At 62.8% G+C, this 122,933-nt stretch overlaps 3 protein-coding genes, 2 long non-coding RNA genes and 1 other non-coding gene across 13 annotated transcripts; 2 read left to right on the top strand and 4 right to left on the bottom strand.

Annotated features, from left to right (window-relative positions):
* Positions 1-35,154: 35,154 nt before the first annotated feature.
* On the bottom strand, positions 35,155-36,926 carry CEBPB (CCAAT enhancer binding protein beta). The gene has a single exon (XM_002723927.5). The coding sequence runs from the start codon at positions 36,728-36,730 to the stop codon at positions 35,687-35,689; it is 1,044 nt and encodes a 347-aa protein (XP_002723973.1). The 5' UTR covers positions 36,731-36,926; the 3' UTR covers positions 35,155-35,686.
* Positions 36,927-62,529: 25,603 nt separating this feature from the next.
* Positions 62,530-63,420, bottom strand: LOC138844277 (uncharacterized). Its single transcript, XR_011379837.1, has 2 exons — positions 62,911-63,420; positions 62,530-62,821 (listed from the first exon to the last, which is right to left on the bottom strand). It is a non-coding gene; the product is annotated as an uncharacterized lncRNA (long non-coding RNA).
* Positions 63,421-63,434: 14 nt separating this feature from the next.
* PEDS1 (plasmanylethanolamine desaturase 1) lies at positions 63,435-83,715 on the top strand. 4 transcript variants are annotated; one of them, XM_070051693.1, is made up of 6 exons: positions 63,435-63,662; positions 69,009-69,128; positions 78,736-78,827; positions 79,664-79,808; positions 80,662-80,874; positions 83,476-83,715. In XM_070051693.1, the coding sequence occupies exons 1-6, from the start codon at positions 63,539-63,541 to the stop codon at positions 83,502-83,504; spliced, it is 723 nt and encodes a 240-aa protein (XP_069907794.1). In that variant the 5' UTR covers positions 63,435-63,538; the 3' UTR covers positions 83,505-83,715. The 4 variants fall into 4 exon arrangements, with proteins under 4 accessions (XP_069907794.1, XP_069907792.1, XP_069907793.1 ...); XM_070051691.1 differs by lacking the exon at positions 83,476-83,715 and adding an exon at positions 82,381-83,353 and having other exon boundaries at positions 63,437-63,662; XM_070051692.1 differs by lacking the exons at positions 63,435-63,662; positions 83,476-83,715 and adding exons at positions 66,394-66,518; positions 82,381-83,353.
* Positions 75,887-76,010, bottom strand: LOC138844502 (small nucleolar RNA SNORA40). Its single transcript, XR_011380378.1, has one exon. It is a non-coding gene; the product is annotated as a small nucleolar RNA SNORA40 (small nucleolar RNA).
* Positions 83,268-92,562, bottom strand: LOC138844276 (uncharacterized). The gene is made up of 2 exons (XR_011379836.1): positions 90,720-92,562; positions 83,268-83,683 (listed from the first exon to the last, which is right to left on the bottom strand). It is a non-coding gene; the product is annotated as an uncharacterized lncRNA (long non-coding RNA).
* Positions 92,563-93,498: 936 nt separating this feature from the next.
* Positions 93,499-121,667, top strand: UBE2V1 (ubiquitin conjugating enzyme E2 V1). Of its 5 annotated transcripts, none has more exons than XM_070051696.1 (4): positions 93,500-93,622; positions 107,613-107,761; positions 118,443-118,568; positions 120,053-121,667. In XM_070051696.1, the coding sequence occupies exons 1-4, from the start codon at positions 93,601-93,603 to the stop codon at positions 120,197-120,199; spliced, it is 444 nt and encodes a 147-aa protein (XP_069907797.1). In that variant the 5' UTR covers positions 93,500-93,600; the 3' UTR covers positions 120,200-121,667. The 5 variants fall into 5 exon arrangements, with proteins under 5 accessions (XP_069907799.1, XP_069907797.1, XP_069907800.1 ...); XM_070051699.1 differs by having other exon boundaries at positions 93,576-93,622; positions 107,613-107,857; XM_070051697.1 differs by lacking the exon at positions 93,500-93,622 and adding an exon at positions 93,823-93,987.
* The last annotated feature ends 1,266 nt before the right edge of the window (positions 121,668-122,933 follow it).

Here is a 122,933-nt window from a genome sequence, read left to right on the forward strand (position 1 = left end):
CGGGAACTGGAGGACCTGCCTCCTGCTCCGCGCCCTTTGCTGCCTGTGGATTTTGTGGCATTGGCTCCCAGGGGCTCCCACTGGCTCCATTGGCTCCCAGGGGCTCCCAGGGGCTCCCACTGGCTCACGGGGGCTCCTACGACAGCGAAGACTCTGCTTGCGATACCCATCTCCCACACCAGAGCACCTGGGTTCAAGGCCCGGCTCCACTTCCAACTCCAGCTTCCTGCTGATGCCCTGGGAGACAGCCGTGATGGCTCAATGGCTTAGGCCCCTGTCACCCACTCGGGACACGCAGGATGGAGTTCCAGGCCCCTGGCTTTGGCCTGGCTCAGCTCTGGCTACTGTAGGCATTTGGGGAGTGAGCCAGTAGATGGAAGACTGACTCTCTCTCTCTTCCTCTCCCCCTCCCTCTCCCTCTCTCTCATATATATATAAATAAACATTTTCCAAAACAAAGCACAAAACAGAATGTCTAGGATCCCGGAAGTCACCTACTCTGTCAGGCCCCACCCCCACTCCGCAGCGCCCGGCAGCCACCTTGCCTTGACTGCTCACGGTGATGGAGAGCTCAGTAGCAGCCGGCTAACCCAGCCCAGGGCAGCAGGAAGGGGGGAGTCTGGGCTCCGTGTGAGGCACACATGTGCCCCTGGGACCGCACGCAGGGGCCTCTCCCCACCCCCCACCAGCGAGCAGAGATGGAAACTCCAGTCCAGGACTTGGTCTGACGGCCTGTGCGCCCCTGGTCCCGGGCCCAGGGCTGTGACCACACACAGGGGCCACCGCGCTCCCGCGCCCCAGAAGGACCTCTGAGGCAGACACGATCCGCCTTCGCCTCCATGGTCGCCCCCTTGGCAGAGGGCCGGAGGGGGAGATTAAGGCCCTGGCGCCGGAAAGCCAGGGTTCAAATCCAGCCTTTGGCGCTCGCCAGCTGAACGGCCCACTCTTGGAGGGCGCACCCACCCGGCCTGGTCCCTCGGGAGTTGTTGCGACCGTGCACCCAGCAGCGTCAGTCCTGACCACTGACGGCGCCCAGCGGACGCGGGGTTCCCGGGACCACGGCTTCAGGGGCAGCAGAGCGGCCTGGCCAGCAACAGGCCCAGGAGGAGCAGCCTCCGGGGGCCCCTGGCGCTGGGGGCAGCCGAGGGCACCCCCACCCCGAGAAGTCGGCTCCAGGAGGGCCCAGAATCCTCTCCGTCGTGGTGACTACCTCGTGTGGGACAGCGGCCGGCCTGCGGTCAAGGCGGGAGGGCCCACGCTAGGTTGAACGCTGGCCCTGCCTGGACCCCAGGTTCTCGCGGGGTCCTGCCCAGGGCTGACCCCGTGGGAGGGGGATGACCTCCCGGGGGCGCAGCTCTCTTTCTCTCTCCGCCCTCCGAGCGTCCTTTTCCAGTCGGGGAGGAGAGAGGAAGGCTCAGGGGCTGGACGGACCCAGGCACGAGCGCATGCAGGGATCCTAGCCCAGGCGCGCGTGACCCCGGCCGCCGGGTCCTCTCGGGCCTGCAGGTGCCACAGCCTGGCGCGCGCGGGGCGGCCCCTCTCCCCGTCGGCACCGCTCCGCTCCCCTTCGCCCAGCTGGAGAAACTGAGGCCTGGCTCAGGGTAGCAGCCGGCCCTGCTTGGCGAGGGCGCCTGCCGGGGAGGCGGTCTGGCCGGGCGCCCGCGCGGGGGGCGGCGGCCTCTGTGAATGGCTCCTCAGTGCCCGCGACCACAGGCGGGCTGGGGGAGCGGCGGCTGCTCCCGCCCCGACAATGGGCCTTTGTGTCGCGGGCGTGGGCGGGTCGTCAAGGTGCGCAGCCCTGGCCGCGAGCCCTGGCCCCAGCCGCCGCCAGGAGGCCAGGGGGCCGCGGGGGCCCGGAAATGCGGGCGGAGCGGGAGCGGGACCTCCCGGAGCCGCGCAGAGCGGGGCAACCAGGGCCCAGAGAAGGTGCAACAGGCGCCCGGGCCGCACAGCGCAGGGGCCGGAGAAGCAGGCGGGGCTCCCACTTGCGGCGGGGACTGGAGGCCTCTCCTCCTCTCTCCTGGCCCTGTCCCCCCCAGGGGCTTCCCCCACTGCTCAGCGGCAGCGCCGCCCCCTCGCAGGGCCCCACGTGACCGCGGTAGCGCTCCTCCCCCCAACAAGATCGCGTCTGGGGGGGCCTCCTGCTCAGGTGGGCCCTGCGCTCAGCCCCAGGCCCCAGGACGAGCCCAAGGCTCCCACAGGGGTGCTCCGAGAGCGCGCCTCCCCGGGGGGCAGCAGCGGCTCCTATGTTGGACTCCAAAGATTCCTGATGGGTGCCACGGTGGGCAGCAGAGGGGGGCGGAGGCTGGCCCCTGCCCTCCCACCCCCACCTGATGCGGAGAGGTCAACGCCCAACGCCACTGACCTTTACCCAAACGGCGCTGCCAGTGACTGCGCTTCTACCGCTTCTACCGTTGCCCACAATCTCGACGCCCCGGGGAGGCGCGCACCCACTTTACAGATGAGCACACTGAGGCTCTGGGTCAAGCAGCTAGTGAATGGACGCGAGCCCCGTGCCATCGCCGAGTGAGGGGACGCGAGCCGTGTGCCATCGGCTGAAGCTCTGCTCACTGCCTCCCTGCCGGGCACGGGCTAATGTTCCCAAGTCGCAGATGAGCACACTGAGGCTCTGGGCAGCAAAGTCCCACGCCCAGGTTTACACAGCGCCAGCTGGGAGCACCGGTCCCAACCTGGGCGGCTTCTCGCAGCCAAAGCAGCCCCCCAGCCGCCCGGGTTGGGGGGATGGGTGAGTGTCAAGTTATGAACACAGGGGCACCCCCTTTGGGAAACCCAGGCATCCTACAAAAACACAACAGGTGCACGCCGTTGCCTGGCAACGCCACTCCTGGACAAGCCTGAGAAAGATGGCCCCGGTGTCCACCAGGGGAGAGGCGAGCAGGGCCCCGGCAGCGCGGCTCGGAACAGGGGAACCGGAAACGGTCCTCCCGACAGGTGCTGGGCGGACAACCCGCGGCCACCGAGCGGGCCCACCGCGCAGAGAGGCGGGCATGGCCCCAGACAACCCGCGGCCACAGAGCGGGCCCACCGCGCAGAGCACGGGTCCTGAGCGGAAGCCCTGCGTGGTTCCGCGGCGTCAAGTTCAAGCACCGGCACAGGCCCCCCGGGAAAGAGAAATCGGCACGGGTGTGACCTGGGCAGGCTGCAGGGGCTCCGGGTCCTGGGTCAGGGGTGACCTTAGGCCACCAGACTGCGAGTCGTGGACAGCAGCAAGCTGAAGGCGCTCGGGGCGGGCAGGGGGCGCCACATCCAGGCTCGCACCCACCGAGAGAGAACGAGTGGGAGGGGAGCAAGAGAGAGCGAGGGACGGGGGGAGAGAGAGCAAGAGTGGGAGAGAGAGAGACACGGAGAGAGCGAGCGAGAGGGGGGAGAGAGAGCAAGAGAAGGGCGTGACGTCATGGGCGGCGCGGGAGGTTGTGAGTGATCCTGCCACTTTTCCGAACGCCAAAGCGATTTCACCGAAAGCCAAGCCAGGAGGAGACAGCAAGTGCGCAGCCTCCCCGCTCCGAGCGCTCGCTGGCTCCCTAGAACTCCCTAGGCCTCGCTGAGGCCCGCCCTTCCCGCCGCTCCGAGCCTCCTCCCGGGCCTCAACCTGTCTTTCCGGCCTCTCCTCCGCCCCTCCCCGCCAGCCCACTGCTGTGCTGGCTTTTCCCAAACACGCCCCAGACATTCCCGCCTCCGAGCCTGTGACTTGCTCCTGCCGGGCGGGCGCGGTGCCCGGAGCTGCAGGCTGTTAACCCCGAAATCAGGGGCCGGGCATCCCGAAACCAGGGCATTGCTTTCCGTCCTCAACGTCACCCCCAAAGACCCCCAAGCAACGCAAGGACAGAGTGGTTCTGCTGTGCCCCCATTCCCAGGAGAAGTCCCCCCGCCCACGGCCGCTCGCGGAGTCCCTGCCACCGCTGGGTTACCCCGCGCTCTCCCCGGAGGAGCCAGTGACATCCAAGACACAGGCACACCTTGCTCCTCTGAAACCTTTCCATCAGGACCCGCCCCCAGGCTTGTGCCTGCCTCAGGGCCTTTGCACACGCTGTTCCCGCTGCTCGGAAGGCCCTTCTCCCAGATACTCCCACGCCCAGCGCCTCCTCGGCACCTTGTCTCCAGACTCAGGTCCCAGTCATCTCCCCAGACCCCACCCCTACGATGCTCTCTCCCTTGCACTCTGCTCACCGACACTGTGCGAAACCATCCGGCAGCTTTGCTCATTCTCTACGCTGCCTGCCGTGCGTGCCCGGCGGGGCAGAAGCTGCCAAGGCAGGGACTTTGGTTCTTGGCCGGGCTCAGGGCAGCAGCCAAGCTGGGAGAGCAGAGGACACCCACACGCCCCCCGGGGCCACGCAGGCAGGATCTGCGGCTGCACTGGTGCCAAGGATACAGGGAAGGGGGCGCCCGGGGCCCACGCACAACCTCCCAGCGGATGAAAGCAACCCGTGGAACACATGTGTGTTCGCTGTCAGGATGGCTCATACACCCCCCCACCCCCCACCACCCCCCAGTGTTCCAGCTTTGCCTCGCTCAGCTCCATTCTGCCAGGGTTTCAGGATTTTCCCAGATGCAGGGGGAGACACAGAGAGAGACCGTGGGAAAGAGACCACGGTGGGAGGGGCAGCTGGCCATGGAGAGACAGGTGGGCTGCAGGCAGAGGTGGCGACGGGCAGGGCGGGCTCTGAGCCCACACCTCCTTGGTCCCGCGCACCTCAGCCACAGCAAGATGGCTCCAGGCACTGGCCGGGCAGGCGTTGGCTGGGGCAGGCACTGGCCGGGGCGAGCCCCAGGCTCCACACTTTTCTATGAATGGCCACTCGTGGAGAGCCGCTCCCGGCGTGCAGCGGGGCCTGAATGAAGCCAGGCATGGCCCTGCACCTGCCCCAGACTGGAGGCTGAGCCGTGCCCCCACCCCCAGGAGTCTGATTCGCTGGAGGGAGGCTCTCTGCCTGCGAGGCTCCGCGATGCTGACTGGCAGGGCTGTGGCGGGTGGGCTGCAGCCTCCGTGTGCCTAACAGACCCCCGGGCAGTCCATGCAGGGTCCTGGAGCCAGCACCCCTCCAGCCGCCGTCTGGCCACAGGCCTGGGGGCCCGGCTCCGGTTCCATCTTCTCTCCCAGGGCTTCGTGTTGATCCCGGAAATTCCCCGCAAGCTCCCAGTCCTGCACACGAGCCAGGGCACGAAGATGTTCACTGTGGCGTTGTTTACGGGAAAACAAAGTGCAGCTACCTGGACATCCACCGGCGCCCTGGCGTCTGCGGGCCATGGAGCCGGGACTGGAGCAGAGCTGAACCCTGTGTGGCCTCTGACACGCAGTTCCTCCGCTAGGAACATGTCCCACGGGTGTTCCCACACACAGGCGCCCGGCCTTTGCGAAAGGTATGCCCTGACATCCACCCGAGTGGCCAGCGCACAGGCGCTGCCTTGTGAGACCATGGCCCACGTCCACAGCCCGCATCCACCAGGGGGCAGCTGCTGTGCCTCGGTGGGGAGCATCGCCAGGATCTGCCGCCGACAAGAAAGGTGCAGAGGGCTAAAGCCGCCCCTGCAGCCCCGGCATCCCATATGGGCTCTGGTTCGAGTCCCCGCTGCTCCACTTCTGATCCAGCTCCCTGCTATGGCCTGGGAAAGCAGTGGACGATGGCCCAAGTGCTTGGCCCCTGCACCCACATGTTAGACCCGGATGGAGTTCCAGGCTCCTGGTTCAGCCTGGCCCAGAGAACCAAGGGATCTAAGAGTCTCTCTCTCTCTCAACTCAGCCTTTCAAATTAATCAATTAATTGAAAAAACAAACAAGATGCCAGAGCCGCGTGCCCAGTCCCCTCGCATCTGCAGGACCAACAGGAAGCACACGTTCGCTTATGTGATCACAGAACCTTCCCGAAAGCCACTCCAGGCACTGCAGTGGAGCCGAGGGGAGATCTTTGGTATCTGGCACCAGGTGACCATATTAGCTAAGGACGGAGACCAGGCCGGCGCCGCAGCTCACTAGGCTAATCCTCCGCCTAGCGGCGCCGGCACACCGGGTTCTAGTCCCGGTCAGGGCGCCGGATTCTGTCCCGGTTGCCCCTCTTCCAGGCCAGCTCTCTGCTGTGGCCAGGGAGTGCAGTGGAGGATGGCCCAAGTGCTTGGGCCCTGCACCCCATGGGAGACCAGGAAAAGCACCTGGCTCCTGGTTCCTGCCATCGGATCAGCGTGGCGCGCTGGCCGCAGCGCGCTGGCCGCGGCAGCCATTGGAGGGTGAACCAACGGCAAAAGGAAGACCTTTCTCTCTGTCTCTCTCTCTCACTGTCCACTCTGCCTGTCAAAAAAAAAAAAAAAAAAAAAAAGGACGGAGACCAAACCAAGATGCCAGCAGTGCCTGAGGGCCTGGCACATTCCCGAGGGAGCCACATCTTCTCGCACACAAGGGGCTTCAGCAAGATCCCAGGAGAACGGAGCGAGGAGACAGCAAAGCCTCCCAGGAACTTTGGGAAGCCCTGCGGCCCACCCATGGGGCTGCAGAGACCCCCACCGACCCGCTCACACCAGCGGCTACTGACCGTGCTCTGTGGGCGGTGACCGCTTAGCGCTCGGCGTGGTGGGGGGGTCGCACTGGGGTTGCCCTGCTGGCACAGGTGCGGGGAACTGAGGCCCTGACGTGACATCACCCAGGGTCTCATGGTCAGGGTGGGTGGGGTGAGCCGGCACTTGAACCCCCCCCCCTTGCAGCCAGAGACTGCGTCCCAGGTCCGGTCGCTCCGCCACCGTCAGCTGTGCGGCCTCGCTCTGGCTCTCCCTTCCCCTCTCCCTTGCCTTTTTTTTTTTTTTTAAGATTTTATTTATTTATTTGAAAGGCAGAGAGAGAGAGAGAGAGAGAGAGAGAGGTCTTCCATCTGCTGGTTCACTCCCCAGTTGGCCGCAATGGCCGGAGCTGTGCTGATCCAAAGCCAGGAGCCAGGGGCTTCTTCTGGATCTCTCATGTGGGCGCAGGGGCCCAAGGACTTGGACCACCTTCTACTGCTTTCCCAGGCCATAGCAGAGCTGGATCAGAAGTGGAGCAGCCGGGACTCAAACCAGAGCCCCTGTGGGATGCCCCCCAGAGCTGCCCCTGGAGTGTGTTCCAAAGCAAACGCGGGGAGAATGTTCCAGATCACAGGCCGCAAAGGAGACTTGCCACCAAACGCAGGGCAGCGATGGGCGCCTGAGCCAGGAGAATGAAGCCAAACAAAGGAAGCAGGTGCAGCCTGGGAGCGGGCGCTGTCACTCGGCCGCCCTAGGTACCGGCCGCACCCGCAGAGCCAGCACGGCGTGGGGGCTGTGGCGGCGGCGGCCCGTTGCCGGGGAGAATGTTCTGGAGAATGTGGGTGAGGGGCAAGGATGTCTTCAACTCAGTCCAGCAAAATCCACGCAGAGAGAGAGAGCGGGCGCCGCGTGTGCGCCCGGGCGTGCTGACAAGCGGGGCGTCTGGGAGAGACCCACAGGGGTCCTTGGGAGGAGACAGTGGGGCTGTCAGGGCTGCGGGGGGTGGGGGGAGAACTTTCCAGATTGGCAGAAATATTCTGTCTCTCTAACATGGTGCTGGTTACCCAGCCACATGAGTTTGTCAAATTTCACAACATTTTACACCAAAAAAGGGGAAATCCACTGTACTAAATTACATACGCATTAAAGTGACTTAAAAAAAAAAAAAAAGCGGGGAAGACAGAGAACTACCTGGGCCCCAGCACCCACAGGGCACCTGGGCCCCGGGCACGCAGGGGGTCCTGCCTTGAGCCAACCCCGCCTGAGCCCCGCCCACTCTGGCCGGGGAGGGGGGCGCAGCATCGCTGGGGGGAGGGGGCTGCCCTTCGGGGCCTGGGAGCCGCTGCCCAACCTTGGCGCGTCCTCCGGAGCCGGCGGGCCGAGCCCAGGGCCAGGAGCGACCCCGCGAGTGACTTCCTTGTGGAGCCCGGGAGAGAGCAGGTGGAGGCCGCCCTGGCACCGTGCATCCGCGTGACCGCCACCAGCCCGAGCTCCAGGGCCTAGAGCGGGGCGCAGCTGACCCAGGGTCAGCCCTGTCCGAAACCAAAGCTGCGAGCTCAAAATCGGCCACCGGGAAACCAACCGGGTCCAAGTCTGTGCTGCGGCCGCGGGCAGCCACGTCTCAGGAACCCGGAACCCCGGGGCCGCAGCCGTCCCTGGGGGGTGTGGGCTGCGGCCTCCACGCTCAGTCCCTGCCCTCCGTCATCCCCGCCGTCCGCTCCCAAGCCGCCTCCACTCCCAGCCTGCGGGTCGGGTCAGGGGCATGCGCAGGAGCAGGTGGGGGTCCCACGCCCGCCCCCCGCCGCCCGAGGAGCGCCCACATGGCACGGAGCCACGGCCTGTGCCCAGCCCACGAAACTCACCTCACCCAGAACCTGTTTCAACTCCTCCGACTCCCCTTGGCAGCGCGCGGGCCTCATTAAGTGATGCCAGCGCCTCCCACGCGCCACCCAGAGCAGGGAGGGGAGGCCCGGCCAAGAGAAGGCTCGAGGGCACCGTCGGAGACCCACGCCTGGCCCAGAGACCCCGTGGTCCCCGCCCGGCCGACGAGGAGGCGGCCCCCGGCCAGGCAGGTTCACCTGCAGGGCCCGGGCCTCGCCGGGAAACGCCGCCCGCTGCCCCGCCGCTGTCCCGGGCAGGCCCGCATGGGCCCCGCCGGGCTGTTTCACCTCCGTAATTAACCAGCAATGATTAAGAGGCCACCTTGGAAGGCCCCTGGGGGCTTCCAGGAGGGCTGGGGGCCCGAAATTGGGGGCAGGGGCCCCCAGGGGCGACTGGCTCAGAGCCTGCTCCCACCGTGCGCCCTGGGGAAGGGACCCCCATCCCGCACCTGAGAGTCTGGGGCAGAACGGCCCTGGCCTGGCCCCCCGCCCCGGCTGTGTGGCGCTGGGAGAGTGGTCTCCCCTCTCTGTTCTGTTGCAGCAGCGGGAGGCGGGCGAGGGTGGCGGCGAGAGCTGATTAATGACTGTTTGTGAGAAGGCCCTGAGATGCCGCTGATAACAGCCCGGCTATTATTCCGGGAAGGCACCCGGGCCTGAGCCCATAATTACCAAGAGGAGAAAACAGCAAGGGAGGACCGGGACGCCTCGCCCAGCCCTGCCCGCTGCCCCCACGCCCACCCTGCAGGCCAGGGAGACCCAAGGGGGAGGCCTCGGACCCTGGCCCGAGCCTCCGTCCCTCCTCTCGGCCCCCAGACCAGTGGGCCGTTCTCATCACCTCCTGCGCTCACCCACCCGTGCGTTCCGTCCACAAACACTACTGTCTGCCGGGCAGTGGGACTGGGCGAACTGAACCCACACAGCTCCTGCCCACGGGGCTCAGTCCCCCGAAGCAGGCAGGGAACAAACAGGCGACCAGGAAGCAGAATATTAAAATGAAAATAAAACCAGAAAACAGGGGCAGCACTGGGCCTCGCCGTGGCTGCCTCCGAGCACCCGGGTTCCATGCCCGGCTTTCTTTGGCTCCCGGCTCTCGCCGCCCACCCAGACGCTGCGGGGAAGCAGTGACGGCCCAAACTGGGCGCCTGCCACCCCCATCGGACACCTGGATGGAGCTCCCCGCTCTAGACTTTGCCGTCAGCCCAGCCCCGACACTTGGGGGCATTTGGGAAGGAACCTGTGAGCATTTGCGAGCTCTCTCCGTCTGTCTCTCTGCCTCTCAAATGAGACAAGAGACAGGCGAGGGAAAAACGGGGTGGGGGCTTCAGCTCAGGTGCTCAGCAAGGGCCACGCTGGAGAGGGGAGGTCCAAGTCAGGTTCAGACCCACAGGATGAGATGCAGCCTCTGGGGCGAGAAGAACAGCACGTGCAAAGGTCCTGGGGTGAGACACTGGCTGAAGCTGAAGGCAAAATGAGGAGAGTTGGCGGGGGGGCCAGGGAGGTCGGGGGAGGGTGGGGAGTGGGGAGGTGTGGCCTCGGGGACACAGCTGGGAGCCTGAACGGCATCCTGGAGATACAGGGCGGCCACAGGAGGATCCGGAGCCGAGGGGGGACAAGGGCAGGGGCCTCTCCCAGCACAGCGCACACAGGCTGGATTCAGACCCCAGGGGCTGAGGACCCATCCATCCCGCTTGCTTCTAGAACCTTTGCCAACTCGAGGCTCCAACCCCAGCCCCACTCTGTGCCTGGCCCCACTTTCCCGCCCTGGCAGGTTCTCCTTTGCCATGGGTCAGGTGGCGAGGATGCCGCCGCTGCTGCCCCCCACCCACGGGAAGTGCTTCCTGCGGCAGGGGGGGGGGGGCGAGGGGGGCGGGGCCGGCCTGCGGGAGGCACCTGCCGGGCAGCCCAGCTCAGATCCCCGCTCTGCCCCGGGGGGCCGGGAGCCTCGGGCAGATCTCAGCTCCGGGCCGCAGTCTCCACTCTGTGGAACAGGCTCAGTGACCACGCCCGCTCACGAGGGTGTTGTTAGCACGCGCGGCCAGGCCACGTGTCCACGCCTGGCCCGGGGCGGGTGCTCCTGTCCTGGCTGCTCCTCTCATTAGTGTCCTAAGTTCTCCCTTTAAAGTCCCAGTGGATTCTCTCTTTAAGATTTATTTATTTGAAAGTCAGAGAGGAAGACAGAAACGGCCGGCCGGGGTGAGGGGATCTTTATTCGCTGCTCCGCCCCCCGAATTCCCACAACAGCCAGGGCTGGAAGTCCGGAGCCCGGAACGCCACCTGAGTCTCCCACGCGGCTGGCAGGGACCCAGGCTCCTGGGCCGGCTTCAGCTGCTGTCCCAGGTGCACTAGCAGGGAGCTGGGTCAGAGGCAGAGCAGCTGGGACTTGAACCAGCGCCTGATCCGGGCTCCCCCCGCCCCTTTGAGCCCCTGTGAGCTTCCCGCCTGGGTGTGACCACCCGCCAGGTCGTCCCCCCCCCCCCCCCCCCGCTGCAGCCAGCGGGACACTCTCAACCGCGCTTCTCCTCTGCTCATGGCTGCGGTGGCTCCCACCGTCTCCGCACCACAGTCCCCACGAGGGGACGCCTCCTGCCATGCTGTCCCCGGCCTGAGCAGCTTCCGGTCTCCACAGGTCTCAACCGCCCTATCTGATTCCCTTTGCACGTGCTGGTCCTTTTGCTCGCAACGCCCTCCCTGCCTGAGCCAAGTCTCCCTTCCGTGGGAGGCCAGCAGGACCCCGCTGCTGGCCGGTGCCCGGGCTCCCCCAGCGCAGTCCTATTGAAAAGGTCAGAGCCCCTACCTGGGCCACAGGTGAGGCGTCCCTTCTGGGAGCGGAGGGGAGTGGGGGAAACCAAGCTGAGGGAAGACCTCTCCCTCTCCCTCTCTCTCTGTCTCTGTAACTCTGACTGGGGGAAGGGAGGCCCACGGGGCTCCCTGGTCCAGCCTCGCGGGGCCCAAGGAGGCGTGGAGGTTTTACCAAGCCATGGAGGACTCTGGGCAGGGGACAGGGCGGCCTGCACAGCAGGGGGCCTCTGGATGCAGCAGAACAGGTGCCCCCGCCCTGGCTGAGCCACAGGTAGGCGGGAGGGGCGGCAGGGCCTCGGGGAGCAGGCAGGCCCCTCGCACCCCAAGGGATGCAGATGGCGGGTGGTGGGGCACCTGGAGCAGAGGGGGAGGGGCTGGGCCTGGCGGGGGCTGCCCCACCCCAAGACCCCGAGCCAGCCCCACTGGCACAGAGCAGGCTCCAAGGGGCCCCAAGGACGCTGCCGGCCCGGCGGGGGTCAGTGCCAGCCAGCAGCGCGGTGGCTGTTGCAGTCAACCCCACCCAGCGCGATGTCAGAGCCGTGGCTCACACTAGACTCCCAAGCCTCGAAAAACAAGGGGCGCCTGGGACCCCCCAACCTGGTGCACACACAGACCCCCCTGGGGCTGCCTGGGGCTGCTGAGCAGAACTGACCCCAGCCCACAGGCGAGGGAACTGGCCTGCCCACCCCATCTCACGCCAGTCATTGGGGCACGAAGCCCCATGTTCGCCGCACAGGCCACACACCTGCCGTGCACAGGCGCCAACCCAGGACCGGGACTGGCTCCACCCGACACCTGAGCACTGGGCAGTGGGGTCAGCGGGTGCTGACCAGCACCTACTGAGTGCCTACTGTATACCAGGCACTGTGCTGACCCAGGGCGTGGATTTCCATGCTCCCTCTCCCAAATAACCCCAGGAAGTGAAACCAGGTCCGTGAGGCCGAGGGGGGGCTCACTCAACAGCACAGGTGTTTGCACCCCCCAGGCCTGACGTTCACCGAGCCGAGCGAGAAACCACTGCTATGGCCCTGCACCTGCAGCACGGCCCTTAGTCCTAACCACACCGTGTTCAAAGTGAGAAACTGAGGCTCGGGCAGGGCCTCCACCTGACCAAGGCCGTGCAACCCGGCAAGGGATGGACAGAGACGCGAGCCCGGGAGAGCCAGCCCCACCTGGCCGCCCTTCCCTCCCCACTTCCTTCCTGGCTCCAAACACACCTCCTCCAGGAAGCCCCCAGGACCCACTCCTGCTTCTGCCTCCCCCACCCCCATGAGTGCACCCGCCCCTGGGGCTCACTTGGGCTTCTCCACGTAAGCGTTGGCCATGCAGGCGCCATCTTTCCCAGGATTTTTTCTTTGACCGCCCCAGCCGATCCCCGCCTCGGGGTCCCCAGACCAGCGGGATCCCTGCTTGTCCCGTGATGATTCCATCAAAGCCCACCGTGACCATGGCCCCAGTCCAGGCCGCAAGCGCGTGGTGCGTGTAGGAGGGATGGGGAAGCTCCAGCGGCCGCTCTGCGGGGCGGCGGGGGCCCCCCACTGCCCGCCTGTTCCCTGAAAGGAGCTTTGGCAATCGAGGCGACGGTGGTTTTACCAGGAAAAGGAGGAAGAAAATCAGGCAGAGGGCGAAAAGCTCGTGGCAGGGATGAATCAACAGCCGGTGGGCGGGGGAGGCCGAGAGGGGACCCCAGGAGCTGAGCCCCGGACGCAGCCTCGGACCTGGCCACAGCCCAGGCCGGGGCCAGTGGCCGGAGGACCCGGAGGGGACCTCAGAGGCAGGTGTTCCAGGCACAGACCTCCCTGGCTCCGCCCAGCAGCCCCGAAGGCAGGTGGCCACGCCCCCATCAGAGAGACAGACTCGGCCAGGCCACGGAGCTTCTCGCAGGGCATCTGGCGCTGGGCCCCCGTCTGTGGCTCCGGAGTGGTGAGAAGCACGGAATTCGTCACCCCGTGGGTGACCCTGTGCCCCGACATGTCCCCACTCCCTGGGCTTCGATTTCTCTGGATAGCAGACGCGACGACAATGCGCCAGCCTCGTCCTGGAGGCCGGAGCGTGGGCCCTGCTTGGATACTCCCACTGCTGGGCGCTCAGTCCCTTACAAGAACCTTTACCCAGCCAGAAGCATCCCCTCACGGGGCCAGCGCCATGATGTAGCGGGTAAAGCCGCTGCCTGTGGTGCCGCCACCCCATAGGAGCACCAGTTCGAGTCCTGGTTGCTCCACTTCCCATCCAGCTCTCTGCTGTGGCCTGGGATAGCATTAGTAGATGGCCCAATTCCTTGGGCCCCTGCACCGACATGGGAGACCTGGAGGAAACTCCTGGCTCCTGGCTTTGGATCAGCGCAGCTCCAGCCATCTGGGGAGTGAACCAGCGGATGGAAGACCTCTCTCTCTCCCTCTCTCTCTCCCTCCCTCTCTCTCTCTCTCTCCCCCCTTTCAAATAAATAAATAAAATTTTTTTAAAAAGTCTCCTCCTTGTGCACTAAAAGATCCCGGCCTCTCCGAGCACCAGCCAGGCTGTTGGTGCCGGGGCCTCTGTGCTGCCGCCAGCCTCCGGGAGCTGGGTGACCGGGAAGGGGGCGAGCGCGGCCTGAGGCCCTCCCGTGACCCACGCCGTGGCCTGGGACGCTTGGGAGTTCCCAAGGCGCCAACAGGCCATGCCGGGAGACAGCGTCCACGGAAGCCCAGGTCTGCAGCGGCCGCATAAACCTCTCAGGGGATCTATGTACCAGAAGTGAGCATGCGACAGGGGACACCTCCAACACCGTGCACAGACCGGCTGGTGCTGCTTCCGGCTCGGTACGCTGCCCTGGCTCCTGCCTGCACACAGCTACCTGGGACCCGCGTGACGTCACGCCAGCCTCCGGGGCCACCTGGAGCTCTCCTCTCGCTCTCCAGCTGGCCGGGCCCCCACCAGGCAGTCGCATCCGGGCCCTGTCTTTGCCTCTTGGCTTCTTTCCCCGAGTCCCTGCGAAAATCCACGCAAAATGGAAAGAAAAACAGCCAGGACAGAGCGTGAGTCATTTGTTTACAGCCCCTAATTAATTACTAAGCGCAGAAACTTCATTTCCATTCTTCCTTTTTTCCCCTCTGCCCTTTGAGAATGTTTGGAATCCACAATGTTTCCCAATGCAAAAGTATGTCAAGTTTATTTTTAGCAAACACACATGATGGCCGGGACTGTTATTCATCTGCCCGCGTCAGCCGGGAGCCGGCCGCGAGCATGCGGGCCGCCTGACGCTCGCTCGCAGATGTGGCTCCGGCCGGCGTCCAGGGCGCCCAGGGCCCCCCACGCGCGCTGCGGGACCAGTTCGGGGCAAGGGTGCGCCTGCAGTTCCTCCTCCAGACCAGGGGCGGCGCTGTGGAGTGGGGACCCCAGGAGCCACCGGACAGCCCGTTTCCTGGAGCGGGACGGGGGCGGGCGACTCGGGCCCGCAGTCTCCATCTTCGAGAGGCTGGAGGGGAAACCTAGTTAGTTTGCCTTTGGTTTGCCCAGGCTGAGAAAGGCCCTGTGCCCTGTCCAGCACACGTCCCCTCTGCTCGCCCTTGCACCCCCCTGCACACCCAGGCTGGCGCTGGGGGCATCCTTGCCCCGGCCGGGGGTTCCCTGCCAACATGGCTGCTTCCAGCACGCTCGGGCCCTGTGAGAGCCGCTCCCTGTCCTGGCCGGGGCCTCGAAGCTGTGGGGACTGCAACTCACAGGTGCAGGTGTCCCGAAGTAAGGGTGACAATATGGCTGTGTGTCCCAGCGCTTGAATACAGTGGGTGCTTACTAAAGGCTCGTTGAGTGATTATGTCCTGAGCCCCAAGCTCACTGTGCACCCTCAGGGGAATCGCTAGCCCCGTCTGAGTCTCTGCTGCTTCCCTAGCCCCAGCGCCAAGATTGCCAATCCCACGGCCCACGGACGCCAGGCAGGGACGGTGGTGGGGCCAGCGCTGCCCAGCCCCAGCGCCCAGACGGGGAGCCCCCGGCTCTCGCGTGTCCCAAGAAAGGCCAGAAACCAGGGTGTCCGTGTCCAGCACCCCAGTTGTTCCGTGCTGGCGGCAGATTCCCTTGGGCCCGGCTGCCAGCCTGGGCCCCGGCAGAGGCACCTGTGGCTCACGGGGCCTCGGAGCCGGCCTGATCCGCCCAAGCCTGGGTCGGGGCCGGGGTGCAGAAGGCGTTGAAGCCTCGCCCCGCGTGGGAGTAGCTATTAGGCCGGCTTATGGGAGGGCCGGGCCGGGCTCCCGGGGGCTGGGGCTGGGGCCCGGCCTGCAGAGCTTGGTGTACTGACTTCAGGAAGCCGATAGTCATCTAAGTGGAGCGCGGAGCCCGGCCGGGAGCGAGTGAGCCAACCGGCCCGGCGCGGCCTCTCTATTGTAAAAAGCCAGATCTAATATCCGATTAGGAGACTGTGTGTGCCCATTGTAACACCGTGTCATTACGGGACGTGTTTTAATGAGGGCCCGAGCAGGCCCCCGTCTTGCCCAGGCCTTGCACGGCGACTCCTCCCAGCTCCCTCCTGCCCGGGACCGGCCGTGCACGTGCGTGTGTGTTGCTCTGAACACACGGCCCGGGCGCCAGGCCCTGGGGGGCAGGGCCAGGCAGCGAGGGAGCCGTGGCCCCAGCGAGCTCCCCTCCAGAGAAACAGAAAAGAGTGGAGTGAGTGGAGACTGGGGAGTGAGGGCGTGGCGGGGCCAGGGACGCCGACTCCAGGCACCCCTGAAGGAGGGCAAGTCCACCGTGGGCTGTCACCTCAAGAAAGGGGGCCTCGGGACACTTGCTGCGTTAGGCTGGGGACACCCTCCTGCCTACCCTGTCACCAATTCAACAAATCTCCATGGACGGCCACCGCACTGGGGGCCCAGGAGCCCCCAAGGCGAGCAATCCAGAGGGAACCGCAAGTGCAAAGGCCCTGGGGCTCGAGCATCCCTGGGGTGTTGCAGGGAGAGCAGGAGCCCAGGCGGCTGCAGCAGAGAGAACGGCGGGCAGAGGCAGGGCCTGTGGCTTTGGGGGAGGCTCTGGGTTTTGCTGTGAGGCAGGAGTCTCAGACGGGCCTAAGGGACAGATCTGACGTGGGGCCTAACAGGGTCCCTGTGGCTGCAGGAGGGGCATGGGCAGTGAAGGTGGGAGCGGGGAGAGCGACCAGGAGGCCCCCGCGGCCTCCGAGCAGGAGAGGGCGGGGCCGGGAGTCCAGCGGCCGAAGTGGGCTCTGGACGTGGGGTTGACGGCGTTTGCTGACACTCGCTGGATGGAGGGCAAGATGAGAATCCAGGACAGCTCAGGCAAGGGCCTGGCCCGGGCAGCGTGGGCCTGAGAGCGGAGGCCCAGGGGAAACTCGGGCTGCGCCTGCCGCCGCCCACTCCCCAGAAGCCCCCTGCTCACTGTCCCCCCAGCGTCTGCTGGGTCAGGGCCGCGCAGGGAGAGAGTGAGGAGCTGGCCCCACCCAGGCCCGCGGGCAGGAAAGGGGCGCCCAGCCTGGCCGCAGGATGACACAACACTTAATCATTTCTCCCTGCCGAGTGTTGCAACGGGCACCCTTTATCGACAGGCGAGGGCACAGGGATTTTGCAACTGCCCCAGCGGGAGACTGGGCTGATGCCAGCCAGGGGCTGCGAGGCCAGGCCTCCACGGCTTCCTGACCCACAAGGCCTGAGTCCCGAGAGGCCATCCGGGCCTAAGCTGCCAGCGGGTGGCACTGAGGGTCAGCCCTTGGCTGGTGACCTTGGAGGGGTCACTTTCCCTCTCTGGACCCCAGCTCTTTCTCTGAGAAAAAAGGGGGGGGGAGAGGAAGAGCAATTAAATGAATCATTTAAGATTAACATTTATTGTTAACATTTATTGAGCACCTGCTGTGTACCTTTCATGCCTCCCCACGCCAGCCATGAAATGGTTGTGCTCCCATTAGACAGATGGGACAGCTGAGGTTCAACGAGAGGAAGTGACTGCCCGGGGCATGAGCCAGGACACGGCCCCCGGCCCCCAAACCCTCCCGCTGCGGTTGGGGGGGGCACTGCTCTCGGGGCTGGGCGCTCACCTGGGAACCGGGACTTCGGCAGCGCCCACCGGCTGCCTGGCACCAGGGAGCACTCACTCCGCAGCCAGGACAGAGCGTGGGGTCACCCGGACTTCGGGGACCCCCACCCTGGCCCTCCCCCGGCCCCTTTGGGGCACAGCCAGACACCTGCTTCTCGGCTCCTGCTGGGACCCCGGGCATGCGTGTCCCCAGGATGGCCCATGGAAGTGAACCCCGGCTTGACAAGGGGAGAAGCCAGGCCAGACTGGGAAAGTGGCCCGCCCGGGACCCTGGGACATCACCAAGCACGGGCCGCCCTCCCAGCCGCGGGGGGCCTGGAGCTGCCAGCCTGGTCCCCGCCTCCGTCTCTCTCCCTGGGAGGCTCTCGGACCAGCTCTCTCTGTCCTCCCCCTGCCCACCTCGTGCCTCTGTCTCTCGGTCTCTCCCCCTCCCCTTCCCACAGTGCCTCCAGTTTGGGGTCCTACAGGTCATGGCCAGACCCGTCCCCGATTGGCCCAAGTGGAACATGGTCCCTCCCTCCCTCCCCTTGCAGCGATTGGTTGAGGCTGGCCATGGCCTGCACCTGTGGCCAGGGAGACAGGGAAGCCTGCTGAGGGGCTTCTGGGAATGAGGTCTTCCAGCTCCTGTCCCTGCATTGGTGGAGTGAAGACGAGAGGGCAGGTGCGTCGGCAGCCCCGGGGGAGCTATGGAGAGCTGGACTGGGTGGAGATGGTAGAAGTGCGAGATGGAAAGAACCCGGGGCCTTGACGCTTGGGCCCAGCTGCCAGCCCTCAACTCCCCAGCTGTTACGCATCCAGTCTTTCAGTAAGCACTTAGCACTGACTGTATGCCAAGCCGCGCAATGGGCACTGGGAAGCAGCAGGGAACAGAGAGGGAGGGAGACAGCTTAATCCACCTGCACGCGTGCGGCCGCAGTGAGGGCTCTGCGGGGGAGGCCAGGAGGCCAGCTCCCGCAGGGCCTGCCGGGCCTGAGGTCGGCTTGCCCAGGGCTCCGAGGGGAGGGAGCGGGCTGGAATGCGCATGACTCACTGAGGACGTGCAGGGGGGAGCAGGACGGGGCGGGAAGGCGCTGAGCCCTGGGCCCAGCTGGAGGCCAGCGTTAGCCAGCCCACCTCGGCGGAGGAGCTGAGCTCGCAGTCCCCACTGTGTCCACTCTGATCTGGGGTGCGGGGGTTCCCAGATACAGGAGTTCCCGTTCAGTAAGGCGGCTCCTAGAAAGCGGCTCAGCGGGGAGCCTGTGGTGGCCACATTGCCTGGCATCTGGGAGGTGGGTGCAGGGCCCAGAGAAGAAAGACTGGGTGGGTCACCAGAGCACCCACTGCTGGAGGGGCCCCGTGCCTGAGACCTGCACATTAGCTAGGTGATGAAGAGAAAGCATTGCAGTAGCAGAGACAGCATATGCAAAGGCCCTGCGGCAGGCAGGAGCAGGCTACACTGGGAAAAATACCCAGGCGGCCGTGGCAGAGCAGGTGAGAGGTGATGAGGGGCCAGGCCCCATGCTGCCGCACCTGCAGGTCACAGTGAGGTTACCCTGTGGTGGGAAGGGGCGGGGGAGGGGCAGGGTCTCTAAGGCTCTGTCTCGTGGCCGTGGAGAAGGGGGAGGGGTGGACACTGGGAACAGAAGGCAGGTGGAGGCTGTGAACCCCCCCAGGTGAGCCCCCAGCCGCACAGTGGAGGGAAGGCGGCGTGGAGAGGTGGAGCGGGGGCGAGGCGACAGCTCGGGGCAGGGCAGTAGTGGTTAACCGACTTGGGCACATCCCTGCGACCAGGAGCCTGGCTGTCCCTGCTCCCCGGGGGAAACAGAGCTGGTGGGATCGGTGCCCTAGGCGTGGCTCAAACCCTCAGCTCCGGGGACTCCCCCGCCCGCCCTGTGACCCCGGCTGCAAACTTCGGGACTCAGCGAAGCAGCCGCTGTGGACCTGCCTCCCACAGCGCCAGGCTCTCCACTCACCTCCTCCGGGGAGCCCATGTCCACCCAGGCCCTCACTGGCTCCCGCAGGGCCGGACCCCGCCCCGCATCACAGGGAAACCCAGACAGGCACTTGCCGCCGGCGAGCAGGCGGCGGCACTGGGCCTGTGCAGTTCTCTGTGGCCGGAGGCAAGGGGCCTGGTGGGACACCCGCGGCCCCGGACAGGAGGTCCTGTGGCCCAGGCCCTGCAAGGACAGGCGGGCCCTGCCCAGCCACCAGATCATCGCCGCCAGATTACAACATCGCCGTCAGGGCCACGGCGGAGGCTGGGGCTGGGGGAGGGGCCGAGAGGGAGACCCAGGGCTCCTAGGAGGACGCCGCACTGGGCAGTGCCCAGGCCAGCCACCTCTCTGATGGTCTCGCCGGCTGGTGGAGGCCCTGCCGTGTGTCAGGCCCTGGACAAGGGCAGGGCCTGCAGGTGCACCTGGGGATGCCGGGAGCCTGTACCGGTGCAGGGGGGAGCGCTCAGAGAGGGCGTGGTGGGGACATGGCATCTGCGAAGGGCCTGGGATGGGCCGGTGTGGACGCTCAAGACAGAGAACCAAGCCGTGGCCCAGGACGGGAGGGAAAGGCCCTAGCGGCGAGGCGGGAGCTGAACTGTTCAGCATGGGGCTCAGGGTAAGGGCCACAGGGAGCCACGGAAGGCTGCAGGCAGAGGCTGAGGTGGGCATAGCCTCAGCGGCTCCACAGCAGGGCCTGAGGGACCTGAGCGACTCCAGGCCCTGGGACCCCAGGGCCCAGACCCCCTGGGTCTCCCCAGCCCCGATAACCCAGGGATCTGGGAGCCGGCAGGGCCGACTGGGCGCCGGGTGGCTGCCCACCCCCACCCGGACCTCCTGGGGAACATTCCAGACTGCGATTATCTCACTCTGAGCACTAATTAGGTCGGTTTCACTCCAGGCCTTCGCAGCTCTGCCCGGAGAGGGCCCCTGGGAGGCAGCGGCCAGGTACGCGTCCCCCGGGGAGACCTGGAGCTGCAGGAAGTGCGGCGAGGCCTGTGCCGGCTCCAAGGCTCCTGGGACCAGACCTGTAGCTGGGCCCAGAGCAGGAACCATCCCCGCTGGGGGCGCCCGGACACCCGGCCCCCTCCCCCTGCACTCCTGCGCTGCCGCCCGCCCTGCCCGGGCACCTGGCCAGCGCCGGCCCCGCCCCCACCCCCCACCGTCTCTCTGCTCTCCCAGCCTCTCTCCCCCTGCCTCTCTCTCTGTCTCCTCTCTCTCTCCCTTTTCTCCCACCCCGTGTCTCTGTCTCTTTGCCCCTAACCCTCGCTCTCCCCTCCCCCCAAGCTGCAGCAGTGCAGGGTGCTCTTGCGGCCCCAGCAGCTCGGGGGTGTGGGCTGGGGGAGCGTGGCCCCGCAGCCTCCAGGCAGAGGAGTGGGGATGCGGCCTTGCAGACCGCGCCAAACCTGCCGGTTTTTCCAGCTCGGCTCCGCCCCGCACTGGGCCGCCCCCTCCCCGGGGCCACCCTCCCGGAGCCCAGCAGGGTTCTGGAAGCCGAGGCCTGGAAACCGGTGGCCGAGGCAGGAGCGGTTGCCCAGGCCCCTGCACTGGCCCAGCCCTCAGCTGAAGCCCCTGAGACCCTGCCACACACAGGGAGTCCACGGCCCCAGGACGGCCACGGCGCGGGATCAGAACCCAGGGCCCAAGCAGGGGTTCAGACCTAAGCCCAGTCCCAGCCCCACCCCCTCTCCGGAGCCACCCTGGTCTCAGCTTCCTGTGTGTCCCTCCAGAATTGTCTACGCACAGCCACAGTGCTGTGCGTATGCGCGCGCGTGCCCGGGGCGCAGTGGGCACTGTTCCGCACCTGCTCTTTCACCCAGCCTGGCCTGGGGAGTTTGTCTTATCAGAACCTTCTTCCTTGTTTGTGACGCCCACTGGGTCCCCCGGGGCACAGGTGCTTAACCAGCTCCATTCCTGGGCGTCCCCGCTGTTCCCAGTCTTCACACAGAGAATGTCGCCGCGGTCCCCAGCCGCCCCACGCGTGCGCTAGGGTGAGTTCTGCGGCGTCCTGGGCGGCAGGGGGGACAGCTGAGAATCCTGGGGCCCATGCGAAGCAGCCACCTGCGACGCCCACGTCCAGCTCAAGCCCCAGAGATCCAGCTCCCAGTTAACGCGCCTCCTGCAAGGCGGCCGGCGCCGGCTCAGGCGCATGGGTCCCTGCCGCCCACGTGGGGGACCCAGGCTGGCCCGGCCCCAGCTCTTATGGCCATTTGGGGAGGGAACCAGCGGACAGAAGATTTCTCCCCGCTTTCTGTCATTCTGCCTTTCAGACAGACAGACACAGAGAAATGTCTTTCAAAACAAGAAAGAAAAAAAATGCAGATTTCCGAGCCGCTTCCAAGCCACGAAGTCGAGGCTTTGCTGGAAGAACCCTGGAACCTGCATTTCTGGCCAACCCCCCCAGAGAGGGCGCGGGGCGGGTGCAGGGGTCGCGGCTGCTCTCTCCTCACGCCTGCCCCGGAGAGATTTAGGGGAAAGCAAGACAGAGATCACCTCCCAACAAACCCAGCCAATGGTGGAGCCACAGAGCCGGCCGCTGGGGGCTGCAGAGCCCTGGCGCTGAGACGCAGCAAGGCCAGGTTGCCGAAGGCGTGGCCAGGGGTCTGCGCCGCAGCCAGCCACCCTGCCCGCCATCACCCACCATCATCCCTCTGCCACCTCTCACTGCCAGGCCGCCGACCGCCGGTCATCCCGCTGTCCCGCGGCTCCACCACACCTCCCCCCCCACACACACCCCTTGCTGTGAGCCCGGGGCACCTGCTCCGCCCCAGGAGCCTTCTAGACAGAGGACACACAGCGAACAGCTCAGCCCCTGGGTGAGGGCCTGGCTGGGGCGATCCTCACTCTCACCCCCGCCCTCCGCGGGGGCCCTGGCTGTGGGCCGCGCACGGCATGGAGGGGAGCGGCGGGCGGGCTCCTTGGCCAACGCTGGGCAGTGAGAACCCATGCTCCTGGCAGAGGACAGGGAACAGCATTGGTTGAGGAGGGAACAGTAGAGGCAAAAGCCCGAGAGCAGAGGCGCTGGGGAGGGCCAGTGGCCTGGAGACGGCGAGGAGGGCGCGGGAAGGTGACCAAGCAGGGCTGCAGAGGAGGGGCTGGGGCAGGAGCCGAGCGCTGGGAGACCCCCGTCAGGAGTGAGGCTCCTGCCGCGGAGGCCTGCCCGGCAGAGGCCTGGCGGCTGGGAAACTCCCCCTTGAGCAGGGAGGGCCAGCGGGGCCTGCCCTCCCGGTGGGAACTCGGTCCCGCTGGCCCCGGCAGCTCCGGCCCCCAGCTCCTCCGCGGGGCGGGGCTCTCTCAGACACCACCCAGCACGCCGGGAGCCCCACTGCAGCCGAGCAGGTCACGGTGCGCAGGGCTGTCCCTGGGGTGCCTCCTGGGGACGGGCAGGTGGGGCCCGAGACGGGTGGGCCGCCAATGCTCACTTCCTCTCCCGGCCACCACCAGCCTCCCGTGGCCCTGGGAGGAAGAAGTCGGACCACACCCCCGGTCAGCCCGAGAAGGACGCCGTGTCCCTGCCCTCGCCTCGGTCCCAGCAGCTCGCCCCTCCCCGCCTTGCTGTTCCTTGGACACAGAAAGCACGCTCCTAGGGCCAGCGCCGTGGCACAGCGGGTAACGCCCGGGCCTGCGGTGCCAGCGTCCCACATGGTTCATGTCCCGGCTGCTCCGCTTCCCATACAGCTCTCTGCTATGGCCTGGGAAGGCAGTGGAGGATGGCCCAAGTGTCGGAGCCCCTGCTACTGACATGGTAGACCTGGATGGCACGCCTGGCTCCTGGCTTCAGCCTGATTCAGCCCTGGAAGTGACTTGGCAGATGGAGGATCCCTCTCTCTCTCTCTCTCTCTCTCTCTGTGTGTGTGTGTGTGTGTCTTTCTGTGTAACTCTTTCAAATAAATATATTTTTTTAAAAAAAGAAAGCATGATTCTACCTCAGGGCCTTTGCACCTGCTCTCCCTCTCCCCCGTGGCTGCCTTTGCTCCCTCTGGGTTTTGCTCAACATCACTTTCTCTCGGGAGGCTTCCCCTGACCCTGTGCCTGCTGTGAAATGCCCGCTCGCTCGCCGGCTCTATCACTCCCGCACACGCACACTCATTGTCACACACACTCCAAAGCCCCTTCTCACCTCCCTTCTTTACCTATCTCCACGTCATCCCCAGGCGACCGTATCCCCCGGGGACAGCAGAAGTGCCACGAGACAGCTGGCCTGTCTTCTTTCCCACCCTGCGCCGGGCTTAGCGCAGGGCCGGCTGTGTGGAGGCCGGCTGTGTGGAGCCCGGCTGTGACACGCCAGGGCACACCCTGGGGATCCTTTCTGTGCAGGCTCTGGGGGCGAAAGCATCGTGGCAAGTAGCCCCAGCGGCCCCAGCCCAGGCCCCCATTCAGCCCCGTTCTGTGTGTGGGACCCCAGGAAAACACCGGACGCCTGTCCCAAGCCACCCCGCTGGCTCCCTGCAGGTGCCTGTGCCGCCCCCTCTCCCCAGCCCAGGGCTCCGGGTCAGCGGAGGCCCCTGCTCCTGCAGGCTCGTGGGTAAACGCCAAAGGGCTGGAGCTTGCGTCGGCGAAATCCTGGTAGCCAGAGCTGGGCGCTGCGGAGGGACTGCGCTGGGCCTTTCTCCTTTGCGTCCGTCAGTCCGCGCCCCCGCAGGTGAGCGGAGGCCGGGCGCGGGGATCGGCGCAGGGATCAGCTCCGGGTGCCGTGAGCTGGCAGGCGGAGGCTTCGCAGAACGCTTGCCGGAAGTGCACATCAAAGCCACCGTGAGACGCAGCCCACGTGCCCAGATCGCTCAACCCGAGAAGGCCGCGGAGGCGGGCCGTGTCCCGGGAAGCCCCGCCCGGGACTGCGGGAGGGGCGGGGCAGGAGCGCGGCCGCCGGACACCGCGCCGCCGGAATTACAGCGTGTTTGCGCCCACGGCGCACCCCCATACGAAGTGTACGCTTCCTTTACCTTTTCAATTTTTATCTATTTGTTTTATTTGAAAGAGAGAGAGAGAGAGAGAGAGAGAGAGATCTTCCATCCGCTGGTTCACTCTGCAAGTGCGCACAGCAGTCGGCTAGGCCAGGATGCAGCCAAGGGCTGGGCACGCCCTCTGGGTGTCCCACGTGGTGGCCGGGCGAGCACTTGAGCCGCCCCTGCTGCCCCCCAGCGTGCGCACCAGCAGGAAGCTGGGATCCGAGGCAGAACCAGGACTTGAACCCAGGGCTCTGATTCGGGATGGGGGTGTCCCAGGTGGTGACACCAAATTGACATTTTAACAGAACAGGCGAAAGGGAAGGAGACAGGACAGAGTGGCAGAGTTGGAAGAAACACACAAAGATCTGGAAATTCACACCCCAAAGCACAAAGCCGCTCTGGGTGTGGGGGAAGCAGGGGGCCGGCCCTGGGGGGTGGAGGTCCCGGGGCAGGGCAGAGGGCTGACTGCGTCCCCATCAGAGACACCCTCAGGCCTGAGCCTGTGCGCCTGGGTCTGCAGTGAACAGAGCGTCCCGGCCAGGAGCCGAAGAGCAGCTGGCATCTGCTGAGCACCTACTGTATGCTGGGGGGGGGGGCACATTCAGGCCTCGTCCTCCCAAGCTCACGGCAGGTGCCTGTGCCGCTACTGATGGAATTGGACAGCCGGAGGCGCAGTCCGCCCTGGTCCCCTGTGGCCTTGCCCAGGCCCCTCCCGCCCACTTCCCAGGTGAGGAGACAGGTCAGCCAGGCCAGCGCCGGGGACACCGGCCTCACGAGTGTCCCTGAGTGTCAGTCCTGCCCGGGCCCCACTACCACAAGACGCAGGGCCCTGTTCTAGAATCCTGGAGCTCTGGGAGGCCCTGGCGAGCAAGGACCCCCGGGGCCCACCTGCTCCTGCCTCAGCCCAGCCTGCACTTTGGGACGGGAGGTGGCAGTCATAAAGCTGCTTCCCGCATGGCGCCCCAGCCCGCCCGCTGTGGTGACCTGCGGTGACCTGCCGGTGCCCATGTGGCCTGGGGGGGAGCGTGGAGGGGCCGCCACCACTGCGCGCTCAGCAGCTGCGGCCTGGGGCTGTGGTTCCCCGGCGCTCCCCGGGCGGCTCGCTCACCCAGGAGCCACATGCGGGCTCCGGAAGGGAGGAGGCCAGAGGTCGGGGTGGGGGTGGGGGGCCACAGCAGGAGGCTCTGGGGCAGGGGCTGCCCTCCGGCCCACTGACTCCCCGGCGCCCTGGGAACTGTCAGCACCGGGCTGCGCGGCTCTGCCAGCCAGGGGTTTCGCCACCCATTGCCAGGCCCTGGGGAGCCTCCGGAGCACAACAAGTCTGTCCAGGCCGAAGCCCGGGGTGAGGCCCGCGTTCCTGGGTTTGCTGAGCCAGATTCAAGTCCTGCCTCTGCCACCCACCTGCTGGGTGACCCCAGGTGACGTCCATCCCCTCTCCGTACCCCCAGGTCTTTCTGTTTTGTGCTTGGACCTGATAGGTGGTCATTGGCCTCCTCGGATCATAGGGCCTCCCCTGACCCACCCCCCTTCCCCGCCCCTGCTGTAGTGGGTAAAGCCCCTGCCTGTGGTGCCAGCATCCCATATGGGCACTGGTTCGAGTCCCAGCTGCTCCACTTCTGATCCAACTCCCTGTTATGGCCTGGGAAAGCAGCGGAAGGCAAGGCTTCAGGTCAGCGACAAAGCTGGGCTGTCAATCACTACTCAGCCCCCTCGGAGCCCTAGAGGGAGGCCATGAGGAGCAGGGCAAGGGGCGGAACTGTTGGAGCGGCGCAGGACCCTGGGGAGTCGGCCTTGGCTCACCCCTCAATCGCAGTCCGCACAGCAGAAGCCCAGATCCTGGGCAGGGCGGGGCGGGGCAGGGAGGGGGCAGTCAGAGCGGTGCAGAAGCCGGCAGAGGGCCGGGCTTTGAGTCCTGACTCCGCTTCCGATCCTGCTGCCTGCTGGTGCGCACACTGGGAGGCGGCGCTCCTGGCTCAGGCAGCTGGGTCCCCGACGCCCAGACAGAAAACACATCGAGTTCTGGGCTCCGGCTGTGGTCTGGCCTGGCACTGGCAGAAGTCCCTTGGATGCCAAGATGGGCAGGCTGTGCCACCCAGGTCCCCTACCAGGGAAACAGCCACAGGGAGTGGTCAGCATGCAGCCCCCCATCCCCCCACCCCCACCCCCGCCAGCAGAGACCTCAGTCGCAGAGCCAGGGAGGGCAGAGCGGGGACAGAGCTCTGGCCGCCCAGCCCCACGCGGGACACCCCGGCAGGCAAGGCCGCTGCAGCCAGGATCTGCGGGTCCACAGCACCGGGAAGGCTCCCTGCCCCAGGGCGGCTCCTCCGCCCCTCTCACCCCAAACTCGACATCCGGGTCCAGACGCCCTGCCTGCGACCACAGTCCACAGTGGCGTCACCGTGTGTTTCTGTCTGTGTCTCTCGAAGGGGGAGTGGCTCATTATAATGTGACAGGTGCCGGGCCCAGGAAGAGCAGACGCCCAAAAGGCAACAGCGCAGAGGGACACGGAGCCCTGGGGAGCTGCGTCTGCAGTCCGAGACCACAGGAACGTAGGCTTCCATCGTGAGGGACGTGTGACCTATCCGACATGTGGCGGTGTGGCATGACGGGGGTTGGAGGAGGGAGACTGGGACGGGTCAGTTCATCGCAGCACAGCCGCGCATCAGAACTACGTGATCATGAACGGGACTGGTGCAGGCGTGCAAGACTGATGTGAGCAAGAGCCGAGCGCAGGGCACTGTGGGAAGCGTGGCGGCCGCTGGGGAGGGACCAGGGGTCTGAGGGCGCCGTGGGAGGGGGACACCTTGCACAGTGCACCCACTCACAGCTGCCAGATTGTGAACCCCAAGCACGCATTATGGATTCAAGTCACATTCAAACTGAGAAGAAAAATGCGTGGAGACGGAGGTGGAGCTGGTGAGGAACCCCCCCACCAAGTACTAGCTGGTGGCGGTGGGGGGGAGGACAGTGCTGCAAATCGGCTGCACATGGGGGAGGGGTCCGTAAGCAAACATCCTGAGGGAGAAAGCCCAGGAAAGTCCTGGGCAGAAGCACACAGTTCCCCAGGTGGAAGCCGTGTGGACAGACGGACAGAAGATAGCACGCAGGTGTGAGCGGGTGGAGATGTAGGCATGGGAGGGTCTCCAAAATGTACTACAGAAACAACTATTCATGGATTCAAGATGTTTTGCACCAAAATCACGCTTCCCACAGTGCCCTGCTCTTTGCACTCCATTTCCCATGCACGCACCCAGGAGTCAAGGCAGCCCAGCAGCTGTGAGCACACACGGCGCAGAGACCATGGCTTCTAAACCCCCTCCTGCCTGGAAGGAGCCAGGGCTCCTGGGAGAGACGGCAGACCCCAGGGTTGGGCAGGAAAGTGTTCACTGGGTGTGGAGTGCCTCATTAGGCCGGAGAGGAAGGGGGTGCCCACGAATGCTGGTGACAGTCACGGAGCCACCGTAGCTGGCGGCCAAACGCGGGACAGTGTGAGCACTGTAACTCAGTGGTGATCACTGCTCATACGCGACAAGCCGCTAAGCAGAGCGGGACCCCTGAGCCCGCACTGACCCCCAGGGTTGGTGACCTTTGGTATGCTCACAAAGGTCAAGGTCCCTCTCAAGGGCTGAGTTGCAAAGGAGAAAGAAGCAGACACCATGGCCGAACGGGTCCTAGCCCAGGCACTCAGGGCCCTGGACCCCCAGGCAGGCCCGGGTGGACAGCCCAGCACTCGGGGCCCTACACCCCCAGGGCAGGCCCAGCTGGAGTTCCCGGCTCCAGGCTTCTGCCTGGCCCATCGCTGGTCTTGGCAGGCGTTTGGGGAGTGAACCGACAGATGGAAGACTCTCTCTGCTAGCTAGCGTCTCTGCCTCTTCCATTACATTGAACGGAAGCGCACCCCGGAGCAGCAGGCCACATAGGACGCAGCCCCTCCCGTGAGTGTCCGGCCAGCGACACGGAACTTGCAGCCAAGGCATGGGAGCAGGACCCTCACGGCGCGGCCTGCATCCCCGAGCGCACCGAGGGCACGGGCTGCTCCTGCCGAGGGAGACCGGGGGAGGCGGTGACGAAACGCCACCCGTGACCACGAGCCAGACGCTTCCTGGATGCCGTCAGCGCGTCTGCTGAACCTGATCGCTCTCGGCCGCTGGCGGCCGGGAGCCCGGTGCCGCCCCGACTTGGTGGTGAGGTTCGGATTCTGGAAGAAAGCGACCTCGGTTACAGGAACCGCATGCCACAGCTCTGGGTGGTGAGCAGCGCAGGTCGGCAATTTCTTCTCCACTGCTGCGGGAAAAAGGTGCTGTTTGTACCGCATCGGTCACTTTCCTGTACATTTCAGATCTTTCTCAAAATTGAAAGTTTTCAAAGCATAGAAGAAAAGCTAATAGGAAGATCCAGGGTAAAGTACCATCGACTGGAGTTAAACTATCCTGTGGCCCAGCAAAGCATTCCGTACAGAGTTCATGCAAATAAGCATCACTTAAAAATTACGCACGGGGCCGGCGCTGTGGCATAGTGGGTAAAGCTGCCGCCTGCAGTGCCAGCATCCCGTACGGGTGCTGGTTTGAGTCCTGGCTGCTCCTCTTCCGATCCACCTCTCTGCTGTGGCCTGGGAAAGCAGTGGAGGATGGCCCAAGTGCTTGGGCCCCTGCACCCACGTGGGAGACCTGAAGAAGCTCCTGACTCCTGGCTTTGGATCAGCACAGCTGCGGCCAGTTGGGGAGCGAACCAGGGGCTGGAAGACCTCTCTCTCTCTTTCTCCCTCTCTCCTTCTCTCCCTCTCCTCTCTCTGTGTAACTCTGCCTTTCAAATAAATAAATAAATCTTTTAAAAAAAAGAAGACAACAACAACACATGGTCGTCTCAGCCAGAGCTGATGAGCTGCAGACAACGCACGCGCCCTGGGCAGCACAATGGGCAAAGACTCCTGGGCACCGCCGTGCGGCAGAGTCTGCCTGGTGACACCAAGGGACACGTGCCAGTACCCCCCACAGAGGACGGTGACAGTCACAGCACTGAGCAGACGAAGCCAGACCCAGGCTGCCTAGCGTGTGCTCCCACTTCTGCAAAGTGCAAGGCTAACCCTGTTGGAGGATCGTGGTCAAGGTCACACTCGGAGTGGGGGAGGGGTGGCCAGTGGGGGATGAGGAGCTGCTGGGCTCCCAGCTCCATCCCTTTCTTGGTCTGCACCCGGGTGGGCCTAAGCCCAGGAAACTCGCGCAGCTGTGTCCCGTGTCCCATGCACCTGCCGGCGCCTGTGTCTGTGTCACTCAGGAAGCCGCGTACAAAACAACGCGGGGTCCCTGAGGACAGACCCCGGCTCACCGGACCGGCGGCAGTGAACAGTGGGAGAAACCAACGTGGGAGCGCGACACAGGCCGGGTGAGATCCAATGACGGCCAGGGCCTAGGAACTGGGACGCGCGAGAGTCCAGGAGAAGCAGGGACTCATCGCCCGTGTCCACTCGCCCCTCACTGCCCCCCAGAGGGTCCCCACAGCGAGTCGGACAACCGGCTCCATGGGACGGGGGACAAAGGCCTGGCTCGGATCCGGCAGCATTGGCACCCGCAGACCCCTGCCCGCCAGGCTCTCCTGGGAGTCTTCCTCCTCTCGGGCCACCTCCGACCCTGCCAGGGCTCCGGCATAGGACAGAGATCTGGTGACAGCTACAAAAATAAAAGCTCACCCGGCCTGGCTCCCGGCTCTGGCCTCACCTCACAAAGCTCCCAGCTGGGCTGGCCCCACGCGGTCTGGCAAAGGCGCCCCAAGGCCCTGGCAGGCCGAGGTCTCGGTGCAGCAGGTGGTGGTGGCGGCGGCAGGGGGCACCGGGGTTATTCAGGGTGGCTCAGGGCACCTGGTCCCAGCGCGCTGGGTGCAAACACAGGGCCCCAGCTGGATGACAGACAGGGCCTGGGGGGCGGGACCTGGGGCGGACCGAGGTCATCCCAGGGGCCCGGGTCAAGCCTGACCGGAAGCACCCGGGGTCCCAGGGATGCTGCTGTGGCCGACGTCAGCACGCTCTCCCTACTTGCGCAGCGCAGGGGCACGAGGCGGTTCTCCCTGCACCTGCGGCGGCAGTGAGTTCTCCCCGCGAGGGGCTGGCGACTCGGTGCTCCTGTGCACCCGCGTCACCAGAGCACGCGCAGACGAGCAGGCACTGGGGCGTCGCTAAGAAATGCGGGTCACCAACCAGCGTCTATGGGTTGGTTCTGCCTTGGCAAAGCCGTCAGCTGGAAACAGAGTCGGCTGCCAGGGACAGGAAGCCAAAATGACAGAGACCTCACCAAGCGGAGCTCTGCTTCTCGTGGGTAAACAAGCCCAGAGCAAGACAGGCAACGGCTGACGTGGCTGCTCCACCAGCATCGAGAACCTTCTGTCTTTTGTCTTCTTCAGCATGCGACACACACACACACACACACACACACACACACACGCCGTGCCCCAGGGTTCGCCTCATGGTTCAAGATGGTCCCTGAAGCTCTGGCCATCACATCTGAGTTCCAGGCAGGAAGCAGGAAGCAGCGGCAGATGGGGGCAACCAACGGAGAAGGAACGGGCCTCACAGCCGAGTCACCCCTTTCGCGGGTGCTCCTGGGAGCTCCACCGACAGCTTCTGTTTCTGTCTGCCGGCTACATCTAGCTGCAAGAGAAGCTGGGAGAATCCAGCCTCTCCCCGCCACTCGCCCCCAGCGACGGTGGAGGGGTAGCAGGGGGAGACCCCCGAGGGGCCAGCGGTGGGGGAAGGGGCGTCTCAAACCCGCAGCTCCGGCTCCACCGAGGGGAAAATGAGCAAAGAGCGAAAACTCTGGGAGGCCCAGCTCGCTCCGCCCGCGCACTTGCTCCACTGCCAGAGGCGGCTTCTACCTGGGCCCACGGGCAGCCGAGGCCCAGCCAGACGCGGGTCCGAGCCCCCAAACCGCGCAGCAGGGAGCCCTGCGAGCCCGCAGCCTCAGCCCGGCACCTGCGCCCCTGACCTCACCGCGTGCAGGCACCGCTCTGAAGACAGGTGTGGAGTGACCGGCTCAGTCCTCGCAGCCACCGTCCCAGCCCATAGACAAAGCACCTGACACACAGAGAGGGGATTTCGGTTGCCCAGGGCGGCACAGCACCGTGAAGGTGCTTGTTTCGGGGTGGTGGAATTACGGGTGCTTTTTGCCCCCTTTGTACAGACACTGCATTCTCCAGCCCTCCCCGCGGGGTCCGCCCCCCCCCCTCGGCAGCCTGGGCTCCGCCTCGCACCACACCGGAGCCATGCCCTCTCCCCTGCTGGCCCGGCTCCCTGGAGACCTCTCCCTCCTTTGGCTCCCTCCCCGGAGCCCTTGGCCCCGATCCTGCTGGGCGCATGGCCCCCGGGGCTGCAGGCCCTGGGTCAGAGGCCACCCTGCCATGCGGTCTCCCGGCCCAGCGGCTCCCTGCGCCCTTCACCCACTGCACCTGGCCCCTTCCCAAGGGCCGGGGGGCCTGTTTCATTCCGTCAACAGGCTCGCTCAGAACTTGCCGGTGCCAGGCCCTGGCAGAGACGCGAGCTCGCTCATCCTCAAAACAACCCCTTCCGTCCTGGCCCCGCACACAGGCCCCCACCATCCCCCGGCGTCCGCCCCCGACTCAGCCCCCCGCGGCCCCCACAGCGGGGCTCCTGCCCCTGCCCTCTCGCCCGGAGCCTCGTCCTGTCTCAGGGCCTTTGCACTTGCTGCTCCTGCTGCCAGGAGTACCCATAACAAGTCGTCCCTTCCCCACCGGACCGTCCCTAAGGCCTTTATCAGAAGCCGAATTGAAGCGGCCGGTCAGCTCGCCGGACGGCAGGTGCCTGCTTCACACTGTTGGATACACACACTCTCTGCTCCAAGGCGAGGACACTCGGGCCCAGAGAGGCCAACTGCCTTGCCTGAGGTCTCCCAGCAAGCAAGGGATGAAGCCGCGTCTTGGCTCTCAGGGGCAGGAACTCGGCACAGGCAGCCAAACAAGCCGGGGTCGCAGAAAGATCTGGACTCAAATCCCAATTTCTCTGCTTTCCACGCGAGGGGCGTCTCATCTCGGAGCCTCGGGGCCCCTCTGTAACGTGGGACTCCCACCTCACAGGTCAGCAGGAGGCGCACAGGCGCCAACAGCCCGGGGCCCTGGAAAGCCCCTGGCTTCCCCAGACCTGGCCTCCCTCACTGCCCTGCGCATGGCCACAGCGGCAGGAGCGGCGGCTGCAGCCGGCGGCCAGTGGGTGCCGCTGGGCCCCGCTGTGGGTCATCTGGGGGCAGGGGGAGGGACGGGACAGGAAACAGCAGCCAGAGGTCTGGAGCTGAGGGGAGGCAGGCGGAGCCGGCCTGGCGGGTTCAAAGGTGAAGCGAGAAATCCAACGTATGTTGGTTACTCGTGAGCTCAGGGGCCACGATGGTGCCTCCCTGCCTCAGTTTCCCTGCTGGAATGCAGGGGAGTGGGAAACTCCACTCCATCGTTGGGTTCTGAAGGGATCCAAGGACTCGGAGAGCACGCGGGACAGCAGCTGGGGCAGAATAAGTGACCCATGACCTCGCTGCCCCACGCCTGCCTCCCTTCAGAGGCCACCTGACATGCCACATCCCCACCCCACCCTGTCCTCACCTGCTGTGGTCCTGCTCTTGGTTCGGCCGCTTAGTGTGCATCTCCCCTTGGTCACCACGCGTCCCCAGCACCCCAGTACAGAGCCTGGCACACAGCAGGTGCTCAACAAATGGTTGTCAAATAAATGAAAATCCCGGAGCCCAGGACAGGCAGATGTGGCCCGGCCCCCAGGGGCACGGGGACCAGCTCCAGCAGCGAGGACAGCCTGGCCAGGCCCCAGCACCTCTATCCCCACTGCTCTATGGAAAATCACGTGCAGTGTCAAGGCCAGGTCGGGGGTTCCAGGCCAGCCCCCAGAGCCACACCTGCCGGAAGGGGCTTGCCAGGGACACGGAGCCGGCAAGTCAAGTCAGGCTGGCGCTGGGCACACAGGGAGCTCCTGACCCACACCCGCTCCTGGCTCGGTCCCTTGAGGTCAGCCACGGCCTCCCTGGCTCCCGTGGCGACCTCAGCTCCATCCATTCCTGGCTTCCAGACCTGCGAGTGGCCTGGTCCTTTCTCCCTAAAGCCCGCGGCCCTTGGAGCCCAGAGACCCAGAGGCTGGGTGTCACCCCTCCAGGATGTCTCCTTGACCTAGGAGAGAGCTCTGGCCACACAGCCCTCACCGGAGGCCACAGAGGCCGCGGCTCGAGTCCTCCACTGGTGTGGGGGGGTACAGTTTGCGATGGCCCTAGGCCTGTCCCCTTCCTAGTGCTCCTAACCATGACACTGTGTGTGGCTCTTGCAAGGCACCCTGGGGGAAGGGTGAGGACGTGGGGTCGGGGCTGGGCTCACAGAGAAGCCGCCCTGCCCCACACACTCACGAGGTGGGGGGGGTCAGGCGGGGCTTCATCCCGGCCCCACCTGTCACCCCACACAGACCTCACTTCTCAGAAGTGTGCCGATGACAACAAGGCAAGAGCGCGACCTGAGAGTCCCGGGTCCCGTGTGACCGGCCGCACTCCCGTGCGCAGGGACAATGGCTGGGTGGGGGGAGTCCTCACGGTGAACGCACCCTCTGCCCCGAAACAGAGGGGCCACCGCCCGCCGCAGGCCAGTCCCCCGAACCGGGGCCTTCTACAAGCTTCTCCTACAGGTGGTTGAGCTGACGTCGCTGTGGCTGACGCTGAGGGAGCCACGGAGACTGCTGGGCTGGGCTGGGCTGGGCTGGGCTGGGCTGGGCTGGGCTGACCGAGGCCCCAGGGGCCCGCCTGGCCGCCCAGGGCTGGAAGGAGACCTGGTCAGGGCCGACGACAGGTTACCTGGCTCCAGCAGTCTGCCTGGCCCCTTGCGGCCACCACTGGGAGACGCTGGTGACTGGGAGGGAAAGCGTGTGTCCAGCCAGAGCTCCACGACGGTGGGGGCGCCCAGGGTCTCGCTGCCTCCGTCCCCCACATCCGGGGCTCCCACAGGGTAAAAGCAATGCAAGAAAACGCTCTCCCTGGCCTCAAACCGCACTGTCGGTAGCTGCTCCCAAGACCCCAGGCCACCCCTGGGCCCGGCAAGCCCCTCTCTGAAGCTGCCGCTCTGGAGTCCCTCGGGGCATGGGGACCCCGAGCCAGTGTCTGGAGCCCACGCGGAGCTGACGCCGGCAGCTGCTCCACGGCCCAGCAACAGGCGCCACCGTCGCGCCGGCTTCCCAGAGACCGGTGAGGCCCAAAGCAGCCCGGGCAGGGCCCGCGTTCGCAGGCAGCGCAGCCGCTGGCAAGCGCCCGCCACACTGGCGCTGCCCGAGGACAGAGGCGCCCGATGCCAGGAGCCTCCCAGCAAAAAATAATCGCACGGGCAAACGCTTATATAAGCCCCGGTGCGCGCCAGGCACCGGGCGACACCGCGCGGGGCTCCGTCACCCCCACATCCACGTCCTCAGCTCCCAGGAATGCTCAGGGTGGGGGGCGGGGTGCAGGGGGAGGGGCGGGAGAGCGCAGACCCCGGAGCAGGAAGGATTCAAGTCCCCGGGTTCAAGTCCGGGCACAGCCACCGGGAGCCAGCAGGTGAGGCGGAGCCTCTGGGTCACAAAGCAAGCGACTGACAAGTTCCCCCACAGCGGGACAGGGGCCAGAGGAGGAGGCAGGCCGCCCCCTGCCCGGCCCGGTGCCCCTCTTCCTGCCAGCCAGGCCCGCTCACGCCCCCATGCTGGTCCCCCAAACAGAGCGGGGGGGGGGGGCGCAGACCCGAGCCTGGCCCCAAGCAGAGCTCCCAGCAGCCCGGCGCCAGCACCCTAGGGCGCTGAGTCACCCCAGAAGCCTGCTCCAGCTCTGCTCCCCCAGGGCAGGCGCCCCCATCTCAAGAGGGGGCGAGAAAGCAGCTGCAACACCCCCGGCCAGCCACCAAAAGCTCCAAAAATAATGGTGCCCCCCCCACACAACCCCCTACACACCAGAACGGCAAAGCCAAAACCCTGTAAATCCAAAAGGAAAGAGGAAAAAAAAAATCAAAATCCAACTACTGCCCCCAAAAGGCTTTGTAACCATTCTCAAAAAAAAGTTTATTCAAAGTATTCTCACTTAATGCTCGAAACGGAAAAAGATTCCCAAAATATACAGACGCCTCTTTTCTCATAGAAATAGATTATTTTTTATATAATACAAAAAAAAGACCAAAAAAAAAAAAACCAAAAACAAAAACAACATGGACAGCAACAACCCCGCAGGAACATCGCTGGCTGATTACTCAGGGCCCGGCTGACAGTTGCACGTGGGTTGCGTCAGGGTCGTGTGCGCCCGCGTTCAGCCATGTTGAACCCGATTGCATCAACTTCGAGAGCGGCCCGCCCGCCGGCGCCCGCGGAGCGGCAGCGGAGAGCGCCCGTCGTCCGTCCGTGCGCGCACACGCGTCTTCCTCAACCGCCGCGGCGCGCGGTGGCTGCGGCCGCAAACAGACAGACAGAAAGTAGCCAAGTCGCCGGCGGGCTCCCCGCGCGCGCGGCCGAGCGCCCCGGGGCCGGGCCGGGGCCGGCGCTCGGCGCAGTCCCGCGGCCCGCAGGGCGGCCGCGCTAGCAGTGGCCGGAGGAGGCGAGCAGGGGCTCGGGCAGCTGCTTGAACAAGTTCCGCAGCGTGCTGAGCTCGCGCGACAGCTGCTCCACCTTCTTCTGCAGCCGCTCGTTCTCGGCCGTGAGCTCCAGGACCTTGTGCTGCGTCTCCAGGTTGCGCATCTTGGCCTTGTCGCGGCTCTTGCGCACGGCGATGTTGTTGCGCTCGCGCCGGATCTTGTACTCGTCACTGTGCTTGTCCACCGCCTTCTTGGCCTTGCTCTTGACCTGCGAGGGCGCCGGCGCCGCCCCCGGGTAGCAGGCGGCCGGGGGCGCCTTGGCGTCGGCGGGGCTCGGCGTGCCGGGCGGGCTGGACGACGAGGACGTGGAGAGGCTGCCGCTGCTGCCGCTCGGCACCGCCTGGTAGCCGAGGTAGGCGCGCAGCGCGTACGGGAAGCCCGCCGCCATGCCTGCGGCGCCGCCGCCGCCCGGCGCTCCGGCCTCCTCCTTCCGCTTGCAGTCCGTGGGCTCGAAGCCCGGCTCCGCCTTGAGCTCGGCGGGCGGCGGCGGCGGCGGCGGCGGAGGCGGGTGCAGCGGCGCGAAGCAGCCGGGGTGCAGCGCGCCCTTGGCGGCCCCCAGGCGCCCCAGGCTCACGTAGCCGTACTCGGCCGCCTTCTTGCAGTTCTTGCCCCCGTAGTCGTCGGAGAAGAGGTCGGAGAGGAAGTCGTGGTGCTGCCCGGAGGAGGCGGGCGCGGGGGCGGGCGCGGGCGGAGCCGCCTCGAAGGTGTCCGTGGCCGTGGCCGGCGCCGGGGCCTGCGGCGCGCCCAGCGGCTCCAGGTACGGGCTGAAGTCGATGGCGCGCTCGTGGTCGCCGATGCTGCCCAGCTCGCCGGCGGGGGGGCGCGGCGCGGGTCTGGCCGCGGGGGGCGCCGCGGGGGCCGCCTTGCCGCCGTACGCAGCAGCCAAGCAGTCCGCCTCGTAGTAGAAGTTGGCCACTTCCATGGATTTAAAGGCAGGCGGCGGCGGCAGCGGGAGACATGCTGGGTCCCAGGCCACCAGGCGTTGCATGAACGCGGGTGCCCGGGGAGGGGGCCTGGGGCTGCCCGCTCCGGCCGGCCCGCGGGTGGCGCGGCCTCCCGGCTCCGAGCTGTCGCCGCTGGGCCGCTGCCGCTGCCGCCGCTGCCGGCGTGGCCGCTGGGAGTGCGGGGGCTGACGGCTGGACCCTCGGATGGGTCCCCTTCCCGGTCCCGTGCGCGGCTCTGACTCGCTAAAGTTTCTCCCGAGCCCGGTTATTTATAAGGCGATCCATAGCAACGGCTGCGTCACGCTGGGGGCCGCCCCGGCCCCTCCCGCCGCCGCCGGAACGCAGCGGCCGCGGCCGTCCGGGACCCCCGGGAGGGCGGCGGCGGCGGCGGCGGGACGCCGGGGGCCGGCCCCGCGGGGGCCGGAGCGCGCCCCGGGCTGGGGTCCGCCGGCCGCGGGGGGTGGCGGAGGCTGGCCTCACGCCCCCCTGCCCACCCCCACCCGGCAGCCCCGGGATTGGGAGCGACAGGGGGAGGCGCGACCCCGCCCCCGGACCGCCCCCTCTGGGCTGGAGGCTGCCCGGGAAGGGGAGGGGGCGACCTGGTCGCCTTCCCCCACCCGAAACGCGGCCGCGGCCCGCCCCCTGCTGGAGGAGGCGGTGGCTTCGGGTGGGTCCGACTCGGCCCCGGCGTCTTTCGGAGCGCGGACCCCGGAGCCCCGGCCCCAGGTCCGGCTCGCGGGGAAGCGCCCGACTCCCCGGCCCCGCCTCGGCCGCGGCCCCGCCCCAAGCCCTGCCCCCTAGGTCCACTGCGCTGGGAATGGCGACTTCCACGCCCGGGACGACTCCCCGACTCCGCACTTAAAGCCACCGCGGAGGAGAAGACCCTGGGGGTGGGCGGGCGAGGGGACAGGGGCGCGCTCCGGAGGGGCCCTGGCCGGGGTCTACCGCGCCCCGCCCCTAGCCCCGCCCCCCGCACCTGCCCGCCCTCGTAGACAGCACCTGGGGCTTCTGCCCCCGCTCCGCCCCAGCTGGGCCCCTGGGACGGGCGGCGAAGGGGCGGTGGCTGCCCGGCTCTGCCACGCTGACCTTGGGAGAGAGCCACCCGGCTTCTCCGGGCGGTCGTGGCCTCGTCCCCCCACCCCCCGCACAGCTCCCGGGGGACCGCTCTTGCGCCACACGGCAGCTGGAGAGGGACCCCCACAGAAGGGCCAAGTGGACTGGACATGGTGCTGCAGACCCGGGTGGGGGGCACATGGCCTGGTGTCCCCACTCATCCCGCAGGAGTGGCCCTGGTCCCTGACCCCTAAGACCTGTTTGCCAACCCCGGGGGCCAAAGGGCCTGGTTGCCACCCTGCTGGGGAGGGCCTGGAGTCGGACCCCAACCGGAGGTGCAGGGCAGCGGGGAGACCCCACACACACACCTGTACAAGGTCCCTGCTGGACCCGCGGGGTGGGCTTGCTGCCGGACCTGCTGTTCCCCTGCCCGAAAGATGCTTTGGTGCCTGTGTCATGGACTCGAACCCAGGCCTCCAGTCCTCTGGCCACCTGCCCCCTGCCCAGAGGGCTCTGATCTGAGGCCCCGGCAGCCCCCGCCCCCCCACACCAGGCCCTTCCCCCCCACTGCCCAGGCAGGGCTGAAGCTCCCAGCTTGCCTGGGGCTGACCCCCGGCCCACTGACCCCAGCCCTGGCCCCAGCAGGCTGGCAACCATTGCTCAACCTCGGTGTTATCTGCCGAGCTGGGGTGACCTCCGGCCCGACAGCTCGCAGCGCCCTTGGGGGGAAGGGGGCAGGGAGGGCCGGGCTAAACCGCTGGCCCTGCCTGCTGGCTTTCTGGGCCCAGACGGGTGTGGCCACTTCCCCTGGGCTACCCAGCCAGGCCTGCTGAGCTGCACAGTGGGGCGCTCAGGGCTCAGCGGGAGGCCCACCCCTCCCAGCCCGGGTCTCCAGCCACACCCCGACCAGCCCGGGGTCTCCAGCCACCATTGTTCTCACTGTCTTGTCGCCACCCCTTGCCCCCAGCCTGAGGACTGGCCTGGGCGTACCAGTGAGCCACTGCCTGGGGAAGGAGAGCACCCCCCACCCCACCACAGCTCCTCGGTTCCAGCCCAAAGGTCACCTCCCCTGAGAAGCCCTCCTTACCTCCCGTCACAGAAAGTCCAAGGCCCTTGGTCAGGCCTTTCACGCACACACACCAAAACTTCTTTTTTTTTTTTTTTGAAAGGCAGAGTTACAGAAAGAGCGGGAAAGACAGAGAGAGGAGTCTTCTATCTGCTGGTTCACTCCCAAATGGGGCTGGGCCAGGCCAAAGCCAGGAGCCAGGAGCTTCTTCCAGGTCTCCCACGCAGGTGCAGGGGCCCAAGGACTTGGGCCACCTTGTATTGCTTTCCCAGGCCATAGCAGGGAGCTGGATCAGAAGTGGAGCAGTTAGGACTCGAACCAGCGCCCCTATGGGATGCCAGCACTGCAGGTTACAGCTTCACCCACTACACCACAGCACCCCAAGGTTCATTTTTGTCTCCATTCTCATTTTTACCCAAATGATCTCCCCTGCCATCTTGTGGCTCCCCACCCCGGGGGGGGGTGTGTGGTTTCAGTGCCTACAGCCAGCAGGTGCGCAGAGCGGCTCAGAAGGTAGCGTCCACTGGTGGCTGGGCTGGGTGGCACTGTGTGGCCTCGGGCAAAGCGGTTCCCCTCGCTGGACCTTCCAGTGGGGCCTGGGGAGTTGGCCGCTGGCTGGAGGACCCTCCCTCTCTGTGCCCCACTGTAAGTGCTGGGTGTCTGTTAACCACTTCATCCCCCTGAGAATGGGCAGCAGGCAAGTCCTGACACTTTCTCCACTTTACAGACGAGAAACCTGAGGCCGGTGGAGTGAGCGAGTGCTGGGGTCACATCACGGAAGTGGGCAGGAATACGGTGGGGCCACTGGCCGGGGGAGGCTCACAGTGGGCCAGGGGTGGGCCTGGACCCCAACCACAGCCAGACCCAACCCCTGGGGGAGCTCAGGCCTGGGATGCAGCTCACAGCCTCTGCCCTGCCTCCACGGGGTCCCGGACCCCTGGACCCTCTGACAAAGGTGGCAGCCCCGGCCCGGTGCTGACACAGGGGTCTGTGCCCTCTCGGGTCACACATCAGTGCTGTCCTTCCCCAAGGAGGGAGAAGGGGGCACTTGAGCCCCCAGAGCCCAGCGGGGCAGGGTTGGGGGTTCGGAACTCAGGACCCGCCTGGGGCCAGCTCGCCCCGGGTCCCAGCCCCGTGGGAGTTGTAAGCACGGGGGCGGGGCTGGGTGAAGGGTCTCCAGCCGGTGGCCTTGGCCAGCTCCAACTCACAGAGGCGCTCGCCTTGACCCACGGTGAGTTGCCCGATTCGGGGAGGCTTTTAAGTGAATTTTTTTGCCAGCACTTAAAATTCAGATGATTTTGAATCAAAAGTCAAACTTCCGGCTCCTCATGTAACACCTGGAACCAGGGGCTGGGCCCACGTGGCTGCCCCGGGGCGGGTGGAGCAGGTGCCTCCTGCCCCCCACTGACACTGACAGCATTGTCGCTAGTGAGTGGCAGGCACAGGGTTGTAGGGACCCTCCTTGCTATGCTCCCTGGCCAAAATCTGGTACCCCCGGGCCTCAGTCACGGGTCTGGAAGAGGGGGTGACCGCACCCCTGCTCTGCCCCGGGGGCTCTGAGCCCATGGTTCCCGTCACCTTCACTGGGGGGTGAATCAGACCTTTGAGCCCCAAAGGACTTGACTGCTGCCAGCGCTCGCAGGGAAACTGAGACCAGAGAAGGCAAGGACCTCCCCCAAGACCACAGTGAGCAGGGAGAGCCAGGCTTAAAAGTCAGGTTCTCCGACTCCAATGACCGACTTTTCCCCCACCACACTTCCTCTCCGGAGCCTCAGCTTCCGCACCTGGCAAATCAGGCCAGCGGGGTGTAGACCCCGCGGCTGCCAAGCCCCCTTGTTGGAATCCGGGCCAGGATGGCCAGGGAAGGTTGCCTGGGCGTCTGCTGCCCCCGTGCGGCCGTTTCTGGGACTGCAGGAGTGATTTAGCCGGCTCCTGGATTGAGACCAGCCTTGTGCTGAGGTGTGGGCAGCCAAAAAATGACCCAAAGACTTCATAAGGTCAAAGACTTATCAGCACCTGTGTGGCTCAGGCCCTAGAGACACGTTCACGAACAAGACAGAAGTGATGGCCTCTTCCCAGAGAAGACAGGTGAGTGAGGTGTGCACTGTGCAAGGTCAGGGGGCTGAGGACTTGACTGACCACAGAGTGGACGGGGAAGTTCTTGAGGGAACCTGAGGGAGTGGACCATGCAGGAGGGGGCCCCGGACAGGGGGCAGCAAGTGCAAAGGCCCTGAGGTGGAAGCATGCTTGTGGACACTTGGGAAGACTGGCTTTGACCCTGGGGACCAGAGCCACGGAGAGCAGGGTCTGATGGCTTCTGGTGAGCTCTCCGCAGCTGCGCGTGGGATGGGCAGAGATGGGCAGGTGAGGGCAGAGGAAGTGAGGCGGGAGCAAGTGGTTCAGGCAGCAGGTGGACAGGACTTGCCCAGAGGCTGCCCATGGCTGTGGGCCAAAGCGGTCAGATTCTGAGTCCACTTGGAGGGTGGGGCCACCGGGGTTGCCCGCAGGTCTGACGGCAGAGCAGCCCGGTGGATGGCCGGATGGTTCAGCAGCCACTTGGCAGGACAAAGGACTTGTACTCAACAGGAGCACAGTCAGGTTCCCCGGGGTGGGAAAGATGATACATTGTCTCTGGCTGCGGCTGGAGCAGGCAGAGCTACTGTTTAATGGAGACAGAGTTTTAGCTTGGCAAGAAGTGGCAGACGGTGGCAAATGTCCCCAACACCCCTGAGCTGTGCTCCTGAAACGGCTAACGTGGGGGCAGGCGCTGGGCCTGGTGGCTAAGACGCCTGCGTCCCACCCCACCCGACCCGGCTGCTGGCTACAGCTTGGCGCTCACGCAGACCCCGGGGGCAGCGGCGAGGGCTCCAGTCCTTGGGTTCCCGCCGCCCACGTGGGCGACCTGGGCTGAGCTCCCAGCTCCTGGCTTCCGGCCCCACGGTTGCAGGGGTCTGGGGGGTGAACCATGGAGAGGAGCCTGCCCTCTCCCTCCGTGCGGGTGCCTCTCAGAATAAATGGCTGTGAGTGGTTAGTCTGGTAAACCTGGTGCTGTGTGTATCTCGCAGCAATTTCTTTAAGGCGTGAGTGTTTGCCTTGGTGGTTCTAACTCTGCTAGGGACCTCCCACCCCATACCACAGAGCCTGGGTTCAAGGCCACCTCATTTCCAACCCAGCTTCCTGCAGCAGGTGTCGGCTCAAGGGCTTGGGTCCCTGCCACCCTCGTGGGGGACCTGGACTGAGATCTGGGCTCTGGCTTAGGCCTGGCCCAGCCCTGGCTGTTGCAGGCATTTGGGGAGTGAACCAGAGGAGGGAAAAGGGCCCTCCCTCCCTCCTTCCTCTCTCTCTCTCCCTCCCTCCCTCCTCTCTCCCTCTCTCCCTCTCCCTCCCTCTCTCCCTCCCTCTCTCTCTCATTTTCTCTTTCAGATGAAGTGGAAAAGTAAACAACCTGAAAACAAACGAGAAAGGACCCATCACGGAACCTGGGGATGCTGGGCACCTCCACAGCGGTCGCGTTTACGGAGACGACTGGACAGCGGCCAGCGCCTTGAGTTCCCAGCGGCGACGGTCACCGCCAGCGAACACTGAAGAAGAGGCAGGGCCAGCGTGTGGCGCAGCAGGTGAAGCCACCCCCTGCAGCGCCGGCATCCACGTGAGCACCTGTTCAAGTCCCGGCTGCTCCACCTCCAATCCAGCTCCCTGCTGATGCACCTGCCACCCACACGGAGACCTGGAGGAAGCTCCTGGCTCCTGGCTTCTACCCAGCCCAGCTCTGGCCATTGCAGGTGCTTGGGGAATGAACCAGTGGATGGAAGATCTCTCGCTCTCTGTCTCTCCAACTAAGCCTTTATTTGAAAAGTCAGAGTTACAGAGAGGCAGAGAGAGAGAGAGAGAGAGAGAGAGAGAGAGAGAGAGAGAGGCCTTCCCTCCACTGGTTCACTCCCTAGATGGCTACAATGACCAGAGCTGAAGCCAGGAGCCAGGAGCTTCCTCCAGGTCTCCCGTGTGGGTGGCAAGGACCCAAGCACTTGAGCCACCATCTGCTGCTTCCAGGGTGCGTTGGCAGGGAGCTGCATCGGAAGCAGAGGAGCTGGGACTCGAACCGTGCACTCTGGTCTGGGAGTGAGGCCCCCCGAGCTGGGGCTGACCCCGCTGCAACACAGCGCTGCCCCTCCCCGCTGCTGCGGTGCCTCCATTCCGTGTGTGGCCTCGGCTGGGGTGACTGGGTCATTGCTGCCACCATAGCCCTGTGACCCTCAGTTCTCCCTGGGGCAGCCACTTCCTCCCCACGTGGCCTCTCAGTGCCCTCTGCGTGGCTTTCCTCGTGGCCTGTGTATGGCGGCTCTCCGTGTGGCCCAGCTGCATGGACTCCCCACCACACACTTCTTAACAGCTGCTGGCTTCCCCAGAGCCCTCCTCGGCTGTCACCTGCTGCTGTGCCTGGCCGGGAAGCGACCCCAGGGGCACAGGAGGCCAAGGACACAGTGGGGAGAGGGTCTGTACCTTTCTGTAACTTTAAAGTGCTGTCCCTGGGGGCAGGTGCTTAGCCCAGTGGCTAAGATGTCCAACCCAGAAGAGACCTGGGTTCAAGTCCTGACCAAAGTTTCCTGCCCACGTGCACCTGGGAGGCAGGTGCTGGCTCATCGTTGAGCTGCCACCATCCCCATGGGAGACTTGGACGAGTTCCCAGCTTCAGGCCTGGCCCCTAGCATTTGGCAAATGAACCAGGGATAGGGGCTGCCTCTCTCTCTCTCTCTCTCTCTCCCTCTCCCTCTCCCTCTCCCTCTCCCTCTCCCTCTCCCTCTCCCTCTCCCTCTCCCTCTCCCTCTCTCTCTTCTTCTCTCCACCCCCTTCCATCTCTGCCTTTCAAATATACAAATAAATGTTTTTTAAAAGTTCACTGTGGATGTCTTCCCTAGTCGGTTGTCTGAGTCTGGCCCCGCCCCTTCTCTCCCCGCCCCCAGCTGGACAGGTGCCCAGGAGACAGAAGGGGACCAGGCCACATTCCCCCTCCCCTGGGTGCCCCTCAAGGTCAACACGGTCTAGGTCTTCTGCACACATAGCGGGATCGCACAGGTGCCCCGTGAAGACCCGCGCTGGCCCCCAGCAGGCCCAAGATGCCACCATGTTGCACTTCCCAGAATCGCCCGGGGGCGACAGCGCCCACCCTCGCACCTCCATCTCTGCTCTCCCGCGGGAAACCCCCTTGAGGTCGGAGAGGCCTGGCCACAGCGCCCTAAGCCCAGCGTTCTGTGCCAGGCCTGTGCCCTAGCACGACACCAGGGTCCCACATGGCTGCCGGTTCGAGTCCCGGCTGCCCCACTTCCTATCCAGCTCCCTACTAACGCACCTGGGAAAACAACGTAGGATGGCCAAAGTGCTGGGGCCCTCACACTCACCTGGGAGACCCAGAACAAGCTCCTGGCTCATGGCTCCGGCCTGGCCCAGCCCTGGCCACTACAGCCATCTGGGGAGTGAAGATGGAGGTCTCTGTCCCCCCTCTCTGTATCTCTGTGACTTTCAAATAAATAAATCTTAAAAAAAAAAAAACAAAACAAAACAAAAAAAAACAAAACAAAAAAAAAAAACCCTCCCATCCCTGCCCACGCCCCTTTTCCAAATTTTGCCTCCTTCTCGCGCCCATCGGCTGTGGTTATGCCCAGTTCCCTGTGCGCGTGCCCTGTGCTGCCGCAATGAAACACGAGGCACTGGGCGGCGGGGGGACAGACGGCTCTGATGGAAGTCTGACGTCAGGGCTCTGTCCCCCACAACGGCTTGGGGAGCTCTCCCTTGCCTCTTGCGGCTCCCAGAGGCAGCCTGCTCCCCCTGCTGTGGCTGCATCGCTCCAACCCGAGCCCCTGTCTCCTGATGGCCTCCGTCGGTCTGGGTCGCCTCTCCTCTCTCTCCTACAGACGCCAGCCTCGGGGCTCAGAACCCACCTATCCCAGCCCGAGCTCGGCCTGCGGGCACCTGGCCCTGACCGGCGGGTGGGACGGAAACGCGCCTTCTGAGGGCGACGGTGCAGCCGCTGCAGGTGCCGCATCTGGGCAGGAGTTTGCGGGCCAAAAAGATCAGAAGCCGTGCTGCTGGGTTGCCCGGCGACGCACGCGCCCCAGATTTGCTGTAAATCCAAGGTCATATTGGGGAGAAGGCCAAGGAGGAAGACCATCCTCACACCCAGCGCTGCCGGGCACCTGCGGGGCCCTGTACTGAATATGGATGAGGGGCCGGCGCTGTGGCGCAGCGGGTAAAGCCGCCAAAGCAGTGCCGCATCCCCTGTGGGCGTCGGTTTGAGTCCCGGCTGCTCCACTTCCGATCCAGCTCTCTGCTGTGGCCTGGGAAAGCAGTGGAAGATGGCCCAAGTGCTGGGTCCCTGCGCCTGCGTGGCAGACCTGGAAGAAGCTCCTGGCTTTGGATGAGTGCAGCAGTTGGAGCCATCTGGGGAGTGAATCAGTGGATGGAAGACCTCTCTCTCTCTCTCTCTCTCTCTCTCTCTCCCTTTGCCTCTCTATAACTCTGCCTTTCAAATAAAAAATAAAGCCTTAAAAAAAAAGAAGAAGAAAGTGGATGAGAACGGAATCAGATGACTTCTTGAATGTGCACAGGCAAACAGCCCAGCCCTCTTCCGCTCGCGTTTAAGGCTGTGAACTCCGGAGCTCCCTGCAGCCAGATCTAAAGCAAACACAAGAGGGGCCCGCACTGTGACCCCCCCATCAGAAGTCCCGCGACACCCGAGCGCGTCCCCCAGTCTCTTTCACAGGCACAGAGGCTCCCCCTGGGCTCTGGTGACTGACAGGCGCGCTGGGGGCAGGGGCAGGGAGGGGGCGCTGGCGTCTGCACCTCACTGTGAATTGAATCCCCAATACAGATGGGCGGGCGGGGCGAGGGCGGGAGATGGGGCCCTCGACTGCGTAGCCCCAGCGGCGCCCGTCTGATGCCTCCATCAGGAGCTCACCACGCTGTCGCTGTCGCTGGGACATTCTGAAAGCGAGGGAGGGAGATGGAATCCGGGCTGGGCGCTGCGGCCCAGGGGGTTAAGCCGCTGTTTGCAACATCCGAATCCCATGTTAGAGCGCAGGTATGACCTGCTCCCTGCTAACGTGCCTGGAAAAGCAGCAGAAGATGCCCAAGTGCTTGGGCCCCTGCACCCACGTGGGAGACCCGGAAGAAGCTCCTGGCTCCTGGCTTTGGATGGGCCCAGCCCTGGCTGTTGTGGCCTTCTACGGAGTGAACCAGTGGATGGAGGACCACTCTCTCTCTGCCTCTCCTTCTCTCTCCCCCCACCCCGATCTCACTCTGCCTTTCAAACAAACAAGAAATAAATCTTTTTATTTTTTTTTAACAGGCAGAGTGGACAGTGAGAGAGAGAGACAGAGAGAAAGGTCTTCCTTTGCCATTGGTTCACCCTCCAATGGCCGCCACGGCCGGCGCACCGCGGCCGGCGTACCACGCTGATCCGAAGCCAGGAGCCAGGTGCTTCTCCTGGTCTCCCATGGGGTGCAGGGCCCAAGTACTTGGGCCATCCTCCACTGCACTCCCTGGCCACAGCAGAGAGCTGGCCTGGAAGAGGGGCAACCGGGACAGAATCCGGCTCCCCGACCGGGACTAGAACCCGGTGTGCCAGCGCTGCAGGCAGAGGATTAGCCTAGTGAGCCGCAGCGCCAGCAGAAATAAATCTTAAAAAACAAAAGTGAAATGGAAGCCCTCAGAGTTGCCCCTCCTCTGAAGTCTGCAGGAGACATCAAGCCCTGGAATCCAGGGCAGGGGTGGGGCGGGGACCGCTTTGTGACCCCAGGAAGGTGAAGACCCCGGTCAGTCAGGTGCTGCCGCCCACTGCCCCCAGCGGCTGACCCGCTCTGCTCCGCGCCGCCCCCGCCTGCTGCCGCACGCACAGCCCGGCCTCATGCTCGGGTCTCCTTCCTCCTGGCTCTCCTCCCTCCCCGTCTTCCCTTCCCCGCGTCCACTCAGGGGCAGCCCTTCTGTTGTTGCGTGTCTTTGTGCTGGATGTGTCCTTGCAAAATGTGTTGCTTTTTTGTGTTATGAACGTTTAATTTATAGGAAGGGGTTTGTGTGCAAGGTGCTTCAACAAGTTCATGGAAAAACGGGATCAAAAGATAAAGACTTTGGGGGCTGCTTCTGTGGCTTAGCAGGTAAAGCCGCCGCCTGCAGTGCCAGCATCCCACATGGACGCGTTCGAGTCCCGGCTGCTCCTCTTCCAATCCAGCTCCCTGCTGTGGCCTGGGAAAGCAGTGGAAGATGGGCCAGGTCCTTGGGCCCCTGCACCTGCATGAAGAGAAGACCCGGAGACCCAGGAGAAGCTCCTGGCTCCTCGCTTCAGCCTGGCCCAGTCCTTACTGTTGCAGCCATTTGGGGAGTGAGCCAGCAAATGAAAGATTCACTCTTGCTCTCGCTCTCTCTCTGCCTCTCTTTCTCTGTAACTCTGACTTTCAAATAAATAAATGTTTAAAAAAGATAATGGTTTTTTGGTGCAAATAATTTTGAAATCCATGCATATAAGGGTCTTCACAAAGTTCATGGAAAATGCATTTTGTGAAAAAAAAAAAAAAAACTTCCTGCCAGGTGTCACCACTGAGAAGTTACCGTCTTTCTCTTTGTAATGAATAAATACTAATAGAGATTTTATATACTCAAATATTGTTGCACCCCTAACTTTCACCCACTAATTGTTTAAGATATGTTTTATTTATTTGACAGGCAGAATGAGAGAGAGAGAGAGGGGGAGAGAGAGAGAGAGAGAGAGAGAGAGAGGTCTTCCATCCGCTGGTTCAGTTCCAAATGGCTACAGCAGCGGGAGCTGTGTCGATCCGAAGCCGGGAGCCGGGGCCTCTCCCAGGTGGCCCACGACACCGGCCAACATTCACATCTACTCACAATGCTCGCCTCAGTTAGTCCATTGCTGAGCAATAAGTTTCTCCAAAACGTAGCAGTTTAACAGAAGAATATAGGGCCAGCGCTGTGGCGCAGTGGGTTAAAGCCCCAGCCTGCAGCGCCAGCATCCCATCCAGGCGCCAGTTCAAGTCCCGGCTGCCCCACTTCTGTTCCAGCTCCCTGCTAGTGGCCTGGGAAAGCAGCGGAGGATGGTGCAAGTCCTTGGCCACTCCACCCGCAAGGAAGACCCAGAAGGACCTCCTGGCTCCTGGCTCCAGATCGGCACAGCTCCGGCCCTTGCGGCCATTTGGGGAGTGAACCAGCAGATGGAAGATCTCTCTCTGTCTCTCCCTGTCTCTCTGTAACTCTGCCTCACGAACAAATAACTCTTTTTTAAAAAGCAAACAAGGAGATTTTCTCACTGGTTTTGTGAGTCAGGGACGTGGGGGCAGTTTGGCTGGAAGGTTCTGGTTTGGTCTCCGGGGAAGCCAGGAGGGAGCCCCACTGCCCCAGAGACGCAGAACGCAAGCTATCAGCAGCCCATATGTTTAATGTTAAATGTGCAGGGAGCTGCATTTTTAAAAGTTATTTTAGGCCGGCGCCGCAGCTCACTAGGCTAATCCTCCGCCTAGCGGCGCTGGCACACCGGATTCTAGTCCCGGTCAGGGCACCAGATTCTGTCCCGGTTGTCCCTCTTCCAGGCCAGCCCTCTGCTGTGGCCAGGGAGTGCAGTGGAGGATGGCCCAGGTGCTTGGGCCCTGCACCCCATGGGAGACCAGGATAAGCACCTGGCTCCTGGCTCCTGCCATCGGATCAGCGCGGTGCGGCGGCCATTGGAGGGTGAACCAACGGCAAAAGGAAGACCTTTCTCTCTGTCTCTCTCTCTCACTGTCCACTCTGCCTGTCAATAAATAAATAAATAATTAATTAAAAAAAAGTTATTTTAAAAAAGTGAAATTCATCTTCATCGTGTATTTAATATAAGAACTTTTCATTTCAACAAATGCAATCGATAAAATCAGAAGGCATTAAGAGGCGTCTGCCTTCGGAATTCCGTGTGCGTGTGACGCAGCTCATCCGGGCCTGGACTTGGCACAGGCTCACTGCCAACAGCCGTGCGTGGCCCCCGGCTCCCGGGCGGGGCGCTGGGGCTGCTGGGGGAGCCCGCGGGTCTCCCCACATGGGCCTCTCGGGGGGCTCCGTGAGACCCGGGAGCTGCCTCGGCCGCAGAGGTGGCCCGGGACGGCGTGGGGGTGGGGGGCAGCGAGGAGAAAGCGCAGCACGTCGTTGCCTTCCGCTCCGTCCAATCCGGGGCACGCAGGCCAGCCGCCACCTCTAGACCGAAACGAGGTCAGGGCCGCGTTCAGAACAGGAGTGAAGACAGCCCCGGGGGCGCCCCCACCCCCACCAGAGCGCCGGTTCCCCGCAGCTCTGCTTCCTGCTAATGCGCCCCTGGGGGGCAGCAGCGACAGCGCGCGCAGGCTGAGTCCCTGCCGCCCGCACGGGAGACCCCGACCGCGGGCGTTCTGGGCGCAGCCCCAGCTGTCGCAGGCGTTTGTGGGGGGAACAAGAGATGGGAGGTCTCTGTCTCTCTGCCTTATGCATGAATAAATAATTTTTTTGACAGGCAGAGCGGGCAGTGAGAGAGACAGAGAGAAAAGTCTTCCTTTTTCCGTTGTTTCACCCCCCAAATGGCCGCTGCAGCCGGCGCACGGCGCTGATCCGAAGCCAGGAGCCAGGTGCTTCTCCTGGTCTCCCATGGGGTGCAGGGCCCAAGCACTTGGGCCATCCTCCACTGCACTCCCTGGCCACAGCAGAGAGCTGGCCTGGAAGAGGGACAACCGGGACAGAATCCAGCGCCCCGACCGGGACTAGAACCCGGTGTGCCGGCGCCACAGGGCGGAGGATTAGCCTAGTGAGCCGCGGCGCCGGCCTGAATAAATAATTTTTAAAATAGCATCAAAGGATTTGTAGACTTTTTAAAGATATATTTCTTTGAAAGGCAGGGTGGTGGAGAAAGGAAAGAGAAAGAAAGATCTTCCATCCACTGTTTCCGTCCCCAGCTGGTCACAGTGGCCCCGGGCTGGGCCAGGCCAAAGCCAGGAGCCAGGAACTCCATCCTGGCTGTCCACGTGGATGCAGGGCCCCGGCACTTGGACCGTCTGCCACAGCTTTCCCAGGCACATTAGCAGGGAGCTGGATCAGAAGCGGAGCAGCCAGGACTTGCACCAGGGCTCACAGCGATGCAGCCGTCGCAGGCAGAGGCTTAGCCCTCTGCGCCCCGACGCCGGCCGCTCGCTGTGGCCGTATTTGAAATGTGTGTGTGTGCATGTTGATTTGTGTCAGCGTGGCCTTGGGACTGCACCATGCTCTGCCGGCTGCTACCATCTGCTGGTGCTCAAATCGACCCGGCTGTAGCCGGCGTGAGCCCCGGGCCGGCTCCTCGGTGCGTCCAGCACTGTCACCGTGAACTTGAGCTTCTGCTTGTTGTCTGGCACACGACGCTTCAGGCCCAGTGTCCACTCTTCTTATCCCCACACGGGTCCCTCTTGGAGGAGAGTGACAAGCCCTGCAGGTGGCGGTGTGGCCTGCGTTTCCTGTCCCCGCTGGGCTGCAGCCTCCTTCACCCGCGCGTGGTTTCAGCCGCCACCCGCGCCGCTGCGGCTCACCTGCAGGCGTTCTGAACACAAGATGCCGGGCAGTTGGGCCGGTGCAGTGGCTCAATAGGCTAATCCTCCGCCTTGCGGCGCTGGCACACCGGGTTCTAGTCCCAGTCGGGGCGCCAGATTCTGTCCTGGTTGCCCCTCTTCCAGGCCAGCTCTCTGCTGAGGCCTGGGAGTGCAGTGGAGGATGGCCCAAGTGCTTGGGCCCTGCACCCCATGGGAGATCAGGAGAAGCACCTGGCTCCTGGCTTCGGATCAGCACGGTGCGCCGGCCGCGGTGCACTGGCCGTGGCGGCCATTGGAGGGTGAACCAACGGCAAAAGGAAGACCTTTCTCTCTGGCTCTCTCTCTCACTGTCCACTCTGCCTGTCAAAAAAAAAAAAAAAAAAAGATGCCAGGCAGCACTGTCCGCTCTCACAGTGGCTGTATTTTTATTTTAAAGATGTACTCGTTTATTTATTTGAAAGAAAGAGGGAGGGAGGGATAGAGACAGAGAAAAGAGAGACAGAGAAAGAGAGATCTTCCATCTGCTGGTTCGCTCCCCAGTTGGCCACAACAGCCTGGTCTATGCCAGGCTGAAGCCAGGAGCCCTGAACTCCATCCTGTCTCCCTCGTGGGTGGCAGGGGTGCGAGGACTTGGGCGTCTTCCGCTGCCTTCCCAGGTGCACCCGCAGAGCTTGGGAGCAGAGCAGCCGGTTCGCACTCCAATGCAGGCTGGAGACGTGTCCGCAGTGCCACAACGCGGCCCCTGCCCTTAGCAGCATCCACGCGTCCTCTGCTAAGCACAGTGTCATGGAAACTGGTTTTAAAGGCTTTCAGCCTGTGGTACCTTTATACTTGTTCATTGTGCTAAATTACGCATAACTCAAAGTGGACCTTTTACAATATTTTACTGGACAAAGAGCTTCCATGCACCTGCTCACTGCCCCAGTGCCCACAGCTGAGGGCTGGAACCCGATCACTGGAGCCACGGCTGCTGCCCGGGGTCCGCGTCAGCCGGAAGCTGGAGTCGGGAGCTGCAGCCAGGGATCAACCGGGCGCTCGGCCGTGGGGCGCAGGCGCCGTGACCAGCGTCCTCACCACGAGGCTCCACGCCGTCCCAAATGGACCATTCCTGCCCGAGGGCTCGGTGCCCGCGGCACAGCTACACCGTGGCCCCCAGACAGAAGCTGTGCACTGGCTAACCTGTAGCCTCTGCCCCGCCCCCACCCCGCAGCCCCTAACCTACTCAGTTGAACCCACCAAGCAGCTGTGCCTCGCACAGTAGGCAGCGCTCACAACTTTGTGTCGGCCTCACTTTGAGCGCCATACAGCTGCAGTGGGAGCGGAAGTGTGTTTTTCAGAGGCTGGTGCTGGGGCACCGCGGCACTGGCATCGCTTAAGAGCGCCGGGGCAAGTCCCGACTGCTCTGCTCCTGACCCAGCCCCCTGCTGATGCGCCTGGGAAGGCGGCAGAAGACGGCCCACGTGCTTGGACCCTGGCAGCCACCTGGGAGACCCGGATGGAGCTCCAGGCTCCCAGCTTCAGCCTGGCCTGTCAGATGCAAGGTCACTTTCTCTGTGTCTCTCCCACTGTGTCCTCTGTTTTTCAATAAATAAATCTCAAAGCGAAAATGAGAGAATTGCATTTTCCTTTTCATTTTTTTAAAGATTCATTTATTTGAAAGGCAGAGTTACAGAAAGGCAGAGACAGAGAGAGAGACAGACAGACAGACAGAGAGAGGTCTTCATCCACTGGTTCACTCCTCAAATGGCCACAACAGCTGCACCAATCTGAAGCCAGGAGCCAGGAGCTTCTTCCGGGTCTCCCACATGGGTGCAGGGGCCCAAGCACTCGGGCCATCTTCTACTGCTTTCCCAAAGGGCTGGATAGGAAGTGGAGCAGCCGGGACTTGAACCAGCGCCCATATGGGATGCTGGCACTTCAGGTGGCGGCTTTACCCACTACACCACAGCGCCAGCCCTGAGAATTGCATTTTCCAAGGTCAGCATGTTTGTCTCTGGGTTATTTGCACACAGTGTGCACGGGACAGCACCAGCGTCTGTGTGAGTCACGTGAGCACACAGTCATTGTGCCGTAGATGGGGAGGGGGCTTCCGGTCCCACGGCCGCCCCAAGTCTGACTGCTTGAGGGCCACAGACCATTCTTCCCTGCTGTCCACTGCCACCCACCGAGCTCGGGGCTCTGTCCCCACATCCTCACCCACGCTTGCTACTTTCCGTTTCGGTTTTCTGCTTTTGTCCCCTAACAGCCAGCCTGCCAGATGGTGTGGTTTTGGTTTGCGTTTCCCCCAGTGCCTGCCCCGTGGGGCCGAGTTCTTGCTGGCCATTTGCACGTCTTTGTTAAAGACTGACACTGTGCTTGTTGATTGACTTTGAGATAAACATAGGGCCCAAACGCCCATGACAGCGGGGCTGGGCCAGGCCGAACCCGGGAGCCGGGAACTCCATCCAGGTCTCCCATGTGGGTGGCAAGGGCCCAGATACTTCTGCCACTTGCCACTTTCCCAGATACATTAGCAGGGAGCTGGATCAGAAATGGAGAACCAGTGCTCATATGGGATGCCGGCATCACAGCAGTGGCTTAACCCCTGGACCCCAATGCCGGCCCCAGGTCTCTGCTTTCCACTTCCGCACTCAGGCTACCTTCTTTCCGTGATTTTCCTTCCAAACCTCCCCCTGCTCTGGGGCTCCCAGCTGCCCTGAACCCATCTTGCGCAAAATCCCAAAACCCAGCTGCGCTGGGCTGCAGTGTCACTGTCTGCCAGCAGGTGTCGCCAGAGAACTGCTGATGGCCGCAGTCCGCCACCCGCCCACTAGGGCGGGAGTTTCATAGTTCATTTAATCACTCTGGAGCGTTGCGACGCTGTGGCCCATCCCCCACCACTCTGGGTTCGCAGAGCACCTACTGTGTGCGGTGCGGCACCCGGAGTAGCACAGGCATCTGGGTTTGAACCCCGCCTCCACCTTCCCCAGCTGAGTGCCAGGTCCATTTCTGGGCCCCGGTGCCGTGAGACTGGAGGGCACTCTGGACAGGTGTGCCAACACACCGCGTAACCACAACCCACCAAGACTGCACCACGAAGAACCAGGAAACAGCAGATGTGCACCCGCTAAGGAGGCGGACTCAGTGCCCAGAAAGCCCCTGGCCCAGTCGCTTCCTTGGTAAATGCTTTTTAAAAAGGATTCATGTGTTGGGGCCGGCGCCGCGGCACAGTAGGCTAATCCTCTGTCTGCGGCGCTGGCATCCCACGTGGGCACTGGTTCTAGTCCCGGCCACTCCTCTTCTGATCCAGCTCTCTGCTGTGGCCTGGGGAAGCAGTAGAAGATGGCCCAGGTCCTTGGGCCCCTGCACCTGCGTGGGAGACCCAGAAGAAGCTCCTGGCTTCGGATCAGCGCTCTCCAAATGGCCATCTGGGGAGTGAACCAGCGGATGGAAGACTCTCTCTCTCTCTCTCTCTGTAACTCTGCCTCTCAAATAAATAAATCTTTTTATAGAAGACTTTTTGTGTTCATCTAAGAGACAGAGAGGCAGGGATCCATCTGCTGGTCCCCATCCACCCCCACAGCTGCAAGAGCTGAGGCTGGGGCAGGACAAAGCCGGGAGCCAGGAGCTCCATCCGGGTCTCCCAGGTGAGCGCACTATCCAGTTTCCTGCAAATGCGTCCTGGGAGGTAGCAGGTGGTGGCCCAGCTGCCTGGGCCTCGTCACCCACGCGGGAGGCTGCGATGCAGCTCCTGGTCCTGGGGTCAGCCTGGCCAGCACATCTGGAGGTGAACCAGTGTGTGGAGTCAACCTCTCTCTCTCCCCCCCCCTTTCAAGTAGTTGAAAATAATAAACATTTTGGAAATTCCCTTCATTAAAAGTGGGAATATTTCACGCCAACCCCTCGCAAACTCTTCCAGGCGCTGAGGGGGCGGGGACAGAGCTGAGCCCAACATCGGGAAAGGCGGGCGGGCGACAGCGCCTGCGCCCTGAGCCAGACCCCCCGCCAGCATCCACGCCATGCCGCCACGCGGATCCGCGCTCGGAGTCCGCCGAGGCCGCCCTGGGAGTGGACGACGGCGGCTCGCGTCGGAGCTGCGGTCCAGGGGAGACCTGGACTAAGGTCCGGGCGCCCGGCCCTGCGCGTTGTGGGCCTTTGAGGAAAGAAGCCGAAGACGGAAAACCTCTCCCCGCCCTCCACCCTCTTTCAAATAAAATGAAGATAAATAAACAGTAAAAACTTTAAAAGCCCAGGGGGCAGTGAACTTATTAAAATGATGTTTACCCTGGAATGCAGGACCGGTCCGCGAACGGAACCCGACCGACAGCGCGCCCCACGCCCCACGCACCAGGCACCAGGCACCGGCCCCCCTGCACCCCCGCACCAAGCCCTGCGCGACGTCTGCGCCCCCCGCCGACCGCTCAGAAGTCCCCTTCGGGGCCATGGGGCTGCACGTCCCGGCCAGTGCCCGCCAGAGGAAGTGGGCACGAGAAAGAAAGAAAGGGCAGCAGATTAGAAAGGGAGAAATAAAAGTATCGGTGTTTGGAGCCGATAAGATCTGACAGGTTAGGAAAAACCTACGATCACTCACACACTGATGCACACACTCACACATACACTCATACACACACACACATACACTGGTGCACACATGCTGACACACACATGTTTACACAGACACATGTTCACACATATATACTCACACACAGACACACACTTATACACTCACACACATACACTCACACACATACACACACTCACATACACACACACACTCACACACACCCTGACACACACATGCTCACACTCACACACGCTGGGGCAGGCGTCCGGCCCAGCAGGTAAGACACAGTGAAGATGCTCGCTCCGGCTTCCGAGGGCTCGGATCTGAGTCGCGGCTCTGCTGCTGGTCCCAGTCTTGCTGTGCACACCTGGGAGCTGGCGGGTGGCCACCCAAGTCCCTGTGTCCCTGCACCCACGCGGGAGGCCTGGATGGAGCTCTGGGCTCCCAGCTTCAGCCTGGCCCAGTGTCACCACTGCAGGCATCCGGGGAGTGAACCAGCAGATGGGAGCTCGCTCTCTCTCTCTCTCTCTCTCTCTCTGGTGTGTGTGTGTGTGTGTGTAACTCTGCCTCTCAAGTAAATAAATAAATCTTTTTATTTTTTTAAAAAAAGTGTACAAATGGTTAATAAACACACACAAAAATGCTCGGCTTTGCTAATCATTAAGAAATGCAACCAAGACCACACAGAGGGAACAGGCACCCGGTCCACCTGCCCGTGAGCTGTCGGTTAGGCAAATCCATGCCCCATGGCCCAGCCCCATCCCGGCTCCCTGCTAACGCCACCTGGGCGTTGCAGGTAAAGGCTCAAGGAGCTGGGTCCCTGGCCCCCACAGAGGGGAACTGGGCTGTGTGCTCGGCCCCAGCTGCGGCCTGGCCCCGTCGTGGCCGGGGAGGGGTCTGGGCCACGAGCCAGCAGGCGGAGACGTCTCCTCCGTCACTGTCTCCCCTTCTCTCGGTCACTCTTGCAAATGCACAGTGCAGAGATCTCGCAGACAGACAGGAGACAACAGGTGTCGGTGAGGATGGAGAGAGCGCTCGCCCTGGGCACCGCCCGCGGCCTGCACACCCGCACCGCGGGCAGAACCCCCGAGGGACGCGGCGATTCCGCTGCTCACGCACTACCCACAGGAACTGCAGGCGGAAGCTCGAATTCTCACGGCCATGCTTACGGCACAGTCTTGCACAGTGGGGCCGGGTTGTGGCACAGATTAAGCCACTGCCTGCAACCCCAGCTTCCTATATGGGTGCCTGTTTGAGTCCTGGCTGCTCCACTTCCAATCCAGCTCTCTGCTGTGGCCTGGGAAAGCAGTGGAGGATGGCCCAGGTGATTGGGTGCCTGCACCCACATGGAAGACCTGGGTAAAGCTCCTGGTTCCTGGCTTTGGCCTGGCCCAGCCCCGGCTATTGCGGTCATTTGGGAAGTGAACCAGCAGATGGGAGATCTGTGTGTGTGTGTATGTGTGTGTGTGTGTGTGACTCTGCTTTTCAAATAAATAAATAAAATTTTTTTAAAAAGAACTATGCACAGTAGTTAAAGTGCGGGGCTGGCGGGTCTATGGACAGGTTAGTGGGAGAGCACAGGGTGGAACCGACACACACTGGAATATTTTCAGCCTTGAAAGGGAGGTTCGGGCACACACCCGGTGCGTGGGAGCCTTGGAAACACTGCCTGGGCTGAGACAAACCGGGCCCAGGGGACAAGGGGGGCCGGCAGTCAGAGCGCCCGCGGGCCGGGGCCTGGTGATGGGGGCGGGGCTGCAGTCGGTGGGTGGGGTGGCGATGGCGGGGTGGGCAGCATGGCGGGACTGGGTGAGGGGGTTCCCGAGCCCTGCACGGTAACTCCACCCCCTTCCCTGTCCATCAGATAGGGCGGCTTTCCCATGGGGCCCTGCATCTCCCCCAGGACCAGCAAGGAGGAGAGCCACGCCAGCCACGCCGGCCATGCTGAAGTTGAACTCCACCTGGAGGTGTCCCGAAAATCCCAAAAGCCCCATGCGCACTGAACTCCACCCAGACCCCGCCCCTAGCTCATTAAGGGTGCTGATGACATGGGCGGGGCCTCCTGCTCCCCCTAGAATCGACCGCCCCCTGTCCCCGCGCTCTCTCCCATGTCATGGCTGGGGAAAGGAGACCCAGCCGACCACCTGCACTGGACCTGGGGCCGCTGTTCACCGGCAGCCAGGCCTCCACCCAGTGGGTGCCGCAGCACTCTGACCCCCGCTGGGCCAGCACCGATGTCTTCAGACGTTACCAAGTGTCCCCTGGGAATCACAACCAAATCAGAGTCAAGCCAGTGTGGGGCCCTGCAGGCAGCCACAAGAGGTCTCCCACCTGCTGGTTCACTCCCCAGATGGCCACAACAGCCAGCACTGGGCCAGGCCAAAGCCAAGCGCCAGGAGCTCCACCTGGGTCTCCACGTGGGCAGCAGGGGCCCAAATACTGGGGCCACCCCTGCTGCTTTCCCAGATGCATCAGCAGGGAGCTGGATCGGAAGTGGAGCAGCCGGACTCGAACCAGCGCCCACGTGGGATGCTGCTGGTGCAGGTGGCGGCTTATCCTGCTACGCCACAGCGCCAGCTCCAGAAACTGAACTTTCTACAAAAGTGACTTGCTAGGCAGAGGGGGCCAGCCAGCCTCAGAGCGCTTCCCCTGTTGGCTGCCTCCCGTTCCAGAGCAGGAGCCCACGCACCCCCCACCCGGGGGGCAGTGACTCGACAACTCGAGCTCCCAGGACACCCGCCATGGCAGGGAGCAGAGCAGGATTCCAGCCCGGGCACGCCGATCCGAAAGGCGGGCACCTTCACCGCCGCCAGACCTTCTGCCCGGCGGAGCTGGCGGCTGCCATGGGACGGAGCCCAGATCCCCCGGGCGGGCACCGAGCACGGCCGCTGCTTCCTTTCTCTAGGACACAGCTGGTGGGCTCAGGGCAGCCTGGCCGACTTTCTCCCCCGGTTCAGTGGGAAGCCACCGTTGCGGGTGCCCGTCTCCCGGCCTGGAAGGGCCTCACCTCGCACCCGGTCCCCTGCCCCAGCCGGCCTGGAAGGGCCTCACCTCGCACCCGGTCCCCTGCCCCAGCCGGCCTGGAAGGGCCTCACCTCGCACCCGTCCCCTGCCCCAGCCGGCCTGGAAGGACCTCACCTCGCACCCGTCCCCTGCCCCAGCCGGCCCTTCCTCAACCTGCAGATTTCAGCTTACCCCTTCCTCCAGGAAGCTTCCCTGACTTCTCGCTCTGGGGTTGGCCACCCCTGGGTATCTGCTCGGTGGCTCGTGTACTCAACCCTTCCCTGCCCGCATCCCCCACCCCACTCCGCCCGCTGCCTCAGTTCTTCCCACAGCGCTGCTCCCTTCCCTCCTGCAGCTGGGGGGGGGGGGGTACCTGCCTCGCTCACCACTGGCATCGCCAGCATCGGTGTGGCGCCAGGCCCACGGCGGGCCTCTGCCGGGATCTGGTGAATAATCACCTCCACCCCGCGTCGCCGGAGCCCGGGCGGTACCTGCCCTGGGGCAACCTGTGCCTGAGCCGCAGAGCGGGGAGCAGCCGGGAAGCATGGACTGTCTGGTGCTTCCGGGGACCGAGCCCGCCAGCGCCGGCACAGAAGCCCGGCCTGGGGGGATCAGGGGCCAGGGCCTGGATTCCACCCCCACCACCTCCATGGCCAAGTGCAGACTCTCCTGGGGGCCCCCACCTGCTGCCCACAGGCCTAGGAAGCCACGCCCTTCCCACACCACGCAAGGACCCAGAGCTGGGCAGACCGGGGAACCTGCCCACAGTCACGCGTGCCTCAGTCACTCACGCCGAGGCTCCTCCCACCACCCATCATTGCCCCTGACCTTGACCCTCTCCCTGAGGCTGCTCCGCTTTGCTGGAGTGTGGAGACCACAACCACATCAAAACGGCCTGACATCTCTCCCGGGCTCCAGGCCCCGCCCCCAGGCCCAATCCCGCTGGGGGCCTCCTGTCGCGGGCACCTCCGCCTCCCAGGGGCTTGGGCCGGGCTGCGCCTTCCACACCTGCACATCCCCCGCCCCCAGCAGGTCCCTGGACTCCATCCCGGACACACCCAGATCCCAGAAGAAGGACTTCCACCCCCACGCCACCTCCTGCCCTGCCCCGCCTCCCCCTGCCTCTGTGCCCATTCTCCACGGTCCCCAACTGCCAAGTCCGTACCAGAACCTCTGCGCCGGGCGGGCATCCCAGTATCCGCGCTGGGCAGCTCTGAGCCTCCAGCCATGGGGACCCCACGCGCTCAAAAGGAGCCCAGTAAAACCAAAGGCCTGGAGTCTGCATGTTCTTAGCTGTATCTTTCTACCGTTTAGTTCTTTATCTGAATGTCAGAGTTACAGAGAGAGGGGAAGAGACAGAGACAGAGACAGAGACAGAGACAGAGACAGAGACAGAGAGGTCTTCCATCCCCTGGTTCACTCCCCAGGTGGCCACAGCAGCCAAGGCTGGGCCAGGCCGGGGTCAGGAGCCAGGAGCTTCCTCCGAATCTCTCACATGGGTGCAGGGCCCAAGCACTTGGGCCATCTTCCACTGCTTTCCCAGGCCACAGCAGAGAGCTGGATGGGAAGTGGAGCAGTGACACAAACCGGTGCCCATATGGGTCACCGCAGACAGCAGCTTTACCTGCTCTGCCACAACACCCGCCCCTTCGCTTAATTTTAAAATGTTGGGGTCGGCATCCCATATGGGCACCGGTTTGAGTCCCGGCTGCTCCACTTCTGATCCAGCTCTCTGCTATGGCCTGGGAAAGCAGTGGAAGATGGCCCAAGTCCTTGGGCCCCTGCACCCGCGGGGGAGACCTGAAGAAGCTCCTGGCTCCTAACCCGGGCCTGGCCCAGCCCTGGCCGCTGTGGCCACCTGGGGAGTGAACCAGGGGATAGAAGACCTCTCTCTCTCTCTCTCCCCCCTCTCTCCCCTCTCTCCCCCCCCCGACTCTGCCTCTCTGTAATTCTGCCTTTCCAAATAAATAAATAAAACTCTTTTAAAAATAAAATGAGATAAAATGTTAAAAATATTTGAGAGAGAACTCCCATCCTCTGGTTCAATTCCCAAATGCCCCACAAGAGGGCGCTGGGCCAGATTGAAACCACGAGCTCCACCCAGGCTCCCACTGCGCGGGGGCAGGAGCCGGGAGCAGGAGCCAACACCTGCTGCCACTGAGGCGCTCGCTAGCAGGCGGCTGGGGCTGGGAGTGGAGCTGAGGCCACGCGCAGGCACTCCCGCGTGGGATGCGCGTCCCGAGCAGCGTCCTAACTCGCGAGCTTCCTCTCGCAGCAGCCGTGCCACTTCCAGCGGTGAACCCACTGCGAAGCGCGGCCCTGCGCCTGCACCGTGGGCACCGCGTTTATCACGCCCTGGACAGGAAGCCGCCCAGGTGCCGTCCGCAGGGAGGGGAACGGGTGTGCCCGGCCATGCCGCAGAACATGACATGGTCATAAAACAGACCCAGAGCAAAACCAGCCAAAGCGGAAAAGAGGCCAGTTCTGACTCCATCAAAAGTAAAAACTTCTTGGGGCCAACGCTGTGGTGTAGCAGGTAGAGCCACTGCCTGCAGTGCCAGCATCCTGTATGGGCGCTGGTTCGAGACCTGGCTGCTCCACTTCCCATCCAGCTCTCTGCTATGGCCTGGGAAAGCAGTAGAAGATGGCCCAAGTGCATGGGCCCCTGCACCCACATGGGAGACCCGGATGGAGTTCCAGGCTCCTGGCTTCAGCCTGGTCCAGTCCCGGTTGCTGTGGCCATTTGGGCAGCAAAACAAGCAGACAGAAGATCTCTCTCACTCTCGCTCTCTTGCTCTCTCTCCCTCTGTCACTCTGCCTTTCAAAAAAATCTTTTTTAAAAAGTGGAAAAAACCAAACGTCCATCAACCAAATGCATGAGCGAGATGGGGCCCCTCCTTACGAAGGGAGGGAACCCAGCGGGAAAAGAATTAAGTCCTCGGTGGCACCGCTACACGGAGGAAGCGCGATGCGGGAGCCCACACAGCGAGGGTTTGGCCCCGGGGAGGTCCACGGGAGCAAGCCCTCAGAGGCAGGAAGGAGCTCATTGGCGCTCAGGGCTGGGTGTGCCTGCTGCACGTGGGGTCTGCGGTCATCGCCGTGAGGATGCCGCCCTGTGCCCCGGAACGGGGCGCACCTTGGACCTGAACAAGGGTGGAGTGGCAGCGGCAGGTTAAGCCGCATCCCACAGGAGCGCCCGGGCTCAAGGCCCAGTTCCGCTCCCGTCAGCTTCCTGCAGGTGCGCACCCTGGGGGCCACAGGTGGCTCCAGAGATCGGGTCCCTGCCGCACCAGTGGGGAGACCTGGGCTGGGCCCAGCTATCGCAGGAAGTTGGAGAGTGAACCAGTAGAAGGAAGGTCTCTCTCTCTCTCTCTCTCTCTCTCAGCCTTTCCAGTAAAATAAAAATAAACAAATAAATACACTGATTTTTTTAAAAGAGTGGGAAGAAGGAAACTCTATCACGAAGGCGGAATCTGAAAGAGCCCAGGAGCCAGGCCGGTGGGCTGTTATGTAAAAGCAACAGGACGACGCCCGGCCCCGCGAGGACACGCAGGAGCCCAGCGGGCGGCCGCTCGGGCAGGGAGGCGCGCCGGGGAGCGCCGGGGAGCGCCGGGGAACACCAGGGAGCAGGGCTGCGCACCACGAGCCTCTTCACGTGGTTTTGATTTTCAAAGCCGCGAACGTCTCCCCTACTGAAAACGAAATCATTTTTGAAAATGAGTCAGATGCCATCGTGCCTGCACTCAAAACCCCAGAGAGAAGGGACTTCCCAGGTCACTGCAGGTAAAAAGCAGGCCTGGTCATCCCCTTCGAGGTCCTCCCGTGGGCCCCGTCCCTTCCTTTCTGACCACGCCCCCTCTCCCCTTCCCCTCCAACAGCCGGCTCTCCTCCCAGGGGCCTCCCCGCTCAAAGTTCCTGGAACGCAGCAAGCAAGTCCCTGACCCGGGACCTTTGCACTCCAGGTCCTCTGGGCTTGGAGGAATTTGTCTCCAGACATTTGCACGACTGACTCTGCGTCCTTTAGGTGCTGGCTCAACGTCCCCGTCCGGAGCAGGTCTCCCCCACCTCGGCCCCCGCCCGGGCAGAGCAAGGATTCTTATTCCCTGCTGTTTCTCAGAACACAGCCTGGGCCACAGCAGCGCGTCATAAACAAGTGGCCAGCAAACAAGCGAAGGAATGGCCAGGCTACCCGCCCACCACACACCTAGTGCTGGCCCCAGCAGCTACCCCGCCTGCCCAGAGGCACACGTGGCCAGACGCTGGGAGCCAGCCTTCCTTGCGCCCGGGGGGTTAAAAACCCACCTGTGCAGTTACTAAGCGAACAGGGCAGCCCGCTCCCCAGGGCTCGGCCGCCCGCCGCCCCTGCCCTGAACGCGGCTTTTCCTCCCTGGGAGGCAGCATGAGGAGCAAGCCCGGGCAGCACACTGGTCTGGCTGGGGACGGTGGCCTTCGCGGCAACACCCCAGGGCGCAAACCCTCAGGGAGAGGAAGGAGTTCTGGAAGGGGGGTTGCACCTCCCCTGCCTGCTCCCCCAGGTGCCTCGGGGCCCCTCCTCAGCAGCTCCCATGGGCGGCTCCCACTGGATGACCCGGATGGAACTTAGGCGAGCAATTCCTGCGCATGTTGTAGCCAGCAGGACGTGGGGAAAACCCTGGCGCTGTCATTTATTTGCTAGGGTAGTAAAGGCGCTCCAAGGAGCCGTGACTCCTCCCACGAGCATTTATGGAGCTCCCACTGTATGCCAGCAGCTGGCCCAGGCACGGGAGGGGGTTCCGCAGCGGCCAGAGCCAAGCGCCTGCCCCCAGGAACCTGTCCTCTGCCAGGGGAGACGGGAGCCACAGGTTTGTTGGCTGGGACTTGCACAATGAAGACACAGAGGGTGATGTCACAGTGACGGGAGGGCCGCTCCAGGGAGCTAGGGTTATGGAGGTCATTCAGGGCGAGTGGAACGTCACCCCCCCAGCGCCCGGCCCGCGCCTCGCAGACACCAAGCGCTCCACCGACCTTAACAGCCGCTCCTCCGATTTGCTCCTGGGCCGGCTCCCTGGAGCGGGGCGCACAGCAGGTGCACGCCGCGGGCTTCCCATCCGCCCTGCGGCCGAGAGAAGCAGCCCGCCAGGGAGCGCTGTACCAAGTGCGCACCAAGCACCCCCGGCCCCGGGCCCGCACCCTCCTCTCGCTTTGCCCCCACACAGCAGACGCCTAACGGTGCGGGCGGAGGGAACACCCGCCCATGGGCTGGGCCCACTGCACAGGCCCGAACACCGAGGCCGGCGTGGGTGGCGCTGCGCCCCAGGCGCCCGAGGCGCCAGGATCCGAGCGAGGAGCCGGGGCCGGGGCCGGGCGGGGCCGCGCCGCCGCCCCGCTTCCGCGCCCAGCTGCGCCCAGCTGCGGCCCTGCCCCCGGCGCCGCGGTTGGCTGCGGCTCGGCGGCCGCCGATTGGCCCACGCGGCTCCGCCGGGGGCCCCGATTGGCTGTGACGCGTGGCCGGGCGATGCCCCCGCCCGCGCCGCCGCCGCGCCCGGCGCTGGGCGGTCATTGGGCGGCGTGATCTCGCCGCGGACCCGCGGCCCTGCCGCCGCCGCCGCCGCCGCCGCCAGCAGAGCGCACCGGGCGGGCCGGGCGAGTGGCCATGGCGGGCGCCGAGGACGCGCCGGGCCAGCAGCCGGAGCTCGACGAGGACGAAGCGGCGTACTGCCGGCGCTGGGGCGCGCAGCACGCCGGGGCCCGCGAGCTGGCCGCTCTCTACTCGCCAGGTAGGACCTCCGGCCGCCCCCCCACTCCGGGCCTGCAGGCTGGAGCCCAGGCTGCTGACAGCGACCCGAGCTCCCCACGTCGGAACCCCAGCCCCGGGCCCACATGCGGAAGTCCAGTCTCGGCTTCTAACTTGCAGATCGCGCGCCGGGGTCCGGGACCCCGCCCCAGCGCCCCTCCTGAGCCCGGGGCAGCCCCGGGCCCGGCGACTTGCCGGCTGTAAGGACGCTCCCCAGGTCCCGGAGCTACGGAGTCAGCTACCCGGGCTACAGCACAGCTCCGGTCGCACCCACAGCTCTGGAATCCGGGCCCCGGGGCGCCTCCGCCTGCAGTGAGCGCCTCTGGACTTGGGGACCCCCCCAGGACCCAGTCCAAGCCCGAGGCAGCCCCTCAGCTCTAGACACGGTCCCCAACCCCCTGAGAGCCACACCTCATCCCGGCCTCCCCCCACACCCGGCGCCCCAGACGCCCTTCCGCCAAGCTTCCGTGGCTGCAGACCCGGGTCTCCTCCCCTCCCCCAACCCTCCAGCGGGGCGCAGTCGCCCTCACCCCATATTCCTGCCTGCTCGGGAGTGGGAAGATGCAGACCCCTGCGCACAAGGCTCAGCTCCAGCCCGTGTCCCCCGACCACACACACATCCTTGCGTTTGCTGCCTTCCACGGGACTAGGGGTGTGGGGCCCCCACCCTCCCCAGATGGCTTGCTCCCCGCTCACCCTCACCGGCCAGGTCCCCACTGTTTGTGCTCCCACAAGCACCAGCCCTCTTCCCTTCGCTGGCTCCCACGGGAACCCCCAGAGGGCCCAGGTCCTGGGGGGGATTTAAGGAAGTGCCTTTGAGGGCTAGGAGTCAGGTGACTGGACACTGCTGGGGGCCCCCTGCCTGGGCTTTGTTTGTCAAACATTCTGACATCTTCCCTTGCCTGGGGCGGTGCCCTCCTTGGCCTCCTGCCCTGGCTGGCCTGGGTTTGATGCGGCCCCTGCCACAAGTGTACGTGACCTTGGGCCACTTGGTGTTTCCTCCCTGGGTCCTAACTCACCGGATACTGGCCTGGCCTTGCGCCTCCATGCTGGCTGTGCAGTGTCCCAGCCTGGCTCTGACCCACCCCTGCTCAGGCTGTACCCAGAACACCCAGCCTGTGGCTTGACAGCTGGGGTTGACGGCCACTCTGGCTGTGGAGCTGTGTGACCCAGGCCGAGCCTCTGCCTCTCTGAGCCACAGTGAGCTAAAGCTGCCCTACCCCTCGTGTTGTTAGGGGGAGGGATGGACCACCCACTCTGTCACCCCAGTAGTCTGTGGGGTCATCTCCCTCCCCACCTGAGAACTGAGGACGAGGAGTCAAAGCCCTCCCACCCCTGTCTTTTATTTTTTAAGACTGCTTTATCTGAAGGGCAGAGTGTGACAGACGGATCTCTCCGCGGGTTTGCTCCCCAGATGGCCACAACAGCTAGGGCTGGGCCGGGCTGAAGCCAGGAGCTCCATCGGGGTCTCCCACGTGGGTGGCAGGGCCCAGGGACTTGAGGCCTCGTGCGCTGCTCCCCGGTGCACCTGCAGGGCTGGCTCAGGAGTGGAGGAGCCGGCTCTCCGCGGGCCCTCCGAAGTAGGATGGGATGTCCACGCTAACTGTGGGCGTCACAGCGGTAGCTTCACCTGCTGCGCCACAGAGCCTGCCCCAGGCCTCCCCTTGGAGGCCAGCTCTGCCCACCCAGGTGACCCCTGCCAGCCCAGGTGCCTCCCGGGCACTGTGAGCCTCCCCAGGGGACTGCCATCTGCCCACGCCCAGGGTCCCCAAGTGCCCCTGGTCCCCTGCAGGCCTCTGGGGGCTGAGGCTGCGCCAGCCTCATGGCACCCCAGCCACAATCAGGGCCCCATCTCCTGAGCGCAGGAGGGGTGCGGGAGACTGGCCAAACTGGTTTCTCCAAATGTCCTTCCCTTTGGCCTTGCTCTTTGCCTCTGACCCTGGCCTTGGTCTTGGAGCAAGAAGTGCCTCGGCCTCTCTGGGCCTGACCTGTACCGCGAGGGACCCAGCTCCGTGGACAACGCCCCGGCCGTCACCCAGGCGCTGAGCAAGGAGACGAGTGGGGACGATGCGGGGACGGTGCCGGTTCCACAGGGCGGTTAAGGCCTCTCTAAGCGGGGGCATCGGAGCAGAGACCGAGGAGAGAAGGGGGCAGGGAACCCTGAGGATGCTCTCAGAAGCATCGTGTGGGTCAGGGAGGCAGCACGTGCAAAGGCCCGAGTGGGGAGGCTGTGGACGGGAGCGCAGGAAGCGGGCAGGGAGGGAGGAGCCCAGAAGTGGAATCCTGGAGATTCCTTGGGCCCCAGTGGTCAGGCGGTGACAGGGACGCTGACGGTGGGTGACAGGGCGACCTCCGCTGGGGATTCTCTTGACGTGCTCGGTTCATCCTCACTGTGGCCTCTGAGGGGCCCCTGCTCTTAGCTCCGTTTTCTAGAGATGGGAGCCCCGTGATAACACCGCGCACACACGCACACGCGTGTACACACGTACACGTGCACGCGCCTAATGCCATGCTGCTTGGGCTTGGGCCAGGTCCCTGAGCCCAGGCATAATCCGTCAGACTTACCAGGAGCGCCCAGTCCGCCCCAGCACCGCGCCCCCGGACGGGACAGTCCATGAGCGCTGAGCAGGCACCGTCCCGAGTCCCACAGTGGGCCACGACAGGGCCGGAACCGGAACACAGGTGGGAGGTGTTCTAGGTTCCGCGTTCTTAGCCTTCACCGTGGAAGCGAGCCAGCCAGGCGTGGGTGTGTGGGAAGGGCACAGGATACCAGGTCACCGGAACAGCATGTGTGCGTGGCCCATGGTGGAGCGAGCGGGCCCAGTGTGTGCGGGGAGCTGTGAGTCGCATGAGCAGGGTGTCGCGGGGCCGAGGGCCTGGTGAGGGCCGGGGCAGAGGCTGCGTGTCTGGCCCAGGCCTTGGGACCTGGTGCTATAGCGGCTCCTTCCCAGCGCTCCACCTGCTCCAGCCTGAGTGCAGGGGTTCGAGAAGGGCCCCGGGAGCTTGGCCCAGCCTCTCTTGGCTGCTCAGGGCAGCCACCTCTCTGGATCCCCCTGTCCACCCACCCTGGCCAAGCCTGGATGCCCCTGCCTGGGGACTCCTGACGTGGGTGTGAGAGCAGCGAGACATCTTCCTGGCCCAGACGCTCGAAGCAGGGCCGCAGGTTCGGTCCCCCGCAGGGGCCCTGCCGAGGCCAGAGGACCCCCCCACCCCCCGGGGCTGAGCTGTCTCGCTCTCTCCTCACAGACCACGGTCTTTGTCTTCTCTCTCCCTCTCCCCGCCTCTCCCGGTCTCTCTTTTCACTCCTGTGTCTCCCTCTCTCTGTCTCATCTTTCCGTATCTCCAGTCCCTGCTGTCTCCCTCTGTCTTCCCGCATCTCTCACCCCCGTCCCTCTCCTCCCTGCTGTCCCTCACCCTCTTCTCCTCTCCTCCCTGCTGTCTCTCACCCTCGTCCCCTCTCCTCCCTGCTGTCTCTCACCCCCATCCCCTCTCCTCCCTGCTGTCTCTCACCCCCGTCCCCTCTCCTCCCTGCTGTCCCTCACCCTCGTCTCCTCTCCTCCCTACTGTCCCTCGCCCCCATCCCCTCTCCTCCCTGCTGTCTCTCACCCCCATCCCATCTCCTCCCTGCTGTCCCTCACCCCCGTCCCCTCTCCTCCCTGCTGTCCCTCACCCCCGTCCCCTCTCCTCCCTGCTGTCTCACCCCCGTCCCCTCTCCTCCCTGCTGTCCCTCACCCCCGTCCCCTCTCCTCCCTGCTGTCTCACCCCCGTCCCCTCTCCTCCCTGCTGTCTCTCACCCCTGTCCCCTCTCCTCCCTGCTGTCCCTCACCCCCATCCCATCTCCTCCCTGCTGTCCCTCACCCCCGTCCCCTCTCCTCCCTGCTGTCTCTCACCCCCGTCCCCTCTCCTCCCTGCTGTCCCTCACCCTCGTCTCCTCTCCTCCCTACTGTCCCTCGCCCCCATCCCCTCTCCTCCCTGCTGTCCCTCACCCCCATCCCCTCTCCTCCCTGCTGTCCCTCACCCCCGTCCCCTCTCCTCCCTGCTGTCTCTCACCCCCATCCCCTCTCCTCCCTGCTGTCTCTCACCCCCATCCCCTCTCCTCCCTGCTGTCTCTCACCCTCTTCCCCTCTCCTCCCTGCTGTCTCTCACCCTCGTCCCCTCTCCTCTCTGCTGTCTCCCTCTGTCTTCCCGCGTCTCTCACCCCCGTCCCCTCTCTTCCCTGCTGTCCTTCACCCTCGTGCCCTCTCCTCCCTGCTCGGCAGCTGTCAGAGGTGCAGGTGTTTGGGGCTTGGCTACCCCGCGTCCCGAAGAGCCGGGCCAATGCGAAGCCTGTGGCTATGGCCTGTCCCCGGGGAAGCAAGATGGCGGAGGCCTGGCGCCAGGCCTGCCCTGCCCCCCACACCCTCCACCCAGGGACTCGGGCCAGCTGCAGTGTCTCCTGAAATCGGCCCAGGACACCCACGCTGCCAGGCCGGGGCTGGCTCAGCCGCCAGCCAGAGGACAGCAGAGCCGCTCATGTCCCAAGCAGAGCGCTTGCTCTCGGCCAGCCCCGGGCTGCCCATCTGAACAATGACAGCATTTAGGCTGCCTGACCCCCGGCCCTGCCAGGCTGGTGGGCCATGCTGTGACTTGAGACAAGTCCTTCTGTCTGGGCAGGCCTGGTTGGCCCCCGAAGGCTGGGGCGAGGGGTCCCCAGTGTACGGGCGATGGAGAGTGCTCCTACTCCACGCCAACCCAGCACGCTCTGGGCCTCAGTTTCCTCATCTGTGAAATGGGATCCTATGCCACCTTTCTCCAGGGAACTTCAAGCTCGGGCTCGAAGCCTCAGACACTGCAGGGGCCAGGCCAGGGCTGCCACTGAGGCGAGCTGCCTGATGCGAGGCCGCAGGAAGCGGGCAGTGTTAGGATCAGGCCAGGGTGGACCCAGAGCCCTTGGCCAGGCCTGGGGTGACCAGAGCTCTGTGTTCTCAAGGGAAGCAGGAAACTGGGACGTTTGCTGATTTTTAACTCTAGCTCATTTTTTTTAAAAACCCGAAGCAACACATGGGGGAGGCCAATTTGCAGCGGCCCTGGGGTGTGGGATGCCCTGGGAGCCTGGTGCTGGCCGTGGGACAGGGGCAGTGGGTGGGCCGCCCCCGGAGCCTGGTGCTGGCTGTGGGACAGGGGCAGTGGGTGGGCCGCCCTGGGAGCCTGGTGCTGGCATGGGGCAGTGGGTGGGCCGCCCCGGGAGCTTGGTGCTGGTGGCAGGGTGGGGGCAGGGTGGGAAGCCAGGGGCTCTGTCTGTCTGGGGGGGGGGTCCCCTGCCCGCACTCACCTCCGCCTCCCCCCGCAGGCAAGCGCTTCCAGGAGTGGTGCTGCGTGGTCCTGTGCTTCAGCCTCATCGCCCACAACCTGCTGCACCTGCTGCTGCTGGCCCGCTGGGAGCACACGCCCCTCGTCATCCTGGGCGTCGGTGAGTTCCTGCCTCGCCTCGCTTTCCCCGCGGCCGGGCCTCCCTGGGGGTGCTGTGCGTGTCCTGGAATCAGGTGCACACACGGGCAAGCCCACCTCTGTCCTGCGCTCGGGCCCCACACCTGCGCGTCGCCCCCACTTCCTCTCTTTTCTCTGACACTCCACATGCAAACCAGCAGCGAACGCTGGTGGCTCCAGTGTCAAGTTTGCACCCAGAATCCAGCCATTGCCCCTCCCCTGCAGGGCAGGCTGTAGGCCGGGCCCCTCTCTGCCTGGACAGTTTCTGCCACCCCCCCCACCCCCCACCACCGCGCCTGCCTCCCTGCCCCCTGCCGTCTGCAGTGAGCGCCGGGCGCCTGAGGGGCCGCAGTCAGAGCGGCCGCCCCTGGGTACTCAGAAGGAGAGCAGCCCTCCCAGAGTCCTGTGCAGCTCGCTCCCGTCCCCCCTGCTCCCGTCCTCCCCCCTGCTCCTGTACCCCGCTCTCCTCCCCCCTTCCCCTCCCCCCTTCCCTCATCCCCCTGCTCCCCTCCCCCCTGCTCCGTCCCCCCTACTCCCATCCCCCCATTCCCCTCCCCCCTGCTCCTGTCTGACCACACCTCCAAGGCTGCTCTAGGGCTCTCTCAGAGGTTGCCTCCTCAAAGAGGCCCTTCCTGACTGCCCCTCCAAAAATAGCAGACTCCACCCCACCCTGTGACACGGGTGCTCATTCATCTGCCCCCCCCAAGATGTCCGCTCCACACGGGGGAGGTTTGTCTGCTTCATTCCCCGCTAAGCCGCAGCCCCAGGAACCTGGCACCTGGCAAGTGCCCACCTGCTGCGTCGGTGAAGGAATGAGCTGAACTCTTTTACAAAAGATTTATTTATTTTATTCGAAAGGCAGAGTCGCAGAGAGAGACAGACAGACAGAAAGGGCTTCCATCCGCTGGTTCGCTCCCCAAGTGGTCACAGTGGCTGGAGCTGCGCCGATCTGAAACCAGGAGCCAGGAGCTTCTTCTTGGTCTCCCATGGGGTGCAGGGCCCAAGCACTTGGGCCATCCTCCACGGCCTTCCCGGGCCACAGCAGAGAGCTGGATTGAAAGTGGAGCAGCCAGGACTCGAACTGGTGCCCGTATTGTGTGCTGGCGCTGCAGGTGGCAGCTTAACCCACAGCACCGGCCTTGAATGAGCTATGATTTATTGGTGCCACCCTAGTGTGGCTGTCGGGCAGTCCTCACTCGCCCATGGCCTGGGAAGTGGGTGCCGAGGTGGTCAGTGTTTTTTGGAGGAGGGCCAGGCCGGAGCCGCGCTCAGAGCTGCAGCCAGGGGCCGGCTGGGCTGGCTGGCCGCTGCCTCCACGCCCAGGCCCCGGGGGACGGTCGCCTTCTTCTCTGTCCCACTTCTCCCTCCTCTCTCTTACTGCGCCCATGCCCTTCCTGTCCTGGGCTTCCCGGCGAGCGGAGGGGGCAGCCGTGCCCTGGTCCTGCCTGGCCCTCCCTGAGGGGTTCAGCTCCCACAATCTCATTAAAAGCGCGCTGGCCTCCTAAGCCAATAGTGCTCAGGCCGCTAATTGAGCCATCTGGGTCTGTGGTGGGGGAGAGCAGCTGCAGGGGAAAGAGGTTAACCCTTCCAGCGCTGGGGAGCCCGACACGCCCCTCCCCTTGCACCCCAAGGTTGAGCCCCGAGGCCTCTGGGCTGGTGATGAGCAGGCCTCAGTAGACAGACCTGGGTTCAAGGCCCAGCTCCACCACCTCCTGGCTGGGCGGCCTCAGCCTGTGCCCCGCCTTCATGACTGCTGTGAAGGCGGAATGGGGGCCCCTCGGGGCTGAGAAGAGGTGGGGAGGGGTCTGGCCGCCTGTACTGCCCCCCCCCAGCATGTGCTCAGCCTCCCCAGCCAAGGTAACAAGAGCTGGGCTGCGGGCCTCTCCCAGGCCCCTAGCCCTGAGCTGGGCCATTGCACTCTGCAGCAGCCCTGTAAGAAGCCCCAGGTCGCATCCCTGTGAGGCCCTGAGACCTGCCTGCCCCCAGACAGGAACCCCTCCTCCAGGGGCCGTGCAGGCCCTGCGGTGCTCGGAGCCTGGAGCGGAGAAGGGGACATCCTCGCCAAGCAGGCCCCGCGGGTCCCCGCCTCCCCGAGCATCCAGCTCCGGCCCGGGAGCCTGGGCGGGCGGCACCGCTTCCCCATCTCGCGCCTCTGCCTCCCGGCTGATAAGAGACAAGTCCCCTGATAGCTGTGTTTGCGCAGTCCCCAATCGATTCAAATAGCCGCCCTGATTTGTGTGTGAACGCGCAGGCGGTGAGGGCACCATGCCAGCCCCTGGGCCCGCCTCTACCATTGGTATCTCCTCGGAGCTCCTGGCGCCCTGGGCAGGCCCCGGAAATCAGGGAGGGCAGAAGCTCCCTAATAAACCCAGCCACACGACCCAGCGACCCAGCGGGAAGCAAGGTGTCGATAAGGGAATAAGAGAGCAGAGGCGCGGTGAGGGAGAGGGCTGTGCAGATATCTGGGGGGGTAGGGGGTCCAGGCAGGGAAACAGCAGGTGCAAAGGCCCTGAGGCTGCCGTGGGCCCCGAGTGTCGGGCGTGGAAAGCCTTGATCAGAGGAGAGCAGGCAGCTACCGCTCACTCGGAGCAGCAGTGAGCCAGATGGCGGAGGGCCTTGGGGTCCGTGGTCTGGACTCTGGGTTTTATTCCGCCGGCCTCGAGAAGCCATTAGTGAGTTTTCCTCAGAGCGACTTCATCCAGTGCTGCTGGGAGATGAGGTGGGAGTGGGGAAGACCAGGGAGGAGGCAGCCAGCGTGGTGCAGTGAGGGAAGGTGGTGGGCGTGGCTGGACGTGCCGGGGGCGGGGGGCACTGCCCCGAGAGCTCTGGAACGTTTGCCAGGATGGCAGGAAGGCACGGAGGGGCGGATTCTCAGGCCCCACGGCAGCGCGGACCTGCCTGGGAAAAGTCAGGACAGCCGGCCTCGGGGAGATGCCACAGGGATCGCCAGGTGCCCCACGCCCCAGGCGGGCCGCAGCCAGCAAGGGAGGCTCCCACGCGGGGGAGGAGGCCTAGGGAGGGGTGGCCTGGGAAGAGCAACCCGGTGCACCTGTGAGGTGAGGGACGCGGGATCCGGCCACGTGGAGGTCACCAGCAGCTGCTGCGACCACGGTGTGGGAGTGACGTGGAGCAAATGAGTGACAGGCTGCCCCGAGCGGCAGGGGCAGGTGAGTCAGGTGGGCGGCGACAGCGGTGGCCAGATGCAGGTCATGGCAGATGCAAGCCGGGCCCTGGCTGAAAGGTGGTAAAGCCGGTCTGGACCCCGGCACCCTCTGCGGTGGCCCCTTCTGTCTCTCGGCCACTGAGCAGCTCCACACAGGCAGGGACTGGGAAAGCCCCCCAGGGAGCCCAGAGTGACAGCCCCCATCCCCTTCCCGTCCCAGTGTCTGCAGGGTGAGGCTGAAGCCGCCCCGGCGTGAGTCGGCCACCAGCCGCCACCACTGGAACAGGGACAAAGAAGGTTCTGTGTGGCTGTCTCTGCCGCCCAGACCCGCCCCCACGACAGGCCCCCAGCCGCCTGGCGTCTCCTCCCTTCTCATCCAGTGCCATTTCGGCCGTCTGTCCAAAGCACCTGTCCCCTGTGCCCCGCGGCCTGGAGAGAACAGGTGTTGTGTCCACGTGGGCTTCTGTGCCCTGGGCCGGCCTGGAGCCCAGGGCATGGGGCATTGTCCCTGTCCCGCCCTCAGGGAGGACCCCAGCCCTGCCCCTGCGCCCTGTGACCTTGAGTCGTCCTTCCCTTGGGAGCCTTCTGGAAGGCTGGGCCCTGGGCCCGCCCGTGCCTGGGAGCGTGAAGGGAGAGACTGCGGGGTTTTGTTCGTAGACTTTATTTTTAGAACAGTTTTAGATTTATAGAAAAATTGAGCAGCTAGAGCGGAGTAGCCGCAGGCGGCCTGCCCGCCTTCCTTAGGATCCTGTTTGTTACAATGTGTGCGGCTGTCTGTTACAATGTGTGTGCACCCAGCCGGGTGGGGGGGGATACATTGTCAGGGGCCGCAGTCCCCGCCCCCCCGCCGGCCTGCTGGTTTCCTCCTTTTCCACCTGACGTCTGCTCCAGGAGCTCGCCCAAGACACATTTTTCAAGATTTATGAATTTGCAAGGCAGAGCTACAGGGAGACAGGGAGCTCTTCCGTGCGCTGGCTCACTTCCCAGATGAGGCCAGGCCAAAGCCGGGAGCCCCGCCCTTCATCCGGGTCTCCCCTGTGGGTGTCAGGAACCCAAACACTTGGGCCATCTTGCACTGCTTCGGCAGGTGCGCTAGCAGGGAGCGGACCGGAAGCAGAGCAGCCTGTCACGGCCCTGTCGGCTCTTGCCCGTGGCGGGTTCCCAGCGTCCCTGGGTTTGATGTCCTGGGTAGTGAAGGGGGGTCTGGCCGTGCGTTTCGTCAGATGCCGCTGTCGTGGGATCTGCCTGGTGTTCTCCTCCTGCAGAGTGGGGTGATGGGTTCAGGGGAGCAAACTGGAACACGCCGTGACTTAGCCACCACCACGCTGGCCCTGCTCACCTGGCCGAGGTGGCGCCTGCCGCCTGCCGGGAGTCTCCCGGACCGGCCCTCTGTGGGAGGAAGCCCCTGGGCCCCGCCCACACTGAGGAATGGGGAGTTAGGCCCCCCCAGAGCGCGCGTCAGTGTCAGCCATTGCCACAGCACTGCTTTTCTAATGCTGTTTTATCATCGTCACCCGTGAGGATTAAATGTTCAGGACGATTAAGAAGATAAGGAGTGGAACCGCCTAGGCCTGGCCTTGGCACAGCTTAGGGATTAAGGAGATAAAACATTTAAGAGGCTGGCACGGGCCTGGGACTGCGGGCACTCGGCTTTAAAAGAACACACCTTGACAGGCAGGGAGTGAGTTCAGACGGAGCCTGGTGCCACACCTGCCTTCGCATGGCCGGGCCCAGACACCCCGCCAGAGAGGCTCGCGGATGGTGGAGAGCCCCTGGGAGACAGCAAGAAGCCTGGCCCTGAGGAGCAAAGCCAGACCCAAAAGAGCGCCCCCCCCCCCCCAGGAACCCCTTCACAGGCAGTTCTAGAACAGGCGGGCTCCGTGTCCGCCAGTGCCGGAAGCGATTCTGGGTTTGCACGCAGCAGTGCCGGGAGGCAGCCTGTGGCAGCCAGAAGTGCCCCGTACCGGGCGTCAGCACGCTGGGGCCCCAGGACGGAGAGAGTAGGCCGGGAAGACCCCACCCCACCCTGGACGTGCTGTCGGTGTCGCTGTCGCGTCCAGCCGCAGGGCCGAGCGGCTGCTCCCGAGGCCGTGCGGCCTCAAGGCTGGGGGGATTTACTGTGTGGCCTTTGAAGAAAGTCTGCCAACCCCTCGCAGTCTGCTGAGGTGTAGAATCTGTGTCTTTTAAGAATGACAAGAGAAGACAAAGAGAGAGGTCTCCCACTGCTGGTTCACTCCCCAAATGCCCTCCACAGCCAGGGCTGGGCCAGGCCACAGCCAGGGGTCTGGAACTCCGTCTGGGTCTCCCAGCAGGGTCCCTCGTTCTTGGACATTGTCCGCTTCCCCTAGGCGCGTCCGCAGGACGCTGGGCCAGCACCAGAACCAGCACGTGACCTGGGATGCCGGCTTCACAAACGGCAGCGCACCGCGTCGCGCCGCAGCGCCAGCCCTCGGCTGTGGGTTGTTTGTTTATCACTGCCGAGAGGTGTGTGGGTTTCTCTGTTTGTGTTTTTGCTGTGGGGCGCTAGGGAAAATGTATTTAAAGTCGGCCCCACTTACTGAAGGCGTTTCACGAGTCGCTCATCGGCAGCACCTCGGTCCCTGTACAGCTGGAGGCGGGGTCTCCCTCGGGGTCGGAGCTGCACTTCCCGGCCGGCTCCCTGCCACCGAACCTGGGAAACCCAGATGGAGTTCCAGGCTTCTGGCTCCCGGCTTCAGCTTTGCCCCAATGCTGGCCGGTACGGCCATTTAGGGAGTGAACTAGCAGAGAAAGCTTCTCTCTCTCTTGGCCTTTCAGATAAATAACATTTTAAGTTACCTCCAAGGGGCAGGCAACGGGCCTGTTGGTAAATGAGCCATTTGCAATGCCTCTGACCCAGATCTGAATGCCGGGGTCATGTCCCACCTGCAGCTCCTGGCCCCAGCTTCCTGTCATGTGCACCCTGGGAGGCGGCAGCTGATGGTGGCTCAGCTGCGTGGGTCGCTGCCACCCATGTGGGAGGCTTGGGTGGAGTTCCCAGCCCCACTGGGTCCCCGCCATTGCAGGCCCTCGGGAGCGAGCCCGTGGGTAGCAGCGCTGACTCTGTGTACTTGGCAAACAAATCCCCCAAGGGGGCCCTGCTGCCTAGCCCGCGTGGTCCCCTCAGCCCCACCCCCCCGTCTTTCACTGGGCTTTGTTCACAGGCCCCCCGCTTGAATGATGGACCTACAGGTGACAACCTCACAGTTCCGCTCTGGGAACCCTGGGGTTCTAACTTCTTGGACCGGTTTAGCCTAGGGTCGTGGTTGGGAGAGATGGATCCCTCGTCCACACTGGCAGGAGTTCAGGGCTCCTCATTCCCGGCATGCTCTCCAGCAGGGCAGACCCGTGGGCTGCGCCTGCGCCTTCCAGCTCAGGACGTCCCGACCCCCAGATAAAGGCTTTCGAAAGCCAGGGCGGTCCGGACGCGTCGTGGCAGCATGAGACTCGGGCCGCTGGATCCACAGCCCCGGCTTCTCCCTCTTGCCCCGGGTTCCCTGCGGCCCCAGAACCAGCTCTCCCGGCTCTCAGGGCTCGCTCCCTGCAAACTGGCTCAGACGAACGCGGCTTCCTGTGTGTTACCAAACTCCTACGAACCACCAGGTCTGGGTTGCAAACAGCGATTTGTTTTTTGCACCTGTCTCTAAGGCTTTGTCCACAGTTAAACAGAAATACACACGTGCTAAGGGGTGCAGCCGAGAGGCGAGAAAGGGAGCTGGCTCGGCAGGCAGAGCCACCCGCCTCCTCCCGTCGCAGGCTGCCACTTGCCAGCCCTGGGACTGCCCCGCGGGAGGAGGGAGGGGCCGTGGCCGGGCAGCCGCCTCCCGGCCCTTCTTTGTCTTCGCCTCCCCAGCCTTCCAGCCCTGCCCGCCTCGCCTTGGTTATCGCTCTGGGCATCCTCGCCCAGGAGTGGGCTGCTCTCCCGGGGTGGGGCCTGGACACACGGCCCCTGTGGGCCGTGCTGAGCCCTGGCCTGCCCCAGCCCAGCCTCTGCGTGCTGCCCACCCGCTCCGATCCCCAGAGCCTCAGGAAGCTGGGTCACCCCCTCTCCTCCCATCCCTCCCACGTTCAGCATTCCTGGGTGCAGGTGCCAGGGCCTCTGGAAAGTTCCAACGCCTCAGGCCACAGAAGGGCGAGTCCGTGGTGACGCTGCACTCCTCCCGTCCTCTCGGGCCCCACCCCGCCTCCCAGGGAGTCGTCTGGGACCTGCAGAAAAGCAGCCGCCACAGTGCCCCAAGGCCCTGGTTCCTGGGCCTCAGACATGTGGTTCACACAGAGCAGCCGAGTCGGGGGGCAAGGGGTGCCCAGCAACTGCGCCGTCTTCCTCGGCCTCCCTGGCGAGCCCAGTGCCGGCGCGTCGGACTGCAGGGCTTGGTGTGCCGGACCGCAGGGCTTGGTGCGCATAGGTCCTCGCAGGCTGTGCCTTAGCCCCGTGACTGACTAACAGCGATGCCCCAGGGCTTGCTGTGTGCCCAGCACCGGACTCGGTGCTTTGTTGAGCCCCCGGTGTGTGTCAGGAACTGGGGCGCAGCCACAGCGGAAGAGACGGAGGTCCCGGCCCTCGGGGAGCTGGCAGCCGTGTGCAACAGGGGAGATGACAAACGAGTGAAAAGGAAGTCGCAGGTGACACACGCCTGGAGGACTGTCCAGGGTGTGTCGGAAGATTCTAGATCGGCTGTCCAGGGAGGTTGAGTAAAGACACGAAGGAGGCGAGGGAGTGAGCTGCTGCATCTTGGGAAAGAATGTTCCAGACCAAGGGAACAGCAAGTGCAAAGACCCAGAGGCACGGAAGGGCATGCAGGGTTAGGGGAGAGGAGAAGGGAGGGGGAGATGGTGCTGGGTGTCGCCCTGGGCGGACGCCGGCTACACAACTCGGTTTCCCCATGTGTACACAGTGCGGTGCATCCGGCTGTGTTAGGCTCGGACCTCACAGCAGGTCAAGAGCCCGGCCTGCCTGCTGCCCTGCGCCTGACCTGGGCCCGGTTACTTCTGCTCCCAAGCCTGTTTCCACCTCTCTCTCCCCCTCCTTCTCTTTCTCTCTCTCTCTCTCTCTCTCTCTCTCTCTCTCTCTTCCTTCTTCTCTCTCTCTCAAAGATTTATTTATTTGAAAGGCAGAGATACAGAGAGAAGGAAGAGATCTTCCATCCACTGGTTCACTCCCCAAATGGCCACAATGGCCAGGGTTGGGCCAGGCTGAAGCCAGGAGCTTCTTCCAGTCTCCCACATGGGTTCAGGGGCCCAAGCACTCAGGCCATCTTCCACTGCTTTCCTGGGGCATTAGGGGGGAGCTGGATGGGAAGTGGAGCCGCCGGGACTTGAACCGGCGCCCATGTGTGATGCTGGCACCGCAGGCAGAGGCTCAGCCGTCTACATCACAGCGTGGCCCCGTTTCCCCTCTCTCAAGTGGGAAATGCCGCGCACCTGCAGCCTGGCCCGAGCGAGTGCTCAGCGGAGGCGGCTTCTGCCTTCCCCCCATCACCAGTCCCCGCGCCCCAGGAAACAGGCACAGAGAGGTTAAGTGGCTGTCACCCAGCAGCTGAGTGATGGCACTGACGTTTGAGTCCAGGTCCAACAGCTGGAGCCCCCCGGGGAGCAGCGACGTGGAGTTTCTGCGGGACCCCACTCTGGTCCTGAGCAGAGTGCCAGCACAGGCAGGGAACCGCCTGCACCTCGCGGTGAGGCTGCGCGGTGAGGCTGCAGGCGCCCGCGTTCCAGGAGCTCCGGCGGCAGCTCCGGATCAGGCTCCCCGCCAGCACAGACTCTGCAATCAGTGACAGCTTGGGGGCGCTGGGCTCCTGCCACCCACCTGGGACGGAATTCCACCCCCTTCGATGGAATTCCCAGCTCCTTGCTTCCTTGTCGCCTGGGCAGGGTCATCGCCGGCATTAGGGGAGTGAGCCTGTGTGTGCGAGATCTGTGTGCCTGTGTGGGTGTTTGTCTTTCTCCGCCTCTCAAATTAAAAACAAACAAGAAGCTGGAGGAAGGGGAGCGCCCATCTTTTGGTCCCTGGAGGCGGGCAGGTGCCTCTGACACGGAACCCACAGAGACAGTTCTCAAGCCCCAGGCAGCCCCGGGGCAGAGCGGGCGTTGCTGTGTGGGCCAGCTCCTGCCAGGGCCAGGCTGGGCTGATCTGAGCATGCCCAGTGTATTCTCCCAACTCCCCTAGCGGATGGGACCCGGCCTCTCCCGTGGGGCAGACGGGGGCCAGCAGGGTTGGGTCCGAGCCTCCATCCACAGGGGTGGAAATGTTTCAAGAAGAGACGCCTTTCCCTAAGGAACGAGTGAGTGAGCAGGCACCGAGTGGGTGAATGAATGAGTGACTCCCGGGACGGGAGGGAGGTGTGGGCAGGGATGGGTCCCCCACCCCACATACCCGCCTGCCCCCGGCTCACCCTCTCTTTGTCCACAGTCGCAGGGGCTCTCATTGCTGACTTCCTGTCCGGCCTGGTGCACTGGGGTGCCGACACGTGGGGCTCCGTGGAGCTGCCCATCGTGGGGAAGGTGCGTATTCCAGGCTTGCATGCCGTGGTTGTCCGATAGGAAAGGTGGGAACCGTCCCTCCCAGACCACAGAATTAGACGCTGTGTCTCACTGTTTTAGTTGGATTTTATCTTGGCTCAGTCAGACTTTTTTGGTTGTAGAAAATCCAGGCCATCCTGGCCAGACCGGATAAGGATACTGAGTGGTCTGAGGATTTGAGGGGCAGAGCCAGAGCCAGCTGTGGCCAGCAGGACAGGGGCGGAGCGCACCCTCCAGCCACAGGCTTGCTGCGTCTCCCTCTGCTGTCAGGGCGGCCTCTAGCTGCCTTGCAACACCCTTGCTGTCAGCTCCCAGGAGCAGAGACCCTCTGCATAGTCTTTCCCAGAATTCCAGCCAAAATCTCATGGCTCACCCCCATTGGCCCAGCTTGGGTCACATGCCCGTGTCTCAGCCAATCACGCAGGCAGAGGAATAGAGTGCTCTGATTGGCCAGGCCTGGATCATGTGCTCCCTGCCAGCCCGGGGTGGGGTCAGCCCTATCAGGATGAGCAGTATCAAAGGTTCCCACCAGTTCCTGCGAGGGCTCCTCAGTGGGGGAGGGCAGCAGTTGTCTCCAAGTCCCCTCACAGCAGATATGGGGCGACCAGAGCCCAGCGGGGACAGGATCAGCCCAAGGGCTCCGCCATTGCAGCCGCTAGACCTGGGCCCTCGAGGCCGGCTGGCTCCGTGTAGGCCATGCTGGGTGGAGGGAGCCGTGGGAGCAGCAGCCGGGCCAGTGTGTTCCGTGGCCGGGGAGAGCCGGGACCGCGGCCTCGGGCTGACTGGCGGGGTGCGGCTCCCCTCCCCGCCCTCCCCAGGCTTTCATCCGACCATTCCGGGAGCACCACATCGACCCCACAGCCATCACGCGGCACGACTTCATTGAGACCAACGGCGACAACTGCCTGGTGACGCTGCTGCCGCTGCTAAACATGGCCTACAAGTTCCGCACCCAGAGCTCCGGTGAGGCACCTGCTGGGAGGGGCCCGGGAGGGGGGCTGTCAGGGACAGAGATGGCCGGATGCCCCTGGTGGGCGGGCATGTGGGTGTGAGGGAGAGAGGGGGAGGGAGTCCCCCAGCAGGTACTCCACTTGGAGCCTCCGCTCCCTCCATGTCGGGGAGGTAGGCTGGGACCAAGCCCCGTGCTAGCAGTCAGCCCCTCGCTGCTCCTCAGGCAGCCTCCCTGGGGGCAGAGGTGACCTGTGGGGTTGGGGGACAGGTGCTGTGGCGCGCCCGCCCCCTCCCCGGGCTGCACCCATGCCTGGCTGCTGGGCGGGGCGCTGCCTGCAGAGACTTTGCTGGGGGAGGCACCACCTGGCGCCTCGGGCTCAGTGGCTGAAAGGCCCAGTGAGACCTGGCCCTCCGCCTCGGAGCCACTGATGCCCCCAGAACTCCCACGGGGTCAGGCACGGGTGCCCCTGCACCCCTGGAGAGACTCCAGACAGATCCCACGCGTGGGACCCTGTCTCAGGCCCCGCTCCTGGGCACCCGGGCAGAGGCACTGTCCCCGCACGACTGATGGGGAAGTTGGGACCCCGAGGCGCAGGCTCACTGGACCCACGTCCGTGCATTCAGAAGTGGCAGAGCGGCCGGGAGCCAACTCTGGCTGCCTCCGTTATGTGCCCACTGCACAGAGAGGGAAGGCTGAGGCCCGGAGGAGGAGTCTGAGTGCCTGCGGCCAAGCAGAGGCTGAAGGGAGCCTGGGGGCTGTCCCAGCACAGCAGCTGCCCGGGGCGGACGGTGGGGGCCAGGTGGATGCTGGCCCCCCGACCCCCGCCGTGTGACAGCCGCACGACCCCTCCCCGCCCCACCGCAGAGGCCCTGGAGCAGCTGTACCCCTGGGAGTGCTTCGTCTTCTGCCTCATCATCTTCGGCACCTTCACCAACCAGATCCACAAGTGGTCCCACACCTACTTCGGTCTGCCGCGCTGGGTCACCCTCCTGCAGGACTGGCACGTCATCCTGCCGCGCAAACACCACCGCCTCCACCACGTCTCGCCGCACGAGACCTACTTCTGCATCACCACAGGTGTGGCTCCCGTGGGGTCGGGGGCGGGGGGGTGGCGGCCCGGCCCAGGTGATGCAGGCCGTGCTGTGGACACGCGCTGCTGGGGCACCCTTGACGTGCCTGCGCTCTGAGGGCCAAGGTCACAGCGCTGCACAAGCCCCTAACCCCTCCCGTGTCTCAGGGAGCTGGGAGTCCAGCCCCCAGCCGGCCGGCGGATACTTAGTGAGCACCACGTATGCGCCAGGCACTGCTCTGGGCTCAGCATCCAGCCGTGAGCAGAGGCCGAATCCCTCCCTCATGGCACCGGCTCGGGCTGACCGCGATGGAGGTCGGTAAAGAAAGACCTGGACAGCTTTGCCCTGCAAGTAGGGTGGGTAGGGAAGGCCACGCTGCAGAAGGACGTTTGACCAAGGAGCAGAGCAGATACTGGAGGAGGACCACTCCGGGAAGAGGGAGCAGTAGGTGCAAAGGCCCTGAGGCTGGAACACCCCCGTGTGGTGCCTTGGACAGCAGCAAGGAGGCTAGTGTGGCTGGAGTGGAGGGGGCATGGCAGCCGCCTGTGTGTAGAGGTCAGAGAGCGGAGCGTGGAGGGACCTGCGGCTGGAAGGGAGCAGAGGCCCCGGCTGGAGCACCTGGCGCACTGAGCTCAGCCAGGAGGCCCGCAGCTGCGGTACCAGGGCGGGACCGTGAGCACCAGCAGTGGCTGCTCTCCCGAGGATGGAGGTGCTGTCACTGAGGCCATGCTCTTCCCTCGGGAGCCTCGGACTCCCCGGCGGGGAGTGGGGCAGCCGTTCCTTCCCACGGCGCCGTCTCCAGGCCGAGCGCGGGTGGCAGAGGGCAGTGCGGAGGGCTTGGCACGCAGCAGGTGCTCCACCGCGCCAGCCGCAACTCTTGAGTGTGTGAGTCTTCCCGGGGGCAGAAGCTAAGCTGGGTCTTGCAGGTTAACAGTCTGGCGCCCTGGAGGGCAGGTGCGGGATTAGATCAGCTCAGGCAGGGCTGAGTTCAAATCCCGACGCGGCTGCCTGAGCTGGGCTCCTGGAAGCGGAAGCCCAGGAGGATCTGCCCGGCGTGGGGAGGGAGGCTGCACCAGGGGCGAAAGAGGATTTTGAGCGGCACTGATTGAGCGCCCGCCCTGTGCCGGGTGATCTGCCGGGGCCCGAGCTTGGCAGTGGGAGAGCGTGGGGCCCAGCCTGTCAGAGGTGGCGTCCTGGCTGGGGAGAGCCAACTCAAAACAGGAAGACAGGGCTAACGACGTGGGGTGGGGTTATGGTAAAGCAGAGGAAGGTGGCGTGGGACAAACCAGGGGCGCCGCCTGGCAGACTGGCACTTGGGCTGCCGGATAAGCCGCTGTGCCCAGCACAGATGGGAAGTGTGCGGTAAGGAAATGACTGGGGTGGGGGGGTCGGAAGCGGGAGGCCCCCGTTGCTGGATTTCCCAGCTGGGCGCCCGCACCTGCAGGCCAGCTCCCACCCGCCCCCCTGGGGCTCCCACTCCCCGACTCAGCCCCCGGGCCGTTCCCACCGGCAGGCTGGCTCAACTACCCCCTGGAGAAGATGGGCTTCTGGCGACGCCTGGAGGACCTCATCCAGGCCCTGACGGGCGAGAAGCCGCGGGCGGACGACATGAAGTGGGCGCAGAAGATCAAGTGACTCCTCCGAGCCGCTGCCTGGCTGCCAACCTCCCCCAGTCCCTGAACCGAAGCCATCTGCCAAACTGCAGCCTCCCCGCCCCACCCCAGGCGGAGAGACGCCCCCTGGGCTGGGCCCGGGCACCCCCGCCCACCCCTCGTGACACAGAATACTTGAGCCACTGATTTTCACTTCCTTCCTGTTTCCTTGCCTCGGGCCCCGCCCAGCCACCTGAGCTGCGCTGCCAATCCTGGCTGCCGAGGGAGCCCCGCCCCGCCGGGCAGCCTGCTGTGTGGCTGACGCTGGGGTCGGTGAGCCACCTCTGTCCTCCTGTCCGTCTGCTCCCAGGGGTGCAGGGAGCTCCCAGGCACAGCCCTGTGTCCCCAGAAACCCACCTGCTGCACATGGTCGCTGGAGGCGTGGGGGAAGGGCGGAGGTGGATGCAGAGCCAATGCCTCGGGCCCAGCTTGTCCACCCAAAGGCCCCGGGGCAGCCTGCTGGGAGAGGCCCCGGCAGGGAGCGGCTGCAGTCTCCTGTCTGGGACCCCTGCCCCTCCCCCATGCGCCCTCCGCCGCCCGGCCCCGTGACTCGGGCCAGATGCGCGGTTTCCAGTCTGAGGCTGCGTTTGCGCAGTCCCTGCCCAGGGTCTTAGTCGTGTGGACGAGGACACGGCTTCCCCCGTGGCCAGGGGTGTCAGGAAGAGGGCGGCTTTTTTGGGGTTTTTTGTTTGTTTTTTTTTTTAAAGGTGCTTGCTTGTTTAATGTAAATAATAGAAAGCCTTAATATCTTTTCTGTAACACGGAGTAATATTTTACTGTCACGTTTTGGATGTACATAATATATTTGTAACAAAGCAGCAAGAGTCTACTTAACCTTGGCTGCCTCGTGGTGTTTCCTGGGCGGCTGGGGTGAGGGGGGAGTTAAGGAGCCTGGAGGGTGAGGCCCCACCCCCGCCCGGCTGCCCCCAACCCTGGCCTGTGCCATCTGCTCGCAGACAGCTGGGCCGAGGACCCCGACGGGTGAGGAGCGGCCTCTCCGGTTGGATCGTGACGGCGGTGTCACAGAAGCCGATGCCTGTTCTTGAATGCCTTTAGCGAATGCTCAGTGGCACCCAGTGTGTGCCAGGCCCCGGCCTGGACCCTGGGGTGCGCAGGGAGCGGAACAGCGAGGACCTGCCCTGGTGCCGCGGTGGAGCCGGCCTCCTGGAGAGAGACAATAAACATGCGTGAATGCACACAGAGATTCAGATGGTGCTTTGTGGAGAGAAGCAAACAGGATGGACCTACACCGGAAAGCAGGGCTGGGGCCACGTGGTGGTGGTGGTGGGCCTCCGAGGAGGTGCTGTGAGAGCCGGGGCCGCCAGGGAGAGCACCAGGGGAAGAGGCCTCTTGCTGGGATAGCGAGTGCAAAGGCCCTGTGGCAGGAGCACACTTGAGGTTTAGATCTGGGGAGGCGGCCAGAGTGACTGGAGCTGGACTGGAGCGGGGAAGTTTGTTAACCCAGAGCCCCAGACGCCGGGGGGCTGGGGAGCCACGGCCTGCCCGTCTCTCTTTCTTCAGGTTTATTTATTCTTATTTTTTTGGAAGGCAGAGCAACTGAAAGACAGGGAGACCTTCCACCCACTGACTCGCGCCCCAAATGCCTGTGTCAGCTGAGCTGGGTCAGGTGGGAACTCACCACCCCCATCCAGGGCCCCGCCGTGGGTGGCAGGGTTTCAGGCACTTGGGCCGTCCTCGGCTGTGTTCCCAGGCACATTAGCAGAGCAGGCAGAACTTGAACCCGTGCTCGGAGGGGCTGCCGGCACCGCAGGTAGCGGCTTGAGCCTCAGCGCCCCAGGCCTGCCCTGCATGGGGTACTGCACGGGTTCCGCGATTCTAAGGCAGCTCCTATGTGCTGGGCACGGGGCGGAGCATGAACGCCGCAGACCTGACGCCAGTCTGGGCTGGATGGGCTCTGCGGTGGGAACGCGAGAAAAACCCCGGGAGATGGAGACGATAAAAGCTGCAGGATAGTCACAGGTGGGCTTTTTTTTTTTTTTTAAAGATTTATTTATTTGAAAGAGTTATATAGAGAGGAGGGGAGGGGAGGGGGAGGTGGGGAGCGGGAGAGAGAGAGAGCGGTCTTCCATCTGCTAGTTCACTCCCCAATTGGCCACAATGGCTGGAGCTGCACTGATCTGAAGCCAGGAGCCAGGAGCTTCTTCCAGGTCTCCCACGTGGGTGCAGGGGCCCAAGGTCCTGGGCCGTCCTCCACTGCTTTCCTAGGCCACAGCAGAGAGCTGGAGCAGCCGGGACTTGAACCAGCGCCCATGTGGGAACCAGCTTTACCTGCTACGCCAAGCGCCAGTCCTATAACCTCATTTTCTTTAAAGTTTGCTCAGAGCTACATCTGTGATTTGTGACTGGAGTTTTTATGTATGAATGTATATATTCTTTTTTTTTATGTTTTGACAGGCAGAGTTAGAGAGAAAGGTCTTCCCTCCCTTGGTTCACCCCCAAATGGCTGCTATGGCCGGCATGCTGCACTGATCCGAAGCCAGGAGCCAGGTGCTTCTGGTCTCCCATGCGGGTGCAGGGCCCAAGCACTTGGGCCATCCTCCACTGCCCTCCTGGGCCACAGCAGAGAGCTGGCCTGGAAGAGGGGCAACCGGGACAGAATCCGGCGCCCCGACCAGGACTAGAACCCGGGGTGCCGGTGCCGCAGGCGGAGGATTAGCCTAGTGAGCCGCGGCACTGGCCTGTATGTATATATGCTGAAGGCAGAGCTAGAGAGAGGGAGAGACGGAGAGATCTTCGATCCACCAATTCACTCCCCAAATGATTGAAGCCAGGAACCTGGAACTCCATCCGGGTGTCCCACGTGGGCAGCAGTGCTAGGGCCATCTGCTGCTCTCCCAGGTGCTGTAGCGTAGTAGTCATGACTCAAACCCATGCTCCAATAGTGGACAGTGGTGTCCCAAGCAGCAGCTTAATCCATGGTGCCACAGCATTGACCCCTGTGTTACTCTCCTGAGACTCCACACTGGACTAGCTCAACGATCTCCTTGGGGAAAGCCTTCCCAGCAGGTGCAGTCAGAGTCCCAGGGCAGGCTCTCATTGGCCAGGATTTGGTCACATGCCTAGCTCTGAACCAATCAGCTTTGCCTGGGAGTGGAGTGTTCCAACTGGTCACCTAGAGTGGCAGGGATTGGACCAACCCCTTCCAAGCCAACAGAAGGGAGGAAAGTCCCCAGGAGGATACTCGGGCCACATGACAAAAACCCCGTGGTGGCTGGGGCAGCAGTTTGGTTTCTTGTTCCCGGGCCCTTCCAAACGTCCCCTTGAGCCAGCAAGAAACCTCCACCTAAGTGCAGAGAAGCCAAGCCACTTGCCCGAGGCAGAGAGCCCGTCCAGGCAGAGCCTGACTTCTCCTCAACACCGGAAGCTACAAACCTAAGACTGCTTGTCCACACCACAGCGAGGTGTGTCTCAAGTTAGGGCTGCCGGGGAGATCGGGGCCTTGCAGGCACGCGCCTCCGGGGGCAGGGCAGAAGGGTGCCAGTCAACGTCCAATGAACGCTCTCTCGTGCCCGTGGGCAGCTGGCTCTGGCCCCGCAGCTGTGCGGACTCCTGCATTATTTATAGGTGGGGAAACAGGCACGGAGCTCCTGTACCGTACCTGAGGCCACAGGTGACCCAGTAGGATTTGGGGGCGGAGCTAGAGCCCAGGCATTTTAGCACCTGCTACTCCATTGGAGGCAGGCAGCCAGTGAGAAACGTGCCCACTCCCAGAACAGGGGGCACACAGGGGAAGACGGGGACCCAGGGACACCAGGCTCCCGAGAGCACGTGCAGGACAACCGCTGGGCACAGTGGGTTAAACTGCTGCTCAGGGGCCCGCATCCCATATCAGAGTCTGATTCGTCTCACTTCGGATCCAGCGTCCTGCTAACACGCCTGGGAGGCCACGGATGTTAGCTCACGTATTTGAGTCCCTGCCACCCACCGGAGAGACCCACATGCGAGTTCCTGGCTGCTGGCTTTGGCCTGGCCCGGTCCTGCCTGTTGTAGGCACCTAGTGAGCCAGCGGGTGGAAGATCTGTTTGTCTTTCCCTCTCTCGTCATTCTGCCTTTCAAATATATAAATCTTTCAGAAATACAAAGGGCAGCTGGACTCATAGCCCCGTGGAGAGAAGTCAGAGGGGCTGGCGTCGTGGTAAAGCCGCTGCCTGCAGCGCCAGCGTCCCACACGGAGGCCACTTCGTATTTTGGTGGCTCCACTTCTGATCCAGCTCCCTGCTAATGGCCTGGGGAAAGCAGCAGAAGATGGCCCGAGTGTTTTGGCCCCCACCACCAATGTGGGACACCTGGAAGAAGCTCCTGGCTCCTGGCTTTGGTTTTGTTCAGTCCTGGCCATTTGGGGAATAAACTGGCAGATAGAAGATCGAGATCCTCTCTTCCCCTCCCCTCCCCTTCCCTCCCCTCCCCTCCCCTCTCCTCTCCTCTCCCCCTAATTCCGACTTTCAAATAAATAAGTACATCTTTTACAAAGATTTAGTTATGGGGGCCAGCACTGTGGCACAGCGGGTTAACAGGCGCCAGGGCATAGCCAGCACAGCTGCTGCCTGTGGCACTGGCATCCCATATGGGCACCGGTTCAAGTTCAAGCTATTCTCTTCCAATCCAGCTCTCTGCTATGGCCTGAGAAAGCAGTAACCGGAAGAAGCTCCTGGCACCTGGCTTCAGATCGGCTCAGCTCTGGCTGTTGCAGCCATTTGGGGAGTGAACCAGCGGATGGAAGACCTCTCTCTCTATCTCCCTCTATCTGTAACTCTGCCTCCCAAATAAATAAATCTTCATAATAAGTCTATGGGCCAGCAGCTGCTGCCCCTCCCAGCCAGTGCAGGGCTGGCTTGGTTTTGGTGTAGGTTGGTGCTGCTCTCTGCTGGTGGACGTGGAGGTGACACGCCGGGGAAGCAGGTTCCTGGCCGGACTTGGGCGGGTCACACATTCTGTGTCCTCGCTTCTCTTTGGAGGGCTGTAGGCACCAACCATAACCCTTTTTGGATAAGCCACATAATTTCTAAATACTCTTTTCTTTAAACAAAACAAAAAAAAAAGATTTGAAAGTCAGAGTTACAGAGCGAGCGAGCGAGCGAGATAGGGCTGAGCCGGAGCCAGGAGCCAGGAGCTCCATCCGGGTCTCCTATGTGGGGGCCGGGGCCCAAGCAGGGAGCTGGATTGGAAGCGGAGCAGCCGGGACTGGGACTAGCGTTCCGATGTGGGTGGCAGCGTTGCAGGCGCCTGCTGAGCCCGGGGCACCACGCGCCAGCCCCTGCCTCCCCTCCTCTCACACAGGAGGCGAGGTACGTAGCCAGCTCTGCGCCTTGCCCGTTTTCACTCAACACAGTCTGGAGACAAGCCTGCCATCAGGCTCAGAGAGCCGCCTGCCCCTTGCACAGCCACAGAGCACGGCCTCGCCCTTCTGATCCCCCTCCTTAGACGTTGAGGTCATTTTCGTTCTTGGTTTCATTCTCATTTGTACAGAGAACCCAGGTCTTCCCCCCTGGGGGCCGTGGATCCAAAGGGTCAAACGCTGGGAATCTGATCGCTGCACCAGAGAGTGATTTAAGGCCGACTCGCCGGCCACGCCTTCCCGAGCCTGTGCCGCTCTGAGCGCTCAGCCCCTTAGAGGGCGGCCGTTTCCCCACACTCTTGCCAACGCGGCCTGTTACCAAGTGTTCGCTTCCCTGCCAATCTGATAGGCGGTTGTAATTTGCTCTTCTCCTACTGTATTTCATGGACTCTAAGGTGTCGCTGGTTCTGAGACGCACCCAGATGTCAGAGACGTCTGTAAAAACCTGCATCTTACAAACACCGAATCTGATGGGCCAGGTGAGATGATGGCGAATTTCCAAATGGCTGCTACGGCCTGGGAAAGCAGTAGAGGATGGCCCAAGTGCTTGGCCCTGCACCCTTGGGGGAGACCCAGAAGAAGCTCCTGGCTCCTGGCCTTGGATTAGCCCAGCTCCAGCTGTTGCAGCCATTTGGGGAGTGAACCAGCAGATGGAGACCTCTCTGTCTCTGCATCTCTGTGACTCTGCCTTTGAAATAAATTAATTTTTAACAAAGAGGCATTTGCGGCAGGCGGTCAGGCAGCTGTGTCCCACGCTGAAGAGCCCGGCTCCAGCTCCCTGCCAATGCACACCTCGCGGAGTGAGGCCGTGCTCACGGCGCCAGCAGCCGGGGTCCTGTCACCACGTGACACCGGACTGCGTCCCCAGCTGCTGGTGCAGGCGTCTGAGGAGGGAACCAGCTTACGGGACAGGTGCTCTCCCTATCTCCCCCTCTCCCTCCCTCTCTCCCCCCCTTTCCCCCTTTCTCCCTCCTTCTCCCTCCCTCTCTCCCTCCCCCTCCCCCTCTCTCCCTCAGTCTCTCCCTCTCCCCCTCTCTCCCTCCCTCTCCCTCTCTCTCCCTCCCTCTCTCCCCCCTTTCCCCCCTCCCTCTCTCCCCCCTTTCCCCCTCCCTCTCTCCCTCTCCTTCTCCCTCTCTCCCTCTCTCCCTCCCTTCCCCCTCCCCCTCTCTCCCTCCCCCTCCCCCTCTCTCCCTCCTTCTCCCTCCCTCTCTCCCCCTCTCTCCCTCCCTCTCTCCCCCCCTTTCCCCCTCAGTCTCTCCCTCCCCCTCCCCCTCAGTCTCTTCTTCTCCCTCCCCCTCTCTCCCTCCCTCCTTCTCTCTCTCCCTCCCTCTCCCCCCTCTCTCCCCCTCCCTCCTTCTCTCTCCCTCCCTCCCCTTCTCCCCTCCCTCCCTACCCCCTCTCCCTCTCCCCCTCTCTCCCTCCCTCCTTCTCCCTCCCTCTCTCCCCCCTCTACCTCTCTCTCCCTCCCTCCCTCCCTCTCTCCCTCCCTCCTTCTCCCTCCCTCTCCCCTCTCTCTCTCCCCCTCTCCCTCCCTCCCCCTCTCTCCCTCCCTCTCTCCTCTCTCCCTCTCTCCCTCCCCCTCTCTCCCTCCCTTCCCCCTCCCCCTCTCTCCCTCCCCCCCTCTCCCTCCCTCTCTCCCCCTCTCTCCCTGCCTCTCAGATTAAGGAAACAAGGCAGCCGCATCTTCCTATCTGTACGTGTCCTTTTCCTGTTTTTCCTGGGAGGCTAAGAGCTTGGCGTTCAGGGCTGGCGCTGTGGCGCAGCAGGTTAATCCGCCATCGCCGCAGCACCAGCATCCCATATGGGCGCTGGTTCAAGTCCCGGCTGCTCCCCTTCCGATCCAGCTCCCTGCCAATGCGCCTTGGGAAAGCAGTAGAAGATGGCCCAAGCCCTTTTGCAACTCTTTCAAGTAAATAAATAAACCTTTGTTAAAAACAAACCAAGAAAACCTCGGCGTTCCAGTCCCAGCCGACCAGTTTCAGGCCGGCGACGCCGGGCGCACGACGTAGCCTCTCTGTGTCTCCGCTCGCCTGGGAGACGACACTGCCACTGCGAGGGTGAGAACAGCCCCGCGACCTGGAGCTCGCTGAACGCCCGCTGGGCATCGCCCGCCTGGGAGGCGCTCCGCTCTGCCCTGGGGAGCTGCAGGGCCCCTCATAAGTTAAGGAGACACCTCTCTGTCACCCCCTGAGCCCCAGCCTCACAGCCCGCGCCTCCATTCCCGCTTCCCGACCACAAGTCTGATGCAAAAGGCAGACTTTACAAAAATAACTTGCATGAGAACCAGCCGTGGCTCCTCGGCCTTCCGGCTAAGGTCAAGCGGAGAATCGGCCGGCTGGAGAAAGGGGTAAACCAACGTCCGGCCGCCGCCCCGACCCCGTGGTGGCTGCGGATGCTAGCGGCTCCATCGCGCGCTGCGCTCAGCCACGCTCGGCGCTCGTCATTCCCCACGCGCGCCCTGCACGCCACTGGCAGCGGTGCCACACGCCGGGGGCCGCCTGCCGTGCCCTCCCCCGGCCTGCCCCGGCCTCCGGCCCCCCACTCCAGGACCCAGGACCCCAGGTCGTGCCAATGGGCCGCCCGCTGACCCCTCCGAGGCACACTGGGAGGCAGAGGCAAGACTCCAGCCCGGGCTCTCTGATGGGGAGCCGGCACCGAGCAGCTGCTGAACCCCACAGCGCCTAAGGCCCAGCCCTGTGCTGGCATCCGCAGTGCGAGTCTTTTGGCCTCAAGCTTGTGCCTCATGGTCTCACGACATTGCCGCAGCTCCAACCATCACAACCCCCTACTGTCGAGAGGAGGAGCCACTCCAGCGTGGCCAGGAGAAGGGCGCTTTGCAAACACCTGCCAGTCCGCACGGGCACACGGGGCTGCAGGCCAGCCTCGCGGCGGCCTGATTCGGCCTCCTCACTCTGCTCCAAGCGCTTCATCGCCACCTCCTCCCCGGTGGCGGAGCCCGCAGGTGCGCTGAGCTCCCAGAACCGAGTCGTCGCCTTTCCGGTCACCGGCCCTGGAAAGCCCTCTAACTTCTCCGACCTCAGATGCAGCCCGCCACTCGGCAAGCGCCGCGGCCGTCCTGGGCGGCACAGAGCGCCAAGCCCGTTTCTTGGGAACTCTAACGGCTCCACGCTTCCCAACAGTCGGGCAGGGCTCTCATTCCCACCACGGCACACAGCGCGGACGACGCAGGCGCGGGGAGGGGGCGGAGCCTCTCCGAGGTCGTGCGGGCGCACTACAACTCCCAGCGGGCTGCGCGGCCCACCGGGACTACAATAACCAGCATGCCCCGGGCCGCTCCACCTGGGACTCGCCCCGCAAAGGAATGGGCATTGTGGGTTTCGCTTGCAGGAAGTTCCCGAGGAATCTGTGCGAGTAAACATTTAAGCCTCACTTGTTTTTCCTAAAGTGGGAGCCGCTGCATTGAAAAGCTGGATGCGGTGTTGGGTACGCGCTGGCTTCCCCCTGCGTGCCCCGCGCGCCTCTCCTCTGCACGGCCACCCCAGGAGGCCTCTCCCGCCAGGGTCCTCGAGGTCACGCGGCAGAGGGAGGGAGCCAGGGGCACTCGAGCCCGGAGAAGTCCATTCCGGAAGTGAGCCCCAGACGGCTGCTCTACTGACGCCTCCCAGCGCCCCCGAGCCCACGGTGGCCATTGTCCGTGCTCCCCACGACCGTGCCCGTGGCCGGTGCGGGAGAGGAGGCAGGCCGGGCACGAGGAGAGCCAGTGATGGCTGACTGCTCTGGCTGCTGAGACAGGGATGGCATGGGGACCCCAGAGCCAGTGCTGCCGCCGGCCCGGGGTGCGGAGGTTGAGATGTCGCCTGGGATGCCCACGTGCCACTCTGCAGAGCCTGGGCTCAGCTGGCTCCGCTCCAGCTTACAGATAAGGTGTATCCGGGGAGACGACACAGGGGACAGCGCAGGTGCCTGGGCCCTGGCCAGCCGCGTGGCACGCCCAGATGTTGTTCCAGGCTTCTGGCTTCAGCCTGGCTCAGCCCCGGCAGCTGGCAGCATTCAACCAGGAGACGAGGGAGGGAGGAGCCGGTGTGCTCACAGGTGTGAAACATGGGAGGGAGGGAAGGGCTGTGTGGCTCACAGGTGTGAAACATGGGAGGAAGGGAAGGGCTGGTGTGGCTCCCAGGTGTGAAACATGGGAGGAAGGGAAGGGCTGGTGTGGCTCCCAGGTGTGAAACATGGGAGGAAGGGAGGAGCCGGTGTGCTCACAGGTGCTGGCAGAGCAGCGGCTGGGGCAGGGGGCATCCAGCGTGCAGGGCTGATGGGGACCTGGCTGGCAGGATTGGCAGCGCAGAAGCCTCCAGGCCCCGTCTCCCTCCCAGCCCTGGGGGCCAGGCCTTGTGGGTAGGGCAGCATCCCCGCTGCGTGGCCCTGGGGAGTCCTCGCCCCCAGGAGCTGCCCCTAGCAGATCCCCTTTAAGCCCCCGACTGCTCGGCTTGGAGCGGAGTCTGTATTTCACCCAGGCGGAGTGGGCAGCCGGCGAAGGCGTTAGCTGGAGGGTTCTGAGCAGGACCGTTCTGAGCAGGACCACGGGCAAGCGGAGGCAGATGGGGTGGGGAGACGCACAGTGGGCCCTGGGCCGGGAAAGGGCGAGCTGGGCGTGCTGGCGAGGGCATCCCGCCTCCTTGCTGCTCGGCCGAGCGCCGGGCCCTGGCCTGCAGCCGGCTTCCTGCCTCTCACCGCCTGCATTTCCACACCCGCACGCGGGATACAGGAGGCGCTGCAGGCCGGGCTCATTGGCGTTCATCCGCAAAGACGTGCCAGGTCCCTGCACCTGCTGTCCCGGGGCTGCCGGGAACACGACCCCCTTCCCGGTTTGGTGTCAGTGACCGTTTCCTATTCATAACCCCTCAGCGGGTTCCTGGGTGTCTGCCGGATCTCTTCTGCCCGAGGGCAGGGACCTGCTGCTCACCCCGCACCTCGGCCAGGGGTGCGACATGGCGGTGCCTCATCAACCCACCTGGGGGTGAACGAGGGCACTGATGAGGCAGGTGAAGGGCAGGGGTGCGGTGGGGTGAGGGAGGGCACTGATGAGGCAGGTGAAGGGCAGGGGTGCGGTGGGGTGAGGGAGGGGGTGATGTGGGGGAGACATGGGGAGGAGAGGGGATGGGGTGGGGAGACACGGGGAGGGGTGGGGTGGAGCGGGGGGGACACGGGGAGGGGAGGGGTGAGGTGGGGGAGACACGGGGAGGGGGTGGGGGGGAGACACGGGGAGGGTGGGGGTGAATGCCTCCCCTGCCCCAGGACGCCCACGGCCAGGGGGCGGCGGGACCACGGCCGACCCGGCCACTTGCAGCCGCCGGGCCGCTCCGCTTCCTCTCCACATTCCCGCTGACCAGGGCGGGAGTGGACGAGGCGCCCACCGGCCGGGGAACGCCCCAGGGAGCCGGCGCCTTCGGCCCCGCGGCGTTCCCTTCTCCTCCGCCTTCCGCGACCGCGCCCTCGCACGAATCCGCCCACCTCCTCACAGAGCACCCCAAAGCCTCCCGGGCACCTGAGCCGGGGGAGGCTCGCGGGTTGCTGGGCCCTAGCGCAGGCCCAGATTTCCTGTTCTAAAAAGGAAGGGAAAAAAACCTCGCCGGGCGCGGGTCGCGCCTGTGGGCGGAGCGAGCGTCAGCGCCGGCGTCTGCGCCTGCGCGCGCGCCTGCGCAGAAGGGCCCGGGACGGGCGGGGGGTGAAGAAGGGGCCGGCCTTCGAGCTCCAGCGACGCAAGATGGCAGCCACCACGGGCTCGGGTGAGCGGGGGTGCCGGGCCGGGCCGGCCGGGGAGTGCGGGCTTGGGCTGGGGGGCGGGAGCCCGCAAAGGCCCTTGCAGCGAGGCCAGAATCCCCGAGTCGCCTCTGGCCGGTGGGCCCCGCTGCGGCGACTGGCGCGGCCTGACGGGGGAGGAGGAGCAGGCGGTGGCCGGAAGCACGGGTGGGGGCCGGAGGGGCCTGTGGGCGGCGCGGCGGGGCCCAGAGGCTGCACCGGCTGCGTGAGGGCCCGGCCCCGAGGCGCTGCTGGGGTCCTGGGTGGGCGAGTCCCGGGCGCTGCGGAGAAGAGCGAGGCTGGCTGCTCTTCGGGGGGATCGAGGGGGCGCCCCGAGGCGGACGGAACCCTTGTGGGTGCTGGGGGTCCGGGTGTGAGAGGGGAGCTCTGGGCCGGCTGTGTGGACGGGACGCTCGGGAGTCCCCTGGGGGGGGGAGGAGGAAATGGGGCCCCCGTGGTGTAAGGGGACGGTTCCAGTGTTAGTTTGGGACCTGGGTGAGCTGGAGAAATCCTTGTCGATTAAAAAGGGGTGGCGGCTTGTGGGGGGACTATGGGCTCTTCGCTAGACGAGTCGGAGGGCGTAGGTACCAGAGGGGTCTGAGTGGGGCGACCGATGGCGAAAAGACCCTGGCATTGTCAGGCCTAAGTTAGGCTTCTGGAGGGAGGCGCCCCGTGGGGCCGCTGGAAGAGGCGCTGGGCCTGGGTGAGGTGGGAGCCCTGGAGGGTCCGCGGGGGGTGGGCGTGGGCGTGGGAGCCCAGAGGGGTCGGGGTCCAGAGGCGTTTCCTTTGGGGAGGTCTTTCTGCACCGAGTGAGGGAAGTCTCATCTGCAGGTTCCCTGTGCTCAAAAGGGCCAGGTTTGTGGGTTCAGCTCGGAAGCCCCCCACTGGGCGGGAGTGGGGGGAAGAGGCCTTGAGTCTGGATCCCCGGCCACACTCCCAGGCCGCTGCAGGGTCTGTCTCCTGTTTAACGTTCTGCAGTGGGCGCTCGCGGCCAGAGGTCCCCGGGGGGCTTGGGGGAGTGGGTGACCCCTTCGGATGAAGTGCCTGGCAGTGGAGTTGGACCAGGGAGGCTGTGTCAGAGAGGTGAGGGTGGCTGTGTGGAGGGAGCAGGCAGGGCCACAGTGTCCCCGTTCGGGCCTGCAGAGACAGCAGCCGGGTCTCTGGACGCCTCGGGCTGTTGGGACGGGATGGGGGCCCTCTTTCCAGGGTGTCCCAAAGAGCCCCGTTGGCGGGGTGGGAATCCGAGGACTTGGCTGCAGGGGAAGTGCCCCCCCAGGCTCTGCCTCCCACTGAGAGCCCTGGGGTCTCCTGCAGGGCCCCCCCCCCCCGCGGGGCACTGCTGGGCACTCCCAGGAGAGAGGCTGAGTCAGCCGGGACTGCTGGGGGACTTCTCAGCGGAATCACACCCCTGCCGGTGCTGTCACAGCTCAGCGGGGGGATTGGCTCCCTGCAGCTCCTAATCCCAGCTGCGGAGGCCCTGCGGGTTGAGGGGTGCGCCCTGGCTGCCGCGGCTCAGATAAGACAGCAGCACCGGGCACTCGGCGCTCCGATAGCGCAGCAGGCTGTGCGGGGCGCTGGGCCGGGCCCCCGAGACTCTGTCCAGCGATGTTCGTTGGGGGCCCCTTGTGAGCGGCACGCGAGGCGGACGCAGCGCCTGCCCTGGGGAGCCTCCTTTCCAGCCGGGGAGAAGGCGGATCAGGGGTAAATAACTTGGGCGATTTCAGGTCGCCGGAAGTGCCGCGGAGGGGGCGTCTGGGGAGTGGCCAGGCGAGGCGCATTGGCCCCAGACAGCGATGGGGCGAGGCGAGCCTGCGCGAGGGTTCGGCCTCGGTGCACCGGCGGGCCCCTTGGGTGGCTGAGGTGGGGAAGTGGCTTCGCAGTGCAGCAGGTGTGACGTGAAGCCGGGAACCGGCATCGCTTGGAGCAGGCGTTCGGTAGCCATGTTGGTTGAGTGCCGAGGTGGACAGGGAGTGGCCAGATCTGACCTGTGCCCTGGGCGCAGCGAGAGCCCGAAGAATGCTAAGGGGACTTAACTGGGCTACGTGAAAGTAGATGTCCAGGGCCCTGCTTTCCAACCAGAAGTCTCCAGGTGTGGTCAGGGCCCTGGGGCCTTTTTAGTGGGTTTAGAGCAGCCTGTGGAGTCCGCTGTGCCTTGGTTGCCCGGGACAACCGTGAAGCCTTCCTGTTCCGGTATAGGCTGAACCTGGTGTTTTGTGGTCACTGCTTTCACCACTGGGCCGTGACCTCCCGCTTCCACGGTTCTGCCTGTGAGAGTCTGTGTGGGTCTTAGCGTGGGACTGTGGGAGGCCTGCCGCGTCCCTGCAGCAGCGGCCTTGGCTGCCTGGCCCTTCCACGCTCCAGTTCCTGGTGCTTGACCGGAACCCGAGGGCCACAGGACTGGGTCTACATGTGCGGTCGTCGGGGAGGCCTCATGCGCGGCTGTGGAGGCTGAGTCCTCCTCCTCCCGGAGAGGTGGGGGGTGGGGACCCGCGTGCCCTAGCGTAGCTGGCCTCACTTCCCGCCTGTCCCCCCCCCCCCCGTGGTTCAGTGCCCGCTGCAGGACCTGGGCCCTGCGATCCGAACGCCGCATTCTGTGTCGGCCAGGGGCTGGTAGCAGCTCATTCTTGAAGGCTCTGCCAGTGTGACCTTCCTCCATGGTCCCTTCACAGTAACCATAAAGCCCCCTGCCGCCCTCCCCACGTCCTCACACCGTCTGTCGCACACACACACGTCCGGCTGAATTGCCCCCTACGGTGGTTTGATGAGGAATGCAGAACGTGAGTTGTGTTTGGTGGCCGCGGTGACGCTCAGAGCGGCCCGCTGGTGACGTGACTCTCACGGCGGTCACGTTCCCACGAGGAGCAGCGCTCCAGGGGTGCTGGTGCGTGAGGCAGGAGCCCAAGCCGCCCGAGGAGGGGAGGTGGTGCCAGACACGGCCTCCTGCCCTCCCCAGCACAGAAATGCAAAAGGCGTGGGTGGGCTTGTGTTCTTCCTGGGGCTGCGTGTTTGGTCTCGGAGAGAAGGGTCTGCACTTGCGCGGGCTGACGAGAGGGAGTTTTTATGTATCTGCACTTCACTGCACAGATCTTCCCTCCACTGGTTCACCCCCAGTTGCTGGCGACAGCTGGGGGCCCCGGTGGAAGCCAGGGGCCTGGAGCTCCATGGGGTCTCCCTCGTGGGTGCAGGGACTCAGGTACTTGGGCCACTGCTGCTGCCTCCCAGTGTGTGCATGAGCAGGAAGCTGGGGTAGAACTGGGGCCCAGGCACCCCGGTGCAGGATGGATGTGCAAGTACCCCCACACACACACACACACAGCTCTGTGCAGGCACCCCGGTGCAGGACAGACCTGCAAGTACCCCCCCACACACACACACACAGCTCTGTGTGCAGGCTCCCTGGTCAGGATGGACGTGCACATACCCCCCCCCACACACACACACACGCAGCTCTGTCTGCCTCACACTGACTCACACTGTTGGCCTTGGGGCCTCTCCTATTGGATATGAGTCTTCATTTATATGCAGGCCCTTAGCCTTTTTTTTTTTTTTTTTTTAAAAGCCAGAGTGATGGAAAGTTTTTCCGTCTACTGGTTCACTCCCCAAATAGCTGCAGTGGCGGAGGCTGGGCCAGGATCTGCATCCGGTCTCCCGCGTGGGTGCAGGGGCCCAGTTACTCGGGCCGTCTGCTGCTGTTCGCCAGGCACGTTAGGGAGCTGGGTCAGGAGAGCTGCCGCTCTGGGGTGCCGGCGTCGCAGTCACAGGCAGAGGTCTGATTGCCTGCACCGCCATGCCCGCCCCCACTAGGGCTTCCTGGGCTTGCTGTGTGCTGACGTTCTGTTAAGGTCATTATCGCACTTCCCACACAAGCCTTCGAGGGACGTGTCTGCCGTGAAGGCAGAGGAACAGGCTGGCCCGGCTTCACGGAGGCAGGACAGACGCGTTCTTCAGCCCCGTTGCTGGTTCCCCTCTGGGCACCTCCAGCTCTTCCCCCCATCGGCGCGTCTGCTGAGCTCTGCCTTGTCCAGAGTTCATTCCCGGGAGGTGGGGCTGCCCCTCCGGTCTTGGGCCATAGGTGTAACTGGAATACTGGCCAAACCCTCCTCCGGCTGCCCTGCCGTCTCCTCTGGCCCAGACGACCTCCTGCTTCCAGCTTTGCCCCTTCCCAGCCCTCCTGTACGCAGGAGGCAGAGATCATTTCCAGACACAAAATGGGAACTGCCCCTCCCCTGCAGAGAGCCCCTCCCTCTGTGCTTGGGCTAAGACCAGTGTCTTGGGTGGGTGTGGTGGTGCTGCGAGTCAACTGCTGCTTGGGACGCTGGCATCCCAAGTTCATGGGCTGCTCCGCTTCCAGTCCAGCTTCCTGCCGATGCTCCTGGGAGGCCGCGGAGATAACGGCCTGAGGACTTGGCTTCCTGCCACCCGTCGGGGAGACCTGGCTGGAGTTTCTGGAACCGGCTTCAGCCTGGCCCAGCCCTGCTGCAGGAGGCTCTCTCGCTCTCTCTCTCCTCTGTCACTATGCCTTTCAGATAAATCTTTTTTTTTTTTTTTTTTTTTTTGACAGGTAGAGTGGACAGTGAGAGAGAGTCAGAGAGAAAGGTCTTCCTTTGCCGTTGGTTCACCCTCCAATGGCCGCCGCACTGCGGCCGCCGCACCGCGCTGATCCGATGGCAGGAGCCAGGTACTTCTCCTGGTCTCCCATGGGGTGCAGGGCCCAAGCACTTGGGCCATCCTCTACTGCACTCCCTGGCCTCAGCAGAGAGCTGGCCTGGAAGAGAGGCAACCAGGACAGAATCTGACACCCCGACCAGGACTAGAACCCAGTGTGCCGGCGCCGCAGGTGGAGGATTAGCCTAGTGAGGTGCAGCACCGGCCCAGATAAATCTTAAAAAAAAAAAAAAGGTCAGCTTCTTTCCCTGGTCTCATGCTCGCTCTTCTGCCCTGGGAGCCTGTCTCCGGGTGTGTGTGTGCCTAGCTCTGTCACAGTTCCCAGAAAGGCCAGGCAGGACCACGCCGTCAGTGTGGTCGTCTTAGCGACTGTCACAGCTCGTTTTGTTCTCTCTAGCGTTGTTTTCCTGGTATGTTTGCCTCTCGTGGGTTTCTGTGCCTTTTCACTAGCTTCTGGGCCAGTGTCTAGCACCCAGCACGATTCCTGAAGTACTGGTGGGTGCTTGCTGGGTGGTGCTCAGTCTTGCAGGGAGTTAATCCAGAGCCCCACTGTGAGATCCGTCGCAGGCAGAGGAGCAGTGCTGGAGGCGCAGTGGCTGTGTGGTGTCTCAGGGGCGAGCTCTTGTCCCGTGAGGTCCTGGTAGAGGCGCATCCTCGTGGCATTGCTGGGCCCGCCGCTCCCCAGCTTATCCCTTGTCTCCACTCCTGGCAGTCCCGGCCGATGGTGGTCACGTTGTCTGTCTGAAGTGTGGTGGGTTGCCACTGTGTCTGTCCCGGAGAGTGAGGCCCACACGGTGCCACCAGGCATCAGGGGGGCATGCCAGGCCGAGGGCCCACCCTCACAGGCCCACATTCAGGATTCCCAGGGTCGGGGCCGTTTCAGCAGGTTGCCAGGGCCTGGCACCACCACTGGCAGGGACCAGCAGGGTAGCCCGAGGAGCTGGGTGCCCGACTCCGTCCTGACACGTGACTTTGGGTCCAGCTTTCAGGGACTTGACTCCCATCATCCCTTCCAGGCAGCACCCGATTCTTAGCTCCGTTCTAGTCTTCTCTGGATGGGCACCCGAGCCAGCTGTAACTGGACCTGTGAGGCTCTGTCACTTTAAGTCAAGACCTTGGCCAGGGCAAGGTTTTCCCAGACTGATGTGCTGTGGTCGCCGCTGCTTGGTGGCCAGGTTTTTCCCCCAGGTGATGTTTAAAGGATTTGAAAATCCTGTTTGCATCACACACACTTTCCTACGTTGTGGGTTTTCAAGTCACCACATAGGTGTTTTACTGTGGTGTTAGACATACCGAGTAGGCACGCGTGTTCAGCTTGGCTTCGTCCTTTCTTTGTAGCATCCTGCAGCTGCTGACTTGTGAGTTTATATTTAGCCAGGAGAGTAACCAGCTGAATTCTGTACTGACCACAGATCCAGGAAGAGGCCTTCTGGAACGAGTTCTGAAGCAGTGAACCAAACATGTTCTTCTAGACAGTCTGGGATTACTGTTTTAGCACCTTGCCGGTTACTGTCGTATTTTCATTGTTAGCTTTTTAAGATTAACAGCCTGTTGAGTTATACTTAGCGTTTGCTGTAGACGGTCCTGGGAGGCAGCTGGTTACCGTAGAGCCTGCAGTTTCCTTGGTTGGGGGATTAACAAGAATGTTTTTATGTCCCCCGTAACGTCCCTGGGAGCATTTGGCTGTCAGATTCACAAGGAAATATTGGGATCCTCAAGATTAGGTTGATTCAGCTGGACGTGGGTTAGTTCTGGAGCTTTGTGGTCAGTTACGACTGTTGGATGTTTCTAGATTTGATTTTCTAGTATACTCACTGAGACGTGTTGACATGGGTGCAGGGTGACTGAACCTACACGCTCTGCTCAGGGCAGGCTGCCGTCCTCACTGGCAGCTGACCCCTGAGTCAGGAGAGTCGGAGCTCCACGACAGCCTGGGTTTGAGTCCCTGCCGTGGCCCCTGGAGTTCTTATCTATTTTATACTGGTGAATCCTTTTGCTTGTGCGAGTTAGGTGAGAAGTCAGTTTCCTCTTGTTTAAAAAAAAGGGTGTTTCCCTAAAATTCTCAAATCATTAACAAAATAAAACTAGTTGTCGAGCTTTACTTGTCTCAAAATAAGAAGCCTTGGGTGTCTGAGGTTAGCAGTCAGTGTCCAGTTTTTGGGTCATAGTGGAGTTTGCACAGGAAGGGAAGAGATGCTGTGGTTTCTTCAACCAGGAAACATCTACTGAGTGCCATTGTGTGCCGGGGGCTTTTCCGTTCCGGGGAGCCACGATTCAGTGAGTCACAGCTCTGCCCAGCAGCGCAGGGCGTGAGTCAGACGGTTAAAGAGAGGAAAGGAAGTGGAGAGGAAAGGGGTGGCGCAGAGGAGCGGGGGCTCCGGGAGCGCTGTCGATGCCTGCTGGCTCTTAGCTGAGCTTTAGAGTTTTTAAGGTGATTATATCAAAATTCCACATATAATTTCCTTGGGCTTTAAATTCTGTACTAAGCCCCTTTTATAATGTTGATTAAATTAGGTTCCCTTTTGATGGTGCTGCGAATGTTTTCCTGTTATATTTTCAGAAATAAGCCAGAGTTGGAGTTTTGTGACACTGAAGGGTGCTCATCCTAGAATGATATCCCTAACTCATGCAGGCCACCCATCCACCCCCCCATCCATCCACCTACCCACTCACCCATCCATCCACCCACCCACCCATCCATCCACCCACTCACCCACCCATCCATCCACCCATCCATCCACCTACCCACTCACCCATCCATCTACCCACCCACCCATCCATCCACCCACTCACCCACCCATCCATCCACCCATCCATCCACCTACCCACTCACCCATCCATCCATCCACCCGTCCATCCACCCACCCACCCATCCATCCACCCGTCCATCCACCCACTCACCCATCCATCCACCCACCCACCCACCCATCCATCCACTCATCCACCCACTCACCCATCCATCCACCCACCCACCCACCCATCCATCCACTCATCCACCCACTCACCCATCCATCCACCCACCCACCCACCCATCCATCCACTCATCCACCCACTCACCCATCCACCCACCCACCCACCCACCCATCCATCCACTCATCCACCCACTCACCCATCCATCCACCCACCCACCCACCCATCCATCCATCCACCCACCCATCCACCTACCTACCCACCCATTCATCCATCCACCCACCCATCCACCTACCTACCCACCCATCCATCCACCCACCCACTCACCCATCCATCCACCCATTTATCCACCCACCCATCCTCCCACCCACCCACCCACTCACCCATTTATCCACACACCTATCCACCCATCCATCTACCCATCCATCCATTCCTCCATCGACCCACCAACCCATTTACCCACCCATCCACCCATTCATTCATTCATTCATTCCACAAGCAGCTGAGAGGCCCAGTACCTGGCTGCACTGCAGACTCACCAGTGAGCAAACAAGACTGATGCAGCGTATATTTAAATGGCGGTGAATGTATTTAAAATGTCAACTGGCAGAGCAGTGCCTTGGCACAGCAGTTAAATGGCTGCTTGGGTTACCGTGTCCCCTGTTGGAGTGTCTGGCTGAGTGCCGACTACTCCACTTCCATCCAGCTTCCTGCGAATGCACACTTGAGTCCCTGCCAGGAGTGTGGAAGATCAACCTTGAGTGCCCAGTTCCTGGCTCAGCTTGGTCCAGCCTGGGCATTTGGGTGGGGAGTGAACCAGTGCATGGAAGATCTTACTTTCTGTGTTTCTTTCTCTCTCTCTCTCTCTCTCTCTCTTTTATTTTAAATTTTTTTTGACAGAGTTAGACAGTGAGAGAGAGACAGAGAGACAGGTCTTCCTTGCGTTGGTTCACCCCCCAAATGGCTACTACGGCTGGAGCTACACCGATCCGAAGCCAGGAGCCAGGTGCTTCCTCCTGGTCTCCCATGCGGGTGCAGGGCCCAAGCACTTGGGCCGTCCTCCGCCGCTTTCCCAGGTGCATTAGCAGGGAGCTGGATTGGAAGTGGAGCAGCCGGGACTGGGAACCTGTGCTGAAATGCTGTGCTGATGTTACAGGCGGCAGCTTAACCTGCTGTACCACAACACTGGCCCCGAGGTTTGATTGTGTGTGTGTGTGCTAATAAAAAACAAAGAAGGGGCCGGTGCTGTGACACAGCAGGTAAAGCTGCCACCTGTAGTGCCGGCATCCCATATGGGCGCCTCTTTGAATCCCAGATTCTCCACTTATGATCCAGCTCTCTGCTATGGCCTGGGAAAGCAGCAGAAGATGGCCCAAGTGCTTGGGTCCTTGCACCTGCATGGGAGACCCTGGGGAAGCTCCTGGCTTCAGATCGGCCCAGCTCCGGCCATTGCTGCCATTTGTGGAGTGAACCAGTGGATGGAAGACCTCTTTCTCTGCCTTTGAAATAACAATAAATAAGTTTAAAAAAAAAAAAAAAAAGATGATAGCTGGCAGGGGATATGGGTCAAGGGGGGAGTTTTATTTCATGGTGGGTAGGATGTAGTAAGCTCACGAGGGCAGGTAGTCTCCAGCACGCGCTCTGGTCTTACCCCAGTTGCTGTTCCTTGTCTGTGGAGGTGGGAGTATTGGGAGCCTGCTCTGCTGGGGCATTAGCGGACGTGCTCAGCCTCAGCTGGGCTCTAGAAAGTCGTGGCGCCGGAGCTGGAGCCTCGGTCTTTGCTGCCCATCCTGCTGGACGCCGATGCGTATTGCTGAAGTGTGTTCCGCTCCTTATTTGTGGGAGGCACTCAGACGGCCTGTTTAGGACGCAGGTCCCTAGCGGTCGTGACTTGCATCTGCGGCACACAGACCTTGCTGCGAGGGCACCCCGCCGAGGGAGCGCGCGTTGCCTTGTGTCATTCTTTTTATGGGATGGAGTTGTCAGACCATCTTATCTTTTAGCTCAGCTTCCCGCCCCCAACAGAAAACGCTTCTGGCACTTGCTGTGTGTGGTCAGTAGTTTTTGTGTGTCATTGTGGAAACTAGGACCTGCGCCATCGCCACGGCGGCGCAGAGGCGCTCCCGTGGGTCTGACCGGCCGTGCTGCTGCGAAGTTTGCTGAGAGATGTCGCGTCACAGCGCTTGCCCTTAGCGATGCCCTGGCTTTGTATCCTGAGACAGCAGCAGCAGCACAGCCGCACGTTCATCTCTTCCTTTCGGCCCGTCCTGCCCACAGCAGTTTGCAGCTCCGCAGGCTGGCCCGCAAGGTCGAGTCCAGGGGTCTCCGTGACAGCCCCCTCGCGTTGGTTCCCATCATCACGGTGCTTCCAAGTGCAAACCCTGTCCCGTGGTAGAGTCTCTCTCATGCCTTCATCATGTCTTGGTTCGTTGAACTCTCTTGTTTCCACACTGAGACTTTACACTCCTGGTGGGGAAGCCCTGTCTTTCTTTCACAGTGCCTATACTTTCTGGAAAATGCTGGATAAGTACTGGATAATTATCACACTGTAAAAAGGTGTGCGTGCGTGCTTATGTATTTCTGATAATCTATGTATTGGGGCAGCACTGTGGCACAGTGAGTTAAGCCACAGCCCGTAATGCCGGCATCCCATATGGGTGCATGGTCAAGTCCCAGCTTCTCCACTTCTGATCCAGCTCTCTGCTAATGCACCTGGGAAAGTGGTGGAAGATGGTCCGAGTGCTTGGATCCCTGCACTCACTTGGGAAACCTGGATGGAGTTCCCAGCTCCTGGCTTTGGCGTGGTTCAGTCTCAGCCATTGAGGCCATTTGAGGAGTGAACCAGTGGATGGGAGACCTCTCTCTCTCTCTCCTCCCCGTCCCTGTAACTCCATCTTTCAAATAAGTAATTAAATCTTCCAGTGTTCACAGTCTGTGGGTGCCAGGGAGAAAGGCTGGAATGTGTGCACACAGCGTGACGACCCGCAGTGGGCCGCTGCCAAGAGCTCTGTGTTGGGCCGGCGCCGCGGCTCACTAGGCTAATCCTCCGCCTAGCGGCGCCGGCACACTGGGTTCTAGACCCGGTTGGGGCGCCGGATTCTGTCCCGGTTGCCCCTCTTCCAGGCCAGCTCTCTGCTGTGGCCAGGGAGTACAGTGGAGGATGGCCCAGGTGCTTGGGCCCTGCACCCCATGGGAGACCAGGAAAAGCACCTGGCTCCTGGCTCCTGCCATCGGATCAGCGCGGTGTGCCAGCCGCAGCGCGGCGGCCATTGGAGGGTGAACCAACGGCAAAGGAAGACCTTTCTCTCTGTCTCTCTCTCTCACTGTCCACTCTGCCTGTCAAAAAAAAAAAAAAAAAAAAAGAGCTCTGTGTTGCCCGCCCAGCGGAGCTCAGTCTGCTGTGGCCGCGGGCCATTAGCCGCTTCCGAGTACCAGCCTGCGTGCTGCTGAGGAGTTTCCAGCGCGTGGACTTGAACTCCTGACGACGAAGCCAAATCGAGGCCAACAGACTGCCCTGTGCTGGCTTATCCAGCGCGTGGACTTGAACTCCTGACGACGAAGCCAAATCAAGGCTAACAGACTGCCCTGTGCTGGCTTAGTGCACCACTTGCTATCATCTTGTAAATCAAGGACGTTTCTTTTTTTTCTTAAGATGTGTTTTATTTATTTGAAAGGCAGAGTTAGAGATCTTCCATCTGCTGGTTCACTCCCCGAATGGCTGTGACAGGCAGGACTGGGCCAGGCTGAAGCTCGGAACAGGAGCTTTTCCGGGTCTCCCATATGAGTGCAGGTTGGGGCATCCTCTGCTGCTCGTTCGGGTGCATAAGCAGGGAGCTGGGTCGGAAGTGGAACAGCCGGGTCTTGAACTGTGCCAATATAGGATGCTGGCCCTGCAGGCCATGGCTTTAACTCACTATGCCACAGCATGCCCCCCACCCTTTAAGATTCATTTTTATTTGAAAATCAGAGTTAGAGAGAGAGAGCGATTCCATCTGCTAATTCACTCCCAAAATGGCCACATCCACTGTGGCTGGGCCAGGCTGGAGGCAAGAGCCAGGAGTCAGGGGCTTCGTCCATGTCTCCCATGTGGGTGCAGGGGCCCGTGAACTTGGGCCATCTTCTGTTACTTTCTCAGGTGCATTAGCAGGGACTTATACCAGTGCCCATATGGGATGCCTGCATTGCAGGGAGTGGCTTAACCTGTTGTGCCACAACATTGGCCCCAGGGCCGGGGCTAGCGCTGTGGCGTAGCAGGTAGAGCCACCGCTTGCAGTGCCGGCATCCCATATGGGCACTGGTTCGAGTCCCAGCTGCTCCACTTCCAATCCAGCTCTCTGCTGTGGCCTGGGAAAGCAGTAGAAGATGGCCCAAGTGCTTGGGCCCCTGCACTCACGTGGGAGACCCAGAGGAAGCTCCTGGCTTCAGATTGGTGCAGCTTGGGCCATTGTGGCCAATTGGAGAGTGAACCAGTAGATGGAAGCCCCCCCCCCCCACCTCTTCTTCTCTCTGTGTGTAACTCTGACTTTCAAATAAATTAATTAATTAAAAAAAAAAAAAAAAAAAAAAACAAGCATTGGCCCCAACATTTGCTATTGTTACTCAACCTTCTGAGCTAAGAAAGGGCTTCACTCTCCGAGCCAAACCTCCAGGATATCAGGGGTTGGAGGGATTTATCTGTCTGAGCAGAGGAGCCACTGGACACCTGGTCTCCTACTCACCGAGTTCTTTCTCCTCCCTGTTGTTTTAAGTTAGACATTCAATTTGCAAAGCCATGTCACTCTTCTTTCTCATCACTTTTCAGAAAATAAAGTTGGTTTCATAAGATATTTATCAGCCGGCGCCGCGGCTCAATAGGCTAATCCTCCGCCTTGCGGCGCTGGCACCCCAGGTTCTAGTCCCGGTCGGGGCGCCTGTTCTGTTCCGGTTGCTCCTCTTCCAGTCCAGCTCTCTGCTGTGGCCCAGGAAGGCAGTGGAGGATGGCCCAAGTGCTTGGGCCCTGCACCCATATGGGAGACCAGGAGAAGCACCTGGCTCCTGGCTTCAGATCGGCGCGGTGCGCCGGCCGCAGCACACCAGAAGCAGCGGCCATAATGGAAAAAGGAAGACCTTTCTCTCTGTCTCTCTCTCTCACTATTCACTCTGCCTGTCAAAAAAAAAAAATATATATATATATTTATTTATTTGAAAGAGTTACAAAGAGAGGTAGAGCCAGAGAGAGAAGTCTTCTATCCGGTGGTTCACTCCCCAAATGGCCTCAGTGGCCAGAGCTTCGCTGATCTGAAGCCAGGAGCTTTTTCCGGGTCTCCTACACGGGTGCAGGGGCCCAAGGACTTGGCCCATCTTCCACTGCTTTCCCAGGCCATAGCAGAGAGCTGGATGGGAAGTGGAGCTGTCGGGACTCAAACCAGCACCCACATGGGATGCTGGCACCGCAGGCAGCGCTGTACCTGCTATGCCACAGCACCGGCCCCCACTCTATTTTCTAAAACTTTGCAGTGAGCTTGTGATATGTAGGTGTTAGGATTTACTAATTAGATCTGGTTCTTAGATGATTAGACACTCAACATCTCAGCCTCAGGGCTGTTTGCTGAAGTTCGCAAGAGGTATAGTCATACTGGAAACAGATACTCCAGCCTGATTTGTTTTCATTTTTTAAGGATTTATTTATTTATTTGAAAGGCAGAGTGACACTAAGAGGGGGAGAGGCAGAAAGACCGCTTCTATCTGCTGATCCACTCACCAAATGGCTGCAGCGGCTGGAGCTGGGCCGATCAGGAGCTTCTCCCAGGTCTCCCACGCGGGTGCAGGGCCCCAAGGTCATGGCCCATCTTCCACTGCTTTCCCAGCCACAGCAGAGAGCTGGACCAGGAGTGGAGCAGCCGGGACTCGAAGCATTGCCCATATGGGATGTGGCATTGCAGGTGGCGGCTTTACCTGCTGCGCCACAGCGCCGGCCCCAGACACCGTTTTTGTTTGCCATCCCGTGGTGGCTCCGCCTCCTCCTCCTTGTGTTGTTTCATGAGCATCCCTGAGCCCCAGAGAGGTGCAGTAGCAACAGGAGAAACAGCCTCTTCTCGAGGCATGTATGTGAGCGCGTGGTGGTGGCGGTCTCCTTTCACGCCAGTGGGCCCACGTTAACCAGCGTGGAGACTTGTGAACCTGGTGTCGGAGGGCGGGGGGTGACGTTCTGAGTCTGGCTGTCTAACCCGGTCACTCGGTGTGTCAGAGCTGGGTGCCTTCCCTCCGTCGGTGTTGGTCGGTGCCCCTGGCAAGTGCGGTTTGAGGTGTCTCAGCTGTCAGTGAGGTTTGCATGCTCAGGTGGTGCTAACGAGCAGCGAGCGCTAGACTTAACAAGCTCCCCTGCAGTTGCTAGTATCTTGAATTTCTTTCCATTTATTTTAGGAGTAAAAGTCCCTCGCAATTTCCGACTGTTGGAAGAACTCGAAGAAGGCCAGAAGGGAGTAGGAGATGGCACAGTTAGCTGGGGTCTAGAAGATGACGAAGACATGACGCTTACGAGATGGACAGGGATGATAATTGGGCCTCCAAGAGTAAGCGTCGAGCTGCCGCTATCAATGTCAATGTCTTACATTCACTGCGCCTCCTTGTAAAACCATTAGCTTTCTCGTGGACAGAGCTCACCAATGGTATATTTTCTGAAATGTGGCTGTTCTTTTCTGACCAGTTTCAGTTTGTGTGTTTGAACCTCCTCTGGTGCTGTTTAATCCCTCTGAATGGTAAGCAGAAACCCGTTTGAGACTCAGCAGTGTGGATTGACGGGACGCCGTGGACGTGCAGATGTCGTGTAGAACACACTCCGAGCTCGTCAGGTCCCCGGGCTGAAGCCCCTCCAGGCGCGGCTGAGGAAGCCCCCGCAGCTCCCAGGCCTGCTCGGCCCCGTGTGCCCGTGCACCGGCCGTGCAGCGCCAGTCTGTTCCAGGCACTGCTGCGCCCGTGCACAGAAGAGCCGCACAGCGGGACGGGCAGGGGCCTCTTCTAGAGCTGGGGGTCTGGGAGTCCCTGCTCTCCTCCACGCCAGCCCCCCTTGTTTTGAGGGCAGAGTCAGCCCTCAGGAAATGGTAGGCTCACAGGAGCAGGGGTGCGTTGGGTTTGTTTTAGAGATGAGACACAGCTCAGGCGCGATAGCACCTGCACGGTCACTGGGCTGCCGCCGCGGGTCAGCCTGTCTGGCCCCAGCCTGCCTCTTCCCCACAGGCCCACCGTCCCCTCTGGGTCGTGTGTGGAGTCTGTTTGCTGCCGCTCTGGCGTTCCCCGGGTGTGCAGGGGTCGGATGAAGACCTCCATGCTGGTGATAGCCACTTCCCACGAGCAGGGGGTCTCGGCGTGCCCGTGCCAGAGGATGCCAGCGCTCTGCGCCCGCGCCGGGGCCGTAGAGGAGCAGGAAGCCGGAGCTCTGGCGCCAGCCTCGCCAGCCGGCCACACTCGGGCAGACAGGTGCCTTTGCTCTCTAGTCTTCTGGGACCTTAGAGTGCTGTGGACTGTTGCAAAATAAGCGTTCAGCCTACTGTTACTCATTTCCTTATCCTCTTCTCCTGTGACCCCAGAAGTATTTCCTACGTCTTACATAGCAGGGGTCGCCAGCCTGGAAGTCCTGTTTCCCCCTGGAGATCCGTCTCCTGCGCTCTGTGCTGATGGCTTCATCCCAAGAATGGTTTTGGTTTCTTGTTCTTTCTTTCTTTCTTTCTTACTTGAAAGGCAGCGTGAGAGATCCCTTCATCCACCTGTTCACTCCCCGAATGCCCGCAGGAGCCTGGCTGAAGCTGGGGCCAGGAACTCCCCTCCTGGTCTCCCACGTGGGTGGCAGGGACTCAGATACTTGAGCCATCAGCCATTGCATCGCGGGCACAGGAGTGGGAGCTGGCGTGGCCGGGTGCCTTGAGAGTGGGCCTGGTCCCCTCCTCCTGACTCGGCAGGTTTGTTCATCCGCGAGTTCTGACAAGTTCACGAATGAACTGGTGCACGGCGCTGTGAATAGCATGCCAACGCCGCTGTGCTGTGCACTTAAAAACCCCACAGAACAGCAAGCAGGGCGTGCGCGATTCCACCTGAAGCGGCCTGTGTTACCACGGATTTCAGTTTCCCTCCCTCCCGACGGGGCTGAGTTTCAGTAAGTAGCCGTGCTGACTTGCAGTCACGCATACTGTGAATTCGTCCTCCCGAGCGGTGCAGCTCCGTGGTTTGACCCTGTTCGAGGCTGGACACCAGACACTGGTTGTGAACATTTTCATCACCTGCAAGCAGTCCCAGCCCTGTCGGCGGTCACTCCCGTCCCTCTGGCCACCCTCTGCCTCCTGCCCTTGACGGTCAGTCACCAGTCCAGCTCCTGGCTCAGGGAGTTTGCTTCTGGACATTGCATGTGATGGGGCTGTGCGGTGTCTAGTCTTAAAGTACTTGCTCTTTCGTCCCGAGGTCCCTGTGCTTGAGCCGAGGTCCCCAGGGTTTACCTCTGCTGACAGCGTCTGTGAGCGTGTCATTGAGTTACGGCGCAGTGCTCATCGGTGGACGGTGCCGTATTTCGTCCCTCGTTAGCTGGCGGCATCTGAATGGTGCTGCCTTTTGGCCGTCGTGGAGAGACTGCTCAGATGGCCGTCTGGAGGCTTCTGTGTAGACACACACTGCAGTTGTCCTGGGCAGTGCGTGCCCAGGAGTGAGGTGTGGGGCCGCAGGGTCCCTCTGCGAACGTTGAGGGCCTGGCAAATGTTTCCAGAGCAGCTGCAGGTTTCCATCCCCGCCGGCAGCGTGGGCGGCTCTCGGCCTGCCCTCTGTTGTCTCTACCCCCAGTCTGAGTACCTGGCTCCCCAAGGTTAGGAACAGCCGCAGGGGAGCCGTGTCGGGTCCTGAGTTGACCATGGTCAGTGGTCAGCTTGACGACCTTTTCACTTTATGATGGTGCAGAAACACACCCATTAACCCATTAAGCCCTTCTGTTTCTCTCGGCACAGTACTCACTGAAATTACCTAAGACGTTCAACACTCAGCTTTTTATTTATTTATTTATTTATTTATTTATTTTCTGAAAGAGAGGTAGAAAGAGAGGTCTTCCATCCACTGGTTCACTCCCCACATGGCTGCAACGGCCGGAGCTGTGCAGATCCGAAGCCAGGAGCTTCTTCTGGGTCTTCCACGTGGGTGCAGGGGCCCAAGGACTATGGGCCATCTTCCACGACTTTCCCAGGCCACAGCAGAGAGCTGGATCAGAAGTGGAGCAGACAGGACTCGAACCGGCGCCCATATGGATGCCAGCGCTTCAGGCCAGGGCGTTAACCCACTGCGCCACAGCGCTGGCCCCTCAACACTCAGCTATTAAAGAGGCTTTGTGTAGAGCAGTGTGAGTGTTCTGAGCACGTCTAGGCCGTGATGCTCACCGGTTAGGGTGTGACATGTGCTTTGGCTTGGGGCACTCGGCTCTTCAGGTTTTTCAGGACGGAACCCCATCGCAGGTTGAGGAGCATCTACCTGCTCCCGGAGCTTCCTGTGACCGATCTGTTTCATGAGTAGCAGAGAAGATACCTGTGGGGTGGGTGTGGGGACGCAGTAGGTCATGACTGACATCGGAGTACAAGTTCAAGTCCTGCCTCCTCCACTTCCAATTCCATTCCAAATTCCTAACACACCCGGGAAAGCAGCGGAAGTGCCTGGGCCCCTGCCACTCACAGGGGAGAGCCAGATGGCGCTCCAAGCTCCTGGCATCAGCCTGGCCCGCCCTGGCCGTGGCAGGCTTTTGGAGCGTGAACCAGCAGGTGAAAGATCCGTCTCTGTCTGTTAAGTATGCCGTGCACTGGACTATGAGCAGAATAAAGGATCTAAACAGAGCACTCAGTGATCTCCCCGTTGTACGTTTGTTACTGTTTTACTAAAAAAAAAAAAGTCTTCATCAGAATGTAAAAGGCAGTGCTTTAGGGCCTGGCTTTCAGATCCGCTAGGAAAGTTTTTCTTGTGCATTGCTCAGAGCGGTGTGCGAGAATTCCTTCCTGGGCTGGGTGGTGCTGTGGTGCAGCAGGCTGTCTCGGCCTGCGGTGCCTGCGCCCCGCGTGAGCACAGGGTCACGGCGGGCTGCTCCACTTCGAATCCAGCTCCCTGCCAAGGCGCCTGGGGAGACAGCAGAAGGGGCCTAAGTAATTGGGTCTCTCCCAGCCCTGGCCATTGCAGGCATTTGGGGAGTGAACCAACAGATGGAAATCAATCTCTCTCTCTCTCTCTCTCTTTCTCCCCCACCTCTCTCCATTTCCCTCTTTCTAACTCTGCCTTTCAAATAAATAAAACGAATCTTTAAAAAAAAAATTTACTTCCTGCAGCATTATTCAGTGGTAGTGAAATATTAGAAGTAACTTCAGTGTCTTTAATAGACTGTGTAATGTAACGCTTAGCTGTTGAGGAGAGGGGCCCAGACTTGGGTACAGAAAAGCTCAGTTACAGAGCAGTACACAGGGAGTGCTCCCACCTGGGGGCCAGGGAAGTGGGAGAGGGCACGGGGATGTGTGTGACAGGTGTCAGTGTCCTGAGGCTGGGGCCAGGGTGGGACGGAAACTTGGTTTCATTGTATGCCCTTGTGGAGCTGTGGGCGTGTAGTAGTCCTGTCTCAGTGTTAACTGTTTGGATGTCCTCTCTCCCGTGTGTGTGTGTAGAAAAGCGAGTCCTCCAAGCCTAAAAGCAGAGCTTCCTGGGCAAGTCCTCCATGGCTAATTCTGACCTCCAGCGTGGAGTATTCCCCGACGGCATAGGTGCTCGCTGGGGTCGGGCTGTGGGGCAGGGTTTCTGAGCCTCTGTGGGTGACAGGTCGGGCCGGACCACAGGTGTTTAACATTCTGGCCTCACTCAGGTGTATGCCCGCAACTTGTCCTTTCGCAGCAGTGGCCACCAGACCTGCACAGTGCGTAATCCCCCCTCCCCCCAACAGGGGGCAGACATCGCCCTTGTTAAGGCACTGCCAGGCTTCTGGGTGCTCCACAGCGTGTGTGTGCACGTGCTTATCCAGAGTGCCGTGGCTGTGCTTAAGAGGAAAACCCAGTCCCAGGAGCGTGGAGGAAAAGGAAAGTCGATGCCTCCCCCAGTTCGTTTGCTCTGCACTGAATGAAAGCCGCTGAGTTGATGTGTAGTGTTTCTGCCCACTTCCACTGTGGGCACACAACCATAAGTACACGTTCTTTCCAGGATAAAGTGAGAGCGGGCGTTGGGGTCCTCCTCGGATGCCTGTGTGCCTTTCACACGCCCTGGGGCAGGTGCTGGCCCTGGAGTTTGCCCTCGGGCTGCAGCCTGGGTTGAGCCTCTGTTGCAGGCATGGGGGAGTGAACCAGCAGATGCAAGATCAGTATCTACTCCCCCCCCCCCCCAGTAAATTTTAGAAAAAGACAAGACACACGAGACCTTACGTGTTGTGTTTTTGCAGTTTGCTCTCGTCATGTGACGGGTGACGGGTGTCGCACGTCTCTCTGGATCAGTCCACACTGATGCGTCTTTAGGAAACCCTCCCTTGGGTGACTGATCCACGAATGTATTCTTGTAAAAATGCCCAGCAGTGCCGATGCGTAGAGGGAGAAGTCGGTCACTCCCCCGCACGGCGTCAGCTGTCTCGTTCTCCCAGTTTTAGTGAGGCGTAGCTGGTGGAAGGGGTGCAATGTGGTGATGTGGGCACACTTAGGACCACACATGGACGCCTCCACCACACACGGCTGCTGCTGTGAGTGTGAGCACAGAGCCACTCCTGGGCAGCTCCAAGCGGTCAGGTCTGTTAATGTAGTCACCGCACACGAGGCCCCAGAGGTAGATGTGGCTTTGCTTTTCATATTTACTTGAAAGGCAGAGTGACGGAGATCCTTCATCCGCTGGTTCACCCCTCAAATGGCCACAACAGCCGTAGTCGGGCCAGGCCAGAGCCAGGAACTCCATCAGGGTCTCCACGTGCGTGGCTGGGGGCCATGCTTGGGCCGTCTTCTGCTGCCGTTCCAGGCTCTTAGCGGGGAGTTGGATCAGCAGCAGAGAGCCAGGATGCAGCTGGCCCCTCGCTGATCTCCCGTCTGCAAGTGCGCCTTTGCTCTGCCCGTTGCCTCCACTCCCACCCCTGACGTCACCCTGTAGTGTGTGTTTCTGTGAGGTCTGCCTGGGTTCCATGTGTGTCTCTCTGTTGGGTCTGGCCTGTTTCACACCTGACGTCCTCTAGGTTTATCCATGTTGTCACAAATAGCAGGGTTTCTTTCTGGTTCCTGGTTCCGGTGGAGTGGCGTTCCAGCCCGCACACAGACCATGTTTTCTTTGTCCGTTCATCCGCTGTGGACACACGGGTGGTTTCCTATCCTGGTGAGCCTGGGAGTGCAGGTAGCTCTCCCACAAGATTCTGGCTGCATCTCCCTCGCAGGGATTGCCCGCACTGGGCACTTCAACAGTGATGACTTGGTACAGGAAGTTGATCCAATAGGTGTCGGACTGGGAGAGTGAGAGGCTCAGGCATACCGTGGGAACCAAAAGCACTCGCTGCGCTGGGCGGCCTGTCAGAACCAAGCACGTGGAGGAGAGGCACCCTCTGCTGCTGCCGGCGCCTGGTGGGGGCCCCTGGCTGGCTGGGGGTCTGGAAGACAGGAGCCCAGACCAGCTCTTTCTGCCAGCGCCGTTCCTGTAGCGAGGAGGAAGGAGCGCGAGGCCCATTGTTTAGTCTCAGGTCAGGCGGTTACTTTACGGCTTAGTCTTCAGGTTGTAGGACGTGTGGGTGGCGTGAGGACTGAATCAGAGACGCGAATGTTGCCTGTGGCTCCCCTGGAGGACACGGCAGTGGTGGGGAGACAGCGACGCGGGGCCAGGGATAATTACGTCCCCGGATGTGCCGCGGGCGCGTGCAGAGGCCGTCTGCTCACTAGGACGCAGGCTCCGCTTCTCATTGTCAGCTGGCTTCCTGGTGAGGCCCCAGCAGTCGGAGACAGGTGCCCGAGAGGCAGGTGGGCGGGGCTGGCACCGTCCCAGTGGCCCACTGTTTGCACATTCTCTTACCGAGCCTCAGCCTGGCATTGCCGACGGGCTCTGCCCCCAGCCTTGTCCAGTCTCCTGTCGTTCCCCGATCCCTCAGCCCCAGGAGGGCCCCAGGGCAGCCAGGCACCTCGGAGGTCCCATTCAACCCTTGGGATCCCCGCTTCCGGCTCCAGCCCCGCCAAACCCCAGCTCAGCCTTGCAGCCCCAGCTTAGGGTTAGCACCTGCTTCCTGCCGGTGCCTTGCTCGGCGCTGTCTGCTTAGCTGCCCTTCTGCCTGCTGCAGCCTGACGGGCACCTGTTTCCCCAGCTCCCTGGGCTGAGGCTGTGGTCCTGGGTTAGGATGCTGGCTCCCGGCACTGCTGTGGTGGGCGGCGGCGCCTGGCGCACCATCCCAGGCTGCTGAGCTGATGGGCAGCTGCACACGGCCCTGCCGCTCGAGGGACCACTTGTCCTGCTGTGGCAAGTGCCTGCATTTATGCACGCGACTGCGCGGGGTTCGGGTTGAGTAGCCGTGGACAGGTCGACCTGATAAACTTGGGAATTCAGATGCTGTGATTTTCTTTGCAAGTTTTGTAGCCAGCATGCTGTTCCCTTTTCACGTCCCACAGATTTTGAAGTTTGATTTGCTAACCCTCTCAGGCCCACAGAAAGGTCACAGGCAGTTCCCATGCGTCCCTCCAGCGCTGGAGTCGCTGAGCACGCTGGGGTTCCGCCGTCTGTTTCCTGTCTGGAACCCCAGCCTCGTGAGCCGCGTCACGCTGGTCCTCACGGCCGGGGCAGTGCTCCGGCTCCCCGCTGCTGGCGCTGCCCTTGCTGCTGCCTGGGCAGGTGTCCCTCCGCGTGTCTCGCACGCCTGATGTACCTCCTCGCACCCAGGAGCGTGTGCGCACACCGTCTCCTGAGCTGCTTTGCGTGTGCTGTGGAGGTGGTGTGTCGGAACGTCCTGCAGCTCCTGTCGGACTAGCGCGTGCTCCGTGCAGTGGGCCGGTGTGTCTGGGCCTCCCTGTGGAGCGGCTGCCGGGTGTCCGGTTCCAGAGCTGTGCAGGTGGACGTGGAGGTTGTCAGCGCTCCGCGTGCGAGTCCCTTGGTGGGAAATCCCCAGAATGCACGTGCCCACGTCCGGCCCCGCCAGCCCCTCAGGAAGCGCCACAGCCTCCACGGGGAGTGGTGCTCGTGGGGACAGGATGGAACGTTCCAGCAGTTCTTCCTGCACGGAAACCTCTGTAGCGGAACCCCGGAGCACGCATGGGCAAAGCAAGGGCAGGAAGTGCTGCGTGGGCCGGGGCAGGCCCCTCGGGCTCCGTGAGCTCGGGAGGTTTCTGCTGCGTCCAGGGACGGCGCACGTTACACATCAGTGGTGACACTGCCAGGTTTCTCTCTAAGAAATTGGCTGTAGCATGGATGTTTTAAATTTTCACTTCAAAGTAATGTTGAGATACAATCTTTTTATTAAAGATTTATTTATTTACTTGAAAGAGTTACACAGAGAAGGAGAGACAGAGAATCTTCCATCTGATGGTTCACTCTCCAGTTGGCTGCAACAGCCAGAGCTGGGCCAATCCGGAGCCAGGAGCTTCTTCCGGGTCTTTCCACGTGCGTGCAGGGGCCGGAGTAATTGGGCCATCTTCCACTGCTTTCCCAGGCCACAGCAGAGAGCTGGATCAGAAGTGGAGCAGCCAGGACTCGAACTAGCACCCACATGGGATCTCGGCACTGCAGGCAGTGGCTTTATCCGCTACACCACGGCTCTGGCCCTGAGATATAATTTTTTTTTTTTTTTTTTTGACAGGCAGAGTGGATAGAGACAGAAAGGTCTTCCTTTTTGCCGTTGGTTCACCCTCCAATGGCCGCCATGGCTGGCACGCTGTGGCCGGTGCACCGCACTGATCCGAAGGCAGGAGCCAGGCGCTTCTCCTGGTCTCCCATGCGGGTGCAGGGCCCAAGCACTTGGGCCATCCTCCACTGCCTTCCCAGGCCACAGCAGAGAGCTGGCCTGGAAGTGGAACAACCGGGACAGAATCCGGCGCCCCGACCGGGACTAGAACCCGGTGTGCCAGCGCCACAGGTGGAGGATTAGCCTAGTGAGCTGCAGCACCGGCTGAGATATAATCTTTTAATGTTCCAAATCCTCCTTAGGCAGTTGAATGCTGTCATCAACACATAGAGTGCCCCGTGACCTTGTCTCAGTACTGCTGAAGCCACAGAACCTGCGTCAGGGCCTTCAGAAGTGTGTTACGGAAGATGCTGGAGGCTGTGGTGGCACGTGGGCTAAGCTACTGCCTGTGACAGTGGCATCCCATGTCCGAGTGCTGGTCTGTGTCCTGGCGGCTCCGGTTCGGATCTGGCTCCCTGCTGATGCACCTGGGAAAGCAGCGGAGGACGGCCCAAGTATTGAGCCTCTGTCAACCATGAGGGAGACCCGGATGCAGCTCCAGGCTTTTGCCTGGCCCTGTCCTGGCTGCTGTGGCCTTCTGGAGAGAACCAGCAGATGCAAGATCTCTTTCCCTCCTGCCCCCACTCCCAGGTCACTCTGCCTTTCAGACTGTCAGACTTTGTGATTTTGGTAATTTCTATAAGCCCAGGAGGGCTTCCAAAATGACCCTTTTTTAAAAAAATAGAAATTCTCTCACGTGGCAGAGAGTGTGGAGCATGAATAAATTTGGGCTCCCGGGGCCAGCGCCGTGGCTCATTTGGTTAATCCTCCGCCTGCGGCACCAGCATCCCATATGGGCGCCAGGTTCTAGTCCCGGCTGCTCCTCTTCCAGTCCAGCTCTCTGCTGTGGCCAGGGAGTGCAGTGGAGGATGGCCCAAGTGCTTGGGCCCTGCACCCCATGGGAGACCAGGAGAAGCACCTGGCTCCTGGCTTCGGATCGGCACAGCTCTGGCCATAGCGGCCATTTGGGGAGTGAACCAACAGAAGGAAGACCATTCTTTCTCACTGTCTGTAACTCTGTCAAATAAATAAAATCTTTAAAAATTTTTGGGGTCCCTTCTGTCAGCAGATGTGAGTGTGCAGTGTGCCGATGCTGCCCCTCCCGCGTGGGCTGTGGACGTGGGGACTCTGGATCTCGGAGGAGCGGCTCTGTCGGTGCTGTCCAGGCTCCATGTTAAGTGCCTGACGGGGCCTGAGCGCCAGAGCCAGGAGGACATGGGGGGCCGGGCCCAAGGCAGCCAGCAAGTGGTAGGTGGAAGAGGAATGAGGAGGCGAAGGGGCAGGTGAGGCCAGAGTGCTCCGGGCCAGAGGCTTCCTTCCTCCCGCGAAGGCGCGGAGCGAGGATCCAGCCAGGCTGTAGGTGGAGGACAGTGGACGGAAGTGGGGCACTTGGAGGCGGACGCGCCAGGACCTGGTAGTGGAGACGCCCGGCTGCCTGGGTGGGTGGCGGCGCAGGGTGTGGAATCCTGACCTAGGTCTGGTTTCGCTCTGGTTTGGGATCTTTACGAATGAGAAATTTTCCTGTGGGTATGTTAACTGCCTTGTGAACCTTAAGGTTGATGCCCACGTGGTGTTGGGACAGGCCACTGTGCAGTGTGGCCGAGGCCTTAGAGCTTGTCCTCTGTGGTCGTTCCCCAGTGTGACCACTAGATGTCGCCGAGCACATGGTAATCGACCCAGTGCTGTGCAGGCTGAGAGGGACTCAGCAAGGTGGCCCCAGCCCTGCAGGGGGCGCTGTCGCCTTCGGTGTGCTCTTCAGACCCAGGAGTGTGACTGCATAGAGGAGAGCAGCTTAGGGACCCGGTGTGTTGGCACCTGGTTTTCAAGGTGTCTGGCAGTTGGGGGTGGGTGCTGTGGGGTCTGGGCTTTTGGGTGCATCGCAGCAAAGGCACACTGGCTCGAGGGCCTGTCCTCTCCTGTGCGGGGCTGCAGCCCGCAGCCCCCACCTCACCCACTGAGAGCGCGTGGGCTCTCAGGTCATCACAACAGTAAGACAACCATGAAGAAGCGCAGGGAGGCCTGGGGCGGGCAGCTTTGTGCCTGCACCCCCAGCCCAAGCTTAATTCTGAAGCGCTCGGAAGCAGTGGCCTGTGGGCACTTCGCACACAGTGCGGCAGGTGCCTCCCGCAGACGGCCCTCTGCGTGGGCTTGGCCGAGCTAAACCGCACCGAGGCCGGCTCACGTGTTCTGACTTATCCCCAAGGCCAAGAGTGCGTGTAAGCTGGGGCCCGAGGCAGGTGTTGGCTGGGCGGGAAGTGCGGGCTCACGGGTCTGGGTTCTTTGTTCTCAGTCACCTGACCTCTCTCTACCTTTCTTTCCAGACAATTTACGAAAACAGAATATACAGCCTTAAAATAGAGTGTGGACCCAAATACCCAGAAGCGCCCCCCTTTGTACGATTCGTAACAAAAATTAATATGAACGGAGTTAATAGTTCTAACGGAGTGGTAAGTCCTCCTGCCTCCCCAGCCAGCCCTTGTTCCTGGGGGCGAGAATCGCTTTCTGCTCACCGTCGGGCACCCCATGGGCTCGCGGCCTCCTGCTCCTGGGTCGTGTGGTGCAGGCCGGAGGGGGGGCTGTCCCCCACTCCATTTAGGTGTCACTCACCGGGGCTCTGTGCCCGCCCCTCCAACACGAGCTCATTGTGTCCTCTGACCGGGAGCTGGAGACTGCAGGGCCACGCCCCCCGCCTGGGCCACGCCCCCCGCCTGGGCCACACCTCCCGCCTGGGCCACGCCGCCGGCAGGAAGTTTAGTTTTTCCTCTATGGCCTTGCCTTGTAAACTTGCCTTTCACAGGTTGAGTTCCTACTGGAAAGTCTCAAGCCTTGTGGACGCCAGCGTGACACTCGGGAGGTGTCCGGTGTCTGCGTGGGCTTCCTGTGTCCCGCGTCACAGTGCCTGGCTTCCAGTCCCGCCTCTGCTTCTGACCAGCTTCCGCCTGGCCCAGCCCTGGTCGTGAAGGCGTTTGAGGAAAGAACTAGCAAATAGGGGATCCCCCGCTCTCTCTGCCTTCAGATAAGAAAGTGTCCGTGTCGGGGCAGGTCAGATTAGGGAGACTCAAGCATTTGTCAAGTTGCTACCAGGGCTCTAAAGTCCAGCCGCTTCTGAAATCACAATGCTCTCGTTCCAAGCCTTTGGATTAGGAATGCTCGGTCTATACTGCATTTTTCAAAAGAATTCCTACTTACTTATTGGAAAGAGAACGATTTTCCATCTGCTGGTTCATTCCCCAGATGACCACGGCGGCCAGGGCTGGTCCAGGCCAAAGCCAGAAGCCCGGAGCTCTGTCGCTCTCCCCCGTGAGTGGCAGAGGCCGGAGGACGCGGGCCCTCGTCTGCTGTCTCCCAGGTGCATTAATGGAGCTGGATCAGAAGCCGAGCGCTGGGACCTGAAGTGGCGCCCGTGTGGGATGCCGGCCGCCTGGGCGTAGGTGGGGAAGCAGTGACGGCGGCAGGGTCTGTCGCGGCCTCAGCGCCAGTGGGGCCTTCCCGAGAGGCCGGCACGTGTCGCAGGCGTGTCTGTGTGCTCGTGTCACTTCTGTCCCGCACGTCGCTGTCTGCGGCGCTCAGGAGACTGGACTGAGAGAGGAGAGGGCCTCGGTGCCCTGGCTCAGCACTTGACGTTGCACCCGAGCCGGCTCTCAGCCCGGCACTGCACTAGCCTGAGAGGCTTCGGCTCTGGGGCAGAAGCCGGCCCCAGCCGTGCTCACCAGCGCGCTCCTCACTGCCCTGCACAGCCAGGTGCAGCACGGGAGGACGCCCCGGACGGCCCGCGTGGGCCTGGGATGGCCTCCCGAGCCTCAGCAGCCCTGTTCCTCCTGACAGCTCGGCGTGGAGGGAGGGGCGCTGGGTGGGGTTTCTGCGTGGCCCTGTGGGCCCCGTGTCCTCCCCGGCGCGGGGGCCTGACCGTGGGCTGTCTGCCTCTCCGCAGGTGGACCCGAGAGCCATCTCCGTGTTAGCGAAGTGGCAGAACTCGTACAGCATCCGAGTGGTGCTGCAGGAGCTGCGGCGCCTGCTGATGGCCAAGGAGAACATGAAGCTGCCTCAGCCGCCCGAGGGCCAGTGCTACAGCAACTGAGCGCCGGCCCGGCCCGCCCGGCCCGGCCCGGCCGCGCCCTCCGCAGTAGGGATCTGCTAGGTTCGTCCTGTAGGCCTCAGAGTACTGGAAAGGAAGCTCCCTGCAAAGGCGATCTATCTAAAGACACTGTCAGTGATACTAATTTTTTGTCCATTTGAGATATGAGTTGTGCTATGACATCATCCTGTCGAGTGTAACCACTGTCCACGTAGCTGAGCTTCGGGATCAAGAACGCGTATTTCAGTTGACGCCCATCGTCGCGGTGGGACACGGCTACTCCACTGTGAAGACACATCACACGGCACCTTGCTGCTGACGGCCTGGCCTGGGCCTCCGTTCCCCCCGCCCCGCGCCCCCTCCACGGCGGCCCTCCGGCGTGGGCTGGCTCCTGAGAGTGGAGGTGACGGTTTCGGGGGGACTACTGTTGGGTATGGGGGTGCCTTGCACCCTGGTTTCTTTTTCTTTTTTCTTTTTTTTTTTTTTTGAGTCTTAAATGATGTTCTTTCCAAGCCATTGTCCCCTCCCGTCCCACTCCCGCCCTGGGCCGAAGCATAGATTGTAACACACACACACACACACCCCCGCTCCCCTCGGAAATTGGCCTTCGGGGAGGAATTCAGGGCTTTCCCGGGATCTTTCTCCCCCACTCTTTGTTGAGGGGCGCTGCTCTCCCTTCCTCACGGCCCCGGGGCCCTGCCACCCCCACACTTCCCGTGCCCGTCCGCACGTTGGCCAGACGCCGTCAGGGAAGGCTGGAGGGCCTCTGACGTCCCTCGTCGAGCTGGGACCCAGCCCGGGAGATGAAGGCCAGGCCGCAGCCCTGCCGCCCGCTGCCCTCGTCAGCCGCTCAGGCGGCCTCGCGGCTCAGGTTCTGACGGGGGACAAGAAGGGCGGCGGGTGCCCGCCCAGACCTGCCGGCTCCCCAAGTCCTTGGTGGTTAAGCCTGGGGAAAGGCCACTCGGGGACACGCAGCCCGCAGGAGCCCTCCGAATCGCTCTCCCTGTCATTGCTTTGGCTTTCCACTTGGAAGACGTTTGAAACAGGGTCCCGCTCGCTCAGCCCTGCAGCGCGTCAGGTCTAGTGTGGAATCCGACAAAGAACCTTCGATCCGGGCACTTGGTGCTGGCGCTGCCGCCCCCTCGGTCGTCCGCAGGGAGTGAGGGCTCGGCACGCGGCCGTGTCCCACTTGCAGTCGGGACCACTAGATGCTGACCTGGGGACGCGCCGACGTGACGAAGTCGCCGTGTCCCAAGGTTTTTTTTTTTAATTAGTATTTGTGTAAAAAAACGACCTGTGAAGCAGCAGCTGGGAGTCTGAGACGCGGTTGTTCCCATTCCGCTTTTCCGGGAACCTTAGCTCGAGGAGGCGACGCCGGGCGGGAAGTCTAACAGCAGTGTTCCATCCGCAGCCTTTCCATTGTCAGACCATTGCCTGATTTTAATATAATAAAGTGTGCGTTAATATTTAACAGGCTCTGCTCTCTTGCTCTCGGCTTAGTGACTTGGGGGCAGAATCCGTGTTTCCGGTGCTTCGGGGCACAGACCGAAGCCCTACAGCCAGTACTGTCTTCTAGAAAGATCTAAATTAGTCAATAGTTCGGCTTCACGGGCCCAGAGACGTCGGCACCGTGGAACAAGAGGAGGGCTCGTGCTCTTTTCTGTTGGTGAGATTTTGACTGATTTCTGTCCTCTGGTCTTCCCGCCTGTAGTGGAGGTTTCTCCCAGGGGATGTTTGGGTCAAGTTCTCGGTCTCCAGGTGTTGTGGATGTCGCTCTGCGTTTGTGAGCCATTCACAAACAGTTGACTAGGTCTGGCCAGGGGGCCGTGCCTGCCAGCCCCTGTCCCAAAATAGTTTGCTCAAGATTTATTTTGTTTATTTACAAGGAAGAGTTAGAGACAGAGAGAGGTCTTCTATCCACTGTTCACTCCCCAAATGGCTGCAGTGGCCAGGACTGGGCCGGGCTGAAGCCAGGAGCTTCCTCCGTGTCTCCCATGCGGGTGCAGGGGCCCGAGCACTTGGGCCACCCTCCACTGCCCTCCTAGGCGCAAGAGCAGGGAGCTGGGACTCAAACTGGTGCCATGAGATGCCGGCTTTGTAGGCGACAGCTTAACTCACGCTGCCACAACGCGGCCCCAAGGTCATAGTTTTAAGAAAGGATTTTTGGGGCTGGCGCTGCGGCATAGCAGGTAAAGCTGCTGCCTGAAGCACTGGCATCCTATGTGGGTGCTGGTTCGAGTCCCAGCTGCTCCTCTTCCGATCCAGCTCTCTGCTGTGACCTGGGAAGGCAGTGGAGGATGGCTCAAGTCCTTGGGCCCCTGCACCCACATGGGAGACCCAGAGGAAGCTCCTGGCTCCTGGCTTCGGGTCGGTGCAGCTCCACTTGTTACAGCGGTCATCTGGGGAGTGAACCAATGGATGGAAGACCTCTCTCTCTCTCTCTCTCTCTCTCTCTGCCTCTCCTATTTCTGTGTAATTCTGACTTTAAAATAAATAAATAAATCTTTTTTTTTTTTTTTTTTGATAGGCAGAGTGGACAGTGAGAGAGAGAGACAGGTCTTCCCTTGCCGTTGGTTCACCCTCCAATGGCCGCCGCTGCAGCCGGCGCAGCGCGCTGATCCGATGGCAGGAGCCAGGAGCCAGGTGCTTTTTCCTGGTCTCCCATGGGGTGCAGGGCCCAAGCACCTGGGCCATCCTCCACTGCACTCCCTGGCCATAGCAGAGAGCTGGCCTGGAA

The sequence above is a fragment of the Oryctolagus cuniculus genome, chromosome 11 (assembly GCF_964237555.1).
Source record: "Oryctolagus cuniculus chromosome 11, mOryCun1.1, whole genome shotgun sequence".
Taxonomy (NCBI): Eukaryota; Metazoa; Chordata; class Mammalia; order Lagomorpha; family Leporidae; genus Oryctolagus; species Oryctolagus cuniculus.

What these genes read in the sequence shown, in the direction of transcription:
- UBE2V1 (XM_070051695.1), top strand. An exon ending in GGCCACACTCGGGCAGACAG is followed by an intron (nt 108,666 to 118,442) that starts GTGCCTTTGCTC and finishes CTTTCTTTCCAG; the next exon opens with ACAATTTACGAAAACAGAAT. An exon ending in TTAATAGTTCTAACGGAGTG is followed by an intron (nt 118,569 to 120,052) that starts GTAAGTCCTCCT and finishes GCCTCTCCGCAG; the next exon opens with GTGGACCCGAGAGCCATCTC.
- CEBPB (XM_002723927.5), bottom strand. Translation starts at nt 36,730, where the DNA reads ATGCAACGCCTGGTGGCCTGGGACCCAGCATGTCTCCCGCTGCCGCCG.
- PEDS1 (XM_070051691.1), top strand. Translation starts at nt 63,539, where the DNA reads ATGGCGGGCGCCGAGGACGCGCCGGGCCAGCAGCCGGAGCTCGACGAG. An exon ending in CCTCGTCATCCTGGGCGTCG is followed by an intron (nt 69,129 to 78,735) that starts GTGAGTTCCTGC and finishes CTTTGTCCACAG; the next exon opens with TCGCAGGGGCTCTCATTGCT. An exon ending in GTTCCGCACCCAGAGCTCCG is followed by an intron (nt 79,809 to 80,661) that starts GTGAGGCACCTG and finishes GCCCCACCGCAG; the next exon opens with AGGCCCTGGAGCAGCTGTAC.